The sequence below is a fragment of the Oncorhynchus gorbuscha genome, unplaced genomic scaffold, assembly GCF_021184085.1.
Source record: "Oncorhynchus gorbuscha isolate QuinsamMale2020 ecotype Even-year unplaced genomic scaffold, OgorEven_v1.0 Un_scaffold_1362, whole genome shotgun sequence".
NCBI classification, from domain to species: Eukaryota; Metazoa; Chordata; class Actinopteri; order Salmoniformes; family Salmonidae; genus Oncorhynchus; species Oncorhynchus gorbuscha.
This window is the reverse complement of record NW_025746159.1, coordinates 1-144,179: the sequence shown is the minus strand read 5'-3', so window position 1 is coordinate 144,179 and position 144,179 is coordinate 1. Positions and strand designations below refer to the sequence as shown.

Here is a 144,179-nt window from a genome sequence, read left to right as displayed (position 1 = left end):
TTAACAAAAAAGAACCCCGCCCCGGCCGGAGAAGAAGAAGGCACTATGGTACCGGCGTCAAGAGACACAGACAAATAATCCTCGAGAGCCTTACGTTCGGGAGCCGACAGAGAGTATAGTCTACCTCGAGGAGGCGTGGTCCCTGGAAGGAGATCAATACTACAATCATACGACCGGTGAGGAGGAAGGGAGTTGGCTCGGGACCGACTGAAGACCGTGCGCAGATCATGATATTCCTCCGGCACTCCTGTCAAATCGCCAGGTTCCTCCTGAGAAGTAGGGAGAGAAGAAACGGGAGGGATGGCAGACATTAAACACTTCACATGACAAGAAACGTTCCAGGATAGGATAGAATTACTAGACCAATTAATAGAAGGATTATGACATACTAGCCAGGGATGACCCAAAACAACAGGTGTAAACGGTGAACGGAAAATCAAAAAGAAATAGTCTCACTGTGGTTACCAGATACTGTGAGAGTTAAAGGTAGTGTCTCAAATTTGATACTGGGAAGATGACTACCATCTAAGGCAAACATGGGCGTAGGCTTGTCTAACGGTCTGAAAGGAATGTTATGTTTCCGAACCCATGCTTCGTCCATGAAACAACCCTCAGCCCCAGAGTCAATCAAGGCACTGCATGTAGCACCCGAACCGGTCCAGCGTAGATGGACCGACATAGTAGTACAAGATCTAGATGAAGAGGACTGAGTAGTAGCGCTCACCAGTAGCCCTCCGCTTACTGATGGGCTCTGGCCTCTTACTGGACATGAATTAACAAAATGTCCAGCAACTCCGCAATAGAGGCACAGGCGGTTGGTGATCCTCCGTTCCCTCTCCTTATTCGAGATGCGAATCCCTCCCAGCTGCATGGGCTCAGTCTCAAAGCCAGAGGAGGGAGATGGTTGCGATGCGGAGCAGGGAAACACCGTTGATGCGAGCTCTCTTCCACGAGCCCGGTGACGAAGATCTACCCGTCGTTCTATGCGGATGGCGAGAGCAATCAAAGAGTCCACATCTGAAGGAACCTCCCGGGAGAGAATCTCATCCTTAACCACTGCGTGGAGTCCCTCCAGAAAACGAGCGAGCAGCGCCGGCTCGTTCCACTCACTAGAGGCAGCAAGAGTGCGAAACTCAATGGAATAATCCGTTATGGACCGTTCACCTTGGCATAAGGAAGCCAGGGCCCTAGAAGCCTCCCCACCAAAAACTGAACGGTCAAAAACCCGAATCATCTCCTCTTTAAAGTTCTGGAATTTGTTAGAGCAATCAGCCCTTGCCTCCCAGATAGCTGTGCCCCATTCTCGAGCCCGGCCAGTAAGGAGTGAAATGACGTAAGCAACCCGAGCTCTCTCTCTAGAGTATGTGTTGGGTTGGAGAGAGAACACAATCTCACACTGCGTGAGAAAGGAGCGGCACTCAGTGGGCTGCCCGGAGTAGCAAGGTGGGTTATTAACCCTAGGTTCTGGAGGCTCGGCAGGCCAGGAAGTAACAGGTGGCACGAGACGTAGACTCTGGAACTGTCCAGAGAGGTCGGAAACCTGAGCGGCCAGGTTCTCCACGGCATGGCGAGCAGCGGACAATTCCTGCTCGTGTCTGCCGAGCATGGCTCCTTGGATCTCGACGGCAGTGTAACGAGCGTCTGAAGTCGCTGGGTCCATTCCTTGGTCGGTTCCTTCTGTCATGCAGGTGAAAGAGGACCCAAAAGCGACTTAACAGAAACAGAGTTTATTTAAGTCCAAAACCGAATAACAGAAATCCTCTAGACTTGTAGAGGGGAAACAACTGGAGAAGCGGCCACAGACTGCAGGTCGCTTCGGGTAGGCGCAGGCCGTAGTCGACAGAGACACCTGCTCACACGCAGCATCTGATGAAGGCAAAAAAACACGACAGGACAGGGCGATACACAATCATGGCAAAAACACGACAGGACATGGCGAAACGCAATCACAGCATGGTGAATACAATACAAGGAACCGACGGGACAGGAACGGAACACAAAGGAATAAATAGGGACTCTAATCAGGGGAAAGGATCGGGAACAGGTGTGGGAAGACTAAATGATGATTAGGGGAATAGGAACAGCTGGGAGCAGGAACGGAACGATAGAGAGAAGAGAGAGCGAGAGAGTGAGAGAGGGAGGGGGAGAGAGAGGGCTAGAAGGAGGGAAAGAACCAAATAAGACCAGCAGAGGGAAACGAATAGCATGGGAAGCACAGGGACAAGACAAGATAATAAATGACAAACATGACACCCTCTCCTTAGTCGAGATGCGAATACCCCCCAGCTGCATGGGCTCAACACCTGAGTCAGTGGGGAAAGACGGTAGTGTCGGAGAGAGGGGAGACACAGTTAACGCGAGCTCTCTTCTATGAGCTCGGTGACGAAGATCTACCCGTCGTTCAATGCGAATAGCGAGTTCAATCAAAGAATCCACGCTGGATGGAACCTCCCGAGAGAGAATCTCATCCTTAACCTTAGCGTGGAGTCCCTCCAGAAAACGAGCGAGCAACGCCTGCTCGTTCCAGTTACTGGAGGCAGCAAGAGTGCGAAACTCTATAGAGTAATCCGTTATGGATCGATTACCTTGACATAGGGAAGACAGGGACCAGGAAGCTTCTTTCCCAAAAACTGAGCGATCAAAAACCCTTATCATCTCCTCTTTAAAGTTCAGATAATTGTTAGTACACTCAGCGCTTGCCTCCCAGATAGCTGTGCCCCACTGCCGAGCCCGACCAGTAAGGAGTGATATGACGTAGGCAATCCGAGCTCTCTCTCTTGAGTATGTGTTGGGTTGGAGAGAGAACACTATATCACACTGGGTGAGAAAGGAGCGGCACTCAGTGGGCTGCCCAGAATAACATGGTGGGTTATTAACCCTAGGTTCCGGAGGCTCGGAAGAACCGGAAGTAGCTGGTGACACGAGACGAAGACTCTGATACTGTCCTGAGAGGTCGGAGACCTGAGCGGCCAGGGTCTCAACGGCATGCCGAGCAGCAGACAATTCCTGCTCGTGTCTGTCGAGCATCGCTCCCTGGAACTCGAGAGTAGAGTAGAGAGAATCCATAGTCGCTGGGTCCATTCTTGGTCGGATCCTTCTGTTATGCAGGTGAATGAGGACCCAAAAGCGACTTGGCGAAAACAGAGTCTTTAATCCAGTAAAGTAACTTTACAATCAAAAAGCATAATTCCACTCGTAATGACGAGAACAGACTGGAGACTCGATCATGAACTGCAGGTTGCCTCGGGAAGGCACTTGAACGTAGCAGACTCAGACACCTGCTCACCACGCAGCATCTGAGGGAAACACGACACGACAGGGCGATACACAGACACAGCACGGTGAACAATAGACAAGGATCCGACAGGACAGGAACGGAAAACAAGGGAAGAAATAGGGACTCTAATCAGGGGAAAAGATAAGGAACAGGTGTGGGAAGACTAAATGATTGATTAGGGGAATAGGAACAGCTGGGAGCAGGAACGGAACGATAGAGAGAAGAGAGAGAAGAAGGGAGAGAGAAAAAGGGGAACGAACCTAAAAAGACCAGCAGGGGGAAAACGAACAGAAGGAAAAGCAAAATGACAAGACAATCTAAGACAAAACATGACAACTCTAACTTCCGCGATGCATGCAATGCCCTGCCTATGGCAAATATGACCGTGACTCCATGTTTTTGCTCCTCTCCTATAGGCAGAAACTAAAACAGGAAGCGCCCGTGCTTAGGTCTATCCAATGCTGGTCTGACTAATCAGATTCCATGCTTCAAGATTGCTTCAATCACATGGACTGGGATATGTTCCATGTAGCCTCAGACAATAACATTGACGTATACGCTGATTCTGTGAGTGAGTTTATTAGGAAGTGGATTGGAGATGTTGTACCCATTGTGACTATTAAAATCTTCCCTAACCAGAAACTGTGGACTGATGCTCTGCACTTAATCATGGCAAGGCGACTGGAAACATGACCGAATACAAATGGTGTAGTTTTCCCTCCGCAAGGCAATCAAACAAGCTAAGCGTCAGTATAGAGACAAAGTAGAGTTGCAATTCAACAGCTCAAACACGAGACGTAAGTGGCAGGGTCTATAGACAATCACGGATTACATAAAAGAAAACCAGCCCCATCTTGGTCCCAGACAAATTAAACAACCTGGTGGATATCAATTACATAACATGAATCTGTACAGGAATTGTTATAGGTCCTTTCCCGTGACCAGTGGAGGAGCTTTTAAACAGGCTCTGAGGCACGTGGATGTTACTATAATCATTTCTTCAAACATTCTACACATTAACCAGTGCAATCAATTCAAGACATTTAAACTTTCCATAATGAGCTTCTGTCAATCATTGAACTTTGTGATATGGTTTGGCCTTTGGTTAGCAAGGACAAGGAACTTGCAACATGAGGATTAAGAAAGAAGAATGTCAAAGGTGGGACATCAAGTAATGGGGGCATTGACATTCCTCCCTCCCTATAGAGTGCTCCCTGCAAAGGGCAGAGGCAGCAGGGTATGGACAAGGACCAACCAGGCACAGGAAGTTGGTGGCACCATAATTGGGGAGGATGGGCTCATGGTAATGGCTGGAACGGAGTCAGTGGAATTGTATTAAAAACATCAAACACATGGAAACCATTGTTCCATTTGCTCCATTCCAGATGGAATTTTTATGAGCCGTCCTCCCCTCAGCAGCCTCCACTGCAAACACTTAGCGTCCTTCTGTAGCTCAGTTGGTAGAGCATGGCGCTTGTAACGCCAAGGTAGTGGGTTCGATCCCCGGGACCACCCATACGTAGAATGTATGCACACATGACTGTAAGTCGCTTTGGATAAAAGCGTCTGCTAAATGGCATATATATTAAACAGGGCCTTATATTTAGAGGCCAACTTTTAGAATTTTAAATATTCTAGACATTCATAGCATGGTTTAAATATTCCCCATGCAGTGTTAATGGGGAGCTAACATGGCTGCCATAGAATGTTGAAGTGTCATGTAAGTGTATCATAATCCTATTATAGACCAGGGATGGTCAACTGGCGGCGGAGGTGCCAATCCCTGGTCTATAATAGGATTATGATACATTTACAAGACACTAGAATGGGGGGGTAATGCTGTAAATGTAGTAATGCTATAAATAATATGGTTAACAGTGATCAAATTTAAGCAAATATGGAATGGAATAATTTAGCTTATGCTGATTCTTTTTGTAGTGACATTCCTATCTGCCTATACCTACTTGCCGTGTGTGGCAGGCATGCCAGAGTAGACTCCTACTCCTGATTCACCTATAAACATTGTGACTGCAGACTTTGTCTGCCGGCTTAGTTCATGATGTGATCAAACTCACACACACTCACACTCACACACACACACACACACACACTCTGAGTAACAGATCTCCACACACAGCAGCAGACACTTCCTGTCAAAGTAACTGTTTCATTTCTGTCAGCCAATCCAATCAACCATAGACTTGTTTTTTTTAAACCACCTACACTGCAGCTGCATCAGCCTTTGACCTGTATTTCTCTGTAAGAGTTTCCACAGCCCAGTGGTGGCAAAAACACACTCCACCCCTGGAGGAGATTAATATCATGTTTCAGACACCTCGCAGCAGAGTGACAGTGAATGACAGTAAGGCAGTGTAACACAATGGCTCCTTTGTGAAAACAGAGGAACTTACAAATATAGGATCTTAATTTGATCACCCTTTTGCAGGATAAATGTGTAGTGTATTTGAGATTTTAAAAGGGTTCTAAAGTCTGTAATTTCCACTTTGAAATTTCAAACTTGATTTTCCCTTATAAAAACGGTATCAACACCTAAACAAAATTCCATTAGTTATAATCCACATAATAATTCACATTTCCTGTTGCTGCAGGAAACTGGCTCAAATACAGATCCTACATCTGTATCCAGGAAGTTTGCTAATGCTTTTGACTTAATACATGAAAGATGAGATTATAATAAGACATTTAAAGTGACAGTTTTCTTAGGGATAGATCCCCTTAACCTTTTGCTTGATACACAGGGCCATAATAGCATATCCAAGACAACTCATTGACATTAAGGTTTATTGGGAGTGGGGAAAAGGCTGTTCTGTAGCCTGGCCACATCTAATCTTGCAGAACCAGATGTGTGCAACTTCAACCACCTACTATAAGCTTTAGCTGTAGAGTCTGGCATGCGAGATTAGGTTCCATCTATCCGCTAAAGCCTACATGTATGGCATGACAGTGATGATGTTGGATGAAGTACATACTGCATCAAGGTCCCTTTGAGGGAGTGTGCGTGAGACCAGAGCTGACAATGATGGAATACACACGAGAATGGGATTTAATTATGCACCATTTTCAGTCTTCTCTGTCTTCCATCACTCTATCACACTTTCCTTTTTTAATCAACACTCCATCTTGTGAATCTCAGGACAGACTGATCACACTGCCTCCTAATGTGAATATGAAAATGTCCTCATGTAATATTGACTGTAGCCACCATCTGTTCATCGGCTAATAGGCTCAGCTGGGAGACAGAGATCACAGTTGGAAACTGCAAATGATGAAAAATGCCGTCTGTAAATGACACGAAGAGAGCACACATGAATAGGGCCGGGCCCTTCTTCTCTCCACTGTAGTTTTTCCTGGTCATTTACAGGTTAGGACACATCTGGCCCTACACGTGACCTATCAGATTACATTATTCTTAATAAGTAGTTGATGTAAACATCTGTTTAATTGATTATTTATTTGCATTAGAGCCTGTTTGTATGAACGTTGATAAACTGCTACTCTACAATCTTAATTTCCATTTTAGATTAGGGGAATGAGTTGATAGAGCAGTGAGCAAGATAATCTGCTGGCTACTGTATGCCTTAAAGGGATACTTCAAGATACCCATAGACTTCCAGTCATTGCGCTAGTTAGCAATTGCGCTAGTTAGCAATTGCGCTAGCTAGCAACACTAGTTAGCAATTGCGCTAGCTAGCAACACTAGTTAGCAATTGCGCTAGCTAGCAACACTAGTTAGCAATTGCGCTAATGCTAGTCAAAATCAAATCAAATGTATTTATATAGCCCTTCGTACATTAGCTGATATCTCAAAGTGCTGTACAGAAACCCAGCCTAAAACCCCAAACGGCAAGCAATGCAGGTGTAGAAACATGGTGGCTAGGAAAAACTCCCTAGAAAGGCCAAAACCTAGGAAGAAACCTAGAGAGGAACCAGGCTATGTGGGGTGGCCAGTCCTCTTCTGGCTGTGCCGGGTGGAGATTATAACAGAACATGGCCAAGATGTTCAAATGTTCATAAATGACCAGCATGGTCGAATAATAGTAAGGCAGAACAGTTGAAACTGGAGCAGCAGCATGGCCAGGTGGACTGGGGACAGCAAGGAGTCATCATGTCAGGTAGTCCTGGGACATGGTCCTAGGGCTCAGGTCAGTTGAAACTGGAGCAGCAGCATGGCCAGGTGGACTGGGGACAGCAAGGAGTCATCATGTCAGGTAGTCCTGGGACATGGTCCTAGGGCTCAGGTCAGTTGAAACTGGAGCAGCAGCATGGCCAGGTGGACTGGGGACAGCAAGGAGTCATCATGTCAGGTAGTCCTGGGGCATAGTCCTAGGGCTCAGGTCCTCCGAGAGAGAGAAAGAAAGAGAGAAGGAGAGAATTAGAGAACGCACACTTAGATTCACACAGGACACCGAATAGGACAGGAGAGGTACTCCAGATATAACAAACTGACCCTAGCCCCCTCCGACACATAACCTACTGCAGCATAAATACTGGAGGCTGAGACAGGAGGGGTCAGGAGACACTGTGGCCCCATCCGAGGACACCCCGGACAGGGCCAAACAGGAAGGATATAACCCCACCCACTTTGCCAAAGCACAGCCCCCATACCACCAGAGGGATATCTTCAACCACCAACTTACCATCCTGAGACAAGGCTGAGTATAGCCCACAAAGATCTCCGCCATGGCACAACCCAAGGGGGGGGGGGGCGCCAACCCAGACAGGATGACCACAACAGTGAATCAACCCACTCAGGTGACGCACCCCCTCCAGGGATGGCATGAGATAGCCCCAGTAAGCCAGTGACTCAGCCCCTGTAATAGGGTTAGAGGCAGAGAATCCCAGTGGAAAGGGGAACCGGCCAGGCAGAGACAGCAAGGGCGGTTCGTTGCTCCAGAGCCTTTTCCGTTCACCTTCCCACTCCTGGGCCAGACTACACTCAATCATATGACCCACTGAAGAGATGAGTCTTCAGTAAAGACTTAAAGGTTGAGACCGAGTTTACGTCTCTGACATGGGTAGGCAGACCGTTCCATAAAAATGGAGCTCTATAGGAGAAAGCCCTGCCTCCAGCTGTAGAGAGGCTAGCACTGGAGTAATATGATCAAATATGATCAAAAACATCAGTGCTTTGACTTAACCAACCAATGATGTATATAAACTCTTGATTGCTGATGCTATGTATTGGCCAGCAAAAGGCTTTGAAGCCACCACTCAGCCATAGTGGCCCTACCCAGAAGAAGATGTCCTCCATAGGAATTAATGGAATTCTGCAGTATATACATTAAACTACTGTATTTAAGTATTTTTTTGGTTGTAGTGGGAACAGTAACAGAACTTTCAAAAATAACATTTTTAGATTAAAAAAAAAATATATTGTTTGATTTCTTATTTTTATGTTTAGCTCACATCATATAATTTAAAATCATGAATTAATGTGTCTGCTTTGAAAAGCTGGTAATGGCTCACATCAACACCATTATCCTAGAAACCCTAGACCCACTCCAATTTACATACCGACCAAACAGATCCACAGATGAGGTAATCTCTATTGCACTCCACACTGCCCTTTCCCACCTGGACAAAAGGAACACCTACGTGAGAATGTTATTCATTGACTACAGCTCAACGTTCAACACCATAGTACCCTCAAAGCTCATCACTAAGCTAAGGACCCTGGGACTAAACACCTCCCTCTGCAACTGGATCCTGGACTTCCTGACGGGCCGCCCCCAAGTGGTGAGGGTAGGTAGTAACACATCTGCCACGCTGATCCTCAACACTGGAGCCCCTCATGGGTGCGTGCTCAATCCCCTTCTTTACTCCCTGTTCACCCACGACTGCATGGCCAGGCACGACTCCAACACCATCATTAAGTTTGCAGACTACACAACAGTGGTAGGCCTGATCACCGACAATGACGAGACAGCCTATAGGGAGGAGGTCAGAGATCTGGTCGGGTGGTGCCAGGACAACAACCTATCCCTCAACGTGACCAAGACAAACAAGATGATTGTGGACTACAGGAAAATGAGGACCGAGCACGCCCCCATTCTCATCGACGGGGCAGTAGTGGGGCAAGTTGAGAGATTCAAGTTCCGTGGTGTCCACATCACCAACAAACTAGAATGGTCCAAACACACCAAGAAAGTTGTGAAGAGGGCACGACAAAGCCTATTCCCCATCAGGAAACTGAAAAGATTTGATGGGTCCTCAGATCCTCAAAAGGTTCTACAGCTGCAACATCGAGAGCATTCTGACTGGTTGCATCACTGCCTGGTACGACAACTGCTTGGCCTCCGACTGCAAGGCACTACACTGGGGCTAAGCTGCCTGCCATCCAGGACCTCTACAACAGGCGGTGTCAGAGGAAGGCACTAAAAATTGTCAAAAGACCCCAGCCACCACAGCAATAGACTGTTCTCTCTACTACCGCATGGCAAGCGGTACGGGAGCGCCAAGTTTAGGACCAAAAGGCTTCTCAACAGCTTTTACCCCCAAGCCATAAGACTCCTGATCAGGTAATTAAATGGCTACCTGGACTATTTGCATTGCCCCTTCCCACCCCTCTTTTATGTTGCTGCTACTCTCTGTTTATCATATATGCATAGACACTTTAACTATACATTCATGTACATACTACCTCAATTAGCCTGACCAACCGGTGCCCCCACACGCACATTGGTTACCCAGACTATCTGCATTGTGTCCCGCAACACACCACCCGCCAACCCCCCTTTTACGCTACTGCTACTCTCTGTTTATCATATATGCATAGTCACTTTAACCATACCAACATGTACATACTACCTCAATTAGCCCGACTAACCGGTGCCTGTATACAGCCTTCGCTACTGTATATAGCCTTCGCTACTGTATATAGCCTTCGCTACTGTATACAGCCTTCGCTACTGTATATAGCCTTCGCTACTGTATATAGCCTTCGCTACTGTATACAGCCTTCGCTACTGTATATAGCCTTCGCTACTGTATATAGCCTTCGCTACTGTATATAGCCTTCGCTACTGTATATAGCCTCGCTACTGTATATAGCCTCGCTACTGTATATAGCCTCGCTACTGTATATAGCCTTCGCTACTGTATATAGCCTCGCTACTGTATATAGCCTTCGCTACTGTATATAGCCTCGCTACTGTATATAGCCTCCCTACTGTATATAGCCTCGCTACTGTATATAGCCTTCGCTACTGTATGTAGCCTCGCTACTGTATATAGCCTCGCTACTGTATATAGCCTTCGCTACTGTATGTAGCCTCGCTACTGTATATAGCCTTCGCTACTGTATATAGCCTTCGCTACTGTATATAGCCTCGCTACTGTATATAGCCTCGCTACTGTATATAGCCTTCGCTACTGTATGTAGCCTCGCTACTGTATATAGCCTTCGCTACTGTATATAGCCTCGCTACTGTATATAGCCTTCGCTACTGTATGTAGCCTCGCTACTGTATATAGCCTCGCTACTGTATATAGCCTCGCTACTGTATATAGCCTTCGCTACTGTATGTAGCCTCGCTACTGTATATAGCCTCGCTACTGTATATAGCCTTCGCTACTGTATATAGCCTCGCTACTGTATGTAGCCTCGCTACTGTATGTAGCCTTCGCTACTGTATATAGCCTTCGCTACTGTATGTAGCCTTCGCTACTGTATATAGCCTCTCTACTGTTTATAGCCTCGCTACTGTATATAGCCTCGCTACTGTATATAGCCTCTCTACTGTATATAGCCTTCGCTACTGTATATAGCCTCGCTACTGTATATAGCCTCTCTACTGTATATAGCCTCTCTACTGTATATAGCCTTCGCTACTGTATATAGCCTCGCTACTGTATATAGCCTCTCTACTGTATATAGCCTCCCTACTGTTATTTTTCACTGTCTTTTTACTGTTGTATTTTATTTCTTTACTTATCTTATGTTCAACTCATACCTATTTCTTTACTTAAAAATTGCACTGTTGGGTCTACTGTAAGGTGTTGTATTCGGCACACGTGACAAATGAACTTTTATTTGATATGTAATAGAAGCTTCCATAGCTTCTGTAGCTTCCATAGCTTATATAGCTTCCATAACTTCTATAGCTTCCATAGCTTCTATAGCTTCTATAGTTTCCATAGCTTCCATAGTTTATATAGCTGCTATAGCTTCTATAGCTTCCATAGCTTCTATAGCTTCTATTGTTTATATAGTTTCTGTAACTTCTATAGTTTATATAGCTTCTATAGTTTATATAGCTTCTATAGCTTCTATTGTTTCTATAGTTTCTGTAACTTCTATAGTTTATATAGCTTCTGTAGTTTATATAGCTTCTGTAGTTTATCTAGCTTCTGTAGTTTATCTAGCTTCTATAGTTTATATAGTTATATAGCTTCTGCTAAATAGGTTCTATATTTTATATAGCTTCTTAGTTTATATAGCTTCTGTAGTTTATATAGCTTCTGTAGTTTATATAGTTTCTATAGTTTCTGTATAGCTTCTGTAGTTTATATTGCTTCTGTAGTTTATATAGCTTCTATAGTTTATATAATATAGCTTCTGTAGTTTATATAGCTTCTATAGTTTATATAGTTATATAGCTTCTGTCATGCAGGTGAAAGAGGACCCAAAAGCGACTTAACAGAAACAGAGTTTATTCAAGTCCAAACAGGGAATAACAGAAATCCTCTAGTCTGTAGAGGGGAATAACAGGAGAAGCGGCCACAGACTGCAGGTCGCTTCGGGTATTGACAGAGACACCTGCTCAGTTTATCTGATGAAGGCAAAAACACGACAGGACAGGGCGATACACAATCACAGCAAAAACACGACAGGACAGGGCGATACGCAATCACAGCATGGTGAATACTAAACAAGGAACCGACGGGACAGGAACGGAACACAAAGAGAGAAGAGAGAGCGAGAGAGGTGTGGGAAGACTAAATGATGATTAGGGGAATAGGAACAGCTGGGAGCAGGAACGGAACGATAGAGAGAAGAGAGAGCGAGAGAGTGAGAGAGGGAGGGGGAGAGAGAGGGATAGAAAGAGGGAAAGAACCAAATAAGACCAGCAGAGGGAAACGAATAGAATGGGGAGCACAGGGACAAGACATGATAATAAATGACAAACATGACAGCTTCTACAGATAATACAGCTTATGTAGCTTCTATAGTTTATATAGCTTCTATAGTTTATACAGCTTCTATAGTTTATACAGCTTCTATAGTTTATATAGCTTCTGTGGCTTCTATAGTTTATATAGCTTCTATAGTTTATATAGCTTCTATAGTTCATACAGCTTCTGTAGCTTCTATAGTTTATGTAGCTTCTATAGTTTATATAGCTTCTATAGTTTATATAGCTTCTATAGTTTATAAATTTTTGTAGCTTCCAAAATATTTTTTTACACCGGTGAGGGAGTGCCAAGATGGAGGTGTGATGGCTTCAAAGCAGTGCCCCCTGTAAGTCATCTAGTGTATAGGTAAATCATTAATTTGTCTTTTTCACTTGTGGCTCAAAACCTTGGTGCTGATTGATCTGGAGCAACACATTGCTATTAGAAGCCAAAAAAAGTTAACGTCACCATTCACTCAAGGCCTAGTTCCATCTTGTATGAGAGGTCACAAAGCAGTAAACACCATGATCCTTAGACAATGGGATCCTCCAGGGTTTACTTGGGTTTAAAATGGTTGCTTGGCTTCGATGTTTGACTTCATGAATATTTCACAATACACACCACACTAAAACAAACACTAGAAGCTAGGCGTGTGGTTCAGGGGCATCCACCAATGAGGAGCCTCTCCTCTCAAGAGGACACAGTTGACGCTGGCGAGAGCCGTCCCTGATGCTGAACCATTGTGTGTGTGTGTGTGTGTGTGTGTGTGTGTGTGTGTGTGTGTGTGTGTGTGTGTGTGTGTGTGTGTGTGTGTGTGTGTGTGTGTGTGTGTGTGTGTGTGTGTGTGTGTGTGTGTGTGTGTGTGTGTGTGTGTGTGTGTGTGTATTGTTTGTTTCTTCTTGTCAAATTGCACTGCTGAGTGTTTGCATGATTACCATGCCCCCTTGGATTCTGGGTGATCAGAGATACCTGCCAGGGAGGTAGTGGCTGCTGGCGCCAATCAGCATGGTACTCTACTGATAACAACGCTATAAAGAGGAACTCATGAAACCCAGTGGCCTGAAAATATTTGGTGCGCTGGATTAATTAACCTGACTAAATCTAGCATCAAAGTCTGTCAAATTAATCCTTAATCCTTCACACTCATGAAGGCCTGTTTATGGAGGCCTGTTTATGGAAGCCAGTTTGTGGAGGCCTGTTTATGGAAGCCAGTTTGTGGAGGCAAGTTTGTGGAGGCCTGTTTGTGGAAGCCAGTTTGTGGAGGCCAGTTTGTGGAGGCCTGTTTGTGGAGGCCTGTTTGTGGAGGCCTGTTTGTGGAGGCCTGTTTGTAGAAGCCTGTTTGTGGATGCCTGTTTGTGGAGGCCTGTTTGTGGAGGCCTGTTTGTGGAGGCCTGTTTGTAGAAGCCTGTTTGTAGAAGCCTGTTTGTGGAGGCCTGTTTGTGGAGGCCTGTTTGTGGAGGCCTGTTTGTGGAGGCCTGTTTGTAGAAGCCTGTTTGTGGAGGCCTGTTTGTGGAGGCCTATTTGTGGAGGCCTGTTTGTGGAGGCCTGTTTGTGGAGGCCTGTTTGTGGAAGCCTGTTTGTCGAGGCCTGTTTGTCGAGGCCTGTTTGTGGAAGCCCGTTTTTGGAGGCCTGTTTGTGGAGGCCTGTTTGTGGAGGCCTGTTTGTGGAGGCCTGTTTGTAGAAGCCTGTTTGTGGAGGCCTGTTTGTGGAGGCCTATTTGTGGAGGCCTGTTTGTGGAGGCCTGTTTGTGGAATCCTGTTTGTGGAGGCCTGTTTGTGGAGGCCTGTTTGTCGAGGCCTGTTTGTCGAGGCCTGTTTGTGGAAGCCTGTTTGTGGAAGCCCGTTTGTGGAGGCCTGTTTGTGGAAGCCTGTTTGTCAAGGCCTGTTTGTGGAAGCCTGTTTGTGGAAGCCTGTTTGTGGAGGCCCGTTTGTGGAGGCCCGTTTGTGGAGGCCCGTTTGTGGAGGCCCGTTTGTGGAGGCCCGTTTGTGGAGGCCTGTTTGTGGAGGCCTGTTTGTGGAAGCTTGTTTGTGGAGGCCTGTTTGTGGAGGCCTGTTTGTGGAGGCCTGTTTGTGGAGGCCTGTTTGTGGAGGCCTGTTTGTGGAAGCCTGTTTGTGGAAGCCCGTTTGTGGATGCCTATTTGTTTAAGCCATGTTTGTGGAAAATGCAGCAATGACAATCGCCTACATATTCATTGCTTTATTGCATAGTAATAAGTGATAATACATCTCTCTGCCTCCCCATCTGTCCCAGACACAGTAGAATTGTCTCCTGTGGTGTGTATGTTAAGACAGTAAAGTACAGGTGGATTTAATGATTCCCTTTAGGATAACATCTAACCTATTACATTATAGCGGGACTGCTTTACCAACGATGCTGTTTGGTCCTCTCAGTATTGCTATAGTCTGAGCCTTGGGTGGACATGGTTGGGTCCAACCCAATGATTCTGGTTTGGGAATAGGAATTACTTTGACTTTGGCTTTATTACTGCCGACCTTGAGGTAAGTGGTATTTAAAAGCCAAAGCCGCCGGTGCGGTTAGCATAACTGATTTGACATTTCGCCTGACCCTGTTACAATTCACTGCTGCCAGACACACTCCACGACTTAGAAATCCAGGTCATTACGGCCATGGGGAATCACACACACTTTTCGTGTACACACACACACTATGCCCATGCACACACACCCTCCAACCTATACATGTCATAGGGTGGACTTTAGCTTTCTTATTTAACAAAGTTTTCACTGATCTTTGCATGCTTTTACCAACGCCTAGCCTGAATTGATTGCTTTTTGACCTTAACCAAAAAGTGTGAAACAAATCTAAATATATTTTATATTTGAGATTCTTCAAAGTAGCCACCCTTTGCCTTGATGACAGCTTTGCACACTCTTGGCACTCTCTCAACCAGCTTCACCTGGAATGCTTTTCCAACAGTCTTGAAGGAGTTCCCATATATGCTAAGCACTTGTTGGCTGCTTTTCCTTCACTCTGCGGTCCAACTCATCCCAAACCATCTCAATTGGGTTGACGTTGAGTGATTGTGGAGGCCAGGTCATCTGATGCAGCACTCCATCACTCTCCTTCTTGGTCAAATAGCCCTTACACAGCCTGGAGGTGTGTTGGGTCATTGTCCTGTTGAGAAACAAATGATAGTCCCACTAAGCACAAACCAGATGGGAAGGCGTATCGCTACAGAATGCTGTGGTAGTTATGCTGGTTAAGTGTGCCTTGAATTCTAAATAAATCACAACATTGTCACCAGAAAAACATCCCCACACCATCACACCTCCTCCTCCATGCTTCAGGGTGGGAACCACACATGTGGAAATCAACCGTTCATCTACTCTGTGTCTCACAAAGACACGTCGGGTTGGACCCAAAAATCTCAAATTTGGACTCAGACCAAAGAACAGATTTCCACCGGTCTAATGTCCATTGCTCATGTTTCTTGGCCCAAGCAAGTCTCTTCGCCTTATTGGTGTCCTTTAGTAGTAGTTTCTTTGCAGCAATTTGACCATGAAAGCCTGATTTTACGCAGTCTCCTCTGAACAGTTGATGTTGAGATATGTCTGTTACTTGAACTCTGTGAAGCATTAACTTGTGCTGCAATCTTGCAATCTGGCCTATTTATTGCCTTACCTCCCTAATCTTACTACATCTGCACACACTGTATATAGATTTTTTTCTATTGTGTTATTGACTCTACGTTTGTTTATCGCATGTGCAACTCTGTGTTGTTTGTGTCACACTGCTTTGCTTTATCTTGGCCAGGTTGCAGTTGTAAATGAGAACTTGTTCTCAACTGGCCGACCTGGTTAAATAAAGGTGAAATAAAATCAATACAAATCGAAGGTGCAGTTAACTCAAATGAACGTATCCTCTGCAACAGAGGTAACTCTGAGTCTTCCTTTCCTGTGTGGTCCTCATGAGAGTCAGTTTCATCATAGTGCTTGATGGTTTTTGCGGCTGCACTTGAAGAAACTTTAAAACTTCTTGAAATGTTACGTGTTTACTGACCTTTTTGTCTTGCTTATTTGAGCTGTTCTTGCCATAATATGGATTTGGTCTTTTACAAAATATGGCTATGTTTTGTATACCACCCTTACCTTGTCACAACACAACTGATTGGCTCAAATGCATTAAGAAGGAAAGAAATTCAACAAATGAACTTTTAACAAGGCACACCTGTTAATTGACATGCATTCCAGGTGACTACCTCATGAAATTGGTTGAGAGAATGCCAAGAGTGTGCAAAGCTGTCATCAAGGCAAAGGGTGGCTAATTTGAAGAATCTCAAATATATAATATATCTAGATTTGTTTCACACTTTTTTGGTTACTACAGGATTCCATATGTGTTATTTCTTAGTTTTGATGTCTTCACTATTATTCTACATTGTAGAAAATAGAATAAATAAATCAAATCCCTGGAATGAGTAGGTGTGTCCAAATTTTTTCCTGATACTGTATGTTTGAATTTTCAAACTAGTTTTCATTTGAATGCAGATAAAGTGTTTATCAAAAGAAATCACTTTTGCATGTGAAACCACAGAATCCTACTCATTACTCCATGTGCTTAACCTACCTACGACTTGGCCGTCAGCCAAGACCTGGCTCATGGTCTGGAGGAAGCCCGGTTCCACAACGATAAACTGTATAAACTGTTTTAAACTGTATAAACTGTTTTTAAATAAACTGTATAAACTGTTTTAACCTCCCTCTTCCTGTAATTGGAGAGTTTCCTAAACTACTGTCTACTATGTCTACTTCTATTACTATAGAACGTTAGTTATGTAATTATTACCCCATCATGTATTTTTACACAATAAAAAATGAATACCAAGCTGTTATGACAGAAGCCTGGCGACTGTTCTAGCTGTGAAGATAGTTCAACTTGTCGATGGATAGCTTGAAATATTGCCTTTCAGTTCAGAGAAAGTCTACATAAGAACCATGAACTGTATGCAGACATTAAATGGACAAATTTGGCCAGTTATCGATTACTGCACAGGATAAGTATTATCAGAGAACCTTAGAGTTTGCCAAAAACAAAATTATTCTGGCTGGAATTATTACTTCCACCATGTGAAAATAACTGACATGGCAGATTCAAATGGGACTAAAATTATGAATGTGGTGTTTTGTGCTCGTGCACATAATTACATTACCCGACTTCCCCCAGTTAAACTAATCTGGTTCGAATAGGGTTTTAGAGAGTGGATAGGATTTCTCCTAAAATTGCTACATTATTGAATGGTCCACAGTTAGTAAATAGTCCATAGATCACTGTGGAGGTGTCATAATACCCATAAAACCTAGCGGTCAGACATGGAAATGGCTCCAATTGTTTTTCCACTATTCCTTTTCCCATAGGGGATTTCAGAAACATTTAATAAATAAGGGCTGTGTTTCGTGTAGGCTTACCCTGGCTTGACGTTCTGATAACAATGTAAATCTCTCTTGGACAGGTGACTTTTATCAGTATATTCGTCTCTATTTACTCTCAGAGTCGAAAAATGCTAATTCGTGTCAAAGTAGACATCATGCAAGACTACAAATCCCTGCAAGCTCCTGCACGTCATCTCCAGCTGGCACCTTTGCCAACAGGTACATTTAAAGAAGTGTAGCCAATTTATTAATTACTACATTTAAATAACATTAGAAAGTTAATCCAGAGATTTTTACCTTTGCCTTGATTCGGCAGTCTAGTTCAGGTCATCAATGGCATTTGTAGTTCTTTATAATAGCCACATTAGTAGACAATTAGCATTTTATAGGTACAGAATATATTGATAAAAGTCAACTTGTCCGAGAGAGATTTACACAGTTCTCAAAATGTCACCCCAGGGTAAGCCTACACAAAACGTAGCCCTTATTTTAAGTGTTTCTAAATTAATGGTGGAAAAAACGATTGGAACCATTTCCCTGTTGACTTTTAGGTTTTATGGGTATTATGACTCATACCGTGGTACTTTATTGAGGACAGGGTGTAAGTCTCTGTCTCTCTCTGCAGTGTGGAGGAGCAGAATGGAGCAGGAGAGAGAATGGTCCAGGGGAGAGAGGGAGAGCGAAACGGTGTTGTGTAGCTGACAGCTGCCACTGTCTGACATCTATTACTATAATCTGAGGCCACTGCTTCAGCGACAGGAGGCAGGTACACTGACACACTGCACACACACACCACAGAGGGGCTCTCTCTGTATCCTGATATGTATCAGAAGCATCTCTCACTCAATCACCTTGTTCTGTTATATAACCACTTCAAATCAGCTTAGATATGGTTTTAAAGGGCTAGTACCCTAAATGACAAAATTACAGATTTTATAAACTACCATGAAAGGCGACGTTGCAATACACAGACACAAATCAACTGCCAAGGTGCTATACAACTGGATTTGAAGTTAATTTGAGAACAACCCTTTATGGTTTCTCTGTGTAGGATCTATTCTTAAATACATTAAATAATATTACGAACTAATCTCCTAATCAGACAGTATGGCCAGCTGACTATTGGTCTGTAGCTAATATGCACACACTATAGCTATTGCAAAAGCTCAAAATAAATCTTGTTTTGTGCTTTTGGGGCACAATACACTCCTTTATTTTCCAGTCATGACGATCTGAGGTCATTTACTGTGGCAGAGCAGGGGAATTATCGTTAATGGAGCATGAGTCCATGGCTGCCTGAGAGCCAGTGATTAATGGAACACACAAACAAACACTCTCACGTATGCAAACACATCCACACACACATACCCACATGAAAAAATAATAATACTTTATATAGAATTCTATAGTAAAATGTAGTATACTGTCGAATACTGTACTACATACAGTATTATCTCTTGATCATGTATAGTACTTACTATAGAGTGTTGTAGTATACTGTAGAATACTATAGTAAACACTACATTATTATCCGCAAAAAAAAAACTAAAAAACACTGGTAAATACTACAGTAATGTCATGAAAAACACAACATTTTTTAAAACTATAGTAAATACTACAGTATTTAATTTGCATATACCTTGCCCATTCCCCACTCCCATGTCCCAATTTGTGCCAGTCATAAGTGAGAAACCTACATGCCAAGTATAGACCAAATATTGTGTTTCCTACAGTTTATAGAAAAAAGCAGAAGCTCTGAACTATCTGCTCAGACAACAGTCCTACCTACCTACCTACAGGTTATGGAGAATTAGCTCTTTTAGTATTTCTTCAATTGATTTCCCGAAGCCCCCACTTCTATGTCAAAGATAATAAAACGAAAATACGTTTGTGAATACTACAGTAATGTCTGTAAAAACACTTTAGTAAATACTATAGTATTTATACCATAAATTCTACAGTAAACTTTTTCATGTGGGTACACACGCACATAAACATGTTTATGTGCAAACACATGCACGTACGCACACACATGCACACACATGCACACACACAAACATGTTTATGTGCACACACACATGTATCCCCCCCCCACACACACACACTGGTCCAGCAGTATGCTCAAGCATATAAATAAATCCAACCCCATTTGCAAAACATGAAATTGAGGCATTGCCTTATTACGTTGCCTCTGGCGCAGAAGGGAGGTTTTACCCTTGAGCCCCCTTCAGAAGGGTGTTAGGGGTGTTGGCATCCAGCCTAGGGAGAACTAGCTCGGTTGTATGTGCTCTTGGCAGCAGTGTGTAACCAGAGCTTATTATCCCTGGGAAAGGAACAGCAAAGCTACCAGGGTGTGGTCCTCAGCACGTACATGTACACAACAACACAGGAGGGAGAATACCCTCCATGTCTAAAACCAGAGTGGATATCTGACAGATTATACCTGATGTGCTTCAATACAGTAGGCCTACTGGTGTCCAGTTTGATGACATTTAAATGGAACGGTTTATTCAGTGATAAAGTTATGGAGGATATGTCATTTAAATGGCATAGGCTAGTGGTGGTCAATAGGCTAGTGGTGGTCAATGGGCTAGTGGTGGTCAATAGGCTAGTGGTGGTCCATAGGCTAGTGGTGGTCTATAGGCTAGTGGTGGTCAATAGACTAGTGGTGGTCCATAGGCTAGTGGTGGTCCAGTGGTGGTCCAGGCTAGTGGTGGTCTAGGCTAGGCAATAGTGGTGGTCAAGGCTAGTGGTGGTCAATAGGCTAGTGGTGGTCCATAGGCTAGTGGTGGTCCATTGGCTATAGTGGTGGTCTATAGGCTAGTGGTGGTCCATAGGCTAGTGGTGGTCCATTAGTGGTGGTCCATAGGCTAGTGGTGGTCCATTGGCTAGTGGTGGTCCATTGGCTAGTGGTGGTCTAGGCTAGTGGTGGTCCATGTGTGGTGGTCAATAGGCTAGTGGTGGTCCATAGGCTAGTGGTGGTCCATAGGCTAGTGGTGGTCCATAGGCTAGTGGTGGTCCATAGACTAGTGGTGGTCCATAGGCTAGTGGTGGTCTATAGGCTAGTGGTGGTCTATAGGCTATAGGCTAGTGGTGGTCAATAGGCTAGTGGTGGTCAATAGACTAGTGGTGGTCCATAGGCTAGGTGGTCAGTCTAGTGGTGGTCCATAGGCTAGTGGTGGTCCATAGGCTAGTGGTGGTCAATAGGCTAGTGGTGGTCCATTGGCTAGTGGTGGTGGTCATTGGCTAGTGGTGGTCTATAGGCTAGTGGTGGTCCATTGGTGGCAATAGGCTAGTGGTGGTCAATAGACATGGTGGTCCATAGGCTGTGTGGTCTATAGGCTAGTGGTGGTCTATAGGCTAGTGGTGGTCCATAGGCTTGGCTAGTGGTGGTCTATAGGCTAGTGGTGGTCCATAGGCTAGTGGTGGTCCATAGGCTAGTGGTGGTCTATAGGCAAGAGGTGGTCAATAGGCTAGTGGTGGTCCATAGGCTAGTGGTGGTCCATAGGCTAGTGGTGGTCCATAGGCTAGTGGTGGTCAATAGGCTAGTGGTGGTCCATTGGCTAGTGGTGGTCCATTGGCTAGTGGTGGTCCATTGGCTAGTGGTGGTCTATAGGCTAGTGGTGGTCCATAGGCTAGTGGTGGTCCATTGGCTAGTGGTGGTCTATAGGCTAGTGGTGGTCTATAGGCTAGTGGTGGTCCATAGGCTAGTGGTGGTCTATAGGCTAGTGGTGGTCTATAGGCTAGTGGTGGTCTATAGGCTATTGTGTTATCATTGTTTTGTCTAACCTCTAAATGTAACCTTCCCCTTGCTCGCTCTTATTGTCACCCTACTGTTTCTCGAAGCAATGGCAATAGCAATGCATCCTATAGTGGGAATACTGGATAGTGTTTGTCTAGGTAAAGCATTAAATTGTCCTTTTGACACCCACTTGCAAGTACAGTTACATTCACACATAGAGGATTATGGCTACTGGCAGCGTATACAGAGGGTCCTGTGTAACATTGAATAACATAGAGCTTTGTGTGCAGTGCTATTAGCAAAGCAGCACAATCCCATTGAACTAAATTTGATTAAATTATTATTAATTAATTAATTATTATTAATCATTTTTTTGTATGGGTCACATCCCAGCTAGCACATAACGTTCTGAGAACCATATGTTTCTTAGAGCATGGTGAGTGCGTAGTTGTCCTATGGTTATTTTGCATGCAACCTTCCCACAACTGTCTGAGAATGGTGCAGAATAGTTGCTTGGCTTTGGAACATTCTCAGCACATTTAAGGAAGTTGACAGAAAAAAAAGTTGTTTTCTTGGCATATCATTACTTTAACAGAATGTTTCCTAAAAGTTCTAACATGGTTACAATTTTGGTAATGTTCTAGGAATGGTTCCAAGTGGTTTGACATTGGTAATGTTCTAGGAATGGTTTCCAATTGATTTGACTTTGGTAATGTTCTAGGAATGGTTCCAAGTGGTTTGACATTGGTAATGTTCTAGGAATGGTTCCAAGTGGTTTGACATTGGGAATGTTCTAGGAATGGTTTCCAATTGATTTGACATTGGGAATGTTCTAGGAATCGTTTCTAATTGGTTTGACATTGGGAATGTTCTAGGAATCGTTTATAATTTGTTTGACATTGGGAATGTTCTAGGAATCGTTTCTAATTTGTTTGACATTGGGAATGTTCTAGGAATCATTTCTAATTTGTTTAACATTGGGAATGTTCTAGGAATCGTTTCTAATTTGTTTGACATTGGTAATGTTCTAGGAATGGTTCCAAGTGGTTTGACATTGGTAATGTTCTAGGAATGGTTTCCAATTGATTTGACATTGGGAATGTTCTAGGAATGGTTTCCAATTGATTTGACTTTGGGAATGTTCTAGGAATGGTTCCAAGTGGTTTGACATTGGGAATGTTCTAGGAATCGTTTCTAATTTGTTTGACATTGGGAATGTTCTTGATTTGACTTTGAATGGTTTCCAATTTGATTTGACTTTCTAATTTGTTTGAATGTTCTAGGAATGGTTCCAAGTGGTTTGACATTGGGAATGTTCTAGGAATCATTTCTAATTTGTTTGACATTGGTAATGTTCTAGGAATGGTTCCAAGTGGTTTGACATTGGGAATGTTCTAGGAATGGTTTTCCAAGTTGGTTTGACATTGGTAATGTTCTAGGAATGGTTCCAAGTGGTTTGACATTGGTAATGTTCTAGGAATGGTTTCCAATTGATTTGACTTTGGTAATGTTCTAGGAATGGTTCCAAGTGGTTTGACATTGGTAATGTTCTAGGAATGGTTTCCAATTTATTTGACATTGGGAATGTTCTAGGAATGGTTTCCAATTGATTTGAGATTGGGAATGTTCTAGGAATCGTTTCTAATTGGTTTGACATTGGGAATGTTCTAGGAATCGTTTCTAATTGGTTTGACATTGGGAATGTTCTAGGAATCGTTTCTAATTTGTTTGACATTGGGAATGTTCTAGGAATCGTTTCTAATTTGTTTGACATTGGGAATGTTCTAGGAATCATTTCTAATTTGTTTAACATTGGGAATGTTCTAGGAATCGTTTCTAATTTGTTTGACATTGGGAATGTTCTAGGAATCGTTTCTAATTTGTTTGACATTGGGAATGTTCTAGGAATCATTTCTAATTTGTTTAACATTGGGAATGTTCTCAAATAGTTCAGAGAAGGTTAAGAAACAATGGTCTTCTGTAGGAATTCAGTACTTCAGTGTAACTTTCTACAAGTTTATTCATGGTTCTACTTAAAGTCATCTTCTCAAATTGTTCCGAGAACATTAAGAAACAACGGTTTCTGTGGGAATTTCAGTATAATGTTTCCTACAGGTTTCCTCATGGTTCTATATAAAGTAATGTTAGAATGTTCATAGAACGTTAAGAAACAACGTTCTTCTGTGGGAATTTCTGAAAACTTTAATAAGGTTCTAAGAATGTTTTTTAAACATATACATTCTGTTCTCAGCAACAACAAAACTCTCTCTATCCTCTCTTGTTAGGTATGTTAAGGTGTGTCGGCTGCGCTCAGTAATTGTCCTCACCTGATCTTAATGAATGCTTATTTCCTTTGGAATGGGGTCTGTTTGAATAAACTAAAATGAACAGCTTTGTATGAGTTAAATAAATAAACAGCATGCAAGTGCCATCCTGGTGGCACACTGGACCAATTCCATGGATAGAGAACAGAAGATCATAGGTTTCAAACTCACTGAAACTCTGTCACAATAAAAAATAGATGTGTTTGCATGATTAATGACTAAGCAAATTATTTCCATGTGTCCTATCTGTGCTTGTAGTTCAAAACAGTAAACCTAAGATAGTCGTTTTATTAAAAGTCTTAGTCAAACATTCAGTGAAAGTTATAAGGAAGTTACTCAAAAACCTCCAAATAACAATTTTATTCAAAACATTCACAACATTTAGAGAACAACGTTAATAAAACCTCCCAGGAAAAGTTTTAGCGAACCATAATAAAACTTTTTCAAAACCTTCCTGCAAACTAAAAAGGAATGTTCCTAGAACAGGAAAAGGAACAGCCTGGTCTCAGAGCAAAACATATTATATTTCACTAAAATCCGTAGCACCATGACATTGGCCCAAGTAAATCCGGAACACTCAAATGAGTATGATATGTTACGTTTGGTATAACAGTAGGTTACTTAAGGCAAAAAGGAAAGGAGCATGGTAAATGCAGACATCTAGCAACTCAAAGGTTGTATGTTTGCATCTCATCACGGACAAGTTTAACATTTTAGCAACTACTTATTACTTTTTAGCTACTTTGCAACTACTTAGCATGTTATCTAACCCTTCCCTAAATCTTAGCCCTTTAACCTAACCCTAACCAGTTGGCTGGAGTGTTTAAGGACATATTCAGTCTCTCCCTATACCAGTCTGTTGTCCTGACTTGCTTCAAGATGTCCACCATTGTTCACGTAACCAAGAACGTGAAGGTAACTGAACTAAATTAATGTCGCCCCACGACACTCACTTCTGTCATCATGACCTGCTTTGAGAGGCTAGATAAGGATCATATCACCTCCACCTTACCCAACACCCTTTACCCACTACAATTTGCATACCGTCCCAATAGATCCACGGATGACGCAATCGCACTGCACACTGCCCTATCCCATCTCGACAAGAGGAATACCTATGTAAGAATGCTGTTCATCTAATACAGCTGCAGCCTTTAACACCATATTGCACTCCAAGCTCATCACTAAGCTTGGTGACCTATGTCTGAATCCCGCCCTGTGCAACTAGGTCCTGGACTTCCTGACGGGGCGGTCCCCGGTGGTGAAGGTAGGCAACAACACCTCCGCTACGCTGATCCTCAATATGGGGGCCCACCAGGGTGCATGCTCAGCCCCTCCTGTACTCCCTGTTCACCCATGACTGCATAGCTACGCACGTCTCCAACTCAATCATCAAGTTTGCAGAAAACACAACAGTCGTAGGCCTGATTACCAACAACAACGAGACAGCCTACAGGGAGGAGGTGAGGGCCCTGGTGGAGTGTTGCCAGGAAAATAACCTCCCCCTCAACGTCAACAAAACAAAGGAGCTGATCGTGAACTTCAGGAGACAGCAGAGAGCACGCCCCCATCCACATTGACATGGCCACAGTGGAGAGGGTGAAAAGCTTAAAGTTCCTTGGGGTGTAGATCACTGACAACCTGAAATGGTCCATCCACCCAGATAGTGTGGTGAAGAAGGCGCAACAGCGCCTCTTCAAGCTCAGGTTGCAGCTAAACCAAAAACATAAGTTCCCACGACTTCCCAGGGAACCAGATGTGCTAGATAAGGATCATATGTGTTTTTCTCCAATTACAATTGAGTTAATGAGGAATGGCCAAGTCATCTTGGCTTCCTCAGATGATCATATAAGTATCAATTACAATTGAGTTAATGAGGAATGGCCAAGTCATCTTGGCTTCCTCAGATGATCATATAAGTATCAATTACAATTGAGTTAATGAGGAATGGCCAAGTCATCTTGGCTTCCTCAGATGATCATATAAGTATCAATTACAATTGAGTTAATGAGGAATGGCCAAGTCATCTTGGCTTCCTCAGATGATCATATAAGTATGAATTGTGATTATGGTAGGCCATCATACTTCTGTCATTTTTAACATTTTAAGTTTACCCACATTGTAAATCCCAGTTTGAGTGAATTAGGTCTCCAGATAATGAAGACAATGGTGGCAATTAGTAATGTATAGCTGGCACTGTGAATAGATGTACTATGTCTCTGAATGTTTATTAATTTGAGTTATGTTCTGTGGAAATCGCAGGGTCGCGTCGTAAAGGACATTCTGACGTATACTACGTCCAAGGGTGGAGAAAAACCCTGCTGCCGACCTCCACAAACGATAGCATTACGCAGAGAGGACGCGCGTTTGTGATTCGCGAGAGCTGGCCCTCCCTCCTAGTGGGTGACTTGTTAAAATAGTTTTCGGGCGGAGTCGACTGCAACTGGGATATATCTGTGTGCAGTGAGTACGCAGGAACAAGCCGTGTACAAGTCCGTCGGTTTTTGGAATTTGGTACTCCGGAGAGGGACCGGCAGACAGAAGGGAACTGAAATAAAGAAAGAGCACCACACAGTCGAAAATGTCTTCGAATAAAGACGATGGTGGATGGAAGAAGTTTGTATGGGATTCGGACAAGGGGGAATTTTGTGGACGCACAGGGGGGAGTTGGTGTAAGTATGCAATTCTGATATTTATGATCACGGTAATTGGCCATTGTGGCCGGAGGTTTTAATCGAAATTGTGATGGATCTCATATGGCACGATCGAACTTCTATTGGGCAGTATGGAACGTGCACCGAGTCTTCATTTAATCTTGGTGCATAGCACCTGTTTGATTTGACTTTGCAGCAATGTGTGCTACAATGGTACGGTGTCACCGACTCCATATCATTGCCCATCGCCACTCGTTGTTCATGGCTCTCCATGTCTGTTTTGTGAGTAATAGCATACGGTGAACATGCGACCAGTTTTTGCTCATATTTCACCGTCACATGTTCTTGCTAGGAACCTACTGCCTTATTCAAAATGACAGCCTACCGACTGTTCCGAGTAAAGATGGGTTCGCACATCTTAAATTAATATGAGAATCCAAATAGGTCGTTGAAAGACGGTGGTGGGAATATGCATAATACATTATTAGAACATGTTATTCTAAAGGTTCGAATCCTAATAGTACAGTAGGCTAGTTGATCACACTGCAGAGACGCAGCCTATGCCTGGAAGGAGACTCGAACTCTCCATCGCAGTAACATGATCTATAAGTATTAGGATGGAATTACACCATATGTACACGCTGTAGAGACTTAGTTTAATTTCCGATGTAAAATGACACACTCAAAGGGTTAAAAATGCATCATCGTCCAAGGTGATTCAAGGTGATGGGGCCTCTACTTGGAATTATGGAGAGGACATTCCATCTTGTGTTGCTATTCGATGTGGATACTGTGTCACTTTAATTAACAATGGAAATGTATTAACTAGACTAATTTGACTTTTCTCGTTCCTATCTGCACCCATGTCTTCCCTCGTCTCAATGTCACTCAACTACCCTACATTTTCGGTATTCAGAGGATGACCAGCTGAGTGACCATTCATGTTGCAGTTTTTCTTATTTAACTAACGCCTTCAAGTTGGTTGGTTTGGTCATTTACTTCAACTGTGTTTTGTGTTTATTATCTCAAGGCCAAAACTCGTTTTGGATCTTTTCATTTTTGTGGTGACCATATTTTTTTAATTTGGTCATTTTTCTTGTTTGGTGGGGGGGTTACAAGCACAACATATCATTTAATATTCAGTTCAATAAAATGAGAAGGAAACATAACGAAGTGAGCCTCCAACCCCACTCCCCCAAACCCACCCATTCAACATGTCTCCAACCAACACTGGTGCTCCTCATCCATCCAATGTAAGTGGTGCATAATTTTGTACAATGTGTGTGACACTATCCATGACTTTAATGATGACTCGTCTCCATTCGGCCACTTGCATGATTCATTTAATCTGTCTACAATGCAAGAACATATGTTTTATCTGGTGTGATGCATGGAGAGAGAGGAGATATTGAACCCTCGTCTATAATATGGATAATGTACGCACCCTTGTACCGGCCAATTGTGATCAGGGAAAACACATGATCTGGATAAGACACTGGGTGGTGGTGATGTCCTTATAATTTTGCCAAGCAGCAGGCGACATCTTAAGTCCTGTGTAATTGATTGAAAGGGAACTGCTGTCTCCTATAAGATGTGACCTTTTGACATTGTCTTATGCACCACTAGGCCAAAACAGTACTAGCTCTGCAGGTCTGGTGGGTTGGGGCACCACTAGGCATATACAGTAGTATTTCTGCGGGCTGGTGGGGGCAGCAGGGTTGGGTGACTTGAGGAGATTCTAATACTGTACTAGTACTATGGCTGGACTCGGGGCGGCAGTTAACCTAGCGGTTAAGAGTGTTCAGATGGTAACCGAAGGTTGCTGGTTCAAATCCCGAGCCGACTACGTAAAAATCTGTCAATGTGCTCTTGAGCAGGGCACTTAACCATCATTTCTCCCGTAAATCGCTCTGTATAAGCGCCTCTGCTAAATGACTAACATGCACTGTACCTGCAGGGCTGGCTTAATGCAGGGGCTTACCGGGGCTGAAGTCCCTGGGCCCAAGCCTGTGGGGGGGCCAAGAGGGAGCAAAATAATATTAAGTTGTTTTACAATTTTTTTTTTTAAAGATATGTGTGTGGTGTATATCTTTTTACTGCAACTGCCAACCACAGGACTCCAGAGCCTGCTCTCAATGTGTAGACCGCTGCTGCCGCTCTACTAATCATCAGATGGTGGGAGGAGACGCGGTATGAGGCCCACGTGGGTAACTGGGGGGGGGGACTGATTTAATAAAAATAAACTGCATAATTAATTAAATAAATGTGACTGGTCAATTGTGAGTCGGGGGGCAGGGCCCAAGCCTGTAGAGGGTCCAATATGCTTTTTAAAAATGTATTTGTATAATAAAAAATAAATGTTTTATCCAACCACAGGAGCCCCACTCTCAATGTTTGAAATCCACCAGAGAGCATCATTTAGCCACAGAAAATGTATAGTTTATTTTTTTTAAACAACTGTGGATGAAGTTTTAGCACGAGCACAGACCAAAATAGAGGAAACGCCAACATAAAGGGTGTTGGGTCACCACGAGCTGCCAGAACAGATTCACTGCGCCTTGGCATAGATTCTACAGGTGGACCTATCCATGCCAGGAAAATGCACCCCACACCATAACATGTACGTTGTATCCCTCGTTTACTTAAGTGTTTCCTTTATTTTGGCAGTTAGCGGTATACCTACAGTCGGCAAGGCTGGAGTTTGGGCAGCGTGCTCCAAATGTACAGTTGCGGCCATAGACATATAATCCATAGAAGGGTTTCGTAACCTCTTACTTTGGCAATTTGACTGGATGTTAAATTCAAGGATGCACTATCAATGAATGCCAGTCCTGACTTTAGTGAGAACTGCCATTTATGGATTATAATTCTATGGATGGTTGTGGCTGTTGGTTTGCCTTTTGCAGATTTCAATATACCAAAACCCCGGGCCTATGATTTCTCATTCTGGACCTGTATACCTGTGCTGGTTTTATGCATATCCCAGCTAGCACATTTTGGTTCCTTGGAAGTTGTGGGAACGTTAAGTTTTTGGTTTCCCATTGGTTCTGATTACGAAATAATGTTTCCTGACCTGTAAAACTGAAAGTAATAATAAAAAAACGTTCTGAGAATGGAAGTGAACAGTTCACATGTTCTGGGAATGTATATATTTTCTTTTTAAGGTTGTAGGGAGGTTCTGTGACTGTTCTATGGTTCCCTGGATGTTTTCCTGGAGGGTTTTATTAATGTTCTGAGAATGGAAATTCTAGGTTATTTGAAGGTAATTAAATAACATTCTAAGAACATGTTTCAATAAGGGTAACACTGCTAGCTTAACTGTTGAACTCCAAGCACAGAACAGACACGTGAATTCATTTTCTTAGGCATTAATCATTCAAATGCAAAACTTCAAAAAATAAAAAAATGTATTGTGGCACGTTGTCAGTGAGATTTGACCCTATGATCTTCTGTTCTCTAGCCATGGAATTAGTGCAGCTAGCATGCATTTTTCTTACTCATACAAAGCTGTTCACTTTAGTCTATTTAAACGAACCTCCATTTTAACTTCTTGCGGATCATTGGGACGCTAACGTCCAATCTGGCCAACATCCTGTGAAATTGCAGAGCGCGAAATTCAAATGACACACCGTAATATTAAACATTCATGAAAATACAAGTGTCCTACATTCATGAAAATACAAGTGTCCTACATCGGTTAAAAGCTTAACTTCTTGTTAATCCAGCCGCTTTGTCAAATTTCACAAAGGCTTTACGCGAAAGCACACCATGTGATTATCTGAGGACAGTGCCGCGCATACAAAAGCATTACATGCATTCTTTCCAACCAAGCAGAGGCGTCACGAAAGTCAGAAATGGCGATTTTAAAAATAAATCACTTACCTTTGAAGATCTTCATCTGGTTGCAATCACAAGGGTCCCAGCTACATAACAAATTGTCATTTTGTTTGATAAAGTCCTTTATATCCCAAAAAAGTTAGTTTATTTGGCTCGCTTGACTCAGTAATCCACCGGTTTCCCTCGTTCAAAATGCATACAAATGAATCCCGTAAGTTACCAATAAACTTCTTCAAAACAAGTCAAACAACGTTTCTAATCAAACCTCAGGTACCCTAATATGTGAATAAACAATGCAATTTAAGACCGACTAGTACTGTCATTACTGGAGATGAACAACGAAGTACATGCTCTCACCGGAACGCTCTACAAACACTACAGCCAAAATGGGAGCAGTTTACAAAAACAACAAATTCTAGCTAATCTTTTTTTTTTAAAGCCTGAAACTCTAAAGACTGACATCTAGTGGACGCCCTAGGAACTGCAATCTGGGAGGTATTCCTTTTATATTCCCATTGACAGCCATAGTAATCATTGTTGGGCTGGAAATATAAATTCTGGATGGATTGTCCTCGGGTTTTCGCCTGCCATATGAGTTCTGTTGTACTCACATATATTATTTTAACAGTTGTGGAAACTTTTGTGTTTTCTATCCAATACTACCATGCATATCCTAGCTTCTGGGCCTGAGTAACAGGCAGTTTACTTTTGGCACCTCAGTCATCCAAACTTCCGTATACTGCCCCCTAGCCCTAAGAAGTTAAAGGAAGCGAGCACTCATTTAAGACTAGATGTGGCCAATCAGTGGGTGTGACCAGCACACTTAACAATATAGAGGATAGTTTTGTTTATGCTGAGAATGGAATGTATGTTTTTAAATAACTTTCTTTGAACGTTTAAAGTTTTCTTAATGTTCTGGGAACATGACTTAAAATAGAACTATGAGGAAACCTGTAGAATACGTTTTATTTACTTTTATATGTACTTACATTTCCACAGAAGAACATTGTTTCTTGAAGTTGCAATATGTAACTTTTTGGGCAACCTGACCAAATTCACATAGATCTGTCATTCTCATTGAAAGCAAGTCTAAGATGTTAGATCTGTTCCATGTGTTATATTTCTATGCTTTCTGTTCTTAAGTTTTGTTTTCACTGTCAGTTTTTTACACCAACTGAAAATATAGTATTTTTGTTTATGGAAATATATTTCAGTGGTTTAGATGGTACAATGATTCTCTACACTATGCTTGCTTGTTTCGTCGCAAACTATTTTAGCAACCAGGAAAAGGCGACGTGATTTCTGCAACAGTGCCCCTAAATTTAACATTCTCTAAACAATTTGAGAACATTACTTTAAATAGAACCATGAGGAAAAGTTCAACTGTGGTACTGAAATTCCCACCTAAGAAACATATGGTTCTCAGAATGTTATATACTAGCTGGGCATCCTGCACCATTCCCAGAATGTTGTGGGAAGGTTGTATGCACAATAACCATGGCACAACCACACTCTCACCAAGCTTTAAGAAACGTACTGTATGGTTCTCAGGACGTTATGTGCCAGCTGGGTAGTATCTAGGTTTTGTATAAAATCTGAGCATGCAGACTGCCCCCATTGTTATTGGGACCTGAATGTATTAAGACCAATAAAGTATCTGCAATGTGGGCACTATTTTTAGAGCAACATAGTCTCTTGTGACGGGCCTAACAATTAAAGCTGAGTAGCTAGCTTGAGATTTGTTTCTGGGTTCTGAGTTTAAGAGCAACCAAAAACGATTTTGACAATTTGATTTACTCTGAAGCCTGAAGTTGTTGTTCTCCTGGCTACTACTGTATGATCTACTGGTTACACTTAATTTTCCTGCCCTCAGTGAAGAGTCAAGACAATGTCTACTGTTATAGGTGGGTTACTATTTGGAACAGGAGCTTTGTGGTTAGGTCACCTCCTGCTCCCTCCATAGGAGACACATGCTTCTGTCTGCATGCATTCTACCTGTATAGGTATCACTGAGCCCAGGTGTGCATCCCAAATGGCACCATTTTCCCCTATACTGTACACTTCTTTTGACCAGGGCACTTTCTACATGGGGAATAGGGTGCCATTTGGGACTTATTTCAGTTATGGATAGTCTGTGTACGGACCAGGAAGATTAAAGTAGAAATCAGGTGGGCTTGGATTAGTAGTAGAGTCAGCCAATCTATTTATCTAATGTTTAATATGTTTGATAGTGTTGTGGTGCAATGGGCAATGACTGGGCAGTCTATGAGGTTTGACGATAGGATAGACACTCATGAGATTGAATTGGAACACTGAGGAAACACTCGTCTGACGACACAATAGGCAGACTTGCTGTTTATCTTTCTTAAGCTGTACCCTTGTCTCACTTTGTGGTGCAAGACACAGTCTACATGTCTGCGGTGTTTAGCGTACTGTACACACTGGCTCTGCAGGGCTGGTTAGGGTGGCAGGGTTGTGTTGACTTGAGCAGATTCTTAACTACTGCAGTAATACTAAGGTTGGACTTAGGACTTCATTATGGGGAATGTTCCTTGTTTTTTCAGAGCAATTTAACATTCTACAATTGCGGAATGCTGGAGTTCTGTATGTGGCTTTTTGTATGACTCAATTGAATGAGTGGAAATGGACCTTGTCAACAACATAACAACCAGATCTTAATTTCATGGCATCACTGGTGTTAGTAGTTTTTTTTTTTAAAGGAACATTGTCACAATCATCTGTCCTCCACATCTTTTACATGGTGATGACTCATTTCTCTCTCTCTCCTTTTACAGTTAAAATTCTAGGGTTCTACTTAATCTTCTATGCTTTTCTGGCTGGAGTATTCATCGGCACCATCCAGGCCTTGCTTCTCACCCTCAGTAACTACAAACCCACCTGGCAAGACAGAGTTGCTCCCCCAGGTAAGGTATCACTGAACACTAGACACTGAGCCACTACTGCTGCCTGGGGATAAGAGATGGTGTCCAACCACAGTGGCTTCGTTTGAATTGGCACCCTATTCCCTACCCACAGGTCAAAAGTAGTGCACTATGTAGGGAATAGGATGCAATTTGGTCTGCAGACAGTCTAACATGCATGTTTGTGTATCTCAGAGGGGTGGGCTATGTCTGTCAAACATCCTCTTATTGAATTTCACACTTTAACTCGTTAAGGGAGTCCCACTGTGAGATATCAGCTGAATTGACATTAGCACTGTATGGGCCAGAGAGCAGGCCGGCACAGTACCGTTTTGAGGTCCGACACAGAGGACTCTTGTCTTTCAAGTAAACTGTGGGTGTCATCCATGCATGCAGCATGTGGAACTATTTTGATACTGGTTCAGTGTCTATGGCCCTGGCTCATTTAGGCTTCCTTGTACAGTAGTATGCTTACGTCCAATAACAAACTGGTGAAATTAGATTTTTGGCAAAGATGTACAGAAGTGCTTCTGTCAAAATGAACTCGGGTCTAGTAGTGAACTGAATCCTTGACGTGTTACTGTTATCCTGCTGTTTAAACGCTCATGTCGTATTGGACATTTTGGTGTAGGTAGTGGGTCGGTCAAGTGTCGCAATTAATTCCATCCCACATGGGCAGAGGCCTCTCTTCCCAATTTGTTAGGGAGTGTAGTGTTTAAAGCACGAGAACTGTTCCCCATTCTTGGACGTTGCATATTTCATGTCTTTTTCCACAGTTTCCTCTTTCTGAGAGGCTTAGTCAGTTTCACTGGAGTCTGTTCTGATTACGTGGGTGTGAAATGGAGGGAGAAGTGCTAATTGTGAGCTTTACAGTGTGGTCCCCTAACAGAGCTCTCTCCTGATGCCTTTGACTAGAGTTAAAACAGACCGTGACGTTCTTGCTTCCTTTACCAGGGAGAGCTCTGTGGTAAACTGTCAACGGCAGATGCTATTCTCTACTTTATTTTCTCCCCACACACAACACACAACACCAGTGCCCTTCCACAGAGCATTAACCCTTTCCTGTTGGTGTTTTCAACCATGACACTGTCAAAGACATGTAAGCTGCATTTGAATTGGGTCTAAAGCCAGTATACCAGTCATGTCTGTCTGGGTATATATAGCCATGGTCTGCTCGGGGAACCTCCATTAGGAGAGATAGCTAGGTGTTGATAGTGCGTTACTTTCCACAGGAGGCCTGATAACTGGGCCATGTCTTCACAACGAAGAGGTCACCTAATGGCTCTAACAAGCAGAAAGAGAAGAGTCTGACTATGTCTTTATCTCACAAGCTGACAGAGGAGAGAAGCATTACTCTCTTCAGACTCCTCACCTCACTCAGTCCAGTTAGTTCTCTTTAGTTTTCTGGTCATGAAAGATGGAACTTAGTGTGGGGGCTGGGCTGGTTGTAAATAAGGAACTAGAAGAGAATGGGGGTGGACATGTTTTGGATCTTGTGTCGTAGCGTAGACAGTTGTATTTTGTTTGAAATGGGCTTTTCCCTTTTACTGACCCGTCTTTCCTGCTAAGAACAATGACAGGGATTCACCTTGTCTTCCTCTTCAAGACTGTTTTCCAAAGTGTGGACTCTTCAATGGATGACTGCCTCACTGAAAGACTTCATTAGAAAGCAAATGACACTGACTGTTCTTAACTGGTTTCATACTCAGTACTGTTGTGAGTTAGAGTAAATAGAATGGCCACAAGTCCACTGAAACATTATTGTCCTATTATAAAAGTGTGTATTGCTAATAGTACTTCACTTCTGTAACATTGAAACTGATGGTGACTGTCTGTTCTCAGGCCTGTCACACACCCCACGCTCCGACAAATCCGAGATCGCCTTCAACTTGAATGATGTGGAGACCTACTTGACTTACACCAAGGCCATGCGAGACTTCCTGGTTATGTACGACGACGACAAACAGCGGGACCAGATGAAATACGAGGATTGTGGAGGTACAGGAAGTGTTCCATTCCACTCTCTACCCCCTAGCTCCTAGTCCTACCCCTAGCTCCTAGTCCTACCCCTAGCTCCTAGTCCTACCCCTAGCTCCTAGTCCTACCCCTAGCTCCTAGTCCTACCCCTAGCTCCTAGTCCTAGCCCTAGCTCCTAGTCCTAGCCCTAGCTCCTAGTTCTACCCTTAGCTCCTAGTCCTACCCCCTGCCATGACACAGACCTAAGAGGTGCTCAGTGTGGTGGAAGCTCTACGTAGATGGAGGTGGTACCATCATCTTCTAGCCTTTTGCTTATTGAATCATTTCTGATGGTCTAATATCAGGTGGGATAGGAACTAAGTGTCCAGGACATGGAATGGAATTGTGTATTGGCTTCAGAGAAAAGGTGTTTTTTTTGTCATTTGTTTTTGATGAATTAGTTGAAGCGAGCAGCTGTGGCTTCCTGTGCTCAGTTGTTTATTTGTGATTTGTCCTCCTGCCTTCAGAGCAACCGGAAGAATATAAGAACCGTGGTGACCTGGAGAGTGATGTGGGGATCAGGAAGGCCTGTCGCTTCCAGAGGAGCTGGCTTGGGCCTTGCTCCGGCATGGAAGACAAAGAATTTGGCTTCAAGGAAGGAAAACCCTGCCTGATCGTCAAGCTCAACAGGATTGTCAACTTCAGGCCACGGGTAAATATCCTAAGGACATATGAAAAGCTGACCTCTTGTACAAACTGATCACTTTGATATTTCCAGTGGCCCCTGGTTGTTAGTTTATGCATATTTCCCCCAAAGTAGTAGTACATTATTGAATACAAAATCTACATAAACTTTCTTCTGTAAAAGTGTTACTGTTTTTAGCAGATTGTTTTGCCTCCTCCCTCACTGTGTACCTGTCCTCCATTCTTTCAGCCCCCCCAGCTCCAATGAAAGCATCCCTGAGGGAGCCCAGACAAAGGTCCAGCCCAACGTCATGCCCATCTTCTGCACCAACAAGGTACAGTATGCCAGACAGAATTAGATGGAACAACATCCAATCACAATTGATCATTCCAATGTCAGTTGACAGTCAGTAAAGCAACATTGAAGCCTAAGGGAATGTTGACTTGAATGGGGACTATTCATCGAAAGCAATTCTAGAATTGCTAGAATGAACTAGTCCCCGTTCCGTCACTAAACCAGGCATTGTAAATGTGTTTCTGTGTGAAGGTCAGATGTCAGAATGACCAAAATAGCACCGTCTTTCTCCTTTTGACTGGGTGAGACAATCTCTTTGCAGAGAGAGGAGGACGCCGGTAAGATGGGTGAGGTGAAGTACTACGGCATTGGGGAAGGTTTCCCCCTCCAGTATTACCCTTACTACGGCAAGCTGCTTCACCCCCAGTACCTGCAGCCCCTAGTGGCCCTCCAGTTCGTCAACCTCACCATGAACACCGAGCTGCGCATCGAGTGCAGAGCCTACGGAGAGAACATTGGCTACAGCGAGAAGGACAAGTTCCAAGGAAAATTTGACGTTAAATTCACTGTCACCAACTTATGACCACAGTTAGGTTCATAGCACTTTCTCTCCAGCCCCCTCTCCCTCCCCAACCATTTCTCAAAAGTAACAAAATAATTTAGGAAAGGGAGTTGGGGTGGAAATACGAAGTTAAGTTTAAAAAAAAAAAAATTAAATCACAACTAGTCTTGAACAAAAGTCATAACATACGGGACGACACTTCATCTGTCTGCTTTACACTGGCTTCTCTGCTTCTGTCTAGGGTTAGAATGTAAGTCGCAGGAGGAGTAGCAATAGCATAAAGTATTTATTCTACTGTAAATGAATAATATTCCTTGAGCCATGGGGACATGTTTCATTTATGACTGTAAATTGTAATTCCACTACTGATGTGTAGCGAGCAGTGTTTTGTCCCCCTCCGTATTGCTGCCTTGTGTGGTTTCTATACATATTTTTGGAGTGTACAGTGCAGTAGTCGCATACATTGGTCCTTTCCAAGCCATGTTGTAACCTGTTTACTTATGTGAGCAAGCTTTAGCAGTCCAAGATGTGTATATACTATATATGAATACTTAATCATTTAAAAATATTGACACGGTACTCTCTGATCTCTTCTGACCCGTGTGAGGAAAAAGGCTGCCCTCCAGGGAACTAGGCCTACTCTTTCCTTATTTTTGCCTTTGTCTAATTGATTGTGAGAATTTTCACATGGCTTTTCTTTTAGAATCACTTAAATGTGGGATAAGGGTTTTATTACGTTTCAGGCTTTTACTTCCTTTTGTTCTGTTTGATTTACTCTTAATGTCGAGTTGTGTCTCCAGGTTGTTGGGTTACTTTTGCCTGTTGTACGGCAACGGTGCTAACTCTGCTTTTTAAAGATGATTGTTTTGCTCAATTACGTCACGTCATCTCACAACGTGGTGTAACTTTCTGATGAATGTTTCAGCCATTTTACATGGTGGAAGGAGTTTTATATTTATGTGGTTGTACCTTTTTAATTTAATTTTTTTCTGCAGAAAAGTAATGTATAAATACAATACCAAAGTCACTGGTCCAAGTTGAGCATCTTATCAGAAGCAGTGCTGTACCCCGTGTTTTTAGGATTTCTTGTCGATGTTAAGTGCTAAACGTCAATGTCTAACATCAGTCACGTTATCAGGAGTTCTCATCCGCTCTTGTCATTTATTTAATCCCAGTAAGAAAAAAAAACCTGAAATAAAATGATGAAAACACATCTTTCTTTATTCCAGTCTCTCTGAAACAAGACCAATACCCCGCTGTAAGGACACACCGCACTAGTCTAAAGTGGAGTCCTCTCCTTGTCTCATTTCCTTTCAATGTGCACTGATCTGAAAGAACAGCACAGGTGAAAGGACAAACCCCAAGCTATAACCTCTGCTTTATTGCTGTGACCTTCCCTGTCCTTTCAGATCAGTGACGATGGAAATGGAACCACATCAGACCGTTGTATTCCTAGTCTGGGATTGTTCAGTGAAACAGTCTGGTAGTAGCTAGTGTTCAGAGAGTAGTGAGGAGTGGCAAGGAAAAGGGTTGTTTATGTATTTTGAACCCTGCAAAAACACTTGTTAGATTTGAAATGCCCTTAATTAAAAGGAGACTATCTTCTGACCATCTTCATCCAAACGGACTCCTTATCAACTCTAACCAGATGCTAACAAATCAGGGAGGAATAAGTGCTGCCAAACCACCTCCCCTTGGTGCTTCCTCTGTTTTCCTATCGCTAATGACTGTCAAGGTCTACTCGGTGCATTTCATAAGATTTGATTTTACCTGTTTTTGTGTTTTGTGGCAACAACCTGACAATAGAGAAACCACTTATCAAATGATTATTTTTTTGTTGCGTTGTCGGCTTGGAAAAGACTACAAACCACCTAGATATCAAGGATGTTACAGAGCGCTGTCAATGCTAAGAAAGGGATATTATGTTTTTTTTCACTACTAGCCTCAGTTGCTATGGTTACCACAGCTAATCTCCTGAGAGACTACCATGGTTATTGCAGCTCCTCTCCTGAGAGACTACTACCATGGCTACCACAGCTCAGCTAGCCTCCAGGCTTATGACACATCACCTGGGTGACTGACTAAAACCATGCTGCTCATTCTTTTAAAAAGTTAAGAACAAATTCTTATTAACAATGACGTTCTACCCCAGCCAAACGACGATGGGCCAATTGGCTTCCAATCACGGTGAAACACCCTGGAATTGAACCAGGGTCTGTAGTGACACCTCTAGCACTGAGATGCAGTGACTTAGACCGCTGTGCCACTCGAGAGCCAATGTGGAAAGGACTAGTCCTTGATCATGACTCAGGTCCATTTCTGTACACATAAGTCATTAGACGAAGGTGTCTTCTGTATTAGGGAGTTTTAAGAGCCCCAACACTCGGTCTGAACATAAATACTCATCAGGACCTCATCTTTCATATCAGCAAGAAATCATTTTATAAAAACAAAAAGGTAAATTGATAAACATCTTTATAGGGTTAGGATTAGTGTTCCCACACGGCCATATCGCCAGGTTACAGCGCGTGTTTACCAAAGAAATGACGGAAGACAGAGGGACCACCTGTGTTAATGAGCTATCTATCATGCGCCGAACACCTGTGTGTATTGGAAGAAGTCCTCCAGAAATGTGTTGTAACTGAGAAATAATGTCTGCTGCAACTGCGATAAAGCCTGTTAAAACAGTGTACAGCACAGGAGGTTGGTGGCTCCTTCATTGGGGAGGACGGGCTTTTGGTAATGGCTGAAGTGGAATGGTATCAAATACACCAAACACATGGTTTCCAGGGGTTTGATGCCACTCCATCCGCGCCGTTCCAACCATTATTATGAGCCGACCTCCCCTCAGCAGCCTCCTGTGATGTACAGTAATTCTATATTTTGTATTTGTGAAATGAGTAAGTAAATGGCTTTTTGTTTCTAGAACCGGTTCGCCATTAATAATCCATTCACATTTAAATTGAGTATTTGGCTGTTTTGAGCCAGTCTACCTCAGAAGATAACAGAAGGTCCTTGGACCTGAAGGAGTAAAGGTAGGCTCCTTAATTAAGAGTTCATCTTGGACTACAGAAAGGTTAGTTTGAACTATTCAATATGGAAAGCTGATTCAGCTATAGAAATGTGAAGGTCATTTCCGATAGAGCCGCGAATGCAGTCTCCGCTAAAGCGGGAACGTTGCCTTTAAATTTCAATCACGCTATAAAGCTGAACTTTGGGGATTGAATTGGGCTCTGATACAGTTTGGCTCTGGTTCTAGTTTTATCAGAAGGGATATAGCTTGTCTTAAATAAACATTGAGGTTGTTGTGAGCAATCTTCAAGTCAAGTACAACACAGTAATCTGAGGGATGACAGCCATATTGAGTAGCTGAAGTGTTTCCTTCCTCAAGCCTACCTGCCTCATTTGTCAGTTACTCCACCACCGCAGGTCCCTCCTCTTGGAGTTTGTCTCTAATACACGCAGCAGCTGAAACTTAATCCCAGCAACTCTATTCGGGTTTTCCATCAGAAAGGCTTTTATGAATGGGAGTCCTGTGTGTTTGCCACCAGGACCTCACATGAGGAGTGGAGTGACGGTGCATTTTCCAACCGTCTCAGTAATGCTGTGACAGGGCCAGGGTGAGGGTGTCCAGGCAGCGTAGACTGACTGGTGAACTGACTGCCTGTTTGCATCTGAAATCGTACCCTATTACCTATATAGCGCACTACCCCTGGTCAAAAGTAGTGCACTTTATAGGGTATAGGGTATCATTTTTAACATAGTCCCTGACTGCATGTTGAGACCTGGCTAGCTTCCCTTTCTGTAATTACATTAAGTAGCCGGGAGACCAGGACAGGAGAGGCAGCGGCCCAACAGTGGGGTTCTGTTTCAGCCTCCTGTATGGGGATACATCACGAGACAGAGGCGTATCTCGTGACCGGTGGCAGGAGCAGGCCTCGGGGCATGGCGGACGGAGGTCCCTGCACAGTGTCAGCCAACTAGGCGACGGGCAGGCGGGCAGGCAGGTGATAGCTTAATGAGACAGTGTGTGAGATGAGTGGCCGGGGAACCTGTTGTGGGCCAGGAGCCAGGGCACTGCAGAGAGGAGGGGCCTTTAGAGGACACTGGGAGAAGAACAGAGGGCACAGAGGACAGAGACATTACAGACAACACTAGAGTTTAGCTTACCTGAGGCCCATGGTCTTGGCTTGGGAAACTATCTAAATTCTCATTCCACCACAACACAACACACCCTCTCTAACATCATCACAACACACACTCTTTCTAACCTCATCACAACACACACTCTCTCTAACCTCATTACAACACACTCTCTAACCTCATCACAACACACTCTCTCTAACCTCATCACAACACTCACTCTCTCAAACCTCATCACAACACACACTCTCTAACCTCATCACAACACACCCATCTCTCTAACCTCATCACAACACTCACTCTCTCTAACCTCATCACAACACATACTCTCTAACCTCATCACAACACACACTCTCTCTAACCTCATCACAACACATACTCTCTAACCTCATCACAACACACACTCTCTAACCTCATCACAACACACACTCTCTCTAACCTCATCACAACACTCACTCTCTCAAACCTCATCACAACACACACTCTCTAACCTCATCACAACACACACTCTCTCTAACCTCATCACAACACTCACTCTCTCAAACCTCATCACAACACACACTCTCTCTAACCTCATCACAACACACTCTCTCTAACCTCATCACAACATTCACTCTCTCTAACCTCATCACAACACACACTCTCTCTAACCTCATCACAACACACACTCTCTTTAACATCATTATCACAACACACATACTATTCACTGATGCACATACAGTAGGCCACAGCACTCGTAAATGAACACACACACACACACACACACACACACACACACACACACACACACACACACACACACACACACACACACACACACACACACACACACACACACACACACACACACACACACACACACACACATCTCTCAGTGCAGTGTTTCTGATGTTGAACCTGACTCCAGAGGCCCATATCTGTCTGATTAATGCCACCGTATTACGTCTGTCTATCATCATGACTTATTCATTGACTGCTACACTGAGACCTGATCCCCAGGGAGAACTGAGCACGGCAGACATACGCAGCAGCACCACTGGATTCACTTTCTCACCTGGCTCTACTCCCTGTTTCTAGACTACTGACTCAGACGATGGGGTGGTGGAAACCTTTACACACTGATAGACAACTGACAATCATCATTACTGTACAACCATCCTAGGTTCTATTGAGACAGAGAGCACTGTCTGCATTGAAAGGCTCAGCCTCGTTCCCACAAGTTGGTTTTAAGTACTGAGCTTTGTGTTTCAAAGGAAGGTGTTCTGTGCCAGAGAAAGAGAGAGAGAGAGAGAAGCCCAGTTGATACCTGGTTCTAACATGCACCCTTTGTCCAGACCTTGCCCACATTCTGATTGTGCCCACATTTTTAGACGGTAGTCAGACACGCATTGTGTCAGGATATTAATCAAGTGTAAACAGATCTAGCTGGTCAAACCATTTAAATCATCATTACACCGGCCTATCTGGCATCAGCTAATCTGGCCACAATGCGGACACAGTGGACAGATAAGAGACACATTTTAATACAATGTGTAGACGCGACAAACCTTGATCAGATAGTGATTGGATCACATTGATCAGAATACGAAACTCACATGGTAGCGCAAGATGGGAACGAGGCTATTCAGGGAGAGAAAGAGAGAAGGAGAGGTTACGAGAGAGAGAAGGAGTCTTATAAAGAGTTATAAACAGTCTTAAGCATAAAATGAAGCAGAGAGAGAGGGAGAATAGGAGAGAGCATGAGAGAGTAAGTCAGAGGGAGGTCTATTACAAGAGAGTGTAATGGCACATAGGCCTACATTTCATCACAATGCTGACAGCTAGGACACCTTGAAGAGAGAGGACATTGACATCAACAGAGGAGGCCCCATGTACCTGCAAGTCAATTACATAAGAACTGCATCCCCGTAGAGAGAGTTGAGAGGAGGGGCTGCAAAAGGAGTACACACAACCTGATTGGCCGAGAAGATGAGAGTTGTGGGTTCTCTGGGAAGACCACCTTCACACTGAGGTGTCATCAGTGTTCACCAGGTGCTGAAGGGTTTTCAGATTTTCTGTCCAAGCTTCAAATAGCGTCCTTCTCAGGTTAGTATGTAACAACTATTAGAGGAGAAACAGAACAGTCCCACATAATAAGGTAGCATGCCTATGTCATGAAGTGGTTTGTCAAATGTGTACAGAATTGTGTCAAACGTATAAATGGAGAATAGACACTCATTTTCTGGGGTAGGATGGGTTTTACACTGTAGGTTCACACATGGAGCATTTATGGAGAGATAATTGTATTGCATTTACTAGCTAGCTCTAGTTTGGGAAAGGTAGGAGAATGGGTCTATGTGTCCCATCCCTCAGCGAAGCCTGAAGCCAGGAGAGGAGAAGAGCAGCCTGCCTCCCCACAGACAGGAGCTAAACAGGCGCCATGGCAACAGGCCAGGCTGGCTGCACACATGCCACATGAGCGTGAATGTGCTACACTGGTCCCCCCCCCCCCCCCCCACCTATCCCCCATCACACATAACCCCTAAACCTCATCCCGGCCTCCCAGCTTCGGGGATGGGTCTCCTACAGCATCACTGGTCATGTGACCTCCTACAGATGCTAGTATTAGCAACATGGCTGGGAGATCTCTGTTGTCCCTGTCCGTCACAGGAGGTGGGGGGGTGTCTGATGACATCACTGGGCTCGGCAGGGGAGAGGCTCCACCTGATTGGCCAATTGGCTTTTATCACATCTGAGCAGAGCTAAGAATAAAGCCAGCCAGGGAGCATGATAACAACACGGATGCTCCTCAGAGTCTGCATAGAAGAGAGGCAATGTTGGCTGACATGAGACGGTTGGAGGGGGTTGGGGGACGGAATGTTTAAATAGGATGAAGCGTTACATGGCAACAAGCAATCTCAGTTTTAGAGTGGTACTCAAGGGAGCTTAGAGCTTTGAGAGTGAAGGCTGGTAGAGATACATGCACACATGAAATGTATTTGATAGAGAGAAAACGTCCAGCTGCAAGATATCTCAAGGTGAAACATAAACCGCCCTCGTGTCAGCTTGGCCCAGGAGTATGACAAAGTTGCCCCAATATGCTGATGTAAGGACAGTTTCACATCTCCCTCCCTAGTGATTAAGGTCAGGTTTGGGGGAGATTAAACTGATTTCAGACCCGTGCCTATGGGCAGCTTCCAACTGGAAATCCTGATGCTCTTTGTATCCTATAGATGCTGCTGTGGCTTGGATTCCCAGTAGTGTCAGAACTGTGGCTTGGATTCCCAGTAGTGTCAGACCTGTGGCTTGGATTCCCAGTAGTGTCAGAACTGTGGCTTGGATTCCCAGTAGTGTCAGACCTGGGGCTTGGATTCCCAGTAGTGTCAGACCTGGGGCTTGGATTCCCAGTAGTGTCAGACCTGGGGCTTGGATTCCCAGTAGTGTCAGACCTGGGGCTTGGATTCCCAGTAGTGTCAGACCTGTGGCTTGGATTCCCAGTAGTGTCAGACATGGGGCTTGGATTCCCAGTAGTGTCAGATCTGGGGCTTGGATTCCCAGTAGTGTCAGACCTGTGGCTTGGATTCCCAGTAGTGTCAGACCTGGGGCTTGGATTCCCAGTAGTGTCAGACCTGGGGCTTGGATTCCCAGTAGTGTCAGACCTGGGGCTTGGATTCCCAGTAGTGTCAGACCTGGGGCTTGGATTCCCAGTAGTGTCAGACCTGGGGCTTGGATTCCCAGTAGTGTCAGACCTGGGGCTTGGATTCCCAGTAGTGTCAGACCTGGGGCTTGGATTCCCAGTAGTGTCAGACCTGGGGCTTGGATTCCCAGTAGTGTCAGACCTGGGGCTTGGATTCCCAGTAGTGTCAGACCTGGGGCTTGGATTCCCAGTAGTGTCAGACCTGGGGCTTGGATTCTCAGTAGTGTCAGACCTGGGGCTTGGATTCCCAGTAGTGTCAGACCTGGGGCTTGGATTCCCAGTAGTGTCAGACCTGGGGCTTGGATTCCCAGTAGTGTCAGACCTGGGGCTTGGATTCCCAGTAGTGTCAGACCTGGGGCTTGGATTCCCAGTAGTGTCAGACCTGGGGCTTGGATTCCCAGTAGTGTCAGACCTGGGGCTTGGATTCCCAGTAGTGTCAGACCTGGGGCTTGGATTCCCAGTAGTGTCAGACCTGGGGCTTGGATTCCCAGTAGTGTCAGACCTGGGGCTTGGATTCCCAGTAGTGTCAGACCTGGGGCTTGGATTCTCAGTAGTGTCAGACCTGGGGCTTGGATTCCCAGTAGTGTCAGACCTGGGGCTTGGATTCCCAGTAGTGTCAGACCTGGGGCTTGGATTCCCAGTAGTGTCAGACCTGGGGCTTGGATTCCCAGTAGTGTCAGACCTGGGGCTTGGATTCCCAGTAGTGTCAGACCTGGGGCTTGGATTCCCAGTAGTGTCAGACCTGGGGCTTGGCTTGGATTCAGACCTGTGGCTTGGAGTAGTGTCAGACCTGGGGCTTGGATTCCCAGTAGTGTCAGACCTGGGGCTTGGATTCCCAGTAGTGTCAGACCTGGGGCTTGGATTCCCAGTAGTGTCAGACCTGGGGCTTGGATTCCCAGTAGTGTCAGACCTGGGGCGTATCCGTCTTGTTGAAGGACAGCGGATGGACAGGGGGCAGCTGTGAGTCGTTGCTGCACTACTTTGTAGATACAAACAGTAAACAACACTAAAAGTGAGAAGTCCCACAACAAGATTATCCCAGTGTGTTAGTTGACAAACCCATAAAGAGGATATAAATGACATCCATGCCATAATGGAGAAAGCTAGTGGAGGTATTGTTATTTTATGTATTTATAGTTTTATTGTATTTGTAGTTTTATGACATCATGTGTATCGTTAAGAGTGAACTTGCGGTAGCCACATGAGAGCTGTTTTGTGAGGAGAATGGTGGATTTGAGCAGTGTGACCTCTGTGTGTAGTAGGAAGAACTAATCTGTGAAATACAGCTAACCAGAAGAGCTAACCAGAGTAATGTCATCCCTGCTGATTAGAGGTTATCATGTGACCCACAGACATGATGATAGCCCATCTTCAGTTGGTTGGAAGGGAAGGGGGAAGGGCAGAGCGGCAGATGTCCTGTTTGTTACTGCAGAACCTGTACAATGTTAACAAGCTGTCAGTTTCAAATAAGGGGGTGAAGAACTACCTCTACAGCAGAGCAGTTGAGTGTCCCCTAGCTAGCTGCAAAACAATTGTGTCGCAAACATGCACCCAATGCTATGTGACAGAAGTCATTTTAGAGCACCCCGAAATGAAACACCATCAGGATGATAACAATCATTGTCGCCCTGGCAACGATCTCCATGACCCCTGGTTAGATGGCATGGTGTTTCACTTTACAGATAGTGCCCTGGAGGACGTCCATGTAAACTAAGTACAGATGTAAGATCTTAATTTGATCGCCCTGTTGTTGCAGGAAATGTACAACACAACAGGAAATGCAATGTGTAGTGTATTCAAGGTTTAAAAAGGATTCTAAAGTCTGTAATTTCCACTTTAAATGTCTGACTTGATTTGCCCTAACTAAAAATGTATCAACCCTTACAAAAATGTCCATTAATTATAATCCACACAATAATTCACATTTCCTGTTACGGCAGGATTATTTCCCTGCTGTTAGAAACGGGTCAAATTAAGATCTAACATTTGTAGCCTACTGTGTGAGGTTGTTTTTGTGCATTGATGGTGTTCTTCCATCAAGACTTTCTCAACATGTCGCCCTTCAACCAGGTTGAATCACCCCCTACCTAAATCTATACGGTGGCTATGTACAGTAGATACAATGAAAATGTAAGCTAACGTTCCTGGCCTAGTGTTCTAGAGTCATATCTAAGCTACAGCTCTCTAGTGGGCCTGTGGTTACCGGTGTTGATGCAAAGCTTTGGCTTGTTTCGGAAGAGTCAAATTAAGCTGTTGCAGTTTTGTGGTTCTTGAAACCACCAATTGGTTTATTTCCCTCACCACTCCCTTCCTAGAAGTCCTTCAAATGTAACGTGTATATTCAATTCAGAGGAGTTTTAATTACAACTCCTTTCTCAAGCACTCATTTCGAAACCATTCATTTGATTTTAACAGAGGGATTTTTAGACTCAAATGGTTTTCAGAATGGCTGTTTTGAGCCCTTCCAGTCCGTCACCCGATAGCTTGGTATTTAGTTGTTGTTGTTGGGGCACAGCTCTGGTCTGGCGTCTGCAGGGATGAAGCCTTTATTGTGCCCTATAAGGAGGAGTTGGAAAATCCCTCGGATCAATCTGCACTGGCCCGTAGCTGTCCCATTCTCCTCCAAACAAAAGCAGGGATTAGGAACTCAACACAAACCCTGTGATCAACAAGGAGTGAACTACCCAGAGGAGTGAACTACCCAGAGGAGTGAACTACCCAGAGGAGTGAACTACCCAGAGGAGTGAACTACCCAGAGCTGATCGGAGGGGTATACTACAAAGCAAGATCAATAACTTAGCCAGATAACTTGGCAATATTGAAAGATAAGCCTGAAATTGGCATATAGTCTAATTGCCTCAACAACCAAAACACATACTTCACTTTAGTTTTCTTAATTCACCAAAAAATCTATAGTTATTTCTGGTTGTTTAAAAAGTTGACTGACAAAGTAATTTATCCTGCTTTGTAGCATAACTCCTCTGATCTCTGATCCGTTGAAATGACCAGCAGGTTCACTTGAAAAAAGGGATGGAAAATGTATTCTTATGGAAGGGGTTGTGTTGACACTTCACACGTGGGCGTGCTCTGGGGGGTTAGAGGAGGGGTGGTAACCATCTAGGACAGGTCATAAGTGTCTTTTGTTTTTGACTGGACTGTTTACCACTTCGTTTTTATATATATATGAGAAGGTATTATCAGAGGGGAGAGGGAAAAATAGGACACACACACCCAGGTCTGCAACTAAACATTTGAGTCGGCAGAGAAAGTCAGAGTTGTTTGTCATACTAAAACCACCATATGAATTTGACCTGCTTTGTTGCCAGGTAAAATAGTTTTAAAAATAACCAACTGGCCCATGAAGCTTCAGTCATTGGTGTTTGTAACATTACTGTTGTTGTGGGTTTGATATCCACAGTGGTCACTTAAAGCTGTGTTTTCACAGGCAGCCCAATTCTGATCTTTGGTCACTAAATTCGTAGTTTGACCAATCAGACCAACACACCCCACCCCCTCTAGAATGCTGCTGCTACTCTTTTATCTATGCATAGTCACTTTGATAACTCTACCAACATGTACATATTACCTCAATTACCTCGACACCGGTACCCCCTGTATATAAAGCCCCGCTATTGTTATTTACTGCTGTTATTTTTATCTCTTACTTTTTTTATTGGCATTTTCTTAAAACTGCATTGTTGGTTAAGGGCATGTAAATATGCATTTCACTGTAAGATAGATCTACACCTGTTGTATTCAGCATTTCACTGTTCAATGAACCATAAACAATTAATGAACATGCACCTGTGGAACGGTCGTTAAGACACTAACATCTTACAGACGGTAGGCAATTAAGGTCACAGTCATGAAAACTTACAGTTGAAGTCGGAAGATTACATACACTTAGGTTGGAGTCATTAAACTAGTTTTTCAACCACGCCACAAATTTCTTGTTAACAAACTAAAGTTTTGTCAAGTCGGTTAGGACATCTACTTTGTACATGACACAAGTAATTTTTCCAACAATTGTTTACAGACAGAATATTTCACTTATAATTCACTGTATCACAATTCCAGTGGGTCAGAAGTTTACATACACTAAGTGTTAAAGGCACTAACTGTGCCTTTAAACAGCTTGGAAAATTCCAGGAAATGATGTTATGGCTTTAGAAGCTTCTGATAGGTTAATTGACATCATTTGAGTCAATTGGAGGTGTACCTGTGGATGTATTTCAAGGCCTACCTTCATATACGCAATGCCTCTTTGCTTGACATCATGGGAAAATCAAAAGAAATCAGCCAAGACCTCAGAAGAAAATGTAGACCTCCACAAGTCTGGTTTATCCTTATGAGCAATTTCCAAACGCCTGAAGGTACAACATTCATCTGTACAAACAATAATATGCAAGTATAAACACCATGGGACCACGCAGCCGTCATACCTCTCAGGAGGTATGAAATGTAGAAAATGTGTGCGCAGAACTGATTCCGTTACACCAGCTCTGTCAGGAGGAATGGACCAATATTCACCCAACTTATTGTGGGAAGCTTGTGGAAGGCTACCCGAAACGCTTGACCCAAGTTAAACAAACAATGCCACCAAATACTAATTCAGTGTATGTGAACTTCTGACCTACTGGGAATTACTGTTTTTTTCACCTTTATTTAAGCAGGTAGGCTAGTGGAGAACAAGTTGTCATTTACAACTGCGACCTGGCCAAGATAAAGCAAAGCAGTGTGACACAAACAACAACACAGAGTTACACATGGAATAAACAAACATGCAGTCAATAATACAATAGATAAGGTCTATGTACAGTGTGTGCAGATGAGAGGATGAAAGAAATAAAAGCTGAAATAAATAATTCTCTCTGCTATTATTCTGACATTTCACATTAAAATAATGTGGTGATCCTAACTGACCTAAGACAGGGAATTTTTACTAGGATTGAATGTCAGGAATTGTGAAACAATTAGTTTAAATGTATTTGGCTAAGGTGTATGTAAACTTCTGACTTTCACTGTAGGACACTAAAGAGGCCTTTCTACTGACTCTGAAAACAGCAAAAGAAAGATGCCCAGAGTCCCTGCTCATCTGTGTGAATGTGCCTTGGGCATGCTGCAAGGAGGCATGAGGACTGCAGATGTGGCCAGGGCAATAAATTGCAATGTCTGTACTGTGAGACGCCTAAGTCAGCGCTGCAAGGAAACAGGATGAACAGCTGGTTGTCCTCGCAGTGGCAGACCACGTATAACAACACCTGCACAGGATCGGTACATCTGAACATCACACCTGTGGGACAGGTACAGGATGGCAACAACAACTGCCCGAGTTACACCAGGAACGCACAATCCCTCCATCAGTGCTCAGTCCAGAGGCAGGTCCTCACCAGACATCACCCCGGCAACAACGTCGCCTATGGGCACAAACCCACCATCACTGGACCAGACAAGACAGGAATGTCAGTGTTCTGCCATGGCCAGCGAAGAGCCCGGATCTCTATCCCATTGAGCACGTCTGGGACCTGTTAGATCGGAGGGTGAGGGCTAGGGCCATTCCCCCCAGAAATGTCCGGGATCTTGCAGGTGCCTTGGTGGAAGAGTGGGGTAACATCTCACAGCAAAAACTGGCAAATCTGGTGCAGTCCATGGGGAGGAGATGCACTGCAGTACTTAATGTAGCTGGTGGCCACACCAGATACTGACTGTTACTTTTGATTTTGATCCCCCCTTTGTTCAGGGACACATTATTCAATTTCTGTTAGTCACATGTCTGTGGAACTTGTTCAGTTTATGTCTCAGTTGTTGAATCTTATGTTCATACAAATATTTACACGTTACGTTTGCTGAAAATAAATGCAGTTGACAGTGTGAGGACGTTTCTTTTTTTGCAGAGTTTATATACATATATTTTAAATATACTTTCCTTTATTATTTTCCACTTCCCCTACCACCCCTGCCTCTCCTGATCTGAGTAAACTAATGAATAACAACGCTTCTACTTCCAGTTTATACATACTATATACATTTTAGACACAATCTATTTTACAATAGTTATATTTTGTTCTTAGTTCTCCCCCCAACCTCATCTATGTCTGATGTCCATCCAGTTTGATTTATATTTGCCATACATTTTTTACTGTAATATTTAAAAGTTCTGAATCGATATACATTTTACAGACACAGTATATTTGACATGTTATCTTGTTATTAGTCCCAGCCTCCAGCTCCATTCAACCCCTCCCATCTATCTCTTAACACCATCCATATTGGATATCTATTTGCCATATATGTTTCAACTGTGCCTGTGATGTTTCACATTCTCATCATTTCAGATTGTAAATTAGAGATAGCATTTTCTGCTGAAAGTATTATTATAGTATTGATCAGTTGACTATGTGTAATGAACACGAAGGGAGGCAGAGAGCTGGGGTCCAAAAAGGCAAGAGTACAGGCAGGGAAAAGGCTAGTAACGTAGTCTGGGAGATCAGGCAATAGGTAGGTAACAGGAAATCCGAGGCTAAAGTACAGGCAGGGAATATACAAAAGGAGTCATTAGTGAGGCAGGCAAAAACTATCATACACAGGAGGAGTAAATTACTGGAAACCCAGAGCTTCAAACCGCCGTGTGTCACAAAACAAACAATACCTCACAAAGATGGGGTGCAAAGAACTGAACTAAATAGGTGTCATAATGACATACAGGTGTGTGAACAGGTGATCAGAATTCAGGTGATTGGGATCTGGAGGGTGAGTGGCATTCAGGGGATCTACGTGTTTGAGGGTGTGAGCTGGAAAGTGGGCTGGAAAGTGAGCTGTGTTCAGGGGATCTACGTGTTTGAGTTCAAATCACCCAGTAGTATTATCTGCAGAGTTAGTTCCAAGTAAATGTTGCAATTATTTAGCCATTCCTGGATCTGTGACCAAAAACAAGCTATGTATGGACAGTACCAAAATAAATGATCTAATGACTCTGCTTCCTCGCAGCAGAATCTGCTGGAATCGGTACATAGAAAATCTCTTTTGCAATCTATATGACACAGTTGTTATTTTTTGGGTCCTTAAATGAAACTGGTATACTTTTTTATTTATCACAATTTTCTTTAACCAATTTAGTTTTTAATGCAGAGCTGAAAGACAAGTTCCTTACTCTTTCCCCCTTCCACTTACATCTTCCATTTATGCGGTAATGCTGAAATTAGGTTTGGTGGACAGAGACTAGGTTTGGTGGATAGACAAGACAGGGAATCAAGATTGCTGCAGCAGAGTTCTCATCATGCTCTCTCTACAGTCCAGCATATTGGCAATTTGCGCTAGTAATATTCTATGACACAGCTCAGTGAGTTTGACAGCTTGTCCTGGACAGACTCGTCTTCTCAGAGATATTAGAGGGGGAAATACATCCTGCTAGTCTGTCTCCCTGCTGCTGCTCTCACATAATGATCCAGAAATGTCATATCCCAGGAAATGTCACAGATATAATCGTTAGACAATATAAAGGCAAACAAATGTTTCTCTGAAGGAACATCTGACAACCTGGATAGCTTTACCAATTGTGCCAGTAACCAAAAGGTTGTCGTTCTGCCCCTAAGCAAGGCAGTTATAACCTGTGCCCTGTTCACTGTTCCCCAGGCGCCGAAGACGTGGATGTCAATTATGGCAACCCCCCGCACCTCTCTGATTCAGAGGGGTTGGGTTAAATGCGGAAGACATTTCAGTTGAATGCATTCAGTTGTACAACTGACTAGGTCTCCCCCTTTCCCAATTCACACATTGGGCACATACCGAATGAAGCAGGCGGCTGTAATGCAGCACCTCCTGAAACATAATCTAGTCTCTACTGGGATGGGCTGATCTGATGATGTCATGAGGTATCTGATTAAGTTCAACATCTCCCACAGGTCATTTTTAATGGTCATTTAGATTCCTTATAGGATGTGTCAGACCTTGTGATGTGGGCTCTAGCTTCAAGCCCACATTGACTTGAAGCACCTTGGCTCAGTGCAAAGCATCAGAGATGGCAACCATAAGTGGGTAAATCCTGTGTGGAGATAATCACTGTATGACAACAACAAAAATAATGGAAACGTATGTAGCTAGACATGGCTGCTACAAATCCAGCTCTCATAAATCCACTTGCAGCACAACAGGGAAGGGCAGATACATTACATTAGACTCTAGTTGTGGATTAGTCTAGAAAAGGGCTTAAGCAACAGGCATGGGGAAAGTGAGAGGTTTCAGATGTGTTAGAAAGAGATTTGGGAACTTGAAGGGTAATCTCTTCACCCAGAACTACATTTTGCGTCCATGCTAGCCAGCTACTCAATTTATTTCAAAAGAGACTACTTGAAGGGAGGTCATATACACCGTACAACTCTTGAACCCAACAAGATGGGCTCCCCCTATGGTACACATAGCCCATATAGGACCAGGTAGGGCTCTGGTCAAAAGCTGTACACCAAACAGTAGGGAAGAGGGTGTCATTGGAATTTAAAAGTGGTGTCATATCACCAGATTTGGTGTCCCATTTCAACAGTGGATATTCAAATCCATGAGCTGGTTCTCTTCTTTTCTCTGCAGCAAGTGGAACAACAGACTGAGGGGAAGGAGACGTCACACAGACTCACCCAAGATCCCAACGGAGCAGAAAGGTCAGCACTATTGACACAGACTCATCCAAGATCCCAACGGAGCAGAGAGGTCAGCACTATTGACACTGACTCATCCAAGATCCCAACGGAGCAGAGAGGTCAGCACTATTGACACTGACTCATCCAAGATCCCAACGGAGCAGAGAGGTCAGCACTATTGACACTGACTCATCCAAGATCCCAAGGAGCAGAGAGGTCAGCACTATTGACACTGACTCATCCAAGATCCCAATGGAGCAGAGAAGTCAGCACTATTGACACAGACTCACCCAAGATCCCAACGGAGCAGAGAGGTCAGCTCTATTGACACTGACTCATCCAAGATCCCAACGGAGCAGAGAAGTCAGCACTATTGACACAAACTCACCCAAGATCCCAACGGAGCAGAGAGGTCAGCTCTATTGACACTGACTCATCCAAGATCCCAATGGAGCAGAGAAGTCAGCACTATTGACACTGACTCACCCAAGATCCCAATAGAGCAGAGCGGTCAGCACTATTGACACAGACTCACCCAAGATCCCAATGGAGCAGAGCGGTCAGCACTATTGACACTGACTCATCCAAGATCCCAACGGAGCAGAGAGTTCAGCACTATTGACACTGACTCATCCAAGATCCCAACGGAGCAGAGAGGTCAGCACTATTGACACCGACTCATCCAAGATCCCAACGGAGCAGAGAGGTCAGCACTATTGACACTGCAGCTCCTCTAATGCGCTGAGCTAAAGCTGACCTCCACTGATTTCACTTTGCTATTCTTAGAGTTGCTGCATTGTCCTCAATTCACACAGAGGAAAGTACAAGTGAGATAAAGGAATCGTGCCCATCCTCTTGAGGATGGTTTCTTAAACCATGAGTGGACCCAAAGTGGGCCCTGGGCATCTGAGGTGTGTGTCGCGAGTTACAGGAATAGTCTATAATCACACACTATTTGTATATCTCTTCTTCATTTAGGTCATTGAAGAACGATTAGGTTCACAGGGGGAAGTTCATTTTGGGTCACGACGTTTAAAAAGTTTAGGAACCCCTGCTCTAGTATAGTAATAGTAACCTATTCGAACAGATAGTAAATTGACAGAGGAAGTAGGCCTTAGCCTCTCTCTGCATCCCCACTCATATGGCATCATATCCCTTTAATCAAACACAGGATACAGTGTCCAATGCACATCCAATGATCTAAATATGCTCAGCATGAGGACAGGAGCACCAGAACTATTTTTGTAAGAAATGATTCCCTGACATCCCAGCTACTGCTAAGCTTTACAGTACTGAATCAACAAAGAGATGTCTCCCTGCCACTGCCAGCATCCCTCCCTACCACCAGCATCCCTAGTCCACCTTCATGTGTCCTTCCTCTCCTCTGCTTCTTCCTCCTCCCATCTCATTCAGCGTTGCTGCGGTGACGTCATCATTCCCTGCTCCAGCCGAGCCAGAGATTTTGTCCTGAGCTCACCAAGAGCTGCAGCAGCCATCACATGGGCCTCACCACTGCATCACTCACCCCCCCTGCTGCAGGTAGCTCAGGTTGCTAGGAGACACTTTCCCTGGCTGCCTAGCAACAGATAAACGTTGTGTTTCCTCCTCTGATGGATGAGGCAGGACTGCTTTAACACCTTGACTTTGGCTGCTCACCCACCCTCTGGACAGTGCAGTGGGACTCTGGGCAGCGATGTGGGACTCTGGACAGTGCAGTGGGACTCTGGGCAACGACGTGGGACTCTGGACAGTGCAGTGGGACTCTGGGCAACGACGTGGGACTCTGGACAGTGCAGTGGGACTCTGGGCAACGACGTGGGACTCTGGACAGTGCAGTGGGACTCTGGGCAACGACGTGGGACTCTGGACAGTGCAGTGGGACTCTGGGCAACGACGTGGGACCCTGGACAGTGCAGTGGGACCCTGGGCAGCGATGTGGGACCCTGGGCAGCGACGTGGGACCCTGGGCAGCGACGTGGGACCCTGGGCAGCGACGTGGGACCCTGGGCAGCGACGTGGGACCCTGGGCAGCGACGTGGGACCCTGGGCAGCGACGTGGGACCCTGGGCAGCGACGTGGGACCCTGGGCAGCGACGTGGGACCCTGGGCAGCGACGTGGGACCCTGGGCAGCGACGTGGGACCCTGGGCAGCGACGTGGGACCCTGGGCAGCGACGTGGGACTCTGGGCAGCGACGTGGGACTCTGGGCAGCGACGTGGGACTCTGGGCAGCGACGTGGGACTCTGGGCAGCGACGTGGGACTCTGGGCAGCGACGTGGGACTCTGGGCAGCGACGTGGGACTCTGGGCAGCGACGTGGGACTCTGGGCAGCGACGTGGGACTCTGGGCAGCGACGTGGGACTCTGGGCAGCGACGTGGGACTCTGGGCAGCGACGTGGGACTCTGGGCAACGACGTGGGACTCTGGGCAACGACGTGGGACTCTGGACATGCAGTGGGACTCTGGACAGTGCAGTGGGACTCTGGGAAGCAACATGGGACTCTGGGCAGCGACGTGGGACAACAAGTACATGATGACACTTTTGGTCATTTAGAACGATGATAATGAACTTAATTTACAGGACATGAAACTGTCTGTTCAAGCTCAGTACTTAATGTAATTTCCAAATGAAAATAACTTTAAAAAGTAGAAGTGAAATTAAATTGAATGGGAGGTAATCAAAAAAATATAAAACGTTTAATTAAATGTAACCATGTTTGAACTTTTAGGAAACGTTCTGTTAAAGCAGGGGTGTCAAAGTCAAATGGACGGAGGGCCAAATAAAAAATTTAGCTACAAGCCGAGGGCCGGACTGTTCGAATGTTCATTGAAAAAATGTTAAATGACGCATATAGTCTAGTGAACCTAATTGAACCTACTGAAAACCTAACAAATATATTCCAATATGATCAGATAAATAAAGCAATATTTTCTTATGGCTCTGTCAGTAATCTTTAATTTTCAACAGACACAAAAGACAAATTTCCTTTATATAAAAATCCCCATAACATGAACATTAAATGAAAGAAACCGGTATTCAAGGCACCATCAGTAGCCTATATTTTCTATTTTAGCAAAAGTGGGCTAAATTTACTTCAAAGAAAAAAACAATAATAGCAATTTTCTATCATCCACTCAACTGAAATATTTTAAAAATATAATTGGATTGAAATACAATAAAATAAAGTGCAAAAATCTATTAATCAAAAACAACACTTTGTTTAAGGAGAAGTAACATGCAGTGAAAACAAATATTAAACTTTAACTTTTAAACTTGAACTGAGTAAAAACTCTAAATATGTGATTGCACAGTAATGTTCACTTGTTTGAGGTTGAGGGTGATACTTGGTGGTGTCCCATCTTTTCCACAAGTTCATCAATGTTCGGGGTAAGGCTCTGAGCTGAGGAAATCCTCAGAATTGAGTGGAGGTGTTCAGCAGTAAGTCGACTTCTGTGTGATGTTTTGTTCAAGTTCATCAAAGAAAACAGTTGTTCACACAGGTATGTGCTGCCAAACATAGACAACGTTTGAGCAGCCTGGATGCGCAGCTGGGGCATTGTGTCGGGAGGAAAACGGGCGAACTCCGCAGCACCCACTGCCGCATATTTTGCCCTCAGTGCATCATTGCATTGGAGGTCAATCAACTCCATTTGGAGGTTTGGTGGTGAGCTTTCCACGTCAACAGCAAATGGGTTACCGAGCAGTTCCAACCTGCTTTTTTGTGCTTCAAAGTCAGCAAATCGGCGTCGAAAGTCAGCGGCAAGCATACCTATTTTATCAGCCAACTGTGCGCTCGGGAACGCACTGGTAGAGAGCTTCTCTTTCATGGTCTGGCAGCTGGGAAAGTGGCTCAAATTTTCTTTCCGCATCTGCGTCTCCCACAGAGTCAGTTTGGTTTTAAATGCCTTCACTGTACTGTACATATCAGAGATGACACGATCCCGACCCTGCAGCTGCAAGTTCATTGCATTCAGATGACTCGTAATGTCACACAGAAAAGCCATTTCACACAGAAACATTTCGTCTCGGAGTTGTGTTGTGTCTTTCCCTTTGCTGTCCAAGAACAGACAAATCTCCTCACGAAGCTCGAAACATCTTTGAAGCACCTTTCCCTGGCTTAGCCATCGCACCTCTGTGTGATAAGGCAAATCACCATGCTCCGTTTCTAACTCCGTCAGAAATGCCTTGAACTGGCGGTGATTCAAACCTTTGGCTCTGATAAAGTTAACTGTGCGCGTGATGATGCTCATTACATGCTCCATTTTCAAGGCTTTACCGCACAACGCTTCCTGGTGTATGATACAATGATAAGCTGTCAGCTCACCTGTCGCGTTTTCCTCTTGCATCTTTTCCCGTATCTTCCCCACCAGTCCGCTCCTGTGTCCACACATCGCAGGTGCTCCGTCGGTTGTCAAACCCACAAGTTTTTCCCAAGGCAGCTCCATCTCATTTACACATCTTGACACCTCTTCATACAAATCATGCCCCGTAGTTGTGCCATGCATAGGACGTAAAGCCAAAAACTCCTCTGTCACGCTTAGGCTGGAGTCCACTCCGCGGATGAAAATTGACAACTGGGCAATGTCAGAAATGTCGGTGCTCTCATCCACAGCCAAGGAATATGCAATGAAATCTTTTCCCTTTTTCACAAGCTGCTCTTTTAGATTGATGGACAACTGGTCTACTCTCTCGGCAATGGTGTTTCTGCTCAGACTCACATTTAAAAAGAGTTGCCTTTTTTCTGGGCAAACTTCGTCACAAACTTTAATCATGCAGTTTTTGATGAAATCCCCCTCCGTAAATGGCCGGGCTGATTTAGCGATCTCTTCTGCCAAAATAAAACTGGCCTTGACAGCAGCCTGGCCTTGTGATTTGGCTTTTTTGAACAGAGCCTGTCGAGATTTGAGGCCTCGTTTTAATTCCTCTGCCTTTTGTAGCCTTTGTTCCATGTCCATATTCTTGTTTTTGTCCGCGTGTTTCGTTTCATAATGTCGTCTCAGATTATACTCTTTCAGTACCGCCACACTTTCTCCACACAGAAGACACACAGGTTTTCCAGCTACCTCCGTGAACAAATACTCCGACTCCCACCTTGTTTGAAACCCCCGGTTCTCAGTGTCCACCTTCCGTTTTGCCATTTTTGATGGGTATCTGAAAGTTAATTTTACTGTGATGCTGACAACTGCTGTGCCAATAAATATTGAAATGAAGCAGCCTACTGCTCGGTGCGTCACCGTTGCATTGTGGGAAATGTAGTATTGGTGCGTGTAAAAGATCTGCGGGCTGCCGGCTTGCTGCGGTCTGCGGGCCGGTTCTAATAATAAATCAAGATCATCCCAGGGGCCGTAAAAAACCTTCTCGCGGGCCGGATGTGGCCCGCGGGCCTTGACTCTGACATATGTGTGTTAAAGGAATGAAATACCAAAGAAAATAGTTGTTTTTTTGTAAAATGACTTAAATGTGCTGACAATGTTGCAGAACCAAGCAACTGACCTCCAACATTCCCAGAAAGGTGTTAGGTTGTTTACAAAATAATCAGAGCACAACCTCTCTCACCAACCTCTAAGAAACATATGGTTCTCAGAACGTTATGTGCTTGCTGGGTAATGTATTTCCGAAATATGACTTAGTTGGAGTAAAAAAAATACTAAAGTACTGTTGTGTGTGTGTGTGTAGGCACGTCAAGAGAACTCTGTAGATCTAGTGGCCTGATGAATCCTAGTGGCTGGGGCAGCAGAGCAGAGAGACCATAAAAAGTGAACAGCCCTTAAACAAACAGACTACTCATCCATCCCACAGAATATGAGGAGCACCAAACACATGCTGAAGCATTCAGTGTACTGCCACACACCCCCACAGGTCAAGCTGGATATCAGGGAAGAGTAGAGCACTTACCTCATCCTCTCCAGACAGAGATGGTACCCAGCCACTGAGACCTTCTATAATAAATAAACTCTGCTGTAGAGCTGTGTGAGTCAAATACACCCGCTGGGCAGAAGTGGAAGCACTGTGTAGCTCTTCAACTTTTCACCAAAACTTTGTAGAGTTGAGGTGCTGAGTTCTGCTCCATCTTTCTGATGACCTACTACAACAAGAATAGCAAGGTAAAGATATCTTTCTAAGACCTCTCCAAAGCTTTGCATCTAGAAGCTCGCAAAAACATACCGGCCTTCAATTTACATTTTCTACTTCAAGTTTGGTATTTCTTTAGCTGATAAGCAATAGCTTTGAACAGACGATGATTGTGTCCCTGACACTAATCTATGTATCTATAGTTCAAGTAATGCAGCAGCAATTATTAAAATGATCATAATTATTACAAAATCCAACATTATCACAGCCTCTAGACGTTTCTACTAAACAGCTCAATGACAGCCCATAACATACACATATATGACCCCAGTGACCTGTGAGTGAGTGAGTGAGTGAGTGAGTGAGTGAGTGAGTGAGTGAGTGAGTGAGTGGTGGTGAGTGAGTGAGTGAGTGAGTGAGTGAGTGAGTGAGTGAGTGAGTGAGTGAGTGAGTGAGTGAGTGAGTGAGTGAGTGAGTGAGAGTACCTTTCCCTCCACTGCACTGTGACAGACACTACCCAGCTGCTGTAGCTTTAAAGTTCATAGGATACAGATCTCATCAGAAGAGAACAGATGGGTGGCGGCCTGGCAGGATGGGGTCATGTGTTTAGCACACACACACGACACACTCCACAAACACACACACACTGTCCTGTCTCCTCAGTGTCTCGCGGTCATAGCTATACACTGGATTTGGGATTTCACAGGTCGCTGGCCTCGTGGTATGCTCCGAGGCGGGGGGATCAGGTCCCGGGGATTTGGAACAATCCGAAGGGGACGTGGGTCAAAAAAACGCTGTGGCTTTAGCACGTGGGTGACGCACACACAGAATAACAATGGGATATTCTGGGCCAGTAGTGACTTAACTACGGTATTCTGTGCTGTTGATTGGGAGCGAACATAATGAGAACATCTCTAATGTCTTATATGCATCAGAGTATGAAAATCACCCTCGCATCATATTATATACAGTGGGATCCCACGACCAATTAACAGAGAGCTATAAGAACACAGGACCAATAAATAGAGAGGTGGAAAAGTACTCAATTGTCATACTTGAGTAAAAGTAAAGATACCTTAGTAGAAAATGACTCAAGTAAAGGTGAAAGTCACCCAGTAAAATACTACTTGAGTAAAAATCTAACAATATTTGGTTTGAAATATACTTAAGTATCAAAAAGCAAAAGTATAAATCTCAATTTTCTTGTTTTTAAAATGTATTGATAGCCAGGGGTACACTTCAACACTCAGACATAATTCACAAACAAACCATTTGTGTTTAGTGAATCCGCCAGATCAGAAGCAGTATGGATGTTCTCTTGATAAGTGCATGAATTGGACCATTTTCCTGTCCTGCTAAGCATTCAAAATGTAACGAGTACTTTTGTGAGTCAGGGAAAATGTTTGGAGTAAAAAGTACATTCTTTTCTTTACGAATTTCATGAAGTAAATGTAAAAGTTGTCAAACATATCAATAGTAGAGTACAGATACCCCCAAAAACTACTTAAGTAGTATTTTTTACTTAAGTACTTTACACCACTGATAAGAACACAGGACCAACTAACAGAGAACTATAAGAACACAGGACCAACTAACAGAACTATAAGAACACAGGACCAACTAACAGAACTATAAGAACACAGGACCAACTAACAGAGAACTATAAGAACACAGGACCAACTAACAGAGAACTATAAGAACACAGGACCAACTAACAGAGAACTATAAGAACACAGGACCAACTAACAGAGAACTATAAGAACACAGGACCAACTAACAGAACTATAAGAACACAGGACCAACTAACAGAGAACTATAAGAACACAGGACCAACTAACAGAGAACTATAAGAACACAGGACCAACTAACAGAGAACTATAAGAACACAGGACCAACTAACAGAGAACTATAAGAACACAGGACCAACTAACAGAGAACTATAAGAACACAGGACCAACTAACAGAGAACTATAAGAACACAGGACCAACTAACAGAGAACTATAAGAACACAGGACCAACTAACAGAGAATTATAAGAACACAGGACCAACTAACAGAGAACTATAAGAACACAGGACCAACTAACAGAGAACTATAAGAACACAGGACCAACTAACAGAGAACTATAAGAACACAGGACCAACTAACATAGAACATTAAGAACACAGGACCAACTAACAGAGAACTATAAGAACACAGGACCAACTAACAGAGAACTATAAGAACACAGGACCAACTAACAGAGAACTATAAGAACACAGGACCAACTAACAGAGAACTATAAGAACACAGGACCAACTAACAGAGAACTATAAGAACACAGGACCAACTAACAGAGAACTATAAGAACACAGGACCAACTAACAGAGAACTATAAGAACACAGGACCAACTAACAGAGAACTATAAGAACACAGGACCAACTAACAGAGAACTATAAGAACACAGGACCAACTAACAGAACTATAAGACCACAGGACCAGCTAACAGAGAACTATAAGAACACAGGACCAGCTAACATAGAACTACAAGAACACAGGACCAACTAACAGAGAACTATAAGAACACAGGACCAACTAACAGAACTATAAGAACACAGGACCAACTAACAGAGAACTATAAGAACACAGGACCAGCTAACATAGAACTACAAGAACACAGGACCAACTAACAGAGAACTATAAGAACACAGGACCAACTAACAGAACTATAAGAACACAGGACCAACTAACAGAGAACTATAAGAACACAGGACCAGCTAACATAGAACTACAAGAACACAGGACCAACTAACAGAGAACTATAAGAACACAGGACCAACTAACAGAGAACTATAAGAACACAGGACCAACTAACAGAGAACTATAAGAACACAGGACCAACTAACAGAACTATAAGAACACAGGACCAACTAACAGAGAACTATAAGAACACAGGACCAACTAACAGAGAACTATAAGAACACAGGACCAACTAACAGAGAACTATAAGAACACAGGACCAACTAACAGAGAACTATAAGAACACAGGACCAACTAACAGAGAACTATAAGAACACAGGACCAACTAACAGAGAACTATAAGAACACAGGACCAACTAACAGAGAACTATAAGAACACAGGACCAACTAACAGAGAACTATAAGAACACAGGACCAACTAACAGAGAACTATAAGAACACAGGACCAACTAACAGAGAACTATAAGAACACAGGACCAACTAACAGAGAACTATAAGAACACAGGACCAACTAACAGAGAACTATAAGAACACAGGACCAACTAACAGAGAACTATAAGAACACAGGACCAACTAACAGAGAACTATAAGAACACAGGACCAACTAACAGAGAACTATTAGAACACAGGACCAACTAACAGAGAACTATAAGAACACAGGACCAACTAACAGAGAACTATAAGAACACAGGACCAACTAACAGAGAACTATAAGAACACAGGACCAACTAACAGAGAACTATAAGAACACAGGACCAACTAACAGAGAACTATAAGATCACAGGACCAACTAACAGAACTATAAGAACACAGGACCAACAAACAGAGAACTATAAGAACACAGGACCAACTAACAGAGAACTATAAGAACACAGGACCAACTAACAGAGAACTATAAGAACACAGGACCAACTAACAGAGAACTATAAGAACACAGGACCAACTAACAGAGAACTATAAGAACACAGGACCAACTAACAGAACTATAAGACCACAGGACCAACTAACAGAGAACTATAAGAACACAGGACCAACTAACAGAGAACTATAAGAACACAGGACCAACTAACAGAGAACTATAAGAACACAGGACCAACTAACAGAGAACTATAAGAACACAGGACCAGCTAACATAGAACTACAAGAACACAGGACCAACTAACAGAGAACTATAAGAACACAGGACCAACTAACAGAGAACTATAAGAACACAGGACCAACTAACAGAGAACTATAAGAACACAGGACCAACTAACAGAGAACTATAAGAACACAGCACCAGCTAACATAGAACTACAAGAACACAGGACCAACTAACAGAGAACTATAAGAACACAGGACCAACTAACAGAGAACTATAAGAACACAGGACCAACTAACAGAGAACTATAAGAACACAGGACCAACTAACAGAGAACTATAAGAACACAGGACCAGCTAACAGAGAACTATTAGAACACAGGACCAACTAACAGAGAACTATAAGAACACAGGACCAACTAACAGAGAACTATAAGAACACAGGACCAACTAACAGAGAACTATAAGAACACAGGACCAACTAACAGAGAACTATAAGAACACAGGACCAACTAACAGAGAACTATAAGAACACAGGACCAACTAACAGAGAACTATAAGAACACAGGACCAACTAACAGAGAACTATAAGAACACAGGACCAACTAACAGAGAACTATAAGAACACAGGACCAACTAACAGAGAACTATAACACAGAACACAGGACCAACCAACAGAGAAACTATAAGAACACAGGACCAACTAACAGAGAACTATAAGAACACAGGACCAACTAACAGAGAACTATAAGAACACAGGACCAACTAACAGAGAACTATAAGAACACAGGACCAACTAACAGAGAACTATAAGAACACAGGACCAACTAACAGAGAACTATAAGAACACAGGACCAACTAACAGAGAACTATAAGAACACAGGACCAACTAACAGAGAACTATAAGAACACAGGACCAGCTAACAGAGAACTATAAGAACACAGGACCAGCTAACAGAGAACTATAAGAACACAGGTCCAACTAACAGAGAACGACAAGAACACAGGACCAACTAACAGAGAACTATAAGAACACAGGACCAACTAACAGAGAACTATAAGAACACAGGACCAACTAACAGAGAACTATAAGAACACAGGACCAACTAACAGAGAACTATAAGAACACAGGACCAACTAACAGAGAACTATAAGAACACAGGACCAACTAACAGAACTATAAGAACACAGAAAAAGGAGCCTGTGATACGTTCAAATTCCTCTAATATATTTTCAGCACACACACACACACACACACACACACACACACACACACACACACACACACACACACACACACACACACACACACACACACACACACACACACAGACACAGACACAGACACAGACACAGACACAGACACACACACACACACAGACACAGACACAGACACACAGACACACACACACACACACACACACACAGACAGACACACAGACACACAGACACACACACACACAGACACAGACACACACAGACACACACAGACACACACAGACACACACACACACACACACACACACACACACACACACACACACACACACACACACACACACACAGACACAGACACACACACACACACACGTGTTAACAGTACAGACACACATACAAGACTGCATTGTCTCAAACACACGTGATTACTCAGCACTTCCTTTAGATGTATTTTTTCTGACGGCTCATAATCACACTGATTTCACAGCAAAAGCTTTGGGGCAGCACTTTGCCTTTCCTGCTCTGGCTAGTGTAGTGTAACCGTACTGCAAAGTCACAGCAATGTCGCAGGAAAATGCTGATGCCAGTAGCCTACCTCTCTTCCTCTCTCTCTCGCAGAATTCTTCAAACACACCACCTCCGGGCTGAACGCAACTGTCAGTCCTTCAACAAGGAGAGAGAAGAGAGAACATGGCTCTGATGTGATCTCACAGATCCGGGACCTGTCCCGAGTCCTCTTTCAGGAACAGTGTGCTGAAAACTCAGACAGGTAAATTACAAATATGACCTCTGATTGGTCCGTCAGTGCCTTGTGCTGGTCGACTCTGCACCTCTCATAGATCATTCAGTACAGTTAAGGGAAGTAGAGGTCACCCGAAGGTCACACTTCCCTGCTTTCCCAGCTGTAAGCCGACCTCACCTCAGCAGATTCCATGGAAATATGTTCTAGGCATGATTCCCCTAACACTACCATAGGTGTCGGATCCAAAACCCTCACCAGTAATGTGTGAGAGTGTGAGAGATCGAGTGAGTGATCGAGTGAGTGAGTGATCGAGTGATCGAGTGATCGAGCGAGTGAGAGAGCGAGAGAGAGAGAGAGAGACAGAGAGCTTTTTGACCTTGACTTGTAATGAGCAGTGTTGATGAAACAGCAAAGAGGATGGATGCTCCTTTAAGACTCGATGACCTCCGACGTGTCTAGGGAAAGATGGTACGTGAGAAAGCGCTCCCCCTGGTTCATTATGTTCAGATCTACATCGTCTACGGAACTCAGATACCCTTCCTTAACGCTTTGATTATCAGGAACTCCTATATTTAAGCATCACTAAAAGTGGGTCATTCACAACCTGCTGGATCCAATAAAATATGAGTAATAATTATTCAGTTTAACTTCCCATCCAACTATTTAACTGCTACTGTATGGCCACCACCTTACATGATACCTGGAAGGACTTCCACTACAATCAGCACTTTTCACGTCAAGCTTGACTAAGTAGATATAGTGCTGATAAATCCCTCACAACACAGCACATTTAGTCAACCGTGGAAGGACAATGAGAGGAATGCACCACTATATGAATAGCACAGATGATGAGTTCTCTATCAACATGATTGTAGCCTGTCCATAGTAACAGGTCATAGTAACATAGTAACAGGTCATAGTAACATAGTAACAGGTCATAGTAACATAGTAACAGGTCATAGTAACATAGTAACAGGTCATAGTAACATAGTAACAGGTCATAGTAACATAGTAACAGGTCATAGTAACATAGTAACAGGTCATAGTAACATAGTAACAGGTCATAGTAACATAGTAACAGGTCATAGTAACATAGTAACAGGTCATAGTAACATAGTAACAGGTCATAGTAACATAGTAACAGGTCATAGTAACATAGTAACAGGTCATAGTAACATAGTAACAGGTCATAGTAACATAGTAACAGGTCATAGTAACATAGTAACAGGTCATAGTAACATAGTAACAGGTCATAGTAACATAGTAACAGGTCATAGTAACATAGTAACAGGTCATAGTAACATAGTAACAGGTCATAGTAACATAGTAACAGGTCATAGTAACATAGTAACAGGTCATAGTAACATAGTAACAGGTCATAGTAACATAGTAACAGGTCATAGTAACATAGTAACAGGTCATAGTAACATAGTAACAGGTCATAGTAACATAGTAACAGGTCATAGTAACATAGTAACAGGTCATAGTAACATAGTAACAGGTCATAGTAACATAGTAACAGGTCATAGTAACATAGTAACAGGTCATAGTAACATAGTAACAGGTCATAGTAACATAGTAACAGGTCATAGTAACATAGTAACAGGTCATAGTAACATAGTAACAGGTCATAGTAACAGGTCATAGTAACATAGTAACAGGTCATAGTAACAGGTCATAGTAACATAGTAACAGGTCATAGTAACATAGTAACAGGTCATAGTAACATAGTAACAGGTCATAGTAACATAGTAACAGGTCATAGTAACATAGTAACAGGTCATAGTAACATAGTAACAGGTCATAGTAACATAGTAACAGGTCATAGTAACATAGTAACAGGTCATAGTAACATAGTAACAGGTCATAGTAACATAGTAACAGGTCATAGTAACATAGTAACAGGTCATAGTAACATAGTAACAGGTCATAGTAACATAGTAACAGGTCATAGTAACATAGTAACAGGTCATAGTAACATAGTAACAGGTCATAGTAACATAGTAACAGGTAACACATAGTAACATAGTAACAGGTCATAGTAACATAGTAACAGGTCATAGTAACAGGTCATAGTAACATAGTAACAGGTCATAGTAACAGGTCATAGTAACATAGTAACAGGTCATAGTAACATAGTAACAGGTCATAGTAACATAGTAACAGGTCATAGTAACATAGTAACAGGTCATAGTAACATAGTAACAGGTCATAGTAACATAGTAACAGGTCATTCTAGGAACTACAGTATGTTCATGGATTATATCTTGTGCCGTTCATCATTAACATTTCAACTCTATACTGCTAACCACCATTAAAAAAAGTGGTTTGCTTGCTTTAAGATAACAATCTCCAAGTTAAGGATAGATGGATTCAGGCTATTTACTGAACATGCAAGATGGGAGAATTTAAACCACAACAGTCTCCCAAGGGAGGCGGAGTTAAAAAGCTTTTTAGTCTCCAACATGATTAAATACCCTGTTTTTGGGGTTTGTTTTCTCTCTATATATATATATATATGCCAAGGAGTTTCTTTGAACACAAGTCCTTCCTTTCCACAAAGGCTGCAGTCTCTTGACGTCTATGAAATGTACATTGAGTGGGCTGGTGCTGCCACCATCTGTTTCCAGCTATTAACTCCACAGACACGGGAGTGTTGCCATGACCTCTGTCTCCACAGCCACGGGAGTGTTGCCATGAACTCTGTCTCCACAGACACGGGAGTGTTGCCATGACTCTGTCTCCACAGACATGGGAGTGTTGCCATGAACTCTGTCTCCACAGACACGGGAGTGTTGCCATGACCTCTGTCTCCACAGCCACGGGAGTGTTGCCATGACCTCTGTCTCCACAGACATGGGAGTGTTGCCATGACCTCTGTCTCCACAGCCACGGGAGTGTTGCCATGAACTCTGTCTCCACAGACACGGGAGTGTTGCCATGAAATCTGTCTCCACAGACACGGGAGTGTTGCCATGACCTCTGTCTCCACAGCCACGGGAGTGTTGCCATGAACTCTGTCTCCACAGACACGGGAGTGTTGCCATGAAATCTGTCTCCACAGACACGGGAGTGTTGCCATGAACTCTGTCTCCACAGACACGGGAGTGTTGCCATGAACTCTGTCTCCACAGACACGGGAGTGTTGCCATGAAATCTGTCTCCACAGACACGGGAGTGTTGCCATGAACTCTGTCTCCACAGCCACGGGAGTGTTGCCATGAAATCTGTCTCCACAGACACGGGAGTGTTGCCATGAACTCTGTCTCCACAGACACAGGAGTGTTGCCATGAACTCTGTCTCCACAGACACGGGAGTGTTGCCATGAACTCTGTCTCCACAGCCACAGGAGTGTTGCCATGAACTCTGTCTCCACAGACACAGGAGTGTTGCCATGAAATCTGTCTCCACAGCCACGGGAGTGTTGCCATGAACTGTGTCTGCCAGTTGAATGAGAGGCTGAGTTGAAGGAGTGAAAGAGGGGGACTTGAGGACGAGAGAGAATCTATGTGGGATAAACCATGGCTGAATAAGGATCCTGTATGAGCTGTAATAATGTCTTTCTCCCTTTGTAATAATGTCTTTCTCCCTTTGTAATAATGTCTTTCTCCCTTTGTAATAATGTCTTTCTCCCTTTGTAATAATGTCTTTCTCCCTTTGTAATAATGTCTTTCTCCCTTTGTAATAATGTCTTTCTCCCTTTGTAATAATGTCTTTCTCCCTTTCTAATAATGTCTTTCTCCCTTTGTAATAATCTCTGATGGATGAAATCAAAAATCCTCCTGAATCCTGGTGCATAGCTTTATTTAAACAATCCTGTCATGTCCGATCTCTGAACGCATCAGCAAAAGAGGTAGAGAAGGAAGAATGCATCCCATCCACAGAGTGATTACACAGGGCAGGCAGGGAAGAGGAGAGAGGTGCTGGCAGGGTAGAGGAGAGAGGTGCTGGCAGGGTAGAGGAGAGAGGTGCAGACAGGGTAGAGGAGAGAGGTGCAGACAGGGTAGAGGAGAGAGGTGCTGGCAGGGTAGAGGAGAGAGGTGCTGGCAGGGTAGAGGAGAGAGGTGCAGACAGGGTAGAGGAGAGAGGTGCAGACAGGGTAGAGGAGAGAGGTGCAGACAGGGTAGAGGAGAGAGGTGCTGGCAGGGTAGAGGAGAGAGGTGCTGGCAGGGTAGAGGAGAGAGGTGCTGGCAGGGTAGAGGAGAGAGGTGCAGACAGGGTAGAGGAGAGAGGTGCAGACAGGGTAGAGGAGAGAGGTGCAGACAGGGTAGAGGAGAGAGGTGCAGACAGGGTAGAGGAGAGAGGTGCAGACAGGGTAGAGGAGAGAGGTGCTGGCAGGGTAGAGGAGAGAGGTGCTGGCAGGGTAGAGGAGAGAGGTGCTGGCAGGGTAGAGGAGAGAGGTGCAGACAGGGTAGAGGAGAGAGGTGCTGGCAGGGTAGAGGAAAGAGGTGCAGGCAGGGTAGAGGAGAGAGGTGCTGGCAGGGTAGAGGAGAGAGGTGCTGGCAGGGTAGAGGAGAGAGGTGCTGGCAGGGTAGAGGAGAGAGGTGCAGACAGGGTAGAGGAGAGAGGTGCTGGCAGGGTAGAGGAGAGAGGTGCTGGCAGGGTAGAGGAGAGAGGTGCTGGCAGGGTAGAGGAGAGAGGTGCAGACAGGGTAGAGGAGAGAGGTGCTGGCAGGGTAGAGGAGAGAGGTGCTGGCAGGGTAGAGGAGAGAGGTGCTGGCAGGGTAGAGGAGAGAGGTGCAGACAGGGTAGAGGAGAGAGGTGCTGGCAGGGTAGAGGAAAGAGGTGCAGGCAGGGTAGAGGAGAGAGGTGCTGGCAGGGTAGAGGAGAGAGGTGCTGGCAGGGTAGAGGAGAGAGGTGCTGGCAGGGTAGAGGAGAGAGGTGCTGGCAGGGTAGAGGAAAGAGGTGCAGGCAGGGTAGAGGAGAGAGGTACTGGCAGGGTAGAGGAGAGAGGTGCAGGCAGGGTAGAGGAGAGAGGTGCTGGCAGGGTAGAGGAGAGAGGTGCTGGCAGGGTAGAGGAGAGAGGTGCTGGCAGGGTAGAGGAGAGAGGTGCAGGCAGGGTAGAGGAGAGAGGTGCTGGCAGGGTAGAGGAGAGAGGTGCAGACAGAGTAGAGGAGAGAGGTGCTGGCAGGGTAGAGGAGAGAGGTGCAGACAGAGTAGAGGAGAGAGGTGCTGGCAGGGTAGAGGAGAGAGGTGCAGACAGAGTAGAGGAGAGAGGTGCTGGCAGGGTAGAGAAGAGAGGTGCAGGCAGGGTAGAGGAGAGAGGTGCTGGCAGGGTAGAGGAGAGAGGTGCTGGCAGGGTAGAGGAGAGAGATGCTGGCAGGGTAGAGGAGAGAGGTGCTGGCAGGGTAGAGGAGAGAGGTGCAGGCAGGGTAGAGGAGAGAGGTGCAGGCAGGACTGTTTAGTATTCACAGCAGCGGTGTAAGCAGCACTCTCAGACACAGTGACTCATCATCGAGATAAGACGCATCAGTGCTTCCAGACCTACAGCTCCTCTCTCAGAGACATACAGCTCCTCTTTGAGACATACAGCTCCTCTCTCAGAGACATACAGCTCCTCTCTGAGACATACAGCTCCTCTCTGAGACATACAGCTCCTCTCTGAGACATACAGCTCCTCTCTCAGAGACATACAGCTCCTCTCTGAGACATACAGCTCCTCTCTCAGAGACATACAGCTCCTCTCTGAGACATACAGCTCCTCTCTGAGACATACAGCTCCTCTCTGAGACATACAGCTCCTCTCTGAGACATACAGCTCCTCTCTGAGACATACAGCTCCTCTCTCAGAGACATACAGCTCCTCTCTGAGACATACAGCTCCTCTCTCAGAGACATACAGCTCCTCTCTGAGACATACAGCTCCTCTCTCAGAGACATACAGCTCCTCTCTCAGAGACATACAGCTCCTCTCTGAGACATACAGCTCCTCTCTCAGAGACATACAGCTCCTCTCTCAGAGACATACAGCTCCTCTGAGACATACAGCCCCTCTCTCAAAGACATACAGCTCCTCTCTCAGAGACATACTGTACAGCTCCTCTCTGAGATATAATGTACAGCTCCTCTCTGAGACATACTGTACAGCTCCTCTCTCAGAGACATACAGCCCCTCTCTGAGACATACAGCTCCTCTCTCAGAGACATACAGCTCCTCTCTCAGAGACATACAGCTCCTCTCTCAGAGACATACAGCTCCTCTCTGAGACATACAGCTCCTCTCTGAGACATACAGCTCCTCTCTCAGAGACATACTGTACAGCTCCTCTCTCAGAGACATACAGCTCCTCTGAGACATACAGCCCCTCTCTCAAAGACATACAGCTCCTCTCTCAGAGACATACTGTACAGTTCCTCTCTGAGACATACAGCTCCTCTCTGAGAGCTCCTCTCCGAGACATACAGCTCCTCTCTGAGAGCTCCTCTCTGAGACATACAGCTCCTCTCTGAGAGCTCCTCTCTGAGACATACAGCTCCTCTCTGAGAGCTCCTCTCTGAGACATACAGCTCCTCTCTCAGAGAGCACCTCTCTCAGAGACATACAGTCTCTCAGAGCCTCTCTCAAAGTACAATAAACAGCACTATACACTGACTTCCAAGGCAGTCACGACTTACTATAGCTGCACATCCCTGAATATTCAGTACCCACCCTCACACGCACACTCTCACAGATTCCAGCTCAAACCTGACAGTCAGCAGCACTACAAAGGAGCAGAACGGGTAATTACATCACAGGTTGGTAGCACCTTAATTAGGAAGACAGGCTTATGGTAAAGGCTGGAGCGGAATAGGTGGAATGGTATCAAATACATCAAACGGATGGTTCCATTCGCTCCGTTCCAGACATTATTATGAGTCGTACTGAATGACATGGAGCAGCAGCACAATGCAGCAGCCACCACGATGCCTTCACTGCCTGACAGTCATGACCTTCACGGCTAACAGGACAGGTGATTGATAAAGCCAAGACAATTCCCATCCCCGTATCAGGCTAACGAGCGTGTTACCTGATAGCACAGCATAGGTAACCTTCTGTTGGGTTCAATAATCACTTATTCTTGTGCGTCCCAAACTGCACATATCCTATTCCCTACCTAGGGCTCTGGTCAATAGTGTACAATATAGGGCTCTGGTCAATAGTGTACAATATAGGGCTCTGGTCAATAGTGTACAATATAGGGCTCTGGTCAATAGTGCACTATATAGGGCTCTGGTCAATAGTGTACAATATAGGGCTCTGGTCAATAGTGCACTATATAGGGCTCTGGTCAATAGTGTACAATATAGGGCTCTGGTCAATAGTGTACAATATAGGGCTCTGGTCAATAGTGTACCATATAGGGCTCTGGTCAATAGTGTACAATATAGGGCTCTGGTCAATAGTGCACTATATAGGGCTCTGGTCAATAGTGTACAATATAGGGCTCTGGTCAATAGTGTACAATATAGGGCTCTGGTCAATAGTGTACCATATAGGGCTCTGGTCAATAGTGTACAATATAGGGCTCTGGTCAATAGTGTACCATATAGGGCTCTGGTCAATAGTGTACAATATAGGGCTCTGGTCAATAGTGCACTATATAGGGAATCGGGTGCCATTTGGGATGCAGACACAGCCTTCCAGAAGAACAGCATCAGATCCTCCATAGTTGTATCTGTTGTATAATTTAGCAATAAAGCCAGAGGGGTGTGGTAGATGGCCAATATATCATGGCTAGTGGCTGTTCTTATGTGTGACGCATCGCGAGTGCCTGAACACAGCCCTTACCGTGGTATACTGGCCATATATCAAAGTCTTGAGGTGCCTTATTGCTAACGTAATTAGAGCAGCAAAATAAATGTTTTTTATTCATTTAACCCATATTTTACCCGCTAAATTGACTGAGAACACATTCTCATTTACAGCAACGACCTGGGGAATAGTTACAGGGGAGAGGAGATGAATTAGCCAATTGTAAACTGGGGATTATTAAGTGACCATGACAGTATGAGAGCCAGATTGGGAATTTAGCCAGGACACCAGGGTTAACCCCTACTCTTATGAGTAGTGCCATGAGATCTTCAGTGACCACAGTCAGGACACCTGTTTAACATCCCATCCAAAAGACAGCACCCAACACAGTGCAATGTCCCCAATCACTGCCTTGGGGAATGGGGATATTTTTTTAGACCAGAGGAAAGGGTGCCTCGATCTGACCACTTCCAGCAGTATACGGTCTCCCATCCAAGGACCGACCAATACAAACGCTGCTTAGCTTCAGAAGCAAGCCAGCAGTGGGATGTATGGTGGTATACTGTCTGATGTTCCACAGCTTTCAGCCAATCATTCAGGGCTCTAACCACCCAGTTCATAAGGCTGGATATGATTCAGAGCACCATTTCTGAACCAGCAAAATAATCCTCAACAACTTCAACCTTTTCAGAAATGACAAATGTTCAGTTTGTCCCCCACTGCATCATAGCCATGTCCTCCACACACAGCCACGATGAGGTCATCTCCCAAAGCGTATCTATTGTCAGCAGCCATCGCTCCTGTGATGGAGCAGGAACAAGGTTGTGTTCAGTAAGGTAGGCACCTGCAAGTTCCCGGACATTTCTGGGGGGAATGGCCCTAGTGCTCACCGTCCGATCCAAAAGCTCCCAGACATTTCTGGGGAGAATGGCCCTAGTGTGCTCACCGTCCGATCCAACAGCTCCCGGACATTTCTGGGGGGAATGGCCCTAGTGCTCACCGTCCGATCCAACAGCTCCCGGACATTTCTGGGGGGAATGGCCCTAGTGCTCACCGTCCGATCCAACAGCTCCCGGACATTTCTGGGGGGAATGGCCCTAGTGCTCACCGTCCGATCCAACAGCTCCCAGACATTTCTGGGGGGAATGGCCCAAGTGCTCACCGTCCGATCCAACAGCTCCCAGACATCCAGACATTTCTGGGGGGAATGGCCCTAGTGCTCACCGTCCAATCCAACAGCTCCCAGACATTTTTGGGGGGAATGGCCTTAGTGCTCACCGTCCGATCCAACAGCTCCCAGACATTTTTGGGGGGAATGGCCCTAGTGCTCACCGTCCGATCCAACAGCTCCCAGACATTTCTGGGGGGAATGGCCCTAGTGCTCACCGTCCGATCCAACAGCTCCCAGACATTTCTGGGGGGAATGGCCTTAGTGCTCACCGTCCGATCCAACAGCTCCCAGACATTTCTGGGGGGAATGGCCCTAGTGCTCACCGTCCGATCCAACAGCTCCCAGACGTGCTCAATGGGATTGAGATCTGGGCTCTTCGCTGGCCACTGACATTCCTGTCTTGCAGGAAATCCCGCACAGAACGACCAGTATAGCTAGTGGCATTGTCATGCTGGAGGGTCATGTCAGGATGAGCCTGCAGGAAGGGTAACACATGAGGGAGGAGGATGGCTTCCCTGTAACGCACAGCATTGAGATTGCCTGCAATGACAACAAGCTCAGTCCGATGATGCTGTGACACAATACCCCAGACCATGACAGACCCTCCATCTCCAAATCGATCCCGCTCCAGAGTGCAGGCCTCGGTGTAACGCTCATTCCTTTGACGATAAACGCAAATCCGACTATCACCCCTGGTCAAACAAATCCGCGACTCGTCAGTGAAGAGCACTTTTTGCCAATCCTGTCTAGTCCAGCAACGGTGGGTTTGTGCCCATAGGCGACGTTGTTGCCGGTGATGTCTGGTGAGGACCTGCCTTACAACAGGCCTACAAGCCCTCAGTCCAGCCTCTCTCAGCCTATTGCAGACAGTCTGAACACTGATGGCGGGATTGTGCATTCCTGGTGTAACTCGGGCAGTTGTTGTTGCCATCCTGTACTTGTCCCACAAGTGTGATGTTCAGATGTACCGATCCTGTGCAGGTGTTGTTACACGTGGTCTGCCACTGCAAGGATGATCAGCTGTCCATCCTGTCTCCCTGTAGCGCTGTCTTAGGCGTCTCACAGTGCAGACATGGCAATTTATTGCCCTGGCCACATCTGCAGTCCTATGGCATGTTCACGCAGATGAGTCAGTAGAAAGGCCTCTTTAGTAGTGTCCTAAAGTTTCATAACTGTGACCTTAATTGCCTACCGTATGTAAGCTGTTAGTGTCTTAACGACCGTTCCACAGGTGCATGTTCGTTAATTGTTTATTGTTTATTAAAACAAACATGGGAAACCATGTTTAAACACTTTACAATGAAGATCTGTGAAGTTATTTGGATTTCTACGAATTATCTTTGAAAGACAGGGTCCTGAAAAAGGGACATTTCTTTTTTTGCAGAGTTCAGTACATTATGGATAAAATGGCAGCTGAAAGAACGTGTGGCGATGTATGGAATGGATGAACACTAAAAGAAATGACTTAATAGTGGAGATAATTAAGCAATAAGGCACGAGGGGTGTGGTATATGGCCAATATACCACGTCTAAGGACTGTTCTAAAGCACGACGCAACGCGGCCATATACCACAAACCCCAAGGTGCCTTACTGCTATCATAAACTGGTTACCAACGTTATTAGAGCACTACAAATAAATGTTTTGTCATATCCATGGTATACGGTCTGATATACCACAGCTGTCAGCATTCAGTGCTTGAACCATCTAATTTATAATACCTGGTATGTTAGTCACTGATATCTGGATTATTCTCTAGACAGAGAACAGACATGTAAATAGACATTCTCTATATCCCTCAGTCCACCTAGAACCCTGACGTCTTGTCATCAGTTCTATAGAGAATCACTCTGGATTTATCTTGCTGTACTGTTAATAAAACAGTCCTCAATTGTAAGAGATACTAAGAGAATTAGGCAACACCCATTGTGGGGAACTTGTTTTATACACTACACAGTAGATCTGATTCTGCATGGGTAAGCATCATATCAGGTGCCTTGTCAGAGTAATATGATACAAGCAGTGGAGGCTCCTCAGAGGAAGGGGAGGACCATCCTACTCCGTGAATTTCAGAAAATATAAATAGTTAAAGATTTAAAAAGTAAACCTTTTTAGATTAAACTAAAGTAAATATATTCACGTCACCAAATGATTGAATAAAACACATCGTTTTGCAATGAAGGTCTACAGTAGCCTCAACAGCACTCTGTAGGGTAGCACCATGGTGTAGCTGGAGGACAGCTAGCTTCTGTCCTCCTCTGGGTACATTGACTTCAATACCTAGGAGGCTCATGGTTCTCACCCCCTTCCATAGACTTACACAGTAATATGACAACTTCCAGAGGATGTCCTCTAACCTATTCAGAGCTCTTGCAGCATGAACTGACATGTTGTCCAACCAATCAAAAGGTTCAGATAATTAATGTAGTACTGAAAGCATAAACTACAGTTAGTTAGCACTGCAGTGCATAAAATGTAAGTAGTTGACAGAGGGAAAGATAATAGCTTTGAATAATGTGTTTCCTAAATTAAGGATAGGCAGCAGAGAGAAAGCTAGCTAGCTATTGTCATTGTATTTTTTTTTTCACTTAGCTAATGCAGCAAGCTAATTTAGCCTACTCAAACAGAGAGGAATGCTTATGTTAGCTAGCTGGCTAAGGCTATCCAACACTGGAACTCTTCCAAGTCAAGGTAAGCTTTCAGTTTTATAAATGTATTGCTAAGAGGGCCCGTCTGTGTAACTGCTAAACTGCTTGCTGTACACTGCTGGTTTACTAACGCATTAGTTATAGTAGCCATGTTGACTATGTTTTTGCGAATAGGTTGAAATTGACAACAATGTAGGCTGTGTGTAGTGGTTGTGTGGTATAAAGGTTGGGCTTGGGAGAAGAAAAAATCCACCTGGTCAGACAGCTGCACTGAAGTCCACAAGCGAAGGGTAAAGGTGAGAGGAGGAGAGTGTAGATTCAAGTAGGAATTATACAACAAGAAAAGTGATGATGCTGTTTGTATGTGGTTGCTATGAAAAGTGAACTGTGTATTCATTCCACCGATTGTTGAAAAATGTTTCTTAAACGGAAGCAAACGGAACAAAAACGGGGATAAACATACCCGAATTTGACCAATAGAAGCCCTTGTATAGACCTGTTTGAACTAATGATTACAACCTTGATCAGGCACCGACCTCCACCAGATACAAGCTGCCTTTAACACAACCTGTCTATTCTGTAGTATATTATTATTATTCTATTCTAGCGCTGTGCTGCCACCTAGTGGAGCAGACCTGAGACAACTCAAAAAGGTGAGCTTGGTAGAGAGGAAGGAGCAGAGGAATAGAGGTTAGACATTTACATTTCAGTCATTTAACAGATGCTCTTAAATTGATTTACAGGAGCAAATTAGGTTTAAGTGCCTTGCTCAAGGGCGCAGACAGATTTTTCACGTATTGCGGATTACTGGCCGAATGCTCTTAACCGCTAGGCTACATGACGCCTTTAGCTATTGACTCAAGTAGCATTGATTAGATAACAGTAGTTAAAAATGATTAAAAGGCATACATAAATAATACCAAATGAAGCACATTTTACACCATGATAACTGTCTCATATGTTTTATATGGAAGCTGTGACAAATGTCCCACATTACCAACATGTCAGAAAGAGGGGAAGCTTTGTATCCACCAACATTTTTCAAACTGTTTAAAAAGGAAATGAAAACCCTCTCTTTTAACAGACTTTAAAACTTAGCATGGTAATTAAAATAACTTAAAAAGCATCTCTCGCCAATATTGGCCATGAATGTTGTGAGTTGTTCGACAAATAAAACTAAATGTGTTCAGGCTTGAAATGGCATAGAAACGTAAAGTCATGGTCTTCTGATGCCACTGGCATCAACTTGACACAGCAGTCATGAAAATGACTTTTCACAACAACAAAAAAAATCCCTTTACTGCCAGTCTTAACTGATTGTAACCCTTAAATAATAATCTCTAATGGAGCGATGATCAGGCTTAAACACTGTGCTTGAATCCAATAAGTAACTCGAATGTAATACCAAAACAGCAGTACTAAATAATGAACAGAATATTATTTCTCAGATTGTTCCTGATTGCACTTAGGTCCGTCACTGCTATCAAAAACATTACCGAGGATGGATTTGGAAAAAAAACAGCTGCATTTAACCATATTATGTCAGTCTGATAAGGATTCTTCCTTTATGATTCTTCTACTAATATTGTTTTGTTGATAAGTTTGCCAAGTCGTCATAGAAACAGACTAATTCTGAGGACATAATTTGCTTAGAAATCCAATGTGTACATTATAATAGGAATTTGGTGAAATTCAAAACAGGGGAAAATGCATTCATCTTCTTCTCAGTCTATCAGTGGGAGGAGACCGCGGTGGCATCCCCTTCAGCCGGTGCTGCTGTCCGATTGGTTGGGCCAGGGCTCCGAGCTTCGTCTACTGAAGGTGGGCCTCCACATGCTCCAGGGGTTGTAGGAGGGGCTCAGCTGCGTGGGGGAGGGCTTTGTTGGGGCCGGGAGCGGGGTTCCACTGTCAGTGCTACCCATCAGATCGGTCAGGGGGGGAAGCAGAGGAAGAAGAGAAGGAGTGTAGGGGGGAGTCAGAGGGGGGGCTGGTGGACCAGATGGAGGGGCTGAATGGAGGGCTGGAGCCCCACATGCTACTGCTGCCCAGGATGGACTGGATGAGAGAGGAGAGAAGGGCTGACCGTTAGGGACCTGGACTACTAGTACAGTCTGATGTCTTTGTTGGAACAGACCTTATAAAAAGGTCCAATGCAGACAGATTTATCTCAATATCAAATCATTTCTGGGTAATAATTAAACAGTGATTGTTTTAAATTGAAATGAGCAAAGAGCAATTTCTCAAGGAAGAATTTAGCTGGGAGTAGGGAGGGGGGGATTTAAAATGAGCTGTTATTGGCAGAAAGGTTTAGAACTCTTTCTTATTGGTCTATTAACTAATTTACCACATGGCGATGTCATCATGAAAGGAAAAAACTCCCTCCTACCAAAACAGGCTGAAATTTTAGGCCTTCTTTTCAAACAGCTTTACACAACAAAAAAAGTACATTAACATAATCGTCACAGTATTATTCCAACCTCAGTGTGGAAACATCAATCAAAAATGGGATTTTCTGTTTTCACTAGGCCTTTAACTAAATGAAGAGTGTGACTCCAACACTGAAGACACTTCTGGTGCCCATGTAAACATCCCAAATCACACCCCGTTTCACCTGGGAAATTGCCTGTGTCTCTCCTGACAGCCATCCTACGCTATAGATACTTTCACGTTCCAATGTGGCTCTGGTCAAAAGTAGTGCACTACATGGAGAATACTGTAGGGTGTCAGGAGAGACTCAGACTCATTTTACATAAGTATGGAGCAGTGAAAGAGGTCTTACCGTGGTGGGGGTAGCAGGGGAGCTGGAGCTGGGCTGGATGGGCCAGGGCTGTAGAGGCTGCAGGGACTCGTTTGGCCAGACGGACGGGGTGGTATGTCTGAACTCAGGCCAACTCTGCTGGGGCTCCATAGCACTCCTTCCTGAGGTCATCCCACTGAACACTACACAGCACAGTCAAACGTCAACTGGTTTCCATATACACCGAGTGTACAAAACATTAGCAACACCTTCCTAATATTGAGTTGCATCCCCTTTTGCCTTTGGAAGAGCCTTCATTCGTCGGGGCATGGACTACATGATGTTGAAAGCGTTCCACAAGGGTGCTGGCCCAATGCTTCCCACAGTTGTGTCAATTTAGCTGGATGGCCTTTGGGTGGTGGACCATTCTTGATACACACAGAGGAAACTGTTGAGTGTGAAAAACCCCAGCAGCGTTGCAGTTCTTGACACACTCAAACCCGTGTCTGGGTACCACTACCACACCCGGTTGAAAAGGCACTTACAGGGCCTTCAGAAAGTATTCATACCCCTTGACTTATTCCACATTTCTGTTGTGTTACAGCCTGAATTAAAAAAATATATAAAAATGTATTTTCTTTCTTAACCATCTACACACACTACCCCATAATGACAATGTTTGCAAATATACTGAACATTTATTTACATAATTTACATTCAGGGGTATGAATGCATACGTATTCACCCAGAGTCAATACAAGTTAGAATTACGTTAGGCAGCAATTACACCCGTGAATCTTTCTCTGAGAGCATTGCACACCTGAATTGTACAATATTTGTCTATTATTCTTTTTTTTTTATTCAAGCTCTGTCAAAGCAGTTGTTAATCATTGCTAGACAACCATTTTCAATACTTGTGATAGATTTTCAAGCAGATTTACGTCAAAATTGTAACTCGGCCACTCAGGAACATTCACTGTCTTCTTGGTAGGCAATTCCAGTGTAGATGTGTCCTTGTGGTTAAGGTTATTGTCCTGCTGAAAGGAGAATTCATCTCCCCGTGTCTGGTTTTCCTTCAGGATATCGCCTGTGCTTACTTCTATTATGTAAAAAATGTTACATTGAAAAACTCCAGAGTACTTAACAATTACAAGCATACCCATAACACGATGCAGCCGCCACAATGCTTGAAAATTGTGGTACTCTGTAATTTGTTTTATTGGATTTGCCCTTAAAAATAACACTTTGTATTAAGGACAAAAAGTTAATTGCTTTGCCAAATGTTTTGGAATATTTTTTATTCTGTACAGGCTTCCTTCTTTTCACTCTGCCAATTAGGTTAATATTGTTGAGTAACTACAATGTTGATCCATCCTCAGTTTTCTCCTATCACGGCCATTCAACTCGAACTGTTTTAAAGTCACCATTGGCATCATGACGAAATCCTTGGGGGGTTTTCTTCCTCTTCAGCAACTGAGTTAGGAAGGACGCCTGTATCTTTATAGTGACTGGGTGTATTGATACACCATCCAAAGTGTAATTAATAACTTCAACATGCGCAAAGGGATATTCAATTCACTGCTCGACTGACGGAACTTACAGTTAATTGTGTGGGGTACAGAGATGAGGTAGTCATTGAAAAATGTTAAACACCGTTATTGCACAGAGTGAGTCCATGCAACTTATTGTGACTTAAAATATTTTTATTGAAAAATAATTCCACTGACTTTGGGCAATTGTGTGTGGGCCAGTGACCAAAAAAATCTCCATTAAATTAATTTAAAACTCAGGCTGTAAGAACATAATTTGAAAAAAATACAAGTAGTGAATACTTTCTGAAGGCACTGTGAAACTTTTGTCTTGTCCGTTCACACTCAATGGCACACTTACACAATCCATGTCCTAATGTCTCCAGGCTTAAAAATCCCTTCTTTAACCGACCTCCTCTCCTTCATCTACACTGACTGAAGTGGATTTAACAGGCGACATCAATAAGGGATCATAGCTTTCACCTGGTCAGTCACCTGGTCAGTCATGGAAAGTTCCTAATGTTTTGTACACTCAGTGTAGTTAATTTAATAGCCTCGTCTAGGGCCATGTTTTTCCTGGACGGTCACATATCCATGAAAGACTCAGGGACCTACACCATGTAACAGATCACAACACATTGTTCCATGCGATCTTCTCTCGAAAGAGTGTACAGAGTGCAGGTGTTATTGTGTCACAGTTAGACATATTCATGCATTTCACAACCTATTCTGTCTGCTTTTTCTAACTGCTTACCTCCAGACAGGTTGAAGGTGTTGCTGGGTCCGAAGGCTGAGAAGGAGTTGACAGAGTTGAGGCTGGGTCTCCTGCCGTTCCCTACAGGGCTCCACAACCCCGAGCTGTCTGATCCATCACTCTCTACAGAGGAGAGGTGTTGGAGGACATCTCTGTCTCTGCTCCCCACAGCCGCCTTCGTTGCACTGCACCCTGGTGGTCGGAGGAGAGAACAACAGGTTAGCACAACAGCTACAGGAGTGGACACATTGAGCTTCTTCATTCACTCCCATATCAACCCCCTAGCCAAACCCCTTCCCCCTGAAAGGACTGGATAGATAGATGCGATATGATAAGGACTCCACCTTGGAGGTGCGTGTCTCTTTGTTAACAACAGCTGGTGCACAATCTCTAATATTAAAGGGACACGTCAGGATTTTGGAAAGGAGGCCCTTTCTCTACTTCCCCAGAGTCAAATGAACTCGCAGATACCATTTTTATGTCTATGTCAGGGTTTCCGTTAGCCAGTAATAGCCGACTGTTGGACAATATATTTTTTAATGCCTATAGATAAAACTGGTGTCAAAAAGAAAATTCCATTGTGAAATAAAGCTTTTTCGCCGAAATACATTTGACCGGTCATGCTTATCAGTCTACAGGTTAATTTGCATAATTTTGTGGAATTCAATTGCCGTGTGTTACGGTATATTTGTTATGCATCTTATTTGTCACACATTATACAGATACAGCCTTTGAGAGGAAACTCTGTCAGATGCTGCAGCATCTCAAACGGCAACAGAAGGCAGGCTTCATCAGCACGTCACACACCACTTTGCAATGAGCTGAAGGCAGTATGCATTTTCAAAACATATACTTCCTTGTTTGAATACATATGAGGCATGTCTTACCTTGCATCAGAGTAATCCATAAGATCTCCTCTCTTTCTAAATTTCTGACGTGTATTTTCTTCTCACATTGCGGTGCCCTTTTGGCAACAGTGTTTTGTATGAATTTGGGCTCTATTGTCCCACAACTGTCACAGAGTCTGTATGGAATAGGCCATTTCTTTCTCAACAAGCTGACCAATAGAATATGTCAACTTTTCTACTATGGGGGAATAGTACATTGACATAGGCTAGTGATTTTGCTTTTCAGCTGCTATTGAATTTGCTGTTCAGTAATAGTCTTGTTGGCTTATTCAAAAATCTTCAAAGTGCATATCAGAATTTGAAATGTCAAATTTCACATCACCAAGGTTCTACCATGGTCCACACGCACTAACACAGTCGAGAAGAGGGCACGCCTACACCTCTTCCCCTCAGAAGGCTGAAAAGATTTGGCATGGGCCCTGAGATCCTCAAAAGGTTCTACAGCTGCACCATTGAGAGCATCTTTACTGGCTGCATCACCGCTTGGTATGGAAACTGCTCTGCATCCGACCACAAGGCACTAGAGGGAAGTGAGAACGGCCCAGTACATCACTGGGGCCAAGCTCCCTGCCATCCTGGACCTCTATACCAGGCGGTGTCAGAGAAAAGTTTACTCCACCAACCCAAGTCATAGACTGTTCTCCCTGCTAACGCACAGCAAGCAAGTCTGGAACCAACAGGACCCTGAACAGCTTCTACCTCCAAGCCACAAGACTGCTAAATATTTACCTGGACGATCTGCAGTTAACCTTTTTGCACTAACTTTGACTAATCACATACGCTGCTGCTACCATTTATTATCGGTTACTTTATTCCTAGTTATATGTACATATCTACCTCGTACCCCTGCACATCGACTCACTACTGGTACCATGTGTATACTGCCACGTTAATGTTACTCATTGTGTATTTATTATTGTGCTTTTTATGTTTCTATTACTTCTCTCTCTCTCTGCGTTGTTGGAAGGGCCCATAAGTAAGCATTTCCCTCTTAGTCCACACCTGTTGTTGACAAAGCATGTGACGATTAAAATTAGATTTTGATTGGCTAGATGGCCATATTGCTTAGACACATCCAATCATCTCAATTTTACACAGATGCTGAGAGTGTAGGGGCTAGAGTCAAGGGGCGAGGGGTCCATTTGGGACATGGGGGAAGAAGTGGTCAGAGACAGGACATCTGACTGACCTGGGCTTTTGTCGAATCCAGCCGCCACAGCAGCGAAGGTAGGGTTCCCGTTCTGACCAGGTACGGAGACCAACTTGGTCAGCTTGTTCTTTATGCCTGATGCAGTAGACATCAGACCCACCTCGCTGGAAAACACACACAGAAACAAAGAAGACTTTGGTATTTAGAAATAACCACTCTTACATTTTTATCTTGATCTACATATATTTTGCAGTTATTCTTTTGGCATTCTTCTTTTCATCACACCTTAGGTTGTGTATGTTTCATGTCACTCTGGCACAGGTAACTACACAGATAGTTGTATGACTTCTAGATCAGTTTAAGATGAAGAGCTGTGCAGGTCTCTGTTGTTGTAGGTTTGTTCACCTGGTAGCAGTGTTGACCATGCCGCTATAGGAGTCATACAGAGAGAAGCCAGACGAGGGAGGGGGGAGGGGTTCCGATGGTTCTCTTCAGGAAGGGATCAGACGAGGGAGGGGAGGGGTTCCGATGGTTCTCTTTAGGAAGGGATCAGACGAAGGAGGAGGAGGGGTTCTGTTGGGTCTCTTCAGGAAAGGATCAGATGAGGGAGGGGTTTCGATGGGTCTCTTCAGGAAAGGATCAGATGAGGGAGGGGGAGGGGTTTCGATGGGTCTCTTCAGGAAAGGATCAGATGAGGGAGGGGGAGGGGTTTCGATGGGTCTCTTCAGGAAGGAATCAGCGTTCATGGTCTGCAGGGAGATCTGCTGGAGACTGTCCACAGCTGAGAGGAAACGGGGAGATGCATGTCATATGGCTGCCTTTATCACAATACTCAACTGGTTTGTTTTTATTTGAAAGACTGGATTGATACATGCTTGATTCAGGAAGTTAAAAAGAGTTAATATGCTAGAAGAGGTGGGGAAACAGGTTTGGAGCAGGTATGAGGGGGTTGTGGTAGTGCACTACATAACTCACCATTGTGTGCTATGTGGAGGGGCACACAGTCCCACTCCGGGGGAGGAGAGATGTCCTTCTCCCCTTCTGAGCCGCTGCTGTTCCCCAGCTCCTGCACCACCGGTTCATTGAACAGGAACTTAGCCAGGAGAGAGGGGCGGAAGACTTCCAGCTTCACACGAGGCACTGGGGTTTGAGAGGAGGGAACGAGACTCAAACATAACCCTACACAGTCCTGAAAAGGTGTCTCCCAAGTCAGTGGGAAAAAAGGCAGGTAAAAACCAAACAAGACATTTGCCATGTCAATGTGAGAAAACAGAAAAGTCAAAAGGTCAGTTAGCTGGAAAGGTAGTAACTGACCTCTTGGTTTAGGAGGTATGGGTCTTGTTATGGTTGTTGTTGTTGAGCTGCTGGCCAGGGCCTGCTGCACCACCACCATGTTCTTGGAATTGAAGCTCTTGCGCTTGTTTTCCAGTGGGGTAACGTATGGAAGCTCCAGTGAGCTGTGGAAAAGCAACATGGAATAAAGTGGTCAATGTCTGGAAGCTCAATCACGTCTGAATACAAAAGGAATGCTTTATTTGTGAGTGCTGTCCCTTTTTCACACAAGTCAGATTACTCCTAGGCTACAGAACCCAAAGATGTACAGAACTTACGAAGAGCTGAGCATGTCAGAATTTTGTATCGGGGTCATTGAGAAAAATGTGTACAAGCCGGAATAACCAAAGAGGAACCCAACTTAAGACTCTGATCGACGACACGGTTTGTGATAGCTGCAGTTGTTTTCTAATCTTCAACTGTATCTGTAACTTCTGACACTGTCTTGTGTGTATTTTGTATTTTTTGGGTAATAATACTTTGTACATGTTGCTATTGCCCTGTTTTTCCTTCTTGCCAGGTCACCCTCGCAAAATAGGTTTTCAACCTCAAATGGGTCGTACCTGGTTAAATAAAGGTTCAATACAAATCAAATAAACCCCACCTAGACTTTGCATCCATTTGGCTCTTCTCCTTTGTAATGGCTGCTGGCTTCTTGTTCTTGGACTTTGAGTGAGCTTCAGGAGTATCATCTTTCTTCTTCCCTTTGTTGTCCTCCATTATGTCTGGGTTGGAGTTCTCTGTGGTGGTGGAGGAGCTGTCGTCGTTGTCCTCCCTCAGTTCCTCTCCTCCCTGAGCTCTTCCCTTGTTCCTCTTCTCTCGCTCTTCCTTCTTCTTCGGGGCCTTGGCTTTGGTCTGCTGCACTTTCCCTTTGGCTGCACTGGCTGGAAGGAGGGAAGAAGATGACAGATTCAATACACTGTGTGAACTGAATCAAATCCTGTCAATAATACGAGTGTTCGTACTGTGTACCCCTGAATGAGTCCGTTGTTAAATATGCAGGTAATCACATTTTAAGGGCCATCCAAATTCTCAACACAAAAGCATATGTTTCTCAGGGTTAATACTAATATCCAGGTAGGTACCTTTGCCATAAACTGCATCCTGATTCCCCCCCTCCTCAGCAGACTCTGGTCTGTCCAGGTCTTTATCCATGGTCTCCACCAGGCTCACATAGTCCGAGTCCTCCGAGCTGTGCCGGCGTGGCCTATCTAGGGGATTTCTTCCTGGGGCTGAAGGACCAGCCTGTGAGGGGTGCTGCTGGTTCTCTGCAGCTGGCTGTGGCTGCTTGGGGCTCCGGGCCTTGCGGCTGGCCTGTTGGCCAGAGGAGGGGGTGCTGTCGGACACTTTGGAGCCTGGCTGGGAGGGAGGGATCGGGGCTTGTGTGGGGCCTCGGTTGTGGCCTCCTCTGGTGTTCCTGCTAGCAGCCCTGGAGGCAGAGCCTGGCATCCCTCGCAGGGAGTTGTGGTTGGCTTCTCCACCGTACCCATTCATACTGCGAGACAAAATACTGAGAAGTTAGTAATTATAGAATAAAATATTTACACACTAAACATCTCCGATCTACTCATCAAACCATTTCCGATAGTAACGTCAACATATATCAGACAAAGTTTACACAAAAACGTACATTCAGAAAACAAACTCACTGTGCATCGCTTTGAAGTCGTACTATTTCCCTGAGGTCAAAGGGCCTCCCTGTCTCCATGGAGGTGCTGGATGTTTCGAAACACATGCGTCTCTTGAACGGCTCCCAGATCCCTAGGGCCTCCAGATAGGCCGCTACAATCACCAGCAAAAACATAGAGCTGGGCACAACAGATAGAGGCAACGTTAGTTATCCTTACAGCCTTAGATACAGGGGAAATATCTGTCCAAGAAACGTTGCTAAATAAATGTATTTTGAACATGTAGAAAGGCTGATATGCCAAGATAATTCATGATATATGGGGTGCAACCTATGAGCCAAGTTCCGGATACTGGGCCTCTGAACTAATCTAGGGAACACACGGTCAAGGCGGGGATCCACCCATAGAATTCAAATGTGTTCTATTTGTGAGGCTCCTCCTCTCACCTCATGATGACAGAGATGATGACATAGAGCTCCAGCTCCCAGTTGGGTCTGGGGAGGACAGCAGCACAGGCGGCCAGCATGTGGTAGGGCAGAGAGGCGTTGAGGGAGAACACAAAGTAAGAGCCTCCGGTGGTGATGAACTTTAACTCCCGGATCACCCTGGAGGCTGTGAAGTCTGGCGTGAACCTGAGAGAGATGAAGAGACACGTCAACGTTGGTCATTTCAGTTGGTCATTGGAGGTACTAGTGATTAAACAAAGCAAGCACAAAACAATTTTAGTGATTCATGGGATATTTATCTATTAACTTTAAACTGCTAGCTATAGGTTTACTTACAATATGACGATTTCTTTCGAAGCATTGGGTTTTAGTGAAAACTCTTGGCAATTAAGGACTTTAAAGCCGAATCCCTCACAGAGACGTCCATTTATTTCAGTGGATTGAATGTTAATTTCCAGCTGTCCAGTGTTCTCCAACTTAAAGGATTTTCTCAGAGTGACATTCGGCTCCTTCGACTTCATTTCTGAAACAAGGTTCACAAAGTTAATTAGTCACATACCTCTGACAACTTCCTCTTTCATTTATATCTATTTTTAGCTGCAGAGGTTTGTGTGTCTAGAGATCAAATATATCATTTACACAAATACACAAGCATAAACAAACTATCAAAAGGGCTCTGCAAGACTATTCTCGGAAGTTCAACCCGCCGATAAGTAATGGTTTCCTGTCTGTGGATGCAGGACATTATAACAAACTGGATTCTAGACCGCTCACTGTCTGTGCATGCAGGGATCTATAACAAACTGGATTCTAGACTTCTCACTGTCTGTGCATGCAGGGATCTATAACAAACTGGATTCTAGACCACTCACTGTCTGTGCATGCAGGGATCTATAACAAACTGGATTCTAGACCGCTCACTGTCTGTGCATGCAGGGATCTATAACAAACTGGATTCTAGACCGCTCACTGTCTGTGCATGCAGGGATCTATAACAAACTGGATTCTAGACCACTCACTGTCTGTGCATGCAGGGATCTATAACAAACTGGATTCTAGACCACTCACTGTCTGTTCATGCAGGGATCTATAACAAACTGGATTCTAGACCACTCACTGTCTGTGCATGCAGGGATCTATAACAAACTGGATTCTAGACCGCTCACTGTCTGTTCATGCCTATAACAAACTGGATTCACCACTCACTGTCTGTGCATGCAGGGATCTATAACAAACTGGATTCTAGACCACTCACTGTCTGTTCATGCAGGGATCTATAACAAACTGGTTTCTAGACCACTCACTGTCTGTGCATGCAGGGATCTATAACAAACTGGATTCTAGACCACTCACTGTCTGTTCATGCAGGGATCTATAACAAACTGGTTTCTAGACCACTCACTGTCTGTGCATGCAGGGATCTATAACAAACTGGATTCTAGACCACTCACTGTCTGTGCATGCAGGGATCTATAACAAACTGGTTTCTAGACCACTCACTGTCTGTGCATGCAGGGATCTATAACAAACTGGTTTCTAGACCACTCACTGTCTGTGCAGTCCTTCAGTAGAGACTCAGTCATCTTGAACCTGAGGAATCCCCCTGGTCCCGGGGCCTTGCCCCCTACCTTCAGCCTTTCATAGCTGCCCTGACCCTGCACCACCAGGAACTCCATCACCGTCAGGTTGTTCCTGTAGAGACATACACTTATCAATAGTACAATAAACAGCAGTTTATATTTTATTCACACAAACGATATGATTCAAATTGCAATTCATTCACCCACACAACCACCAATATGGCCAAGTCGACAAATGAACTTATCGAGAAAGTAAAAAAAACATTTAACAGTCAAAGGCTGTAAAAGATATATGGTCTGACTGCTGACTTCTCTCTGTAACCCTGTAGCTACTACAGCACCTGGGAGACTATATTCCTCTTCTGCCCGTCCTCCTCAGTCCAACAGAGATATTCATAGCTCAAATCAGCACCCTGCCCTCAGAGGTGCAGATTTTAAAAGCAACATCAGAGCTTGCCGGAACTTCAGAGTGATCCTGACCTCAAGCAGTTAGCATAAACGGCAGGTAGCCTAGTGGTTAGAGTGTTGGGCCAGTAACCGAAAGGTTGCTAGATCGAATCCCTGAGCTGCCAAGGTAAAAATCTGTCATTCTGCCCCTGAACAAGGCAGTTAACCCACTGTTCCTAGGCTGTCATTGTAAATAAGAATGTGTTATTAACTGACTTGCCTCGTTAAATAAAATGAAAAATAAATAAACACTGTACATTAAAAATGGCACACTATCCCCTATATAGTGCACTACATTTGACCACAACCCCATAGACCCTGGTCAAAAGTAGTAGACAATATAGTGAACAGGATGCCATTTGGGACACAAACCAAAAACTTATGTAAGTGGACAACTGGTTAAGTCCTACAGGCTATAGGGTTAACATGCCTTAGCATAAGCAGAGAGGAAACCGTGTGGTTGCTGACGGGGGAGAATTTCAAACGCAGCGACCTCACTTCCTCTGGCTGCAGCATTAGGTTGTAAACGTAGGGTTGTGTCGTCGAGCCCTCGGCGAAGCCTGCGCTGCCTCTGACCACAGGCGACTGCAAAGGGGAAGGAGAGATTCAAGTCTCAAACTTGGTATTGTATTTAATCAACTGGCACGACACAGGACTAAAAGACAGAGCAAAGTAAACTCACGTGGTTTCTGTGTACCTGGAACTCCATTGTGTCGGGGGTGAAGTGTGGGAGCCTCTCCAGGGGAAACCTGGCGTGAAAGAATATTAAGACCATAGAATTACTTCTAGAATTATTTTCCATTCATTCTAACTCCTCTATGGTGGAGAAACCCCATCAGTGTGACATGAAACATCTTGCCAAAAGGGGTGACAGACATGATCACTATTAGCAAACTACAAGTGCATATTGAAGGCTACTCACATTTGTGCCAGTTTGTGGGTGACAGCCGGGAGGTTGGGATAGAGGGCTAATGGCAGGACTTGGACATAGACAGGAACGTCAGCTGGGTTCTCCAAGACAACCTCTATCTCCTGGCAACAGAAGACTGCTGGTTAGAACAGAAGGCTCAATACAGTAGCATGTACAGGATCCAGAGTTGTTCTTGACCGTGTGACTTGACCAGGAAAACTCTTGGCTCTAGTTATAGCCTTAGTTTAGAGTTGCTCTGGTCACATGGTCAGGGAACCCCCCCTGGGCCTGCCAATCTATCCTGAACAAAAATCTAAACGCAACATGTAAAGTGCTGGTACAATGTTTCATGAGCTGAAATAAAAGATCCCAGAAATCTTCCATATGCACAAAAAGCTTCTCTCTCGCTCACATGTTATGCACAAATTTGTTTACATCTCTATTAGCAAGCATTTCTCCTTAGCCAATATAATCCATCCACCTGACAGGTGTCAGATCAAGACGCTCATTAAACTGCATGATCATTACACAGGTGCACCTTGTGCCGGGGACAGTAGAAATGTGCCGTTTTGTCACACAACGCAATGCCACGGATGTCTCAAGTTGAGGGAGCGCGCAATTAATATTCTAAGCTAGACATAGGAAAGATCTCAATTGTCCCCTCCCCAAAACCCATTGGAGGACGTTTGGCTTTCTCATCCAATGGGGTTTGAGAGGACGTGAGGAGTATGCAATTGAGATCTTCCCATAGAATTGATGTTAATGAATCCACCTCACCGATGAGCTGGTGAGGCTGGTGAGAGGAACAGGACCTGCTGGGAAGAGTTCATGATAGAAGGCCACTTCAGCTGAGCTGACACTCTGGTCTCAATGTTCTTCTGGAGGTCAGCGTTGGCCTCAAACACCGCCTCCGCCATGTGTCCTGAACTCTCCTTCAGTGCTTTCCATCGCCGACGGAGCATTTGATACAAATCTACGTCCACATCCCACATATCCTCCTGCATTGACAGCCCAGGCGGTCTGCTCTCAGCTGAAAGTTCAAGATGTTTTAATGAAGAACAAGTTCACTAGGTACAGCAGCAAACTAACCAGAAACCATGAAAGAATAACGCCAATAACCAAAAAGACTCACATTTCAGAACAAACGGTACTCCCACATAACAATGGTCGCCACACTGCAAGCTGGCATCAAAATAAATCTTGGCGACCTTCGACTTGCGTTTGGGTTCCAGCTCGTCCCGGTTGTTCTTCAGTCTCCTGTAGTAGAAACGTGAGTCCTCAGTCAGAGAGTGGATCTGCTGCAGGGTCACCTTCTGAGAGAACGAGCTCACCATGCTTAGACTCTGCTGCACTACTTTACCCTGGGAGGGACAGAAAATACGTAGAAAATAGCATAGAGGCAAAATACAAAAATGTTTGATACACTCAAAACAATATAGCAATCTACGACAAGTAAAATATAGTTAGTCTAACCGGAAAAGATGGAGGGAGGACAATGTGTTTAGGATAGCTGGTCAACGTGCCCACTGCAACGACTGCTTTCACTGGTATCGTTAATATCTGTTTACAGAAGAGGAATGAAGAGCACTGACAATTCTTGAACATCACACAGGAGCAATGAACAAATTGATGCATTTTATGTAATGATTTTCATTTATGTGTGTTTCCTTTATTTAACCAGAGAAGTTACGTTGAGATTGACATCTCCATTTCAAGTGAGCCCTGGCCAAATAGAACAATTTCACAAAAGTAAAATGTATATAGTTGCCGTAGCAACTCAAATAGCAGGACTTAGTAACAGTAGCACTTCAACGGGCCAGTTGACAGGTATACCTGGTAGTCTGTTGTGATGTGGATAGCTCCATCGTAGGCCCCCTCCAGGTCTTTAGCCACCAGGGTGACCCGGAAGGCAGCGTAGTAGCCCGAGGCTAGGATCACCTGCAGGTGGAACAACAGAGCTGTCAGTCAGCCTCCTGATTTCCATCTACTTTACCTACTGCTCTCAGACACAAGGCCACTTTGTTGGTGTTTCCTAGCAGATGAACACAGCATTCTGTAGTCATCTATACACACCTCCTTTCTACTCCATCTGTACAGGACCATGAGAGTGCTCACATACAAAATATGTAGGGGCGGCAGGTAGCCTAGTGGTTAAGAGGTTGGGCCAGTAACAGAAAGGTTGCTGGTTTGAATCCCCGACTAAGTGAAAAAAAGTGATTGTCCCACCAAGCTATGTTAAGATGAATGCCTGAGTCACTCTGGATAAACACTAAAATGTTTTAAAAATAAACTAATATTTAAAGGAAAAGAAAATGGAGAGAACATATATTTCATAGCAGGCTGAAATGACCTCCATTATCTCCAACCAAGTACCGCTAGATTCAGCCAGTCCAGGGACAGTAATAGTTGTGATGCTGTTACCGTTTTGTGAGGAGAAGCTGAGGCGCTGTGTAGCTCTCTGGTCTTGGTCAGCACCGTGGTTCTGTTGCCTCTCTCGATCTTCAACAGCTCCACACTCAGACTCTCTCCTGTCAGCAGCCATGGCCGGATCACCAGCTGTATGAGTGAGTGAGTGAGAAAATGACTCGTCTCCTTTTCCGTCACACTAATCCAATCAGTTTTCAAACAAGTTGAGGTAAATGAGAGATACTAGGTAGCCACCTCTAGTGAAGCATTAGTTACCCATGCATTCAAAAAGAGCTGTACTGCTTTATTATGGGATGTCTACAGAGCAGAGGGGTGTTGAGGGTGAGCCCACCTCGATGGGGTTGCTGTTGACAACCACAAACAGGATGCTGCTGGTGTCTGTAGCGCTGAGGACACCAAAGTCCAGGAAGTTGTCTTGCAGACTGGGCGGCAGGACAAAGGGCTGTTGAGAGGATGGGAGGAAGAGAAAAATGAGAGTATGTTGTTATGATATGGGGGCCAGGTTAGTATTAGGACATGCACCAACACCCCTATCCAGGGAACACTTCCACACACCATTCCTCCAGGGGGTAGCAGGAACCTTGTTCAGCCAGGTTGATAAGCACATCAGGTGATCGTCAGTCAGTGTCCCAGCTTGCAAGACGTGAGGCTGCTGGTTGGTTTGGTGGCCATGAGGCCTTTCGTTTTGATTTCAAATTTTTCGTTTAGGTATAACTGTTCAGAATTTTCCTTTTTGCACATATTTATGTTTAGTCACCATCTGAACAAATGATAATCTGCCTGGACTGGCGACCAAGAGGTCAACGTCTAGTTATGGGTTTCGTAACAAAATGCATTTGCAGGTGTTTCCCCCACAATGTACTCGAGTGTGTGAAGGATTTAATTTGTGTGTGTACACTATTTCCCCAGTGTGTGCGTGTTGCAGTACCTCCAGGAATCCAGTGTAGGCGCGGACGGGGAGGTGGAACTTGGAGCGTTGGTGACCAGCAGGATGTTGCTGTCGATGTGATTGGAGGGCCGGACGGGCTGGAAGTGGAGGGAGAAGATGTAACGAGACTCCTGAGGGGGGATCAACACCGGCTCACTGAAGTTCTGCACCTGAGGAGGAGAACATGGGACCGTTCATATATACGCTGCCACCTGAGGACACACTCAGAGGACAACAGAGCAGTTCAGCACGTTTAATACTTGACAAACCAAAGTCCCCCAGGGATCAATAAAGTAGCTAGTTCTTATCTTAAGACTTGAGGGCCGTGATTAGTAATTGATTGAAGTTGGTTGTATTTAAGCTGGGTTGGAACAAAAGCCTGCAAGCTTTGAGTTGGCCGACAGCAACAGGCCTCTGGTACACGATACAGTTCATAACAGTTACTCACTAAGAACATGGTCTTGGCTTCATCTGGAAGGGACACGTCATGGATGCGGATGGCAAAGTGGAAGGTGTTGGTGAGGTGGATGGGTTTGACCACTGGCTCTAGCACACTGTCTCTGATGTGGAACAACGTGACCGTATGGTCAAACCCCAAATACCTGTCACACAGATGGAGAGGAGAGTTAGTGGAGACGTTTCAAATGTTCAGAAATTGTGTAATGGTGATTTGTTAAAGTAAAAAAAATAATAATAATACTTCTTTTCACTGGTTAAATAAACTACTTGTCATTGTTATTGGTCAAGGAAACAGAAAAACCTACCCGTCTAGAACCTCAGCTAGGTATGGGATTTCAAGTTTGGAGTAGCTTTTCTCTTTCGCTTTTACTGTTATTTTACCAGAGGACTGGGAAGCTTTTTGAACTTTCGAAGCTGGAAATCATAAAAACAAAACCATGTCAAAACAGGTTGGAACAAAAAGGCAGAGGTGCAATATGCAGGAGAAATTCCAGAAGGTACGGGGAGTACTGAGCAATATAGCTCACTTACCATCAAAACTAATACTAGCTACTTTGGTGTATCTATGTTCTCCAGCTTTTAGTGTGACGGCCTTGAAGTCTATTGTGATGGCATCGTTTGACGGCGTCGCTCGAACGCTCATTATTTGCACATCTTTTGCTCCGGAATTGAGAAGATGCAAATTCAACTGCTTTGGTCGATCTGTAAAACATTTAAACAGAAAATACAATAAACAACTAATCAAATCACCCAAGAACCATTTTGAAACGTCCAAATCACTCAAATATTTCACGAAAGCCTGACCCATTGGAGAATGAGGGTATAAACGTGAAGTGAACACAGCACACCTTGTGAGCGTAGCGTTCCAAAGTCCAACATTTCTATTGAGGAGTAGATTCCTGGTGCTGAGGACAAAGACACACAGGATCAGGAGATGTTTCAATCAGCCAGTCACAGATACAAGTATAGAAGTATTACGATTGGAAACGTATGGTGAGGCGTTGCTATTGGAAACATATGGTGTTAGGTGTTGCTATTGGAAACGTACCAGTGACCTCCACCTCTACAGGCAGGATGATGAACTCGTCCTGGTTGGAGGCGTTTGTTTTGATTCTGATGAAGGCCGTGTGGTTGTCTGCGTCTCTCGACGAGAAACTGGCTCTCATCACCCCCTTCGTCTCAAACGGGGGAATCTCCTGACAACCACACAGGAAGAAAGAACAGAAAATACATTCTATTCAGGGGTCAAGTAGTTGCCCAATTAAAAATCCATTCTGGTCAGGTATTTGTCTCAATTCCAATTCTAATGGTGTAGAAGTAACAGGAAAATAATCTAAAAGCCCCCGACTGTCCTGATCTATACATACCCACAGATGGTGCGTTCCTCCCTGTTGCCCTGTGGGGAGCTCCAGGTGCAGGTCTCCTCCACTAGAGTACATCTCCACTACCTGCAGTGGCTCACTGTGTGGGTTGTGGATGTTTATGAGTGGAGAGAAGCTGCTGTTGACTGGGACTCGGGCCCCGATGAACGGCCGCAGCCTGTAGGGGTTGGGAATGCCCACACCAAACACCTACAGGGGATAAGACACCAACAACATAAGACTCATGATCTACAGCAGGGACCTACAGCAGGGACCTACTTGATCTACAACAGGGACCTACAGCAGGGACTAAGACTGAGGAGTCAAGGGAGAAAACCAGCAGAAAATGCAACCCACAAAGGATCCTTATATACAGTGTTCAGAACACACCTCCAGAATACAAACATATTACAGAATTATTATACATAGTGACACATTATATAAACATACACACCTGACATGTAAACACTCCATGATTCATTATTAGTATAGATATGACATGTGATTCCGTAAACATATGTATTCATACACACCTGATATGTAAACACTCCATGATTCATTATTAGTATAGATATGACATGTGATTCCGTAAACATATGTATTCATACACACCTGATATGTAAACACTCCATGATTCATTATTAGTATAGATATGACATGTGATTCCGTAAACATATGTATTCATACACACCTGATATGTAAACACTCCATGATTCATTATTAGTATAGATATGACATGTGATTCCGTAAACATATGTATTCATACACACCTGATATGTAAACACTCCATGATTCATTATTAGTATAGATATGACATGTGATTCCGTAAACATATGTATTCATACACACCTGATATGTAAACACTCCATGATGCGAGGTATTAATAAATAAAGTATTCTCTACGTTTCCTACTACTCGAGCGAGGAAGACCACATCAAACGACGTATTCCCCGCTGGTGGAATTATCTACAGGAGAGAAGAGAAGGGATGAATTAACTGGAGAGAAAGAATATGACAATTATCCAATCAAAAGATTGGAATCAAAAGGCTGAGCTACTTTTGGAACTGTAAATGTAACCAACCAATTAAGGTCAGTCTTGGGTGTGAAAGCAGTAAACATGAAGATTCTTGTCATGATGCGATATCATTTTAGAATATACTGGATGACAGCCAGACATAAACAAATCGCTTTAACAATAAAAATGTTTAAATACCAGGTGGAAAGAGGGCGTTTTGCTCCAGCCAACATTCTTCCTTATTTGACTTGATTTTCCTGCTCTACTCTCAGGACTCAAACATGCTGAGCAGCACAGTCACACCATTCACCATCTCCTCTGTTCAGGAGTGCACTGGATTCAGAGCTGTCATGAGTTTCACAATTCAGTTAAAAGGCCCAAGATGGCAGAATGTTGACAGTTGAGCACGTGCCTCTTGTTTTTCAAAAGTACAAAACCAGCACATGATACCCATAACAGCCAGGTCACATGGTCAGACTGACAGGCAGGGGAATCGGAATGGCCGGATAAATGAGCCTCTGTCCACCGACAAACACAGGGCTTATTCTTTCTGCTTTTCAACAAGCCGTGCGTATGCCTGTAGAACAGGAGACATCGGCTGTGTCCCAAACCAAAAGGAAGCTTGCTGCCTACCTGGGCTCCAAAAGGACCTATGTAGGTAGCACTTTCCTCAGTAGGTAACTGACATTTAAGATGAAATTGGTAGGCAGCATTTTAAGGTGCCTTGGGATTGTGACACGCCAATTTTGACGTCCTGCCTTAATGCTGCATCTTTGTGGAATGGGACACAGCAATAGGGTTATACTTATTAGCTACTCACCCTGTTTTGAAAGAATGATGCATGAAAATGTGCAGTTGTTGCTGATATAGATATCAAGCTTATTTCCTCTGCACTAGGATTGTGCAAATAAACTTTCTCCATTTTTGGCATTCCAACAGGCCTGGGAACAGGAAGAGAAACAGTGTTGTGAAAGCTGTCGCACATATAGCTGTCAGAAACACAGCCGTCAGAAACATATAGGCCTAATGGGGTCAAATGGAGTCTGAAAGAAAATCTGTTTGATTTCCATTTCCTTGTCTCTCCTAACAGATGATGATAAAACAATCATGCTCCAGGAGGCCTCTTCTCTTAACTGTGGAAATACCCAGCAGATAAGAGCACGTTTAAAAGTATCAATGCCAAGTTGTCAAATGATCTGAGAGGGTGATGCACAGAATGTACATCTCAACAACGTGACAGGAAGAAAATAAACAGAATAGTTGGTCGAATTTGTCCCATTTCACACATGTACAAGTCTATATTATCAAATTGTATTGGTCGCATACACATATTTAGCAGATGTTATTGCGGGTGTAGCGAAATGCTTGTTAAACTAGGGCAGAGCGACATGGCCAAAATATCATATCATGGTATTTTTCACATTTGACAGTATATAATGTTTTTGATTAATAAAAGTTCTACATTTGCTTTATGAGTAGAGTGACACCCTACGGTGGCAACACATACATCCTAAATGATGTCTATGGGTCTTTCTCCATTCTGATTGTTTTATACTGTTCAATTCAACTTCAACCTAAAATCATTTCCTACATTTCCATCAATTTCCGCATTTCCTGGACTCATTTGAGATCATTTCCACACTGCCATGATATGGGCAAAAATACTAGACCTTATTTTTAACCAAATGTTGCAATTGTGATTTAGATCAAAACACTTGGGTGAACTTCTGGAACCATTGAAATGTTTATTATAATTCTATAGTTAGAATATAAATAATAGTGGGCACTTTGAACACAGTGTTGTTTGACATGGACAAGTTATTGTGACAGGGTAGGAACCAAAGTGATGTTCAGTGTTTCCTAGGGGAACCTATAATCTTTGGCTACATTAAATCTGTATTCATATAGCCAACATATTCATTATTAGCCTATTCCTCTTTGATTTAGAAGATAGTGTTGCACAAACAACATGCTGATTTAAGCCTCCACCAGTACTGGTATCAGGCTGTATTAGCTAGCTACGTTTGCTCTGACTCAGTACTTTTATTAGCTGGCTAAGACGATTTAGCTTAAGTTGCTAAGAAAATACAAACTAGTTGTTTGCAGATGTAAGAAACAAACAAATAATGTAATTATAGAATGCTTGTGGATTTATATTCAAATCAAAGTGGCAACATCGTCATCAACATTGTTGCATATGCTGCGTTGACCATGCAGACTGAACGAAAGTGTCGTGGTCAAGCAACAAATGCGCTCCTTGAGTGACAGGGAGTGGGACTAGGTCTGTGTGGAAAGCAGCATGGAGAGAGAGAGAGGAGAGGGATGACTCAAGTAGAGGAGTAAACTATAAAAATGGACGTCTCACACACACACATCGAATCACATTTAACAAACCAAACATTCAAATAGTTATAGAAGGTAACGTAAGAACCCAAACCGGTCCGTGCAAATATACCGGTATATAGTAAAATACAGTCTAATGCCCAGCCCTATGTTAAACACCTGTGAATTGTTTTTGTTACATATCCCAACTCTCCCCACGACACCCTCGGAGTGTGGGGTGAGACACCCTCGGAGTGTGGGGTGAGACACCCTCGGAGTGTGGGGTGAGACACCCTCGGAGTGTGGGGTGAGACACCCTCGGAGAGTGGGGTCATGGCCAGGGTCTGCCATTATCAACAGCGACCCAGGAGCAATTAGAGTTAAGTGCCTTGCTCAAGGGCACAGATAGATGGTTCACCTTGTTGGCTTGGGTATTCGACCTAGCTACCTTCACGGTTACTGGCCCAACGCTCTAAGCGCTAGGCTACTTGCAGGTGTATCTGTAGGTAGAGAAAGTTAACTCACTGTTCATGGAAGTCCAGCATTGGCGGCTCAAAGCGTATGGGCCTGCTGTTCCCTCTCTGTAAGGGTGAGCTGTGGGAGAAAAAAAGAGGAACCATAGTGAGGAAGAGAAGGGAAACAAGTACGGCTGTTCATCCATGCTGCAGTCCTACTTCCTATCGCCTAACATGTAAAAAAAATATTTAAAAATTGAAAGTGTTTGTGTGTGTAAAGCAAATCAGGTTAACATGTAAACCTCAGGGCAACCGCCAAAACAAGACAGGAAACCTGCCAAACCTGCTTTGCAAAAACAAGTGATCTACTGCAAGGTTGTTTCCCATATATCATTTTGACTGACTACGACTACATATTGTAATTTCCCCCAAAAATAGTTTTTGCAAAGGTAATTGAAGTCAGAGATATGCATTAAACATATGTCATTGCATGTGTATTCAGCTCAGACAAACAAGATCTTTCCATGAGAAACAAGGCACCCAAAAGGGAAACCGCTCCCTGCACACGCCACAGACAGTATGACTTCACTGAACAACACGTATAAGCTGACAGCACACAGGCAAGTCATAAAAAGGTGTCGCTGTGGATCCATGACCAATGTTATGCAACATCAGGAACTCATTTGCTTCTTAAATTGGAGTGCAACAATGAATATATGGTTTAATATTCCAAGGCCTACACTTGGAATACAAAATTAATTCTATGAAGTCATAGTTGTACATTAGAACTTAGTTGTGCTACTACTGTGGTCTTGTGTGTTCTAAGAGAGTGAGGTGGAAAAGAACTGCACATGCCTTTAATGTCACTATGGGAGATTGACCTTCAGCTGGGTAAATCACACACACCCTCTGTCTATGTGTGTGTTTACAGAGGAGCTCTACAACCAAACAGACCTCTCTCAGAATGACTCCTCCACTCCTGCATTTTGCAGCATTTATAACGGTGTTTGAACACACATTTGCAGGTGGCGAACAATGCAGACGGTGTTCAGCTTATATTAATTGTAGATCATATTATTTATAATGTAAACAGAGGTAGATTCCCTGTAATTTCCCCCCTATAGCTTCAGAGTACAAACAAAGCCACATCATGCGTTGTTTAATGGTCATAATGGGCCACTGACTGACTGAAAAAGGCCACCGTGTAACAGCCAACCAAACACTAAATTCTTGAGGTTTCAAAATGCAAATACATCGCTTATTCTGAGTGGCGTGCATTGGCCAACTTCTGATGTAGACTGAATGTTTTTTAAGCAATGTCAGCAGCTAGATAGATGGGAGGCTTGGCGGTGTTAGTTTGCCGTGGGTGGAGGAGAGGTGCGAAGTTTAGACTATAAAAAAAGGAACAGATGCATTGTCAGTCAGCATCGTGACTAAAAAGCCACAAGCCATTTCCTGTTCCAACTAAGCAACGCAAAAGTCTCTTCTGCATATTATAGAGGTTGTCTAGAGAACTTTAAACCTGCTGAATGCTGGCCAGGGGATAGAGTGAATCTGATAATGAATCTTGTGCATATTGTAGAGAAATGTAAAAGAAACCTAATGATACTGGCTGCTAGCCAGAAGTAGAACCATGATAAATAGACACCTATTGCATTATATATATATATATATATATATATATATATATATATATATATATATATATATATATATATATATATATATATAAACTGGTGTGACACCTAAGAAATGGAACGACAAAAATGGAGAAAGGCTAATATAAAATTAAGCAGAAAAAAGATGAACCACGTGTTACTAAATATAATCTTGGCCTCAACACAATGCTGACTAGACAATGAATAACTACTATTTACAAGCTGAACACAACTCGTCATTTGGAGAGAAAATACATAAGCCGCGGTGTTATTGCATGCTTTTGTGGTCAATCAGTCCTTGGTGTTGTGGACAGAAACCCCAAGTCAAAGTGAAAGGAAAATTGCCAGGCTTGCATATTTAACTTGTCTAGTTAAATAAAAGTTAACCATGGAGCTCTTTCAACTTAAACGAAACTGATCTGAATAGCCAAAGCAGAACTTTGCTAAATTGCTAAATCTGTAGTGCTGGAAAAGTTGTGTCTTGATAAACCATTTGTGAGATCATCTTCATAGATTAATGACGAAGAGCAAACACAGCATCTCAGCTGTTAGAAACAGTAAACCAGACACTCCGTTGTAATACGTCTGCAGGTGTAATAGACAACTGCATCCGTACCAGACAATAACCACAACACAAGGCTCTTAGCACCGCCTACATCCTCATACACACATGCTGCCCTGGAGTCTGGACATTGACCTTCATTATCAAGTCAGACTTTAAAAAGGCACATGCACACAATAACTAACAGCGTACATTTCCGCTACAAACTCCATTCACCACCTTGCTTTCCATTTGTATTGATCTCTCAATTGAATTCCTTGCTCTTCAAGCAGAGAGACCATTCAGTGCTATTCCATTTAATTTCATAATTAAATGAATTTCTATACCTTTGGGACATCACTTCCTTCAGCTGGGTTATACCAACTTCCTCCAATCTAAGCACTGGTTTAATCCAACACTTCTAGATAAGAGACCTATAAAAACGTAATTGCCCTTACGGATGTTTACACAAACAATGGAGAGGAATCAAGTCAACTAAGAGGACAAAGGTGAACAGAGAGGGAGGCGTGAGGGGACTCCATTGGCATCGATATGAGCTGTTGCTATTAGGGTCTATCAGAATGAATACATAAAAATAAAATGTTGGTCCCATGTTTCATGAGCTGAAATAAAAGATCCTAGAAATGTTCCATATGCACAAAAAGCTTATTTCTTTCAAATTGTGTGCACATATTAGTTTACATCCCTGTTAGTGAGCATTTCTCCTTTGCCAAAATATTCCATCCACCTGACGTGGATCAAGAAGCTCATTAAAGAGAATGATCATTACACAGGTGCACCTTGTGCTGGGGGCATTAAAAAGGCCACTCTAAAATGTGTAATGTGTCACACAACACCCCAGACGTCTCAGGTTGAGGGAGCATGCAATTGGCATGCTGACTGCAGGAATGTCCACCAGAGCTGTTGCCAGAGAATTTAATGTTAATTTCTCTACCATAAGCGGCCTCCAACGTCGTTTTGAAGAATTTGGCAGTACGTCCAACAAGCCTCACAACTGCATTCCCAGTCTGGTGAAATCCATATATTTGGTCCTAATGAATTTATTTCAATTGACCGATTTCCTTAAATGAACTGTAAGTTAGTAAAATATGAATGTTGTGTATTGTTCCATTGTCATATAATTAGTACATTAACTATCAACATAGGATTAAAAATAGTTATCCAGATTGCATTTTGGCAACATATGTGTGTGTGAGAGAGAGAGAGAGAGAGAGAGAGAGCGCGAGAGCTATATATACACACACACACACACACGGGGGAAAAAGTATTTAGTCAGCCACCAATCGTGCAAGTTCTCCCACTTAAAAAGAAGACGCCTGTAATTTTCATCATAGGTACACTTCAAAAATTAGAGAAAAAAAAATCCAGAAAATCACATTGTAGGATTTTTAATGAATTTATTTGCAAATTATGGTGGAAAATAAGTATTTGGTCAATAACAAAAGCAATGGACATTAGACAGCAATGTCTCTGTGAAACGTAAAGTAGGTGAACGGATGATCTCCGCTAGAGGTCAACTGATTAAATCGGAATGGCCGATTAATTAGGGCCGATTTCAAGTTTTCATAACAAATCGGAAAACGGTATTTTTGGACACCGATTTGGCAGATACATTTTTTTTTTTTACAATTTTAAAACACCTTTATTTAATCTTTATTTAACTGGGCCAGGTCACAATTGTAAATGAGAACTTGTTCTCAACTTGCCTACCTGGTTAAAGGTGAAATAGGCAAGTCAGTTAAGAACACATTCTTATTTTCAATGACGGCCTAGGGACGGTGGGTTAACAGCCTCATTCAGGGGCAGAACAACAGATTTTTACCTTGTCAAGCTCGGGGATTCAATCTTGCAACCTTACAGTTAACTAGTCCAATGCTCTAACCACTTGATTACTTTGCACTCCACGAGGAGACTGCCTGTTACGCAAATGCAGTAAGCCAAGGTAAGTTACTAGCTAGCATTAAACTTATCTTATAAAAAACAACCAATCATAAATCATTAGTTAACTACACATGGTTGATGATATTACTAGTTTTTCCTAGCGTGTCCTGCATTGCATAAAATTGATGATGTGCGTATAGTTGCTCCAATGTGTACCTAACCATAAACATCAATGCCTAAGTATATATTTTTAAACCTGCATATTTAGCTAAAAGAAATCCAGGTTAGCAGGCAATATTAACCAGGTGAAATCGTGTCACTTCTCGTGTTCATTGCAAGCAGAGTCAGTGTATATGCAACAGTTTGGGCGCCTAATTTGCCAGAATTTTACGCAATTATGACATAACATTGAAGGTTGTGCAATATAACAGGAATATTTAGACTTATGGATGCCACCCGTTAAGATAAAAAACGGAACGGTTCCGTATTTCACAGAAAGAATCAACTTATTTTCGAGATGATAGTTTCCAGATTCGACCATATTAATGACCTAAGGCTCGTATTTCTGTGTGTTATTATGTTATAACTAAGTCTATGATTTGATAGAGCAGTCTGACTGAGCGATGATAGGCAGCAGCAGGCCCGTAAGCATTCATTCAAACAGCACATTTGTGCGTTTTGCCAGCAGCTCTGCTGTTTATGACTTCAAGCCTATGAACTCCCGAGATTAGGCTGGTGTAACCGATGTGAAATGGCTAGCTAATTAGTGGGATGCGCGCTAATAGCGTTTCAAACGTTACTCGCTCTGAGACTTGGAGTGGTTGTTCCCCTTGCTCTGCAAGGGCCGAGGCTTTGTGGAGCGATGGGTAACGCTGTTTCGAAGTTGGCTGTTGTCGATGTGTTCCTGGTTCGAGCCCAGGTAGGAGCGAGGAGAGGGACAGAAGCTATACTGTTACACTGGCAATACTAAAGTGCCTATAAGAACATCCAATAGTCAAAGGTTAATGAAATACAAATGGTATAGAGAGAAATAGTCCTATAATTCCTATAACAACTACAACCGAAAACTTCTTACCTGGGAATATTGAAGACTCATGATAAAAGGAACCACCAGCTTTCATATGTTCTCACGTTCTGAGCAAGGAACTTAAACGATAGCTTTCTTACATGGCACATATTGCACTATTACTTTCTTCTCCAACACTTTGTTTTTGCAATATTTCAACCAAATTGAAAATGTTTCATTATTTATTTGAGGCTAAATTATTTGTTAATGATAAATTATATTAAGTTAAAATAAGTGCTGCAATTGTCATTATTACAAAAAATAAAAAGGCCAATTAATCGGTAGCGGCTTTTTTGGTCCTCCAATAATCGGTATCGGCGTTGAAAAATCATAATCGGCCGACCTCTAATCTCTGCATATGTGGATCCCACCTTGAAGCATGGAGGTGGTGGTGTGATGGTGCTTTGTTGGTGACACAGATTTATTTAAAATTCAAGGCACACCTAACCAGCATGTCTCCCACAGCATTCTGCAGTGATACGACATCCCATCTGGTTTGTGCTTAGTGGGACTATCATTTGTTTTTCAACAGGACAATAACCTAAAACACACCTTCAGGCTGTATAAGGGCTATTTGACCATGTAGAGCGATGGTGCTGCATCAAATGACCTGGCCTCCACAATCACCCGATCTCAACCCAAATGAGTACTGCAGAGTGAAAGAAAAGCAGCCAACAAGTGCTCAGCATATGTGGGAACGCCTTCAAGACTGTTGAAAAAAACATTCCAGGTGAAGCTGGTTGAGAGAATGCCAAGAGTGTGCAAAGCTGTCATCAAGGCAAGGGGTGGCTACTTTGAAGAATGTCAAATATATTTAGATGATTTTCACACTTTTTTTGGTTACTACATGATTTCACATGTTATTTCATAGTTTTGACATTCTCTATTATTCTACAAAATAGTAAATACTGAGAGGAGATCCCTCTGTGAAACTTACTAAAACTCACATGATCCCATCCACCATAATAGTATCTGTTAGTTTCAGAGCAGATGAGAGTGAAAAAGGTGGAGCGAGACACTTTCAGACCAAATAGATTATTTTGAAGGAGCCACTAAAGCCCTGGAGAGAAGCACTCAAATATCCTAACCAAGGCCTGTGCTTTAGCTATTTTTACACTAATAGATTTTTACACCAAAACAGACCTAGGGCACACACAACGTAATGGGAAAAGAAACCCTGCTGATGTTGACAATCGCCCCGATGACGTGCTGCACTGTGGCGTTCCACCCCATCCATGTTTTCTGATGTGGTTCTCATGATGATCTGACCGACTTATTATGTCACGCCACATGTACTTCTGCCTGATGGGCGTGTGCCGCCTGATGGGCGTGTGCCGCCTGATGGGCGTGTGCCGCCTGATGGGCGTGTGCAGCCGGTGTGGAGTGCACTGTGCAGATTGAGTTACTTTGTGACCCTAGCACAGAAACACACCGATTGCCAAACAATCCCTGGAAAGCCTGTTTAGTTCACCTGTGTGTGTTTACTTAAGGAAAGAGACAGGCCTCTGATCTGGAGGAACCTCATTGGCTGAGGGTGACGGTTAACCTGGCCTGAGGAATGTAAGGCAGGACACACACTGATTATTCAAGAGGATTAACATGTTTCAGACCGGTTCTTCTAAATGCCACCAAGGTTAAGTGTAGCGAACTGCCACCTAGTTTGGCTGAAAGCTTCACAACCGAGGTCTAAAAGGGGTAACGTATTCACAGGGTGAGACTTTATGGAATCCACTTCTCTCTTTTAACGATGATGTCTGTCCACATGCTATGTAAACCCAGTCCCCTCCCGATGTGATCCTAACACTGCCTTGATGCAGTGGGGCTCTAATTGAGCCTTCTGAAAACTCTTAACATCCCTCCACTGTCTCCATAGTGACTAGGACACACACAGACCCACACCCTCCCGTTGTCTACCTCCAGTGAAACCCAGCAGCCAGTCGACCAGCTCCACCTCCCAGCAGCCAGCTAACCAGCCCCACCTCCAAGAGCATGACTATGTTGATGGAAATGAGAACAAGGTGTGGCAAACGGAGGATCAGTCTCCTACGAAGCAAAGCCGCTACATATGGAATTGGCTAGCAGCCATAGATAAGCTGAGTAGAGATGTGATTCTAATGCCAGGGTTTACCCTCCTATTTAGAGTCCATCTATCTAGGTGCGACTGGTGCTACATAAGGACGTTTAATTAATTAATTGTTTACAGTCATTGTGGTCTGAAACAACAAATACAGTTCTCTCAGAGTCATAGGTGCATTCAAAGATATAAAAAAATATATACCTTTTTTGATGATATGAACCCAGGTGAAGGTCAGGCTCTATCTGTAAAACAAAGAAAAATCCATGTGAAGTAACCATCAGATGAGCAGCAGGCGATCATCATAGCTCTAGTCTGACATGACATGGCTCAAAACGTAGGAACAAAAAGAAAGTTATCCCACCCCTAATGATATCATCAGAACAAACTAACCAGGTCTAGATGCAGAAAGTCATAGGCAAATAAGTAAGACGTGCTGGTACATGCAAATGTGAGCAGTTCTGACATGATGACGTCGTTTTATTTTATAACAGCAGTCAAACGGATGTGTTTCCACCACAAAGGTGGAACACCCATCAATTGAACCCAGCACTGGTGCCCAATTTGCATTGGATTCAGAATGTGCTGTATTAACTCTATATTCACCTCACTGCTAATTGAAAAATCATATTTTGCACTACAGTGATTCAAGCATCAAAACCAGCAAAAGCTTAACGTCTCTGACTATGTACCTCCTTCAATCAAACCGGCCTTGGCCATATTTATGCAGCTATTTACACAACTACTGCCCTTGTTCATCTAGGACCATTTAACATGTGAAGTGGTGGCAGTCTACCTGTTGTTTCTTACCGTTCCCTCAACCTTTTTGCAATTCTAGGCCTATTTGATCATAGCTAAAGAGGGGATGTTTATATACTATGCAAACACTCCACAGGGGTTTAAATGAGTTGAGCCCTCAACTGATCTGTTAAGGCCAATCAGCACAGGCAGGCGAGGTGCGCAGGTGAACAGTGGTGGAGAGAGGAGGGGTGACTGACTTTCAGAGCAGTGACATGTGGGATGGACAGTGTGCTGACCCCGCCGGGCCGACCAGAGCTAGCTAGCCTCTATAACAGTGACATGTTTGTAAACTATGATATCTGGGTAGTATCACTGTCAATAATGTCCTTTTGGATATCTCACAGAAGTCCTCTCTGTCATTTGTCTCGTCTGAAACAGTGAACAGCACACGACCAAGAAACCTGATAAAGGCTTAACCACAGACTACCGGGGTAAAAATACATATAGCAGAGAAAGTGAGAGTTACAGCTTCGAGAAGATACTGATCTCATGTTCATTTTTACAGCAATTATACTTGATTTCACAGGCTGCTATTCACCTCGTGTTTACTGAGTAACTACATAGCAGCGTGATAGTGTATTCAGCTGTGCATGTTGTATAGGGAGGGTCATGTGTAAGGAAACAACGTCTTACCTGCAAGAGGCCTCCCTCACCAAAGTGAAGTACCTCTAAGATTGTGTCTGATTGGATGAATGCTGTGGGGACACAATTTGTCAACAGTTATTAAAAGACCCCTCCATAATTACATTCTGCAGGAAGTGGCAGAGTTGACTTGCCAACTGTAAACAGAGCAGAAAACCGATGAAAATATCCATGTCTCTGCTATTGGTAGGGTGTGTTAAGTGTGCATATAGGTCCCCATTTTCAGTGAATTCCTTAAACATGTCATGATTATGTTCAGCAATGCAGGAAACAGCCATACTTTAGACAGGAAGCATTTCAACTGTGGCATTTAAACTCAACCCACCACTGCTTCACACATTGAAACTGCTGGTGGAAACAGTTCTCATTTTCACCCTAGCTATAGGCTACATTTGTATTTGTCAAAGTTACAGTTAATTGGATATGGGAAGGTGTACTAGCAAACGAATGCTTCCCTAAACAACTGTAGCCATCTAGCTAGCTACTGTGTTGTTGAATCCCAGTGAGGAGCGGGCTTAATTCTGACTGTATGAAACATAACGTTACGAGGATAACTTGTTAGCAAAGCAAACCACTAAGAAAAAAACGCAAACCTGGTGAATGAGCACACCTATGATTAGTGTGCATTTCGTTGCACTGTACTCCAGTCCATGATGTATATAATGTGTAGCTTATATGTAAATGACAAAGAAATGAACTTGAACTTGTCGGTCTTGACAAACTAAAAATACCACTTATTTCCTGGTTTAAAAGAACAGCTAAACCAGTGTGACAAGCACTAACGTTAGCTAGTGAAGGTTGATTACAAGTTACCCAGGACTAGCGATAGATATCCAAAATGATTACGTTAGCTACCTAAGTTCAGGATATTTAGTGAAACATGAACTGGCAAAACAATTGAGCTAGCTATGTTAGTTAGCGAACGTTACAGCTTGAAATCTCAAGGGCCACTTTAGCTAGCTTGGCTAACGACGTTACCGACACGTTAAAGAAGCGACTGGACTGGTTAGGAATGTGTGAATATTAGCTAGCTAGTTTGGTCATAATGCAACCAAGTATTACATTTAGCTATTGAGCCATGTCCTTTACTAAGCCAGTCCAAATACAAGCCGACACCCCCTCAATCACTGGACACCTTGGCTCTAGTCTTGAACACAGGCTAACGTTAGGTCGTTAACGGTAGCTAAGCTTGCTAGCTAGCAATAGTACACTTGCTGGCTAAATGTAGCGGAAAAAAATGACAACTAAAAATACAAACCTTGTTTATTTGCCTGAGCTATATGAAAAAGTGCAAAAAATAAAACCCGAAGATATCCGAAACAAGACGTTTTTCCCCTCACTGGCAAGTGGAGGAAACTCGGTGTTCTTTCTGCTTGCGCCATTCTTCTGCTCTGACTGCATCACTATGACCGTGTGCTCATAGCTATAAACATTGAGCGCAAGAACTGGCAAGCAGTGACACGAGGAAACTTTGTGGACACTGTGAACGGTGCAGTTGGCACTTGGCAACAGCACAAGAGCAAGTACTTTGGTCTTTGCCCCTCGACCTTCTCACACGTTTTAGTGTTTTTACATCCTTAATTTCTATTTTCTATTTCAAATGCAACAGACATAAAAGTTATGTTCCATGTTCATACATATTTTTTATCAGCAGTTCCAGCCTTCATAGATTTCTCTCTTTTATTATTATAGCAGTTTAACGTTTAGTTAAGACTAGACAGGCGCTATGTATAACGTGTCTATATTCTCTTAACAACCACCATCTCTATCAGTTCACATGACAGACAGGAATTTATAGACACAGGTCAGGCATTACTAATCAATTATGAATATCTGATTATCATCCTTATGCTTTGCTTTTCATTAAATTGTTGGGTGAAGATCAAGTGGAATAATACATTTAAACTCCAGAGGGCAGCAATGCTACATCATTTCCCAATCAAATTTCAATATGCCAAAATAAAATTAGCGAGAATGGGGGAAAACACACTCACAACATATTTGTATGACCCAAAAGCCAATGACACCATCAAATCCAAGTTATAATGTATGATAGACTTTAATACACTAAAGTAAATGTACCTCATATCATTTGTGACTCCTTCCCTGAGTTTATTTGAAGGGAGCAACAATCAGCATGCAGACATTCAATTTGTTTTGCTGATATATGGCCAATTGTTTTCCGTGCAAGGTCCATATGCCCTAGTGCTGGGTCCTAGGGGAGATAATACAGGCCCCCCAGGACACAAAGGTGTTCCTCTAGCTTGACAACTGCACAGTTAGTAGGGCAGATCAGGGACCCAGTGGTGTGAATGGAGTGAAGCGAAAGATGGTTAAGCAATTAGAAATACACATGGGTTTAGCAATTATTGTTGCGTTTACCCACAACACAATAGAATAAACAACTGCCTGGAGTCCAGTGGAAGTAGCTGAAGGGAGGACGGCTCATAACAATGGTTGGAATTGAGTGACTGGTTTGATACCATTCCATTCCAGCCATTATGCTCCATTCCAGCTATTATTATGAGCCGTCGTCCTCTCAGCAGCCTCCACTGCTGGAGACATACAGGAAGGTGATGGGTTAGGCTTTACAGCACAGGGCAAGTAAATAACAGATTATGTAGATAACAGATTATGAATTTGATTGATCCTCAGTGGAAAAAAGCTCAAATGTTTTGTTCATCATAATAATTTATATTATGCCACAAATGTTAAACTTTATGACCAGCCATCTGTATGAAATGTTAAAATAAATTAATAGGTTAGCCAACAATGAAGCATAATATCTAACAAATAGTTGTTGTTTTACAGACACCCAGTACTGTAGCTCTCCAGGAGGATGGTTGGCCACCCCTGACCTACCTGTGGGTCTTTCCATTTTACTAAACCTGCAAAAGTGGATTGAGCCTATGAGATAATATGAAGAAACCCAAAGGAAGAGCCATGCCCTCTTCACTCATCCCAATTTACATCCTCTCATATTAACAGTCCTGTCTAGATCTGGCTGAGGATATGCACTAGATTTTATGTAGGCATTTTAATGTAAGATGAGTGTCCTGAAAGGTGTCTGGAAATCAAATGTATTATTATTATTATTATATCTGGGGTATTGTACAGAGACTTTACTATGAATGTCTTAGTTCCCTGATGTGTGTCCTTCGTGAGTCTTTGAATGTGTGGTTTGGTTAACACATATGGGGTCTTAAGTGCGTAGCCCATGTATAGGGATGTTTATTAGGTACACCACCCCATTCACGAAAATGGTTGGCTTCTTCAGACAGTGAGTCAAGTGGCTGTGGCTTGCTATAAAAATCAGGCAGACAGGCATCGAGGCATTCAGTTACTGTTCGATTAAACGTTAGAATGGGCCAAACTAGTGACCTAAGCAACTTTGAGCGTGGTATGATCATCAGTCCCAGCCGCACCAGTTCCAGTATGTCAGAAACGGCTGGCCTCCTGGGCTTTTAAAACACGACAATGTCTAGGATTTACCGAGAAGGGTGCGAGATACAAAAAACATCCAGTCAGCGGCAGTCCTGTGGGGAAAATAACTCGTTGATGAAAGGTCAAAGGAGAATGGCAAGAATCGTGCAAGCTAACAGGCGGGCCACAAACAGGCAAATAAAGGCGCAGTACAGGCATCTCGGAACGCACAACTCCTCTGTTCTTGTCACACACCCGGTTCCACTCCTATCAGCTAAAAACAAGAAGAAGCAGACCCAGTGGGCACGCTATCAACAACACTGGACAATTGAGGAGTGGAAAAGCATTGCCTGGTCCGACAAATTACAGTTCCTGTTGCGTCATGCTGATTGCAGAATCAGGAATTGGCAAAAAGCAGTAAGAGTTCATCACCCATCCTGCCTGATGTCAACGTTACAGGCTGGTGGCAGTGGTGTAATGGTTTGGGGTACGTCTTCCTGGCACACGTTAGGTCCCATTGAGCAACGTTTCCATGCCCCAAAGAATTCAGGCATTTCTGGAGGCAGAGGGGTCCAACCCGGTACTAATAAACTGAAATATATGGAAACACTAGGAAATGCTCCAGGTCATACTAGGAAATGCTCCAGGTCATACTAGGAAATGCTCCAGGTCATACTAGGAAATGCTCCAGGTCATACTAGGAAATGCTCCAGGTCATACTAGGAAATGCTCCAGGTCATACTAGGAAATGCTCCAGGACAGCAGTGTATGATTTGAATTGGCCTGTTTATTCCAGCACAAAGAGATTTTTAATTGATCCCTCAGCACATTGACAATGACGCCTAGGATGGAGTGAATCATTGGTATCATGGTTACACACACAATCTCACAAGATCAGTGATTTCTCATGTGAGAGAAAAGGAAGTGTCTCCTCCATATTAGGATACATTTGGATATCTTGATCAACTGTATTGTGGGAGACCCTGAAAAACACCCTGAAGACTCTTCTTATTAACTTCTTCCCAGCTGACTGCAGTTGTCATTGCCTCTCTTGTGAACGTCCAAATACCATCAAAAGATTAGAGGCAATCTCATTTGTAAGTACTAATCCCACAGTGCCAGTGACTGCAGTCTGGCCACAAGGAGGCTTTTGGAGTACACAAGGTTCAAACGTAAAGACAAATAAAACACAAACAAAAATACTTCAATACCATTTCAGTCTATGGACTCTGAATATGCCTCTAATATTACACCAGTGTAGATTTAGTCTACTACTTGAAGAGGGTGCCTGGTACGAATGCATGTCCCCCAGTCAAACAATCACTTTTCTGGCCCTTTATCTAACATTGTATGGCCAGTAAACACCTACATCTCACAGCCAACAGGACAGGTCATGCAGTTTCTGGAATTGTTGTTGGACAGAATTAGCCTTTTATTAATGACTGTTAATTCAATGTTTATTTCTGAGCCCTTGATAAGTATTTATAGCTGTGGTAGTGGAGAAACACTGTCTGAACAACTAATTCATTGCTTTACTCTCACATTCATTCGGGTGCCTCTGCGGTTCCTTAAGTCCGTCATGACAAGAACTGACTTAACACTTGGACCAGGGAAACACATTAGTGGATCTAGGGACATGCTGGAGTCTTAAATCTAAGATTAGAGCTTCTGTTCTATAGATGGAGGACGGAGGATTTCCCCTGTGTCTTCTCCACTTTTCCCAGGTGGGTGGGGCCTCTGTGGCCATCCAGTAGAGTAGCCTAGTGGGTGAGGCCTCTGTGGCCATCCAGTAGAGTAGCCTAGTGGGTGAGGCCTCTGTGGCCATCCAGTAGAGTAGCCTAGTGGGTGGGGCCTCTGTGGCCATCCAGTAGAGTAGCCTAGTGGGTGAGGCCTCTGTGGCCATCCAGTAGAGTAGCCTAGTGGGTGAGGCCTCTGTGGCCATCCAGTAGAGTAGCCTGGTGGGTGAGGCCTCTGTGGCCATCCAGTAGAGTAGCCTAGTGGGTGAGGCCTCTGTGGCCATCCAGTAGAGTAGCCTAGTGGGTGAGGCCTCTGTGGCCATCCAGTAGAGTAGCCTAGTGGGTGAGGCCTCTGTGGCCATCCAGTAGAGTAGCCTAGTGGGTGAGGCCTCTGTGGCCATCCAGTAGAGTAGCCTAGTGGGTGAGGCCTCTGTGGCCATCCAGTAGAGTAGCCTAGTGGGTGAGGCCTCTGTGGCCATCCAGTAGAGTAGCCTAGTGGGTGAGGCCTCTGTGGCCATCCAGTAGAGTAGCCTAGTGGGTGGGGCCTCTGTGGCCATCCAGTAGAGTAGCCTAGTGGGTGAGACATTCTGAACATCAGTGACATCTCACAGCAGCTCATGGCCCAGGCTGCGCTGAAGGAAAGAAGAGAGACAACCGTGTCCTACCAAGCTAAGGGCAGAAAAGGGCACTTGGCTCTTCCTGTATTTGTAAACTGTAGGTAAACTACCTGCCTGATACGACACAACACCAATCACCCAGTCCTAAATCAACACCTACCCACTACTCACAAGACACTTGTGTAGATATGAATGGAGTGGATAGTTGTCTGGAATATTATAATATTTTCACCTTGCCTTCTGATAGGCTAGGTGGAATTTACGCCATATTTCGACCACTTATCCAATCCATAAGGGGACGTTTCTTATTATCTGTTATTATGCAGGTGAGGAGCAACACATAGCACCTCTTTCAGTCCCAATGGAGGAGCAATGTTGCTAAGTGGGACTCTAGGGATTCATTTTCAAGAAGGCAGGGAGAGGGGGTGAGTATGAAATACGCACTACATTTCTAATGGACTATGATCTTTTTAGCCTCTTTAAGCCCCAGTTCATCTCATCCTTCTGACTCCTGCTCTATTATTCACTGGAGCCAAAGAGTAAATCCGTCTTCCTTCTTAATATGCTCTCATGACCATGTACTTATGGAAGGCTGGTCTGAACCTTGTTTAGTCGAACCTGGTGGAAGAACTGACATCTGGTCCAGGGGTGACTGACATTAGGGCCCATTGCAAAGGACTCTGTTGCACGACATTATTTATTTCAGGCAACATCTAACGATAAATGATAGGACTTCACCACCTGAACAAGTACTATCTTACCTAACTGTAGGCTAATGGCAAAAATTCAGAAACTAAATGAATACTGCCCTTATGTGGTAGTCGTTACAAGTTGTAGAAACTTCACTTCGCAACAAGCGGTGGCGCTCACAGACCCCCCCCTTCTCTCTCTTCTTCCCACCAGTTGTAGAAACTTCACTTCGCAACAAGCGGTGGCGCTCACAGACCCCTCCCTTCTCTCTCTTCTTCCCACCAGTTGTAGAAACTTCACTTCGCAACAAGCGGTGGCGCTCACAGACCCCTCCCTTCTCTCTCTTCTTCCCACCAAGCAGTTAATGACTGTTCATGAAGGTGACGGAAGTGCGCTACGGTTTAAAGAAGGCTGCTTGGGTAATAAAGGACACAGGGGGAGCTGTCCGTTGGCCTGGGTGCTGAAATATAATTCCAAGTCGTTGTGTCCAGTAGTATAACATTTGAAAGTAATGTAAGGCCGTGTCTAAAGAGGAATTAATGATTGGAAAATGTTTGTGTAGCCTATGAAGCAAAGGAGGAAAACATGGGATTATATCACGTCGAGAGTTCCTTTGACGAAGACATTTGGTTGAGGACTATCCTTCCCTAAACTATATTCAGGTACATTTAGACTATAAATTTGCACAAATTGTGTGGTAGTCTAAAGAAAGAACCAATTTTCCGTTTTGTTGCAAATAATATAGAATTCATCAAATGTTATAGCTAGATAAAATGTTTTCGTATAGCCTACATTTAATCGGGACCAACAATAAAGGATAGATCCAAGCAGCTATGGCTACTTGGCAAGGCAATTTGTGAGGACGTTCTGATTAGATCACATTTAAGCAGACTACTGTGTTAAAAAATAGAATGAACTAAACAACTAAATTAAATCACAATGAATTAACTCAAAGTTTGAAAAAAGTAATTAAAACAATTACAACTTGGATGTAGGCCTTATTCGAACCTTTTTGACAGATTTTTATTATTATCACCAGCTGCTGAAATAGTTTATAATCAACCATAAAGACATGTTAACATAAATTATAGATACATTGGAAACATTGGAAACATCAAACATTCTGAAAGGGGAAAAGTCAATCAATTGGATTTAATTCGGTCTCCTTCGTAATTCTTAACAGTAGAGATGTAGCCTACCCGAAAGTGTTGTAAAATGTGTGGATTAATTAATTAATTAATTAATTATTCCTTGCATGCAGGTTGTAAAATGTCAGATTGAATGTGTGTTAATCCGTTATTTGACATTTTAAAAATAAGCACGAATACATATTCCATTTAAATATTTTTTGACTTTGCTTTCAAATAAAACATGTTGCGCAGAATAATACAATCATGCCTTACTAATGTATCTGTATTCTTTCTCTAATCTCGTGTTTCATTTAGTTGTTCAATTTGAGGTTCAGACAGGGCCATTCAAAGACATCACACAAGGCATACTATGGGCAGGTCATGTCAATACACCAAATCATTAGCATGTAACGCTTTGGAAAGCAAAGCATTACTTTAGTGCGAGTCTATTATGCACTTGTTGTGTGCTTGTGGACCAACAAGAAAAATCGTATTTTTTTTAGATCACATTTGAGTTTTTTATTGTTGTTATTAAGCAAATGTCTTGGTCAGTACACGTCCAACACACATTCATCGATACAATGTAGATTCATAAAATTCGTGAATCAGTCTATATGAAGTGAGATTGTGAAAACCATAGTTAAGTCTGTAAAAATCCCTTCTAAATCCACAGTGAGACATGTGGTTCACCGTCCCTTAAAATCCCTATTCATACTTCTCCCCTCTAGGAGAGTCACAGAGTCATCCTAGACCTAGAGTTATCCTATAATAGATAGTTGAATCATAGTCATACACTTTATACGGTTGTGATACATTACTATAAAATGTGGGTGTACACAACTAATGATATGAACATTGTTGCCTCAATTTCTAAGCTTCAACATTGAAATGTCTCTGTTATAGTTGTAGGTATATTTAATATTTAACAAACAGTTGTTCTGACTTGTGAGACTGTGAACAATGTAAATAATCAAACCCTATATGTATCCTACTCTAAAGTATCCTCACTATTCTGTTCAGTTCACAGCAGTCCACCAGCCTGATGCATTGGGGACCATAGAGTGAACCAAGATGCCTAAGATCAGCACGGAGCAGTCTTATCCCAGCCACGGCCGCTGTTCGGTAAACACCCCGACAACCTGGACCAGATTGAGAGTGGCAGCAGGTAAGAAATGTACAGGATTTTACCAGCTTGGGTTTAGTTTAGGATTTGAAAGCTTTTACTTTGAAGAGCCAACAACACACAGACTCCATTTTTGAATGCCAGTAAGCATTCTGTGTGATCATGATTTATTGCAGTGTAGTGATACTCCAAACACAGGAAACACAAACGTTGACACGTCCCAAGCTAGTACAATTTCAGTGTATATTTTTAGCCTGGTGGAGGCCTCACTCTCTTCCTGGTGTCCTCTCTACGCTGCAGCCATGAGGACCAACTGGACCCCTCCTTCACGGGGACAGGAGGCATGTCCAGGTCAGTGCAGATGTCTTTTTCCCATATCATTATTTACATTTATGCTCATTTTAAGGACTACAATGAAAATAAGTCAATAGACTTTAATGTGTTTTTTATTCTTCATAATTTATCATGTGTGTATAGTTGTTTCTCATTGTTTTATAATGCATGTATAGTTGTTTTCTCAATGTTTGAACATCATTTGAACAACATTACAATGAATTTCTCTCAGGCTGTCTCGCTTCATGGTGTTGGTGAAGGGCTGGTCATCTCACAGTAGTCAGCCCTCAGATGACCTTCCTTTAGACTCAACCATGAAGTCACACACAGAGTTCAGAGAGGCCTGGAGGGCAGAGAGCATGTCCAACACCAGACTCTCTGACCAAGTCCGCAGGAGGAAGTGAGTCCCTGTGTGTGTGTGTGTGTGTGTGTGTGTGTGTGTGTGTGTGTGTGTGTGTGTGTGTGTGTGTGTGTGTGTGTGTGTGTGTGTGTGTGTGTGTGTGTGTGTGTGTGTGTGTGTGTGTGCGTGCGTGCGTGCGTGCGTGCGTGCGTGCGTGCGTGCGTGCGTGCGTGCGTGCGTGCGTGCGTGCGTGTGTGTGTGTGTTTTGCTCAATTTCTCTTTCTCTCATGTTGCAATTATAATGACTTAGAAATGAAATATCTGCTTAGATTTGAAGCTAACACGTGTATTTCTATATTTGTTCAAGCAATGGTCAATGGCCCCTTGCAGCATACAATATGAACAACTGCAACAACAAGGATGAGTAAGTGGACCAACTAGAGCATTCAGATAGTATTCCGACCCCTTGACTTTTTCCACATTTTGTTGCGTTAAAACTTTTTATTCTAAAATGAATGTCGTTTTTTCCCCTCATCAATCTACACACAATACCCCATAATGACAAGGCAAAAACAGGTTTTTAGACATTGTTGCTGATTGATAACAAAAGAAATTGAAATATAACATTTACATAAGTATTCAGAACCTTTCATTTACTATGTAGGTAGTAACTAATCTAATCAAATCAAATGTTATTGGTCACACATATTTAGCAGATGTTATTGCGGGTGTAAATAAATAGCTGTATATGGTTTTGTTCCCCCCCTGTCACTCCCAAAAGTATTTTGTGTTTCATAATTGTGATCAGACACATATTTGTTTTTATAAATGTCATACTGGATGACAAAGAATGACAAATTACAAAGAAATATCAGGAGAAAGCCAAGAGACCTGTCACTACTCTTTTGACCCGACAGTAGCATGCTGCCCCCCTCTGGTCTTGATAAATCATTGCACATATTTTCATGCAATGGAAAATCTAATTTAAACCAAATAACACCCTCCATGAACATTACAATCCAATATCACCAAACAAATCTGTAAGAGTGACGTTAGTTCAGATGATTAGCCTGATCCACCATCCAGACTGCTGAGCTTTTGTTTCTTAACACTTCGTATCAGTGGAGGCTGGTGAGAGGAGCTATAGGAGGACGGGCTCATTTTAATGGCTGGTAGGGAATGAATGGAACCGTATCAAACACTTCAAACATATGGAAACCACATGTTTAACTCCATTCCATTTATTCCATTCCAGCCATTACAATGAGCACGTCCACTCCTCCCACCAGCCTCCGCTGCTTCATATAGAAAAACAGAGAGTTAGCTTGCGAGATCAGGATGGTGAAACGAGGCTTGGTTGAGTACACCTGCTATAGATAATCCTCTTATTTTCCCCTTGTATAATAGTGTGCTGTGCTGTAGTTAGTACCTGCTTCATTGAGATTGATCAAACGATATGTGGAAAAATAATGTGTTCAGCAAAAAGACGAGAAGAAGGATGAGAAGAAACCGGATCCCCCGAAGCCACCTGATAAGAAACCGGATGAGAAGAAACCGGATCCCCCGTAAGTATATTCAGATTCTATAGTTATATGGAAGTCTTATATGTATAAACAAAAAAATGGATTATAAGTTTACAGGAAAAAGCCTTGTATTTTATGTTTATTTCAGTAAAGAAGTGTGGATCATTGACCCCGCCACTGATATGTACTACCAATGGCTGACAATAGTAGCTGTCCCAACATTCTACAACTTAATGCTTCTGGTGCCAAGGTGTGTGCTGTTTTAGAATTCCAGCTTTAGGGTTTCCCAAGATATTGTTGAGTAATTGTGAATGATCAATACTCTTGTGTTTCTGCTTATCTCCCAGAGCTAGTTTCAATGACCTGCAGGCCAACTATGTAATGCTGTGGATGGTTCTCGACTACACTTCAGATGTCATCTATTACATTGACACGTTTGTGAGATCTAGGACAGGTAAAACCCTTCTTGTTTAGGGTTGTTGAAATCATTTCTACATAACATAGCCTTGTTCAACAATTTAGTATTTGCGATAAAGCTTTGAAATGTCATCAACAGGTTTCCTGGAACAAGGATTGCTCGTGAAGGACCCAGTGAAACTAAAAGAACACTACCGAGCCCAGAAGCAGTTTAAATATGACATCATATCGATGATACCTACCGATCTTGCCTTCATTCCATACGGTTACAACAATCCAGAGTTCAGATTCAACCGCCTCGGCAAGATGGCGCGCCTCTTTGAGTTCTTCGACCGAACGGAAACCAGGACAAACTACCCCAACATTTTCAGAATCGGCAACCTTGTGCTTTACATCCTGATCATCATCCACTGGAACGCTTGCGTCTTCTACGCCCTCTCCAAACTCCTGGGCTTCGGCTCAGACACCTGGGTGTACCCAAACATCACTGACCCCGAGATGGGCCAGCTGTCCAGGAAGTACGTCTACTGCCTCTACTGGTCCACCCTGACCCTGACCACCATTGGAGAGACCCCGCCCCCTGTCAGAGACATCGAGTACCTGTTTGTAGTCGCCGACTTCCTCACGGGCGTGCTGATTTTTGCCACCATTGTTGGTAACGTTGGCGCCATGATCTCCAACATGAACGCGGCACGCGCCGAGTTCCAGGCCAAGATCGACTCCATCAAGCAGTACATGGAGTTTCGTAAGGTCTCCAAGGTCCTGGAGGCCAGGGTGGTCAAGTGGTTTGACTACCTGTGGACGGAGAAGAAGACCTGCGACGAGAAGGAGGTTCTGAAGAACCTGCCGGACAAGCTGAAGGCTGAGATTGCCATCAACGTCCACATGGAGACGCTGAGGAAAGTGCGTATCTTCCAGGATTGCGAAGCCGGCCTGCTGATCGAGCTTGTGCTCAAGCTGCAGCCGCAGGTCTTCAGCCCCGGAGACTACATCTGTAAGAAGGGCGACATTGGCCGAGAGATGTACATCATCAAAGAAGGGAAGCTGGCTGTGGTGGCGGACGACGGGGTAACACAGTGGTGTGTGCTGAGCGATGGGGCGTACTTCGGAGATCTCAGTATCCTGGGCATCAAGGGCAGTAAGGCTGGCAACAGAAGAACAGCCAACATCAGGAGCGTGGGTTACTCTGACCTCTTCGCCCTGTCTAAAGACGACCTGATGGATGCTCTCACTGAGTACCCTGACGCCAAGTACGCTCTGGAAGAGAAAGGCAAGGCCATCTTGATGAAAGACAACCTCATTGATGAGGAATTGGGAAACAAGGCCGACCCCAAAGAAATGGAGAACAAAGTCCTTACAATGGAGACCAACATGGAGGTCATGACGATCAAGTTCACCAGAATGATTGCAGAGTGGGCAACATACCAGGCCAAGGTCAAGCAGCGCATCAGCAACATGGAGGCCAGGGTCAAACCCCTCAGGCAGGGGGATGGATGAGGTGATGATAGGACAAATAATCACATGCAGAATATCTACTCCACATATTTAACAGACACGGACATTAAATGTAAATCTATAACTCATATACTCACAATTTAGATCTGGTTAGATCTAAATAGCTTTCCATCCAAGTGGATTATAACCATAAACTGTATTGTTGGCTAGTCAAAAGCAGTGAAGGCTGGTGGGAGGAGCTATAGGAGGATGGGCTCATTGTAATGGTTGCAATGGAATAAATGGAACGCAGTCAAACATGTTGTTTCCATATGTTTGATACCATTAAATGTTTTGCATTCTAGCCATTACAATGAGCCAGTCCTCCTATAACTCCTCCCACCAGCCTCCACTGGTCAAAAGTATACCTAGATTCAAACATAAACTCAGCCAAAAAAGAAAGTCCTCTCACTGTCAACTGCGTTTATTTAAGGCAAACTTAACATGTGTAAATATTTGTGTGAACATAACATGATTCAACAACTGAGACATAAACTGAACAAGTTCCACAGACATGTGACTAACAGAAATGGAATAATGTGTCCCTGAACAAAGGGGGGGAGGTCAGAATCAAAAGTAACAGTCAGTATCTGGTGTGGCCACCAGCAGCATTATGTACCGCAGTGCATCTCCTCCTCATGGACTGCACCAGGTTTGCCAGTTCTGGCTGTGAGATGTTACCCCACTCTTCCACCAAGGCACCTTCCCGGACATTTCTGGCGAGAATGGCCCTACCCCACACCTTCCGATCCAACAGGTCCCAGATGTGCTCAATGGGATTGAGATCCGGGCTCTTCGCTGGCCATGGCAGAACACTGACATTCCTGTCTTGCAGGAAATCATGCACAGAACGAGCAGTATGGCTGGTGGCATTGTCATGTTGGAGGGCCATGTCAGAATGAGCCTGCAGGAAGGGTACCACATGAGGGGGGAGGGTGTCTTCCTTGTAACGCACAGCGTTGAGATTGCCAGCAATGACAGCAAGCTCAGTCCGATGATGCTGTGACACACCGCACCAGACCATGACAGACCCTCAACCTCCAAATCGATACCGCTCCAGAGTACAGGCCTCGGTGTAACGCTCATTCCTTTGACCATAAACGCGAATCCAACCAGCACCCCTGGTGAGGCAAAACCGCGACTCGTCAGTGAAGAGCACTTTTTGCCAGTCCTGTTTGGTCCAGTGACGGTGGGTTTGTGCCCATAGGCGACGTTGTTGTCTGGTGAGGACCTGCCTTACAACAGGCCTACAAGCTCTCAGTCCAGCCTCTCTCAGCCTATTACAGACAGTCTGAGAACTCAGGCAGTTGTTGTTGCCATCCTGTACCTGTCCCGCAGGTGTGATGTTCGTATGTACCGATCCTGTGCAGGTGTTGTTACAAGTGGTCTGCCACTGCGAGGACAATCAGCTGTCCGTCCCGTCTCACTGTAGTGCTGTTTTAGGCGTCTCACAGTAAGGAAATGGCAATTTATTGCCCTGGCCACATCAGCAGTCCTCATGCCTCCTTGCAGCATGCCTAAGGCACTTTCACACATATGAGCAGGGACCCTGGGCATCTTTCTTTTGATGTTTTTCATAGTCAGTAGAAAGGCCTCTTTAGTATCCTAAGTTTTCATAACTATGACCTTAATTGCCTACCGTCTGTAAGCTGTTAGTGTCTTAACGACCGTTCCATGTTCATTAATTGTTTATGGTTCACTGAACAAGCATGGGAAACAGTGTTAAAACCCTTTACAATGAAGATCTGTGAAGTTATTTGGATTTTTACAAATTATCTTTGAAAGACAAGGTCCTGAAAAAGGGACGTTTCTTTTTTGCTGAGTTTAGTTATTTGTCCTGCTTGTTTGATAGGCTTAATGTTAATGTTTTTATTTTGTAATAAATATATTATCCAAAATTGGTCTGTATTTGAATCCAAACGATACTGGTAGTTGAATTTTGCTGCTGGTGTGCTTTTGAAATGTCTTGGTCAGTTGAAATGGACATTATTGGACAATAATTGGATGTTTTTGGCTTACTATCATTTCCTATTCATTTCCACTTAAACTCAGATTGTACTGTACTTGTTAAAACTAAGAAGCTTAAAAACGGTCATATCAAATGCAAACATATTTATTTGAACTTTCAGTGATATGTTCTCTTTTCAGAGGTTGAACAACTCGGCTCTTTTAAGCCAATCGACTGAATGTATGGTGTTGAATAAATGAACATGTCTTGGTTAACTTCACTGGGTTACGAGACAGTAAAAAAGTGGAAGAGTACTTCAGAATCATAAGACACAATCCTCAAAAGTCTTACAAATCCATCTGTTGGCATGTTTAAAATGAACTCTTCACCAAGTACAAGTTTGAAAAAAGCAGTCACTTTTATTTAGCATGTTTTCACAACACTTGATTTTAAGCCTTTTTATCAATTACATTTTTTTTAAAGGTAACAGTTAACTCAAACCAACCTATAAACTGACTGCTTCAATTCCAAGATCAGGGTGAACGTTGTCCATTCTCTGGGCCCTGGAGTCCTTTTAAATGTACAGGCGAGCAGCAACTTCAGCAGTACAAAACAGAGATACAAATGAATGAGGTACAGCAGAAACCCAAAGAAGCGATGGAGGAAGGGAAGGCTCAGGACACAATATCTGAAATGTATTTGTTAGGGCAGGTTCTTCACAAGCAGCCCTGAGCACCGTTGAAAAGTGACATTACTGCGAGCTGGCTGACTGCTTACGCCCCAACTGACTGAAAGACGGCATCAGGATTCAGGATCCATTGGCATTCCTAAGCAGTGATTACATCCCTATGGAATTGTCCAGAAACTAAAAGACAAAGAAACAAATCAACTGTTTACTGTGCCAGTGCTGAAGGAATTTTCACAGCTAGCTTTTCCAAATCGAAAATTAACCTTTTTTTTTTTAAAGGGCTGTCGTAAGTTATTTTCGACACAGAGACAAATATAGATCACTCCAGGATCACTGGAGAGCAAAGATTTGTCAGTAACACTTGGCAAATGTCTGTAGACATTTAATTTAGTAGAAAATGCCTTGATTTTAAAAGGAAGATAAACCTGGGACATATTTGGGGTTGGTCTTCTAGAAGTGTAGACAACCAGAATAAATGCTATTCTGATTATATAAATGTACTGAGGATTACAATATAATACCGGTTAGACAAGGGCAACACAGGAAGACTTCAGAAAAATATTTTTTTGAGAACAATCATGTACTTGTAGCCCAAAAATAATAATAATTCTGAAAATGTCTAAGTGCACTTACAACAGCTCTGACAAAGTTTAAGTCTACTCTCAGTGCTCCAATGGTGAAAATAATGTATGTGTCCCAAATGGCACCCTAATGGGCCCTAGTCAACAGTAGAACACTAGATAGGGAATCGGGTGTCATTCAGGACAGATGCTCAAGGTAAACATTTTCTGAAGATGCTGTCTGAATGAAATTACTTTCCAAGTTCCAAACACTTCTATGAAAAATGGGGCCTGGTTTGATTGGCTAAATAATATGGAAGGTGTGTGTGGGCGGGGGTGGGGGGTGGGGGGGGTAGGACATCATATACACATACACACGGTTTCCCTCGTCACATCAGCTTCTGACTGCAGCGATGCAACCGAAAGATCGCAAAGTAACAGACTGCAAAGAGGACTGCAATACATGAATGGATGCAGCCTTTTCTGTCTCACAAATGGTAAAATGTTTCTACATCGTCATTGTCACAATCCAGATTATTAAATAATCCCAGCCCTCCCCTTTCCCAACAAAAAAAGGTGTTATTCCAGTCAAGAATCAAAATAACCAATTTCAACCTTAAAATAAATATTAAGGGGGAAAACAATCCCCTGTACATAAAATAAAATAAAGGATGTGTTCAGAACACATTCACACGTGGGAATTGAAACGTACTTTAGATCACATGAAGTTCAATGAAGCTGCTCCAAGAGATCGGGACGCTGGCACAGACAAACTCCACTACTAGAGTGCGCTACCTTTAGATTATCCATTGTGTTGATTTTCGGCTTTTCTCATTTCGAATCTTGAACAATTTTGTGTTGGTTGGTCATCTTTCGTTTATTTTTTCTGATATGGGGGAAGGAGGGAGATTGTGAAAAGGAGTCCTCTTTCAGTGTGGCAGCCATGGCCTCAGAGCATCCCAAACCCTTTGGCATAGAGGATGGCTTTGAGCAGTCTCTCTCTTAGCTTCTCCCTGGTGTCGTACTCCGGGAGCAGCAGCACGTTGAAGCAGGTGTGAGATGTGGGTAACCTGCAGAAAGGGGCAGAGGAGAGGGAAGGGGTCAAAGGCCGTTCCAATTGTTAAGGTCAACAGGCCATTCATTTGGAATGGGATTACCTTGAAGTTCCACTGTAATCTGAAGCCAATTCATCAATTTCCCCTCAAACAAAACGCATGCAAAGTACATGGTTATTTTTATTCATTTATATATACACACAGTTGAACACATTTGCTAGTTGCATGTATCCAACATGATGTGAGTGAACAATGTGGGCTGCAGACGGAAGACATCCTCACCTGTCTGTGTCGGGGCCGTTCTTGGCGATGATCATCTTGAGCTTTCCCAGGCCTCCGACAGGGGCTCTGTCTGTGCCCGTGGTGAACTGCAGGAACAGCCTCTTCTGCTCCTCAGCAAATGAGTGCAGCGTCTCCCAGAACTCCCTGGTGGGTCAAGTACAGACAAGGCTTTATATTAGTGTCCTATCCTGGGTTTTTGGTCACTGTCCCTGATGTCAGCAGCAGATCAAACTGCTGAATTTCAAAATGGTTAGACTGTCCTTTCTGCAGTCAAGTCCCTTTTGAAGTAATGGTCCATCACCTCCACACACACACACACACACACACACACACACACACACACACACACACACACACACACACACACACACACACACACACACACACACACACACACACACACACACACACACACACAAAAATAAAGCAATTCCTTACTTAATGATGCGTGAATCTCTGCTGTAGCCACCATCATATTCTGTCGTTTCTTCAAGTGCTTGAAAGTCTAGGTTCTGTGTGTGATATACACATTATGGAGAGTTAAAAATCACATTTAAAAACCACAAAAAAATAATAAATACAAATTCTCTTTTCTACAGCTTACCCTGCTTCCACAGATGAGCAGCTCGATTTCCTCCGGCCGGAATAAATATTTCAGCGGGGACTCGTTGGTGACCATGTGAAAACCTCTTCTGAAGGCTTTGAACTGCTTCTCAACACTCTTATTCAGCATGTACTCCGCATACTGAGCTACAAACTCCTGTCGACCACAAGATGAAACAACGGCATGATTCTCTGGACGGAACACTACCTCATACTCTATTCAACCCCACTGGTCAAATAAGCTACATCTAAAATAGAAAAATCCTCATAATTAAAATGTCTAAAAGCATGATTTTGAGTGAAATCATTTTCTCCAAGAATTCTTGAAACTCACTTTTCTGTTCTCGTTGGTGACTGGAATTTGATCACCATTTTCCCTTAAGTCGTACATGAGGGGGTTTCCGAACAGGTCCGTCTGGGATATCTGGAAGGTGATCATCATGTCCTCCTCCACACTACCCTCGTACTCTGACAGCTCCTTCAGACTCTGGTACAGAACCTGCACAGAGAACAGGACACAGGGGAGAGCAGACAGGAACACCTTATCAATAACACCATTTCAATGGTATTTATCTGTTAAGGTCTAGATTGCCCTGAAAGAAATTGCTAAGTAAAATGTAATGTAACGCCATAGGAGTCTACAGCCATGTCGGAGCACAAAGGTTTAAATCCCACTCTGGAGATGAATATCATTAAGCTAATTGTATTAATAAACATGACTTCAAATACTAACCGGATTGGAGTCTGCGAGGTCCCGGAAGGTTCCTTTCTTGCCCATGAGCTTTCTGTAGACCACCATGGGGAAGTGAACGTCCAGGATGCAGTTGTTGTAAATGGCCAGGCCAAGGACGATGCCGATCAGCGTGAACTGACCCTCGTTTTCAAACGACGACGGGTTGAACCAGAACATCTTGGTGCGCTCGTCGTACGCAAACATTCCTGAGGAGAAGGAAGCCGTGTTAAGGACAAGGAACAACCTTTACAATACACAACACAAACCAACCACATCCACTGCAGTAACGACGAGGACCTTTATAAAACACAACAGCAACACAAATCAACCACATCCAATTCCATTCTCACAGTGACGGGTCAGCAATGTATCGACCGACTGACGACTTGGTTTCTCACCAATATCTGGGTTGAAGATCTCCTCCACGACGAGCTGAAAGAACTCTTTGGAAACCCCTCCTTCATCTACACCTTGTTCTCCTTCAAACTCCACATACAGCTGCTTCTTCAAGTCTGCAGGATTCTCCATGGCGATCATCTCAAGCTAACAGGAAGAATAGAAGTAAAATAATGATCTAATACTAGTGTGAGGAATATAGTGGACACTCTCTCCAGTCAGTACAAACACCACTCCAATGCTTTTAAATTCTTGAGGGGGAGTAGACGAAACAAGTGCACACTTCGGGGTGGGAGAAACTAAACAGGGCCTTGGACTTACCCTGACGAGGGCATCATCGATGATGTGGTCTCGGCGTACTTTAAGCCTTAGGTAGGGGTTGAGCTGTTGTCCCTGCACCAGGCTGTAGAGTACTGTGATGCGTCGCTCGCTGTACATGCGGATGCGGTTGTCGTAGTACAGGCCCAGGTTCTTGGTCACGGCATTGAGGATGAATGGACACGTCATGAAGGAGAACTTGTTCTCCGTCTCCACTTTAAAGAACGTGTAGTCCTTGTCCATCTCTAGGACTTCATTCAGGGGCTCGTTGACAAACTCCTCAAAGGGGATGAGGGGCCGCCGGCTGTCGGAAGTCCGGATGGTAAGCTCAGTCTCCAGGGGGTCCACCCGGGGGCCCTTCTTGTTTCTCCTCTCCTCCCCCAGCAGCTCCTGCAGTGTCAACTCGCTGGACTCAGGGATGGGCTCCTCGTCCTCCTCTTCGTTGTGCTCCGTGTCCACCTCCCCTCCCATGACATTTGCATAGTAGACAATCTTCAAGCACTTGGTGGCTGCCACCACTGCATCGTCGTCGTTCACCAGGTTGCGGCTGTTGAACTCATTGCTGACCACCTTAGTAATTAAAATAACAATACATTTAATTTGTATAGTGCTTATCATTACAGAGGAATCTCATAGCTCTATGTAGGCTGAAAAAAAAGAAAAGACAAAATACCAAGAGAATCTAGCTACCTTGTAGGTGATGAGCTGCTGGAAGGTCTCCATTATACGGTGGATCTGCTCAGCACTGTAGTGAGACCACAGGCGGGCCAGCTTGGCCAGCGCGGGTAGGGGCAGCTTGCTCATGGCCCTGCAGAACTGGGGCAGGGCGATCTCCAGGTAGTCTGGGCTGTGGAGGTTACTGTTCTCCATCACCACCACAAACAAGTTCAGGTAGTTGGGGTCCCGGGAGTAGACGTTGTGGTACGTCAGGTCACATTCCACGTTGGGCGACAGGTAGACCAGTGCGTTGAGGAAGGCAGTTTCGATATTACCGTTGGACAGCAGTCTCTGGTAGACCCTCCTGACAGCGTCGATGTCCACAGAAACCTCATCAGGACCTAGCTTCCCCACATCATTGTCCCCTGATGCAGCGCCGTCTAACCGGGAAGAGGAACCGGGCGAGTCCTCCTCCATAGCAGCATCGGAGCAGGCGGCCACTTCCTCCTCGTCCTCATCTTTGTCCTCGTCCTTGCTCTGGAGGGACTTGAGCTCCTCCTTGGTGGGTGGTTTGGACCGGCGGAAGCTCTGCACCAGGCCCTCTGCGCTGGAGAACACCCGTCCTATGACCCGGATCAGAGGGGAGTAGTCCTCCTTCTCTCCACAGATGTGTAGGATCTCATACACTTTCTCCTCTGTTAGGTAATTCACATCTGGAAAACATCAATGTAATACAGTTAATTAAGCAGCATATGTAATATCCAGTTATGGGTAAAAAGTTAACAGTTTCAGTTAAGACCAACAGTCTGATTCTGAAATTCTGCACTACAATTGAAACACTCCGAAAAGTATTGATGCGCGAATGAGTCACTTATGCCAACACACCTTTGAAGTCGTCCCGTACACAATGGTTCATAGTGGTGCCTTTCTTGGAGGGGTGTGGGTCGCACAGTTTGGCATTGATCTTGTACAGCTCCAGGGCCTTGACGGCAGCTGCGTTGTTGTCCAAGCGGTGGGAGCCCCTGGACGAGGAGCACCACGTGTTCGAGCAGGAGTCATTCCCACAGCCCTCCGTTAACTGGTGGTAGTAGCGCTCTATTAGATGCTTGGCGGCTGCTCGCTTCCTGAATTGGAGGCCGTTCAGATTGGAAGCATGGAGAGTTATGAAACTGACTGCGAGTCTCAATCAAAACAGCACTGAAATCAGTCTTATCAACATCCAAAGTGGTAAACATTTAAAAAAAAAAAAATTTTAAAGGAACTTAATGTCATTTATAAATATCAATGTGGTCTTCATTGGAAATTAGATAAGCCGCTAAACATTTAAGAACTAAAACATTCATTTTCATTGTGAACTTGTGGACTCAGCATCCACTGTGTGTGCCTGCTGCAGTCAGCAGACCATGCAGGAGGGATGGTGTGTGGAAGCCAAAGAGGAAAATTATTCATATGAAGGTGCAGATGGTGACACTTTGACAAAATGACTGTGGACATGCATTGGTTAGTGAAAGGAGGGAGATATTAAATATTAGCATTCCATAGATAGTCAATTAACATGTTCTGTGGTAGGTGACTAAATTAACTTACTGTACTGTAGGTAGCTACTGTACGTTAATCACTGAATGACATGACTGACAACTTAAAATAAACTTACATTCGGCTTGCTTCCGTGTTTTCTATGTCAGACTCCTCTTGTATTCTAAACAAACAAATGCATCAATAGCTTAGGTCAGGAATATGTAGCTAAATCTGTTGACAGAACCATCTAGCCTACCTACTACAGCTAGCTACAGCAGAGAATTTAACAAACTTATCTAGCGAGTGAAACGATTTTTACAAGTGTAGCGTTAGCTAACTAGCTAGTTAAGACAGCCACAACAACTAACAGTAAGTGGACGCTAGTTAATCTCATGTTAATGTAAACCAATTTCTGACTGATGATGAAATGTCTACAGGAACAGCGAATATAAAATCTGCAAAGACCGATACAAGTAGCTAACGTTGGCCAGCTAGCTAACGCAGACAGAGTGATGACCGTGCAGCTTGCTTGCTTAGTAGCTAGTCGTTCAGGCGATAATGTTTTAGGTAACATAGTTACAATTCAGCAATACATCGTCGTAACTGTACGGTAACGTGAAATCAGAACAGCAAACAAACTAGCTACCTAAAAGTTATGTTAATAACTAGCTTATTAGCATTGCTAGTTAGCCAACTAGCGGTTGCTAAATTCACTTTTCAGGCCTAGCCTAGCTGGAGGGCAACATTAACTAGCTGTCTATATACCTGGAAATCTGCAGGAATGTTGCACTTTTACTTCATTTTACATGCCAGTTACATAGCTAGCTAGCCAGAAACCATAAGTTGGGAATCATTTTATTGCTACGATACAGAAACATGCACCCTTCCCCAAACCACGACACTGTATTTATCTCGATGCCGACCTGTCGTATCCTCCTGCAGGGGATGTCTCGGCCTGTGGAAGCGCACACTCACAGTCCCTCTCGTCGGAATTCATACGAGACGTTCTCCCGCAGTTGCCCGTGATCCTGTGTAACTGTATGAATTAACACTTTCTCCACAGTTTGGATAAATGTTCAACAAATCGTGATGTTACTGCTCAAGGCTCTTGACGGTGATGGGCGATTTTATTGAATAAGGAACTTCATTTAAGGCCTATTTCATGCTCTAGTCTCTGTTTGGTGTTTACAGCCATCTTGACTTCAACAACCCGACCAGGGGACACGTCCCAGAATGCAATGTTGCGGTAGGAATATTTTGTTCAAAAGCCTTTTCCCTCACTTTTGAGCTCAGTTCAGTCATTGAGCTACTGCAAAAAACAGTGAAGCCTTTGTATGTCTGTTACAAACGCCTCCAAAATACATAGCTATCCCTATTAAAATTGTTCCTTGAGTCAGGCAAATGGGGTTCTGCCACTGTTCACTACACCGATGTCAGAAGTGGGATACATGTACTATCGTTTTAATTCTTAAACGTCTAAGCTGGGGGGGGGCCTTTAGCTATATAATATTTTTGTTTAATTATTTTATAAAATATTGAATTGGCCTTTACTACTATAGCCTATAGAAACGCAATGAATAACACATGCATAAATGGCAACAAGTGTCTGTCCTATATCTAAGAGATATACATTTTGTTTTACTCTAGGGTATAACCAGTGATGTTGAGACTCGTGCCCTTCCACAAATCCTGTTTCTTTTTTATTTCCATATTATTGTTACATTGATACAGCCAGGCCTAATTCCATACATTACCACTGTAAATGATCTGTACTTTCTCAAGTAGACCTAAATGACATGCAATTAAAGATGTAATCCATAACATTTATTCTCTAAGGGAATTGATTATCACGTTTACAGGAGTAACACTATATATTATCACATGTTCATAGTTGGGCCAAATGTAAATATTCTTCATTTCTGGAATGAGGTCTTGCAAAGGGACATGGATCTTGAAAAGATTAAGAAACATAAAACACAATATGTTAGTTGTTGATTTGACCTGTGATGATTACTGTAATTACAATGACGATATTAATGAATGCTTAAACCTACTGGAACCTACTTTTGCCTGAGATGAGCCCCATAATGTAAGAAATCACCATACAAGGGCAGTTGCGGCATAAAGACAGTAACCCCTGGAAAGAAAATAATGATTTAAAAGTGACCTGTCTGCTTCAGAGATACACTGCAGTTCTGACTTTTCTTTAAATAGCTACATTTTGGCAGATATCTCCTCAACACTAGACAAGAAGATATTGAATTAACACAGAACAAAAACATAAACGCAACATATAGTGTTGGTCCAATGTTTCATGAGCTGAAATAAAAGATCCCAGAAATGTTCCACAAAAAGCTGATTTCTCTCAGATTTTGTGCACACATTTGTTGACATTCCAGTTCGTGAGCATTTCTCCATTGCCAAGATAATCCATCCACCTGACAGGTGTGACATGTCAAGAAGCTGATTAAAAAGCTTGATCATTACACAGACCTTGAGCCGGGGACAATAAAACACCACTTTAAAATGTGCAGTTTTATCACATAACACAATGCCCCAGATGTCTCAAGTTTTGAGGGAGTGTGTAATTGTCATGCTGACTGCAGGAATGTCCACCAGAGCTGTTGCCAAAGAGTTGAATGTTCATTTCTCTACCAAAAGCCGCCTCAAATGTTGTTTTAGAGAATTTGGCAGTACGTCCAACTGGCCTAACAACCGCAGACTACATGTAACCACACCAAGCCCAGAACCTCCACATCCGGCTTCTTCACCTGCGGGATCGTCTGAAACCAGCCACCCAGGCAGCTGAGGAAACTGTGGGTTTGCACAACCAAAGAATTTCTCAGGGAAGCTCATCTGCGTGCTCGTCGTCCTCACCAGGGTCTTGGCCTTACTGCAGTTCAGCGTCGTAAATGACTTCAGCGGGCAAATGCTTACCTTCAATGGCCACTCTGTTCACAGTGTGAATAGAGTGCCCCATGGTGGCGGTGGGGTTATGGTATGGGCAGGCATAAGCTATGGACAACGAACACAATTGCATTTTATCGATGGCAATTTTAATGCACAAATATATCGTGAGGAGATCCTGAGGCCCATTTTGTGCCGTTCATCCACCGCCATCATGTTTCAGCATAATGCACTGCCCCATTTCGCAAGGATCTGGACACAATTCCTGGAATCTGAAAATGGCCCAGTGCTTCCATGGCCTGCATACTCACCAGACATGTCACACATTGAGCATGTTTGGGGGGGCTGGATCAACATGTACAACAGTGTGTTCCAGTTCCCGCAAATATCCAGCAACTTCGCACAGAGGAGAGGGACTGTCATGTTTTGTCATTGATTATCATGTCTTGTCCCTGTGCTTCCCCTTCTATTCGTTTCCCTCTGCTGGTCTTATTAGGTTCTTTCCCTCTTTCTATCCCTCTCTCTCCCCCTCCCTCTCTCACTCTCTCGCTCTCTCTTCTCTCTATCGTTCCGTTCCTGCTCCCAGCTGTTCCTATTTCCCTAATCAATCATTTAGTCTTCCCACACCTGTTCCCGATCCTTTTCCCTGATTAGAGTCCCTATTTCTCTCCTTGTTTTCCGTTCCTGCCCTGTCGGATCCTTGTCTATTATTCACCGTGCTGTGTCTATGTATTGCCCTGTCGTGTCGTGTTTCCCTCAGATGCTGCGTGGTGAGCAGGTGTCTGAGTCTGCTACGTTCAAGTGCCTTCCCGAGGCAACCTGCAGTTCTTGATCAAGTCTCCAGTCTGTTCTCGTCATTACGAGTAGTATTATGCCTTTTGTTTGTAAAGTACTTTACTGGATTAAAAACTCTGTTTTCGCCAAGTCGCTTTTGGGTCCTCATTCACCTGCATAACAGGGACAACATTCCACAGACAACAATCAACAGCCTAATCAACTCTATGTGAAGGAGATGTGTCACGCTACATGAGGCAAATGGTGACCACACCAGATTTGGACTGGTTTTCTGATCCACGCCCCTACCTCTTTTTTTAATGGTATCTGTGACCAACCATCCATAGATGATTGTTTAATGATTTTATTTAAATCGACTTATTTCCTTATATGAACTGGAAATCAGTAAAAATCTTTGAAATTGTTGCACGTTACGTTTATATTCTTGTTCAGTACAGTAGTTGCTGATGTATGGTTACTTTTTATCATACCATGGCAGCGTTTAGAATCCAAGCTAGACAGTCACAATTTCTGGCCTGTAAAAAAAGGAGAGGAAAAATGAATACCGTACATCAAATAGAGAAATACTGTATTCAAAATGCTGATTAATTGATACCATACCATAGGATCTATGTCAAACTTCTGCCTAATATTTCTGACTTCTGCATCATTGCGAGGACAGTCCAGTAGTCCCTGGCTCTCATGGAACAGACAGTCCACTGTGTCAAACTTCTGGCTAATATTTCTGACTGCTGCATCATTGTGAGGACAGTCCAGTAGTCCCAGGCTCTCATGGAACAGACAGTCCACTGTGAGTATTACATCACTTCTGGTCACTAGTCTGCTGCTGTAAGGTACAGTGTAGTCTGGGTTGAAGGTGTGATGCAGTACTACCAGAATGACATCTTTACCCTCTGTCAAGAAAGAGAATGTGGGAATACGTCAAAATTAACCTATAAGCCTCTCAAATAAACAATGTAGTAATGTAATTCATGCCTTTGGTACATTTTGAGTAAATCTGGTGTGGAAAGAGAATATCTGGTATAGAGGGAAATAACATTGCTTGGGAAGTCATATTTGGGATGAGTTACTGTACTTGGAATCTGTTGCAGTGCTGCTTCAATATCAGTCCCGGCGCGGGAGACGATGGGACAGAAAGCCATGATGACATCACTCTCCTCTGGCGACTCGACTTCCGTAAAACATCTTGTGGTGTTGTTGAGTCGTCTCATAAACTGAATATGAGAATCCAAAGTATTGCCAGTCTCAACTGTGTAGTACTTCATATTATGTGCCACTGATTTTAAACTGACAACAAAGAGGAAAGTCAAAAAGGTAATTGATAAAAGTATTCATGTTTTTGTTAATTGGAACAATGTTCATAGTTCAGCCAGCTATAAGAGCATTGTAGGTTAAACCATTTACTTTATAGTGCACCCCTTCATCAAAATATTACATTATACAAAAGAGCCCTGTTGAAAATTACCTTTGCGTTCAATCATGGATCTAAAGGAAGTGAATGAACAGACAAATGGGTTTATTAGTCTAGATAGATACATTCAGGATAGGAAAACTACAACCAGTGTGCAAACCATGAAGATAAAATATATTTCTCTACAGTGCAAGCTGTGTACAGCAGCATGAGGCTATATCACATTCTAAACATGCACTTTTTTGCTCTAGTCTTTCACAGTATCCGGCTCTCCAGCACTTCACCACCTCACTCCTTCCACTGGACCACATGGTTTCTTGGAATTAGAAAGTGAAAGCAATGTGTTATTGTAAATGGACTTACTGACTCAGTTCTATTCTACATTCATAGAATTACTCACCTAAAAAACATTCCATTAAATTCTGCACTAGCAGTTTCCACTTAACCATGTGTACCGTTTTATTCCTGTTGTAGACATAGACTATTAAATGATCACAAAACCTTTCATGACACCCACCCAACTGTAATTGATAGTTATGGTGTTCATATTGAACATGAATTATCAATGAAATGAGGAAAGTAGACTTACTCTGCAGCTATGGGTAACTTTTCTGTTGACTGTACTGTAGTTGTGGTTTGAAGTGATCTGTTTTAATAGCAAAGAGAAAGTGAAACTAAACAGCATGAGATAATAAGGGGAGGTGGCCATTTTTTCAGAAAGTCACAAATGCTGAGTTTACACAGGCAGATGCATTCAGATTTTCTTCCACTACTTGGTCGTTTGACCAATCACATCAGATCTTTTCACAACAGATCTTTTTAGGAGCTGATCGGAAAAAAAGATCAGAATTGGGCTGCCTGTGTGAACGCAACCATCTAGGCAATCTACAGTTCAGACAACAAAGTGAGCACAACTGATTTGGTAAACAGCTGAGGAATGGGGCTGAAAAAATGTAACCACACTCACATTTATAGACAGAGCTATGGATGCACCACCATCCATGATATCAAAATGATAGTTTTAGCCATGGTTTAAGGCTATACAGTGTTTGTTTACAATTACACATTTAAAAACAATGAAATAAAACAAGCTTATATTTTGGGTTCTGATGGGGTTGACAGTTGTAATCTCATAGTGCAATTAGAATGTATAGTCTTTAAGAATCAATGGGTGTATCTATAATTAATTCAAAAGTCCAAAAATGTATGTACCAATAGCAGATTGCCACTTTAATAAGGTGCATGACAGTAGTTAGACCAAGCACGATTTACATTTGTTTGCTCGCCTCAATTTCTTAAAAATCTGTCCTCTCATCCCCTTCATCTGCACTGATTGGAAAAATTTGACAGGTGAAACAACATGGTGGAAGCTCATCTTTAGTCCATTGACTTATGTATCCCTGTACATTGACTTATGTATCCCCGTACATTGACTTATGTATCCCTGTACATTGACTTATGTATCCCCGTACATTGACTTATGTATCCCCGTACATTGACTTATGTATCCCCGTACATTGACTTATGTATCCCCTTACATTGACTTATATATCCCCGTACATTGACTTATGTATCCCCGACTTATGTATGTATCCCCGTACATTGACTTATGTATCCCCTTACATTGACTTATGTATCCCCGTATGTATCCCCGTACATTGACTTATGTATCCCCGTACCTTATGTATCCCCTACATTGACTTATGTATCCCTGTACATTGACTTATGTATCCCCGTACATTGACTTATGTATCCCCGTACATTGACTTATGTATCCCCGTACATTGACTTATGTATCCCCGTACATTGACTTATGTATCCCCGTACATTGACTTGTGTATCCCCGTACATTGACTTGTGTATCCCCGTACATTGACTTGTGTATCCCCGTACATTGACTTGTGTATCCCCGTACATTGACTTATGTATCCCCGTACATTGACTTGTGTATCCCCGTACATTGACTTATGTATCCCCGTACATTGACTTGTGTATCCCCGGTGGTTGACTTGTGTATCCCAATTGTCATTGACTTAAAAGTATCCCGACTTTAAAATGTAAAAGTCACCCAGTTAAATCTATTTGAGTAAAAGTCTAAAAGTATTTGGTGGAAAAAGTACCCAATTGTCATACTTGAGTAAAAGTAATTACTAAAATGTACTTTAAAATGTAAAAGTCAAACAGTTAAATCTATTTGAGTAAAAGTCTAAAAGTATTTGGTTTTAAATATACTTAAGTCTCAAAAGTAAATGTAATTACTAAAATGTACTTAAGTATCAAAAGTAAAAGTAAAACTATAAATAATTTTTTTCCTTATATTAAGCTAACCAGACAACACCATTTTCTTGTTTTTATTTATTTACATATAGCCAGAGGAACACTCCATCTGTCGCTGACTGGGTGTTTTTATTTATTTACATATAGCCAGAGGAACACTCCATCTGCCCCTGACTGGGTGTTTTTATTTATTTACATATAGCCAGAGGAACACTCCATCTGTTGCTGACTGGGTGTTTTTATTTATTTACATATAGCCAGAGGAACACTCTCATCTGTCGCTGACTGGGTGTTTTTATTTATTTACATATAGCCAGAGGAACACTCCATCTGTCGCTGACTGGGTGTTTTTATTTATTTACATATAGCCAGAGGAACACTCCATCTGTCGCTGACTGGGTGTTTTTATTTATTTACATATAGCCAGAGGAACACTCCATCTGTCGCTGACTGGGTGTTTTTATTTATTTACATATAGCCAGAGGAACACTCCATCTGTCGCTGACTGGGTGTTTTTATTTATTTACATATAGCCAGAGGAACACTCCATCTGCCGCTGACTGGGTGTTTTTATTTATTTACATATAGCCAGAGGAACACTCCATCTGCCGCTGACTGGGTGTTTTTATTTATTTACATATAGCCAGAGGAACACTCCATCTGTCGCTGACTGGGTGTTTTTATTTATTTACATATAGCCAGAGGAACACTCCATCTGCCGCTGACTGGGTGTTTTTATTTATTTACATATAGCCAGAGGAACACTCCATCTGCCGCTGACTGGGTGTTTTTGTTTGTCGAACCGTTCATTCAGGTACACACTAGACAGTGTTATGCATGAAAAGCCGAGGAGGCCAGCCGTTTCTGGGATACTGGAACCGGTGTGCCTGGCACCTACGGTCAGACCACGCTCAAAGTCGTTTAGGTCACTCGTACTTTTTGATTACAGTTTTTCCCAATTGTTTACACACTAAAAGTGGAACTTGAAACGCAATCACCGAAACCTGAAACTCATGTACCAAATCCCTAAACCAAGTCTGCAAAATTGCAAACGCAATTCCTGCTTTTCAATTCTATATCACACTTTTTGCAAAACACTAGGCAGGCATAGGTTCGTAGTCCAAGGCAGAGTCAAAAAGGGCCACAGCGGAAGGCAGGCAGGTCTTAAACAGGAAGACTAGAAAACATGCTGGTAAGACCTGACAAAACAAGATGAACTGGCAACAAACAGAAAACACAGGTATAAATACACAGGGGATAATGGGGGAAAAAATAGGAGACACCTGGTGGGGACAAGGACAAGGCAGGTGAAACAGCTCCGGTTGTGACACAATGACTGTATCTACGACTTGGTTTTACTCAATGACTATTTATTACTTGGCTTTCCTCAATGACTAGATGATTTGGCTTTGCTCAATGACTACCTACCAAAGGTTCCACTGTGTCCATTACAATGGATAAAAACATCTATTATTGAAGATGCCCAATCTTCAGAGATAACAATAGAACATGAAGACAAAGATACTGGTGTCCATCTGGGGCCATGCTTTTCCCTAAATGATTATGACAAGTCCAGCTCCAGAATAGCCTAATCTTTTGAATACGGTGTAGTAAAAAAACAGCAACAACAGATAACATTAACTAGCTAAGGTTAGCAAGATAACTAGCTATGGTTAGTAAGATAACTAGCTAAGGTTAGCATGCTAGCTAGGTAGCTACACTAACAGCTGTCAGTTACCTATTTGTTGATGTTTGTCCACTCCACATGGAAAAATCACCAGTCACCACATTTCTTCCCACCCACAATTCGTGAATATGTAGGCCTGTAAATTGTCTGGTCATTCTTCAGAGGTGGATCCAACACAAGAATTTCCCGCAGTAGGCAGGAATTACATTGAAATGAGGGCAGCATTGTCCTCTGGTGGGTCCTTTAATATAAGGTCAAGTACAGGTAGGCCAAAATAAAGGAAACACCAACATAAAGTGGCGCTGGGACACCACAAGCCAGCAGAACCATTTCATTGCGCCTTGGCATAGACTGTACAAGTGTCTGGAACTCTTTCTGAGGAATGCAACACCATTTTTGGGGAGGAATTCCATGATTTGGTGTTTTGTTGATGGAACACTGCTCAAGCGCCACTCCAGAATCTCCCATAAGTGTCCAATTGGGTTGAGCCTGGTGACTGAGACCGACACAAATACCCTTTAAACCCACTATGATCCTTTGAGACCTCTCTTTTAAAGCAGAATATATATGTATATAATGAAGAGATGTTCTTGTCTCCGCCCTAACAATGGAAGTCGATGTCCCAAAGGTGAGAAGGCAGGAGGTCTGCTTAATAAACAGAATGTAGTATTCCCACATGGGATTGGACCCTTTCACTTCGCCTCTTCCTCTCTGTTCAAAGTCACTGAGATCTCTTCTTCTATCCATGGTAGCCAAAACAATGGGCAACTGGGCATTTCTACACATGACCCTAAGCATGATGGATTGTTAATTGCTTAATTAACTAAGAAACCACACCTGTGTGGAAGCACCTGCTTTTAATATACTTTGTATTCATCGTTTACTCAAGTGTTTCCTTTATTTTGAGAGTTACATGCACATAACAGTTTATACAAGACTATCACTCAGTTGTTGGTGATCCTGTGTGTCAGACGTCTGTATGAATGTACACTTCCTACTCAGGCTGTATAACATTTCAGCAAAATGGTATGTTACTGCTGAACACTTATTGAACAAGGAACTTCATTTCAACGGCAATTCCTCCACATATTCATCATCACCAAACCAAATCGCTTTGTGCACGGGGGCATTGTCATGCTGAAACAGGAAAGGGCCTTCCCCAAACTCTTGCCACAAAGTACAGAATCGTCTAGAATATCATTGTATGCTGTAGCATTAAGATTTCCCTTCACTGGAACTATGGGGCATAGCGCGACCCATGAAAAACGGCCCCAGACCATTATTCCTCCTCCACCAAACTTTACAGTTGACACTATGGATTGGGGCAGGTAGCTTTCTCCTGGCATCAGCCATACCCAGATTCGTCCATCGGACTACCAGATGGTGAAGCATGATTCATCACTCCAGAGAACGCCTTTCCACTGCTCCAAAGTACAAATGGCAGCGAGCTTTACACCACTCCAGCTGACGCTTGGCATTGCACATTGTGCTCTTAGGCTTCTATGTGGCTGTTCGGTCATTGAAACCCATTTCATGGAGCTCCCAACAAACAGTTATTGTGTTGCTTCCAGAGTCCGTTTGAAATTCAGTAGTGAGTGTTGCAACCGAGGACAGAGGGGTTCTTACGCGCCACAGGGTCCCATTCTGTGAGCTTGTGTGGCCTACCTCTTCAAGGCTGAGGCGTTGTTGCTCCTGGATGTTTCCACTTCACAATAACCGCACTTACAGTTGACCAGGGCAGAAATTTGACGAATTGATTTGTTGGAAAGGTGGCATCCTATGATGGTGCCATGTTGAAAGTGACTGAGGTCTTCAGTAAGGCCAATCTACAGCCAATGTTTTCCCATGGAGATTGCATGGCTGTGTGCTTGATTTTATACACCTGTCAGCAAAGGTGTGGCTGAAATAGCCGAATCCACTCACCTGAAAGGGTGTCCACATACTTTTGTATATATAGTGAATGTTGACACTGGTATTGTGCTTGTATTGTGCTGAAAATGAGGTTGATAAGTGGTGGAGTTGCCCTTTAAGGATTTGATTGAATAAGGAACTTAATTTAAGGCCTATTTCATGCTCTCTTCTCCATTGTGTGTTTACAGCCACCTTGACTTCAACAATCCGACCAGGGGTCATGTCTCAGAATGCAATGTTTTGTTCAAATGCCTTTTCCCTCACCATGTGTAACTCTGTGTTGTTTGTGTCGCACTGCTTTGCTTTATCTTGGCCAGGTCGCAGTGGTAAAGGAGAACTTTTAAATAAAGGTGTTCTCAACTGGCCAACCTTGTTAAATAAATAAAAAAGTTTAGCTTAGCTCAGCTTATTCATTGAACTATTGGAAAAAGTCAAGCCTTTGTATGCCTGTTCCAAACTCCTCGAAAAGAGAAAGCTATCCCTATTGAGTTTGTGGCTAGCAAGTTTTTCTTGCGTCAAGCAACCCAGGTTACCCCCCACTGTTTGCTACACTGGTGTCAGAAGTATGATGTATGTGCAAACTAGCAGTGATGTTGAGATGCATCCCCTTCCACAGATCCTGTTTCTTCTTTATTATTTTCCATTCATTTTTATTAACATTTTTCATATCGGCCCCAATTTCTATACATTACACCTGCAAGTGCTCTTAACATCAAAAGTAAAGACATTTTCTTAAGTAGGCCATAAAATTAAAGATGGAATCCATAAAAACAATTAGCATGTCTTCATTGTTGGTACAAAAGTGGAACTGCTGTCATCACTTCTGGAACGAGGTCTTGAAGAGGGATGTGGATCTTGAAAAGATTAGAAAACATGAAACACAACATGTTAGTGGTCCTGATTTGACCTGTGATGGTTATTCTAATTACAATGACCACATGAATGACAACCTACAACCTCCTTTGAACCTAATTATTGTCCCAGAAGCACCGCTTCACATACGAAAGCCGTGTACAGAGGTAGCTGTAGCCTGAAGACACTGCCCACTGGAAAGAGAATAATGACTTGTCAGATCCACAACAGTTCTGACTGTTGTTTAACAGCTCCATTAATTCATTTATTTCAATTTGACTGATTTCCTTATATGATCTATAACTCAGTCAAATCTTTGAAATGTTGCATGTTGTGTTTATATTTTTGTTCATTATAGTAGTTGATGATGTATAATTACTTTTATAATTTACAATGATTTGACATACCATGACACCGTTTAGAATCCAAGCTAGAAAGCCACAACTTCTGGTCTGTAAAATGAAGGAGAGGAAGAATGAGTACATCAAATACAGAGATACTGTATTCAAAATGATGATTAATTGACATCATACACTGTAAAGCTTCTGCTTAATATTTCTGACTGCTGCATCATTGCGAGGACAGTCCAGTAGTCCCTGGCTCTCATGGAACAGACAGTCCACTGTGTCAAACTTCTGGCGAATATTTCTGACTGCTGCATCATTGTGAGGACAGTCCAGTAGTCCCAGGCTCTCATGGAACAGACAGTCCACTGTGAGTATTACATCACTTCTGGTCACTAGTCTGCTGCTGTAAGGTACAGTGTAGTCTGGGTTGAAGGTGTGATGCAGTACTACCAGAATGACATCTTTACCCTCTGTCAAGAAAGAGAATGTGGGAATACGTCAAAATTAACCTATAAGCCTCTCAAATAAACAATGTAGTCATGTAATTCATGCCTTTGGTACATTTTGAGTAAATCTGGTGTGGAAAGAGAATATCTGGTATAGATGGAAATAACATTGCTTGGGAAGTCATATTTGGGATGAGTTACTGTACTTGGAATCTGTTGCAGTGCTGCTTCAATATCAGTCCCGGCGCGGGAGACGATGGGACAGAAAGCCATGATGACATCACTCTCCACTGGAGATTTGACTTCCGTAAAACATCTTGTGGTGTTGTTGAGTCGTCTCATAAACTGAATATGAGAATCCAAAGTATTGCCAGTCTCAACTGTGTAGTACTTCATCTTGTGTGCCACTGATTTAAGGTCAAGAAAGGTCATTGATAAATGTTAATGTTTTTGTTAATTGGCACAATGGATAGTTGGTTCATAGTTCAGCCAGCTATAAGAGCATTGTAGGTTAAACCATTTACTTTATAGTGCACCCCTTCATCAAAATATTACATTATACAAAAGAGTCCTGTTGAAAATTACCTCTGCGTTCCAACATGGATCTATTGAAAGTGAAAGAACAGACAAAGGGGTTTATTAGTCTAGATAGATACATTCAGGATAGGGAAACATATACATCAACCAGTGTGCAAACCATCTGTCTTATATATTTCTTAATTCCATTATTTTACTTTTTGATTGTAGTGAATTGTTAGATATTACTAGATTAGATAACACAAGCATTTCGCTACACCTGCAATAAAATCTGCTAAATATATGTATGCAACCAATAAAATCTGCTAAATATATGTATGCAACCAATAAAATCTGCTAAATATATGTATGCAACCAATAAAATCTGCTAAATATATGTATGCAACCAATAAAATCTGCTAAATATATGTATGCAACCAATAAAAAATATATGTATGCAACCAATAAAATCTGCTAAATATATGTATGCAACCAATAAAATCTGTTAAATATATGTATGCAATCAATAAAATGAGATTTGATCCATGGTGTGAACTGCATACATCAGTGTGAAGTTATTTCACATTCTAAACTTTCACTTTCACTCTCTTATCTTTCACAGTATCCAGCTCTCCAGCACTTTACCACCTCACTCCTTCCACTGGACCACATGATTTCTTGGAATTAGACAGTGAAAGTAATGTGTTATTGTAAATGTACTTACTGCCTCAGTTCTATTCTACATTCATAGAATTACTCACCTAAAAAACATTCCATTCAATTCTGCACTAGCAGTTTCCACATAACCAAGTGTACTGTTTTATTCCTGCTGTAGATATCATTTAATATTCTATCACAAAACCTTTCACGACACCCACCCAACTGTAAATGATAGTTGATGGTGTTCATATTGAACATGAATTGTCAAATGAAATGAGGAAAATAGACTTACCCTGCAGCTATGGGTAACTTTTCTGTTGACTGTACTGCAGTTGTGGTTTGAAGTGATCTGTTTTAATAGCAAAGAGAAAGTGAAACTAAACAGCATGAGATAATAAGGGGAGGTGGCAATTTTTTCAGAAAGTAACAAATGCTGAGTTTATACAGGCAGCTGCGTTCAGATTTTCTTCCACTACTTGGTCTTTTGACCAATCACAACATATCTTTTTACATCAGATCTTTTTCAGAGCTGATCTGATTGGTCAGAAGACCAAATTGGTGGAAAAAAGATCAGAATTGGGCTGCCTGTGTGAACGCAACCATCTAGGCAATCTACAGTTCAGACAACAACGTGAGCACAACTGATTTGGTAAACAGCTGAGGAATGGGGCTGGAAAAATGTAACCACACTCTCACATTTATAGACAGAGCTATGGATGCACCACCATCCATGATATCAAAATGATAGTTTTAGCCATGGTTTAAGGCTATACAGTGTTTGTTTACAATTACACATTTAAAAACAATGGAATAAAACAAGCTTATATTTTGGGTTCTGATGGGGTTGACAGTTGTAATCTCATAGTGCAATTAGAATGTATAGTCTTTAAGAATCAATGGGTGTATCTATAATTAATTCAAAAGTCCAAAAATGTATGTACCAATAGCAGATTGCCGCTTTAATAAGGTGCATGACAGTAGTTAGACCAAGCACGATTTACATTTGTTTGCTCGCCTCAATTGCTTAAAAATCTGTCCTCTTACCTGCACTGATTGGAAAGACTTGACAGGAGGAAACAACATG

At 43.3% G+C, this 144,179-nt stretch overlaps 6 protein-coding genes and 1 pseudogene across 18 annotated transcripts; 2 read left to right on the top strand and 5 right to left on the bottom strand.

The window, feature by feature from the left end:
* Nucleotides 1–26,286: 26,286 nt before the first annotated feature.
* On the top strand, nucleotides 26,287–37,992 carry LOC124022370 (sodium/potassium-transporting ATPase subunit beta-233-like). The gene is made up of 6 exons (XM_046337304.1): nucleotides 26,287–26,540; nucleotides 33,155–33,283; nucleotides 35,123–35,278; nucleotides 35,764–35,946; nucleotides 36,170–36,255; nucleotides 36,538–37,992. The coding sequence occupies exons 1-6, from the start codon at nucleotides 26,450–26,452 to the stop codon at nucleotides 36,796–36,798; spliced, it is 906 nt and encodes a 301-aa protein (XP_046193260.1). The 5' UTR covers nucleotides 26,287–26,449; the 3' UTR covers nucleotides 36,799–37,992.
* A 39,583-nt stretch (nucleotides 37,993–77,575) lies between these two features.
* On the bottom strand, nucleotides 77,576–84,194 carry LOC124022368 (transmembrane protein 131-like). The gene is made up of 5 exons (XM_046337303.1): nucleotides 84,113–84,194; nucleotides 83,747–83,871; nucleotides 81,650–81,841; nucleotides 79,409–79,569; nucleotides 77,576–78,684 (listed from the first exon to the last, which is right to left on the bottom strand). The coding sequence occupies exons 1-5, from the start codon at nucleotides 84,130–84,132 to the stop codon at nucleotides 78,544–78,546; spliced, it is 639 nt and encodes a 212-aa protein (XP_046193259.1). The 5' UTR covers nucleotides 84,133–84,194; the 3' UTR covers nucleotides 77,576–78,543.
* LOC124022369 lies at nucleotides 84,184–109,172 on the bottom strand (annotated as a pseudogene).
* Nucleotides 109,173–116,412: 7,240 nt separating this feature from the next.
* LOC124022373 (cyclic nucleotide-gated channel cone photoreceptor subunit alpha-like) lies at nucleotides 116,413–121,053 on the top strand. Its single transcript, XM_046337311.1, has 8 exons — nucleotides 116,413–116,463; nucleotides 116,722–116,772; nucleotides 116,987–117,154; nucleotides 117,462–117,518; nucleotides 118,574–118,659; nucleotides 118,766–118,867; nucleotides 118,965–119,071; nucleotides 119,174–121,053. The coding sequence occupies exons 6-8, from the start codon at nucleotides 118,800–118,802 to the stop codon at nucleotides 120,529–120,531; spliced, it is 1,533 nt and encodes a 510-aa protein (XP_046193267.1). The 5' UTR covers nucleotides 116,413–116,463; nucleotides 116,722–116,772; nucleotides 116,987–117,154; nucleotides 117,462–117,518; nucleotides 118,574–118,659; nucleotides 118,766–118,799; the 3' UTR covers nucleotides 120,532–121,053.
* A 1,816-nt stretch (nucleotides 121,054–122,869) lies between these two features.
* LOC124022366 (ubiquitin-protein ligase E3A-like) lies at nucleotides 122,870–130,530 on the bottom strand. The gene is made up of 12 exons (XM_046337293.1): nucleotides 130,210–130,530; nucleotides 129,423–129,467; nucleotides 128,654–128,892; nucleotides 127,802–128,481; nucleotides 127,115–127,681; nucleotides 126,796–126,940; nucleotides 126,398–126,603; nucleotides 125,999–126,163; nucleotides 125,666–125,821; nucleotides 125,500–125,573; nucleotides 125,062–125,205; nucleotides 122,870–124,794 (listed from the first exon to the last, which is right to left on the bottom strand). Exons 1-12 carry the CDS (start codon nucleotides 130,281–130,283, stop codon nucleotides 124,674–124,676), a joined length of 2,616 nt encoding a protein of 871 aa, XP_046193249.1. The 5' UTR covers nucleotides 130,284–130,530; the 3' UTR covers nucleotides 122,870–124,673.
* A 436-nt stretch (nucleotides 130,531–130,966) lies between these two features.
* LOC124022367 lies at nucleotides 130,967–138,431 on the bottom strand. 8 transcript variants are annotated; one of them, XM_046337296.1, is made up of 8 exons: nucleotides 138,415–138,431; nucleotides 134,989–135,045; nucleotides 134,454–134,715; nucleotides 134,064–134,275; nucleotides 133,589–133,881; nucleotides 133,459–133,503; nucleotides 131,351–131,423; nucleotides 130,967–131,236 (listed from the first exon to the last, which is right to left on the bottom strand). In XM_046337296.1, exons 4-8 carry the CDS (start codon nucleotides 134,251–134,253, stop codon nucleotides 131,172–131,174), a joined length of 666 nt encoding a protein of 221 aa, XP_046193252.1. In that variant the 5' UTR covers nucleotides 134,254–134,275; nucleotides 134,454–134,715; nucleotides 134,989–135,045; nucleotides 138,415–138,431; the 3' UTR covers nucleotides 130,967–131,171. The 8 variants fall into 8 exon arrangements, with proteins under 8 accessions (XP_046193252.1, XP_046193257.1, XP_046193253.1 ...); XM_046337301.1 differs by lacking the exon at nucleotides 138,415–138,431 and adding an exon at nucleotides 134,800–134,864 and having other exon boundaries at nucleotides 134,454–134,473; nucleotides 134,989–135,051; XM_046337297.1 differs by lacking the exon at nucleotides 138,415–138,431 and adding an exon at nucleotides 134,800–134,864 and having other exon boundaries at nucleotides 134,989–135,050.
* A 2,454-nt stretch (nucleotides 138,432–140,885) lies between these two features.
* On the bottom strand, nucleotides 140,886–143,483 carry LOC124022371. 6 transcript variants are annotated; one of them, XM_046337307.1, is made up of 7 exons: nucleotides 143,388–143,483; nucleotides 142,505–142,524; nucleotides 142,126–142,326; nucleotides 141,660–141,943; nucleotides 141,534–141,578; nucleotides 141,229–141,320; nucleotides 140,886–141,128 (listed from the first exon to the last, which is right to left on the bottom strand). In XM_046337307.1, the coding sequence occupies exons 2-6, from the start codon at nucleotides 142,518–142,520 to the stop codon at nucleotides 141,243–141,245; spliced, it is 624 nt and encodes a 207-aa protein (XP_046193263.1). In that variant the 5' UTR covers nucleotides 142,521–142,524; nucleotides 143,388–143,483; the 3' UTR covers nucleotides 140,886–141,128; nucleotides 141,229–141,242. The 6 variants fall into 6 exon arrangements, with proteins under 6 accessions (XP_046193263.1, XP_046193261.1, XP_046193262.1 ...); XM_046337305.1 differs by having other exon boundaries at nucleotides 141,232–141,320; XM_046337306.1 differs by having other exon boundaries at nucleotides 141,236–141,320.
* Nucleotides 143,484–144,179: the final 696 nt, after the last annotated feature.

What these genes read in the sequence shown, in the direction of transcription:
- LOC124022366 (XM_046337293.1), bottom strand. Translation starts at nt 130,283, where the DNA reads ATGAATTCCGACGAGAGGGACTGTGAGTGTGCGCTTCCACAGGCCGAG. An exon ending in AACACGGAAGCAAGCCGAAT is followed by an intron (nt 128,893 to 129,422) that starts GTAAGTTTATTT and finishes CCTCCAATTCAG; the next exon opens with GAAGCGAGCAGCCGCCAAGC. An exon ending in TCGATGATGCCCTCGTCAGG is followed by an intron (nt 126,941 to 127,114) that starts GTAAGTCCAAGG and finishes TCTTCCTGTTAG; the next exon opens with CTTGAGATGATCGCCATGGA.
- LOC124022368 (XM_046337303.1), bottom strand. Translation starts at nt 84,132, where the DNA reads ATGGTCAACACTGCTACCAG. An exon ending in TGGATTCGACAAAAGCCCAG is followed by an intron (nt 81,842 to 83,746) that starts GTCAGTCAGATG and finishes TCCGACCACCAG; the next exon opens with GGTGCAGTGCAACGAAGGCG. An exon ending in CACCTTCAACCTGTCTGGAG is followed by an intron (nt 79,570 to 81,649) that starts GTAAGCAGTTAG and finishes TGTGCTGTGTAG; the next exon opens with TGTTCAGTGGGATGACCTCA.
- LOC124022373 (XM_046337311.1), top strand. Translation starts at nt 118,800, where the DNA reads ATGTACTACCAATGGCTGACAATAGTAGCTGTCCCAACATTCTACAAC. An exon ending in TTAATGCTTCTGGTGCCAAG is followed by an intron (nt 118,868 to 118,964) that starts GTGTGTGCTGTT and finishes CTTATCTCCCAG; the next exon opens with AGCTAGTTTCAATGACCTGC. An exon ending in GTTTGTGAGATCTAGGACAG is followed by an intron (nt 119,072 to 119,173) that starts GTAAAACCCTTC and finishes TGTCATCAACAG; the next exon opens with GTTTCCTGGAACAAGGATTG.
- LOC124022370 (XM_046337304.1), top strand. Translation starts at nt 26,450, where the DNA reads ATGTCTTCGAATAAAGACGATGGTGGATGGAAGAAGTTTGTATGGGAT. An exon ending in GAAATACGAGGATTGTGGAG is followed by an intron (nt 35,279 to 35,763) that starts GTACAGGAAGTG and finishes TCCTGCCTTCAG; the next exon opens with AGCAACCGGAAGAATATAAG. An exon ending in CCATCTTCTGCACCAACAAG is followed by an intron (nt 36,256 to 36,537) that starts GTACAGTATGCC and finishes ATCTCTTTGCAG; the next exon opens with AGAGAGGAGGACGCCGGTAA.
- LOC124022371 (XM_046337307.1), bottom strand. An exon ending in TTAAGCAGAAGCTTTACAGT is followed by an intron (nt 141,579 to 141,659) that starts GTATGATGTCAA and finishes TTCATTTTACAG; the next exon opens with ACCAGAAGTTGTGGCTTTCT. An exon ending in GGATTCTAAACGGTGTCATG is followed by an intron (nt 141,321 to 141,533) that starts GTATGTCAAATC and finishes TTCTCTTTCCAG; the next exon opens with TGGGCAGTGTCTTCAGGCTA.
- LOC124022367 (XM_046337296.1), bottom strand. Translation starts at nt 134,253, where the DNA reads ATGAAGTACTACACAGTTGAGACTGGCAATACTTTGGATTCTCATATT. An exon ending in GGATTCTAAACGCTGCCATG is followed by an intron (nt 131,424 to 133,458) that starts GTATGATAAAAA and finishes TTTTCTTTCCAG; the next exon opens with GGGTTACTGTCTTTATGCCG. An exon ending in GGGGCTCATCTCAGGCAAAA is followed by an intron (nt 131,237 to 131,350) that starts GTAGGTTCCAGT and finishes AATCTTTTCAAG; the next exon opens with ATCCATGTCCCTTTGCAAGA.